This window comes from Leptidea sinapis, chromosome 7, assembly GCF_905404315.1.
Source record: "Leptidea sinapis chromosome 7, ilLepSina1.1, whole genome shotgun sequence".
Classification (NCBI taxonomy): domain Eukaryota; kingdom Metazoa; phylum Arthropoda; class Insecta; order Lepidoptera; family Pieridae; genus Leptidea; species Leptidea sinapis.
In genome coordinates, this window is record NC_066271.1 from 2,700,876 (window position 1) to 2,844,126 (window position 143,251).

General features: G+C 35.0%; 6 protein-coding genes across 17 annotated transcripts; 2 read left to right on the plus strand and 4 right to left on the minus strand.

Annotated features, from left to right (window-relative positions):
• The first annotated feature begins 19,462 nt into the window (after positions 1–19,462).
• Positions 19,463–40,000, plus strand: LOC126965514 (polycomb protein Sfmbt). 2 transcript variants are annotated; one of them, XM_050809164.1, is made up of 10 exons: positions 19,463–19,777; positions 19,998–20,215; positions 21,119–21,349; positions 23,983–24,155; positions 24,234–24,372; positions 26,822–27,297; positions 29,402–29,603; positions 35,334–35,517; positions 37,707–37,975; positions 39,238–40,000. In XM_050809164.1, exons 1-10 carry the CDS (start codon positions 19,663–19,665, stop codon positions 39,646–39,648), a joined length of 2,418 nt encoding a protein of 805 aa, XP_050665121.1. In that variant the 5' UTR covers positions 19,463–19,662; the 3' UTR covers positions 39,649–40,000. The 2 variants fall into 2 exon arrangements, with proteins under 2 accessions (XP_050665121.1, XP_050665122.1); XM_050809165.1 differs by lacking the exon at positions 19,998–20,215 and having other exon boundaries at positions 19,642–19,777.
• Positions 40,001–47,591: 7,591 nt separating this feature from the next.
• On the minus strand, positions 47,592–55,534 carry LOC126965519 (protein fuzzy homolog). Of its 2 annotated transcripts, XM_050809180.1 has the most exons (8): positions 55,158–55,534; positions 54,956–55,077; positions 53,377–53,644; positions 52,240–52,437; positions 50,708–50,907; positions 49,869–50,047; positions 48,968–49,100; positions 47,592–47,835 (listed from the first exon to the last, which is right to left on the minus strand). In XM_050809180.1, exons 1-8 carry the CDS (start codon positions 55,233–55,235, stop codon positions 47,778–47,780), a joined length of 1,236 nt encoding a protein of 411 aa, XP_050665137.1. In that variant the 5' UTR covers positions 55,236–55,534; the 3' UTR covers positions 47,592–47,777. The 2 variants fall into 2 exon arrangements, with proteins under 2 accessions (XP_050665137.1, XP_050665139.1); XM_050809182.1 differs by lacking the exons at positions 54,956–55,077; positions 55,158–55,534 and adding an exon at positions 54,599–54,707.
• A 3,519-nt stretch (positions 55,535–59,053) lies between these two features.
• Positions 59,054–69,938, minus strand: LOC126965516 (sodium/hydrogen exchanger 9B2-like). Of its 10 annotated transcripts, XM_050809171.1 has the most exons (14): positions 69,905–69,938; positions 69,438–69,577; positions 67,000–67,056; positions 66,346–66,369; positions 65,261–65,291; positions 64,632–64,774; positions 64,143–64,377; positions 63,476–63,645; positions 62,848–63,062; positions 62,365–62,536; positions 61,785–61,939; positions 60,841–61,005; positions 60,391–60,574; positions 59,054–59,715 (listed from the first exon to the last, which is right to left on the minus strand). In XM_050809171.1, the coding sequence occupies exons 3-14, from the start codon at positions 67,022–67,024 to the stop codon at positions 59,645–59,647; spliced, it is 1,590 nt and encodes a 529-aa protein (XP_050665128.1). In that variant the 5' UTR covers positions 67,025–67,056; positions 69,438–69,577; positions 69,905–69,938; the 3' UTR covers positions 59,054–59,644. The 10 variants fall into 10 exon arrangements, with proteins under 10 accessions (XP_050665128.1, XP_050665129.1, XP_050665127.1 ...); XM_050809172.1 differs by lacking the exon at positions 69,438–69,577 and having other exon boundaries at positions 69,905–69,924; XM_050809170.1 differs by lacking the exon at positions 69,905–69,938 and having other exon boundaries at positions 69,438–69,587.
• Positions 69,939–73,901: 3,963 nt separating this feature from the next.
• LOC126965526 (phospholipase A1) lies at positions 73,902–120,738 on the plus strand. The gene is made up of 8 exons (XM_050809189.1): positions 73,902–74,069; positions 80,299–80,413; positions 83,790–83,935; positions 85,324–85,417; positions 86,064–86,215; positions 114,287–114,478; positions 118,064–118,235; positions 119,282–120,738. The coding sequence occupies exons 1-8, from the start codon at positions 74,012–74,014 to the stop codon at positions 119,337–119,339; spliced, it is 987 nt and encodes a 328-aa protein (XP_050665146.1). The 5' UTR covers positions 73,902–74,011; the 3' UTR covers positions 119,340–120,738.
• On the minus strand, positions 87,048–112,840 carry LOC126965518 (aldehyde dehydrogenase X, mitochondrial-like). The gene is made up of 11 exons (XM_050809179.1): positions 112,673–112,840; positions 108,696–108,800; positions 100,807–101,074; positions 95,979–96,095; positions 94,739–94,926; positions 93,241–93,343; positions 92,666–92,847; positions 91,833–91,997; positions 90,156–90,313; positions 88,292–88,366; positions 87,048–87,253 (listed from the first exon to the last, which is right to left on the minus strand). The coding sequence occupies exons 1-11, from the start codon at positions 112,700–112,702 to the stop codon at positions 87,178–87,180; spliced, it is 1,467 nt and encodes a 488-aa protein (XP_050665136.1). The 5' UTR covers positions 112,703–112,840; the 3' UTR covers positions 87,048–87,177.
• Positions 120,739–124,614: 3,876 nt separating the features above from the next.
• On the minus strand, positions 124,615–136,336 carry LOC126965480 (uncharacterized). Its single transcript, XM_050809112.1, has 4 exons — positions 136,331–136,336; positions 128,787–128,930; positions 127,671–127,802; positions 124,615–124,797 (listed from the first exon to the last, which is right to left on the minus strand). The coding sequence occupies exons 1-4, from the start codon at positions 136,334–136,336 to the stop codon at positions 124,615–124,617; spliced, it is 465 nt and encodes a 154-aa protein (XP_050665069.1).
• Positions 136,337–143,251: the final 6,915 nt, after the last annotated feature.

Below are 143,251 nucleotides of genomic sequence, written 5' to 3' on the forward strand. Positions count from 1 at the left end.
TCACAAATATTATAAATGATACTTAACTAAATATAAACTTAAATGTAAATTATATGTTAGGTTAAACAGCCTGTCTTTTGACAAAGGCCTCCTCTAAAGATTTCCACGCCTCTCTGTCTTTCGCTATTTGGATCCATTTAGGTCCAGCTACTCTTTTTACTTCATCTTCCCAGCGTTTAGTTTGTCGCCCTTTTCTTCTACTACCATCTCTTGGATACCAGTCGGTTATTATTTTTGTCCATTTATCTTGTTTTTCCCTTAACATATGTCCTATCCATCGCCACTTTAGTGTTCTGCATATTGATTTTGCGTCTTTGAATTTAGTCCTACTTTTTATATCTTTCAATTTAACTTTATCTCTTCTTTTAACTCCGATTACGCTTCTTTCTATACTGTTTTGACAGACATTTATTTTATTTGATAATTGTTCGGTTAGAGCCCATGTCTGACAACCATAGGTCAAGCAAGGTAAGATACACGTATTATAAACTTTTCTTTTCTCTTTAATTGGCATACCCTTATACTTCATAACTTCACTGAGGGACCAATATCTCTTCCAAGTATTAGCTATTGTGCTATGAATTTCCTTACTCATAGTATTAGTTCCTGAAATTAACTGTTCTAGATAAATGTAATCTTCAACGTACTCTATTTGTTCCGTATTTAATGTGATTTCATATGTTTTTTAAGAGTTCGTCATGATGTTTGTTTTTGAGGTGTTCATGGATAGTCCTGCTTTTGCACTTCGATCTGCTAGTTGTCGCAACATTTGCTCTAACTTTCGTGGGCACTCAGAGAATAGAACCAGATCATCCGCAAAGCGTAGGTGGCTTAATTTCTCGCCGTTCACGTTCAGTCCACTCTACTCCAATCTAAATCCCTAAAAATCATCTCCAAAACGGCTGAGAATAATTTGGGTGAGATCGGGTCTCCTTGTCGGACTCCTCGCTGTATAGGGAACTCTTCTCCTGTTTTTTCCAATCTAATTTGCGCGGTAGTTCTGGAATAAACGTTCTTCAAAATGTTTATATATTTTTCTTCTATTCCTTGATGATGTAGTGCTTCCCAGATATACTTGTGTTCCAAGGAATCGAAGGCCTTGTTGAAATCTACGAATCCTAAATAATAGTTTTTCTTATATTCATTGTATTTTTGCAGGATTTGTCTAAGGACATGAATGTGATCTATCGTCGAAAAATTGTTTCGAAAACCAGCTTGTTCTTTTATATATTACTTTTGAAAAAAAAATTGTAAATATTCGACATTAAACTGATTGGAAGGTAATTTCCTGTCACTTTTGTCTCCTTTTTTGTGTAGAAGTATTATTGTAGATTTTGTCCATTCATCAGGAATATTTTCAGTCTCGAGAATGTCAATATATAGGTCCGTTAATATGGGAACACTTGCGGGTAAAGTAAATTTAAGTAATTCGTTTGTGATTTGATCAGACCCTGGCGCCTTTCCTGCTTTCTGTGAATTAATTGTTTCTTCTTTTAATATTTTAGGTACTGACTTTGCGGTTTTTAAATTACTTTCACCTGAAATATCTCTAGGGTATTGGCTTTGATATAGATTTATATAGTATTCTCTGGCTTCTTTGATCATTTCATCCCTTTTACTTGTAATATTTCCGGTTTTCCTCTTAACACTAGACATCCATTTTTTGACTCTATTCAATTCTTTAAAGGCTTTCTTTATTCCCCCAGTTTTTACGATATGTTCTTTCAAAATATTTTGTCGTCTTGCTTTCTTATCCTTTCTAATGTTCTCTTTTATTTTTTTACTAATTTCTGATATCTTAATACGGTTTTCTTGGTTTTTCTGGCCACAATTATTACAATTGTTTTCTAGTCTGTATTAGTTGTCTTGTTATTATGGATATTGAATTTGTTGTCACCTTATTCAAAGTCCTTGTTTTTGTTTTTAATAAATTTAAAAAAAATTCATATCTTTCTTCCATAGGTGTGTTTTTACCCTTGCATTTTTCTGCTAGACCTTTTAGTTCAGTCGTAAGCATATAGATATTTCCAGTACTCACCAGAGTAGAATGGTAATTTTGCCATCTTCTGTTCCTTTTTATGGGCATTCCTGTTAATGTCGCACGGACCATTCGATGATCTGTATGGAAGTTAAGGTTTTGGATAATTGAAACATCATTGAAGACTTTGCTATTATTAGATAGGATATATAATAATAATAATAATAATCCTTTATTCAACTAATAATATGTGGTACAAAATGTTTTTGTGCCCTACCCTCTGCGATAGGATACCCTGAGTTGCAGAGGCTAGGTGCTTCCGAAAGGCTATCCATTATTAAACATAATTAGCAAACTCACTAAAAAGAGGTATGTGGGTGTGCGTGTATGTGTATGAGTGCGTGTGTGTGTAAGTGTGTGTGTGTGTGTGTGTGTGTGTGTGTGTGCGTGTGTGTGTGTGTTGCTGTGTGTGTGTGTGTGTTTTTTTTTTTTTTTTTTTAAGTATTTGTTAGTATGTCAAACTGTGCACAAGATTAAATAAATGTTAGTAATTGAATATTAAGTTTTAATTTTAAGAACATTTTCTGTATCTTCGTATTTTAATACTATTAGCCATGATTTTAAAGATTTTGTTAACGAGAATTTATTTACTTTACTTACTTATATTTTTATTATATTTACTGAAGTAGTTGTAAGCGTATGCCGAATTAAATTCATACTGTGACTGAGCAAAGCCTGTTTTAGTGATTGGGGTACGAAATGTGTTTATTCTGTTATTATCATTAGAATTTATATTACTTTTTACATGAAATCTTGAAATTATTCCATAAATATATTGCTGACGGACACTAAGAAGTTTACTCTCTTCATGTAATTGGTTGGTTGGGTACCTAAACGGCTTATTGAAAATTGTTTTTAGTAGAGTTCTGTGCGCTCGTTCTAACTGAAGCATAAACGTTTTGCCAGCTCCACCCCACGCACAAATGCAATAGGTCATGATTGGAACACAGAGAGATTGATACACCATCATAGTTGTCTCGACTGGTGCCACGTCTCTTAGGTTTCTAAATAATGGAATGAGACGTTTTATTTTATTTTTTGTATTATAAATGTGGGCCGTCCAATTAAGGTGTTCGTCTAGCGTAACACCAAGGTATTTTATGGTTTCCTCTTTGGCTAGGATGTTACATTTACAATAAGATCGATTGTTTTTCCGGTTACAAGGATACGTGTGTATTGGGAGAGTAAATTGTCCGTCAGGATCTTTCTGTTGGAGATATTGAAGCACATACATTTAGTCTTAGCAGTATTGACAGTTAGTAAACTATTTTCCAGCCAAGACGTGATTTGGCTCAATCCTTCTTCAGCTAACGATTTCACGTCATCCCACTGATTTCCATGAAATAAAACCACAGTATCATCGGCAAAGCAAACGATACGTCCTGATGTGGGAGAAATCTTACAAAGAGGGTTGATGTAAGCTAGGAATAGTGTAGGGCCCAAAACACTTCCCTGGGGAACTCCATAGTCAATGGTGATAAGATCACTAGTAAGATCGCCTATCTTAATACACTGCTGTCTTCCATTAAGATAATTTTTGAACCAGTCCAAAGCTATTCCTCTAATTCCCAAATTGGAAAGTCTGTTGAGTAAGATAGGAATTGAGACTGTATCGAATGCTTTTTGCAGATCTAGGAAAACGCCTATGCATTTATTGCCACTATCTAGGGTACTAGTGATATATTTAGTAACCACAAGTACTGCATCTAGAGTAGATCGATTTGACCGAAAACCAAATTGGTTTTGGGCAAGTAGCTTGTATTTTTCAAGAAACTTGGTTAATCTGATATTAACTATTTTTTCCAAGATCTTACTAAAAACACTCAGCAATGATATGGGTCTATAGTTTGAAGCAACTTTTTTGTCACCACTCTTATGAACCGGAATTACAACTGCCTGTTTAAAAACCTCTGGGAAAATGCCACTAGAAAGACTTAAGTTAATTAAATGAACAAGCGGTTCTAAGAGTAAATTCATAAATCTCTTAACAAAATAAGAGTTAATTTTATCATAACCTGGAGCACTTGCTGATTTAAGTTTGAGAATAATACATTTCACTTCGACAATATCAGTAGGGTATAGCATAAGAGATCCGAGAGGATTATTTGAGGCCATATCAGAGCAATCAATTTTGTGTTCACCTAGTTTACTAAATATTGATGAGGCAAGGTTGTTACCAATATTAGTAAAGTATTTATTTACTTCTGCTAATGATTCTCTTAGGGTAGACTTAGTATTCAATAATTCAGTTGGGAGATCATTAGTAGTAGGTAAATTACATATTTCTTTAATAGTATCCCAAGTACCTTTAGAGTTACCCGTGTTTTGTTCTAATTTTCCTCGTAAGTATTGCCGCTTAAGTGATTTCAACAGTGAGTTACAGATATTTCTATACCTAGTATAAGTTATCCTATTTAGATCGGATGGCGATTTTTTAGAAACTTTGTACAGGCGATCTCTTTTCCTCATACACTTGAGAATACTATACGTAATCCATGGTTTGATAGGTTTAAATTTCTTAGAGACAATTGAGATTAGCGTATTATTCGAAATTAATTCTTGAACATTTTTTACGAGATAGTTTGCAGTATAATTAGTATCGTTTGATTTATAAAAGCTTTCCAGGTCTAGTTTTCTTAAGCCTTCCTGCATGGCATCGTAGTCATATGTGTATTTAGTTTTGTATTTTAGCGAGGTATTAATTATTTTGTTGTTTAATTTAAGGTTTAATAGAATAGGAGCATGATCTGTAATATGGGGTTCAAAGACAAATGTATGGGAATGTGTTATGTTCTTTATAGCAAAATGATCCAGACAACGCATTTCTCTCGTAGGGCAATCGATTGCTGGTACGAGGGCGTTGAGAGCAAGAATATTTTGGTATTCCTGGCTATAAGTGCAAAGACTATCCGGAAGAAGGTCTAGATTTAGGTCACCCGTTAAAATAATTCGTTTATATTTAGCACTTTCTAAGAACATACTAAAAGAATCTAAGAACGTCCGTGGATTTTTGAAGGCCGCGGGTCTATATATTGCTATAATATGAATATCGTTGTATGAAATAACAAGACAGTTAGCCTCGGAAATTGAAGTCTCAAAAGATGCAACGTTCAAGTAGGTGGCTATGTAAACAATAACTCCATCATTTTGATTATAGTTATTTTGTGTATGAGCACTTGAGTAGTCCGCGATAAGTGGGGGATTAATTACATGTTTTATCCAGCATTCAGTCAAAATAATAATGTCTGGTTTAAGTTTAAGACGGGTTATAAAAATAAGAAAATCGTCTAAATTCTTGTTAATACTTCTGATATTCATAGTTAGTATATTAAGATATGTTGAGGTATTATCAATGCTCGCTATGTAAGTGCTATGAAAGCCATCAATATTAGCCACTTGTGTACAAGACACCGTGGTATGTCGATTTATATCGGATGCTAAATTATTTTGAAAGGGATCGAACGTAAAGCTAGTTTTCTAGATGCCAATTTGGGTATTATAAAATAGGAAGTTTTATATAAACCTATCAGTAATATGATTAATTTAGTAGCGTATAAAGTTTTTATTTTAATATTGTAATACTTACGTTGCAATGATTTCGTTATTAAGTATCTCAATGGGAGTGCACGAAATAATTTATATGAATGAATGTAAATATTGTTAAGTAAATCTGTGATGTGTATAAGTTGTGTATAATTTATATTTGAACATGTTCTGAGTTTGCTAAGGAGACACCGTCAGTTGTCAGCGTCACCGGTTGGGGTGAGGTGGGTGGGGGACGCGGGCACGTCCAGCAGACCGGTCGCCGGCAGTGCAGTGAGCTCCGTCAGTTGATGTTCGCTACGGATAAGCAACGCTGGTTCTGTCTTGTGTTTTCTCAGATAGATCTTGCCGCTTTTAATCCAACAATATTCGTAATGATGTGTTTTAGCATGCTGTCGCGCCTTGAAGTATAAGTATTTCTGCTTTGCGCTTAGCAGTTCAGATATATAAATATATTTTGATTCGCCGTTCATACCAATGTGTTGAGTGCTTAGTTTATTGTGCTGTTTGATACGTTGCTTGACTGCGGACAATAGGTCACGTTTATAGCTCTCATTGTTTAGTTCTATCAAGATATGTTTAGAACCCTGTTTATATGTATGTTTACGGAATATATGAGAGATGTAATGGGGCTTGAAATCAACGCTTAGAGCGGAACACAGATTTTTAACGTAATCCAGTAAGTTCTCTTCAGTTCGCGGTGGTACATTTCGAATTTCAATGAATTTAGATGTAATATAACTTTGCACGTCATCAATTTGCTGCTGCATATCATTAGAGCTCTTTGTCAGTGTGGCAATTTGGACTTTGAGTTGTAAGTTCTCATTAAAGAGTTTTTTGTTTTGCTGTTGTAGGTCATCATAAAAGCTTGACAAGTTATCTAGCGAGGCTTCAATTTTTTCCTGCTTTTTCTCTATAACGCTGAATTTATTTTTAATGACATTAAGATCCTTGCTTAAATCCTTTTTTGAGATTGCAATTTTTTCCAAAACCTCATTTTTTATTGTACTTATGTTAGAGTTTACCTTTTTTAAGAAGCTCTTAAACATTTCCTTAAGTGATACCGACGTAAAATTCACTTCCTGTGAGCATAGTTTCTCAAGCTTAAGTTCTTCGTCGCTTGATGGGACCTCATCCGTGTCATGGACAGCTGCCGCTACTGGTGTGTCGTCTCCACGTCGTCCCCGCGGTGTGGAACATTTTGCACATTTCCATGTTTGGGACTTTTTAAATTTATTATATGACACAGTATTCACGTTCACACATCTGCAGTGATATCCCTTTTTACAGTCGCTGCAGGTCAGAACGTTATCCTTCAATACCTTGTTACAGCAATCCATATTGCAAGTATAGAAATTGAACACTACACACAACTTGACACGACAGAAAACACGTCTACACACTACAACAGCTCGGACGGAAGGATATAGTCAATTCATTTCTATGAAGACCATTAGGAGAAATCCATGTCCATTTCTTTGATGCCTTTTTTGTGAAGAAGCTGTTGAGGATGCTGAGTTTGTTTTGTAGAGCAAATGTGATTAGCCTTGTACCATTTTTGCTTCTTTTGCCACATCCGTATTTGCCTATCATGCGCTCTTCTCCCTTGTTACTGCACATCCCTATTTGTCCATTAAAATCACCCATTATTATAATATTTTTTTGTGAATTTTTAATAGCAATTTGCATATCCTCATAGAATCCATATAATTTTTCAATGTCTTCCTTTTTATGAGATTCGGTTGGGGAATATACTTGAATAATAGACCACATTTCAGTTTTATTAATAGGCAGCTCTATATTAAGGATTGTTATTCTTTCTGAGATACCTTTTAGTTCCTCAATTTTATTAGCTAGACTCTTTTTGATCAAAAATCCCACTCCATAAAGTCCTGGAGTCTCGCCTTTATAGTGTAGGATATAGTTCCCATAATCCTCTATTCCTTCCCCAAACCTTCTCATTTCGGATATTCCAATGATATCCCATTTAATTTCCGCTATGGCCAGTTCTAGTTCCAGTAGTTTTTCAGGAGTTCGTAGAGATCTTACATTAAACGTGGCTATATGTATATTATGTTTCTTTAGAGTGTCTTTTTCCCCCACGAGGACCAGTCGGCTTGAGGGATGTTGTTTACTTGTTACTCTGTTTTCTTCCTTATTTTGTTTTTGGCTCCGTTCGCCGATTGTTTGTTGCTATTGTTTTTTGTTTGACAAGTAGCTTGTTATAGAATTAGACCGAACTCTTTGCGAGTCAAATGCCTTCGATCTGTTGTTCGTTGATGAGAATGGAATCTGTTGTTTCTTTGTATATGGGTTGGTTTGTGGAGATGTAGATGGTTCTCTTTTCCTTTTGTCCTTGTTATTTAGATTATCCTTAACTACGAGTTTGTCATGTTTAAGGTAGGCGATATTCCCTTTATTTCTTTCATCCATTAGTTGTGGCAATAACGCTTTTCTTTTTTCTAAAGTTTCTTTAGAGTAGTCTTCTGCGATATACAATTCTTTAGATTTCTTCTTGTTTTTCAAAACTTCTCTCTTTTTCCATGCATTGACGAAGGACAAGAGTACGGGTCTCGACTTTCCCCCTTTTGATGTGTTTCCAAGACGATATATTTTATTTATTTCACAGTCTTCTAAAGAAATATCAAATTCCTTTAAGAATTTTCCCTTAACATTTATTATTAATTCTGGTGTAGATCTTTCACCCTCATTCAACCCATAAATAATTATGTTATTGCTTTTCTTATCTTTCTCCATAATCTCTATTTTCTTTTCTAAGCTTTCTACCTTAAGTTTCAATTTTTTGTTTTCTTCTATGATCGGTTGAATTTTTTCTTCAATTGTATTCATTATAGTATTTGTTATAGAATCGGTGGTTCTGCATCTCGATTTTCATTTTATTAAAAAGAAGTTGGAATTGTTCGTCCATCCTTTTAAATATACTTATTGCAGTGTTATATTTATAATTATTATAGTTTATTTATTGTAGTTGCCCAACTTTTCGACTATTATACATCCATCAAAACTTTAAATGTATATTATTATAACTCTGCGCGTGGTATCCGGTAAGTGCCGCCTCCCTTTGGTTATAGTTCCTCGTATACGAACACTGACTGACCGGTCCGATGACTCAACTAGCTCGGAGCCGCGACCGCCTTACCGTTCGACTTGTTTGTTAGCAATGTAGATTCGAAGTAGGTATGATAATTACAATTATTCAATTTAACACCGCTGGTTATCGTCACTTTTCTTCGTAATAATACACAATAAATGTCAGAAGGACTTCTCTATTAATGTTATACACTATATTTAAAAACTTTTAAAACAAATTAATACTCTTTGATGTTTTATTTTAATAAAATTAGTTTTAACCAAAACCGGCACGTGTGCTCGCGGTAACGACCGGCTCACGGATCTCACACCAAATATGTTTCAAAACAATATTATCACAAAAATACTATTCGCAAGCTCGATGACATAACAGATCTTAGTTTATTTGCCCCAGAGTTGAGATTGGGCCAAACAAATAAATGGGTTACGTGATATAGATGCAAGATCGATAGCTTTGTCCCGTTCTATCTCAGCCTTAGTTGTATATCGCTTGTCCTTTCTATTTGTAATGAAGTTACCGACGCTACTTCTGTAGCGTTAATATTATAAGTGTAAGTTATAATGTGTAATCGATAATGCCTGACTGTAAGAGTGAATAGCTTTATAAACAGTGGAAGAAGCGGTAGTTTTAGCAGCGCCGTCACGGCCCCGGTAACCAACATACAAAAAAGTCTCTGTAGGCTATTTAACCTGCCTGCAGTTGTATTCTGGCTGGCTTTGTTCCACTACACGGTGGAGGCGTAGGTAAGTGTTAGTCTCACATTTGTTATGAATAGCCATAGGAGCTTTGGGCGTACTTGCCAATGTCTCCCTACTATACGTCGACGTACTCCCGAGACTATTTTGTCTTTTTTACAATCTTGTTGATATGTGAATTCTGTGTGTTGATCATTGATGCATTTATAGAGAAGAAGTTTATTAGTAAGCGAAAACGTTGACATTTTGTTTAACATCCTCTCCTGCCATCTTGTTGTCCATTGCCAGGCGTTTGGTGAAGATATGCTTTCTCCATGAGTCTTTTGTCAAGATACATTCCTAAGGTTTTGCCTCATAAGCTGTAGATTCTGAACTCAATTTAATGTGATTGGTAGGTGTGTTATGCCGAATAGTGAAAGGCAATTGAATCCAAATCTGTCTATATTTAGAAAGATTTGGATTATAAATTAATTCATGTTATCAGGAAGAAATTATACTCACTATATGAGGAGAAATTTTAAAATCACTCAGAGAGTTTTGTTAACTCTGAATGTGAACTAAATGTGAAAAATTATTCAAGGATATTTAACGCTTATGTATCCCAGCAAAAATGGTATCAACGGAGAAGCACTTAGCTTTCTGAAGTCTTCTTTGGGCAACATAGTTCAGATGATATGAATGTCAAAAAAAAATAAAAATATCGTTTAGAGACAGAGCGTTTGGCGATTAAATAAAACAACTGCTTGACTGTGAGGAATATGTGGAAGATATATGGAAGATATGATTTATTAAAAAGTTACACGATATATATACAAAATCCTTAAAACTACACTGGCCTGCAAAAGTAAGTATCACACTTTTCAAATTAATTTTTTTTCTTAACTATAGAAGGTAGAGATTTAAGATTAAAAACGTTTTGTTGCAAATTTTATAGGCTTTAATTCTTAGAAACTAAAATTATAGATTAGTAACATTTTTAACTTCAAAAAGATAAAACAATGAAAATAGACATTTTTAGTTTAGTGTAAAAAAAATCAACTAAAATGTATTACATGTTATTTAATTTTTAATAACTGGTATTGCCTCCTCGAGCTCTGATTACAGCTTCGAGCCGGTTTGGCATACTGAACACTAGGTTTCGGAGCCGATGTTGGGGAATATTCTCCCGTTCTTCTACCAGGGCCTATTTTAGTGCCCTGAGGGTAGTAGGTGGTCTACGATTTCTGACTAGCCTCCCAAGCTCATCCCAGGCGTGTTCAATCGAGTTGAGATCAGAACTTCTTAATGGCCAAGTCATCACGCTGATACCGATCTCCTGAATATACTCTTGTACGATATGAGCCGTGTGTGGCCGGGCATTATCATGCATCAGCATCGATCCATCACCCATATTTGCTAAATACGGCCCTGCATACTCATTGAGAATCTCTTGAGCATATCTTTGCCCAGTGAAGGTGCCATTTTTTATGGCTACTAGCTCTGTGCGACCTTCTGAAGATATGCCAGCCCATACATGTACACTGCCTCCACCGTATTGGACTCTTTCTGAGATGCAGGCTTGAAAGTATCGCTCACCAGGTCGCCTGTAAACACTTCGCCTTCCATCAGAAGTGTAAAGGGAGAATCGAGACTCATCTGCAAACAAAATTCTTGACCATTCTTCTTCATCCCACTGCATGTGTTCACGGGCGTATCGCAGTCTCGCTACTCGATGCTGTCTCTCGAGTTTTGGGCCACTCGCTGGTCTTCGGGGTTTCAAATTTGCTTCAGCAAGTCTTCTTCTCACTGTACTGTCACTAATGTAGTCCCTCCGGGTCTGAAGTAGCTGTTGCTGGACTTCAACTGCATTTTGCTGGCGATTTCTTAACACAGTGGAAATAATATAACGATCTTCTCGCGCACTGGTACACCTGGATCTGCCATTACAAGGTCTCCTCAGATGGTGTCCAGTCTCTTCGTACCTTCGCTTTACCATCTGGACCGTTCGTACCGTCACACCCACCATTCTTGCAGTGCGACGCATACTGATGCCTAGTTCCAGAAAAGCCATGATTAGGATCATGTGCTAGGGCACATTCTTCAACTGAAAGAGGCATGATAAATAAATGTTATGTGCTTTTTAGCATAAATTTTTAAAACAAGACCCATCGATCTTGAAAAAAATTTAAAACAGAAAGAAAAATGTGAATGGTAAAATTGTGATTCGGAAACGTCCACTTTCGAAAAGGAATGGTTTTGTTTTTGAAGTTTTTTTTCAGCCAATTCTTAAAAGAAGGTTACCGAATATAAAGTTTTAATTTACAAAATTAAATTCTCTTTGGAGTCCTTTTTATTGCGAAAGTATATCTTGTGAACTTAAAACGTAATCCCAATTTTAAAAGTGTGATAGTAAGTATCACACTTTTAAAATTGGGATTACGTTTTGAAGGCCAGTGTAGTTACCGAATTACAATCGTTACTTAAAAAATACTTACAAGTTCAGAAAATACACACCAATACTAGAGCTTACATTTTAACCAATAGTAAAACGTTTCATTCAATAAGATTTGAGAATAATAGTGTTCTATCACGCTCTAAAACTAATGCTATCGCAGTTTGTGTAAACTCGCGTCGAACCTCGATCATACTGTAGCTGTACCTACAACCAATAATATCAAATAACACAAATATCTTCCACATATTCCTCACAGTCAAGCAGTTGTTTTATTTAATCGCCAAACGCTCAGTCTCTAAAGTGGTGACCCCGAACAAGAACGCCGACGGAAGGAAACCAGGAACCCGAACAAGAACACCGGCGGAAGGAAGCCCGAACAAGAACGCCGACGGAAGGAAGCCAGGAACCCGAACAAGAACGCCGACGGAAGGAAACCAGAAACCCGAACAAGAACACCGACGGAAGGAAGCCAGAACAGAAGAACACCGAACCTCTGCCCGGCTACACATTGAAGAACAGCTTCACCAGCTCGCCGAAACGACGAATTCCTGTTCGACGAATCTCTGCTCGAGGAATATCAACCCGACGAAGAAATGGAAGACACAAACACTCCCAGTGCCCACCGCGACAGAAATCTCCACCATTTCACTGTCGATGCGCATACCACCATTTTGGCGGGAAAATCCGCGATTGTGGTATCACAGCTTTGAAGCCGCCACCGATGATCTCAAGAGGGGTCAAGCCCAGCTGACACAGATTCGTCCAATTAGAAAAGGCTGACATCGAACAAATCTCCGACATCCTATTTAACATACCGAGAGACAAACAATATTTAGTAATCAAGGAACGTCTCATCGATATGATAACTTGCGGCTGTCGGATTCTTCATGCACCGATGGTGTATGAAGAATCCGACAGCCGCAAGTTCCAGAAGCTACTCGCCGAGATGGAGCTTGGAGAGCAGAAGCCTTCACAGCTACTGCGACGCATGCGTAACCTTGCAAGGGACAAGGTTACCGACTCCACCCTCCGCATGATGTGGAGTAAGCTGCTGCCAACCCTCGTCCGCTCCGTGCTCGCCGTCAGCGAGTCATCCAGCGCGAAGTCCACGCTGGAGGAACTAGCGTTGCTTGCTGACACGATGATGGAGCAAATCCAGGAGGTAGCAGCCGTCTCCAGCCAGCCACCAGCCGTCTCCAGCCAGCCACCAGCCGTCTCCAGCCAGCCACCAGCATCAGGTCCAGAATCATCGACGTCAAATCAGGTAGATCACATACAATTCCTTATTAACGAGATACGAAAACTATCACTAGAAGTCGCCGAACTCAAGTCAAGGCCATCTCAACACTATCATCGCCACCGATTTCGCTCGTCATCTCGCAATAGAACTTCGTCACAACACCGTTCCCGCACACTCAATAGCTCACCAACACTTAATTGTTATTACCATCGCCGATTTGGTAGTGAAGCACGACGTTGTACTACGCCCTGCAGCTTCAAGAAAGAGCCATCGGGAAACTAGAACGGATGCTAGCTGAGGCGGAACCCGGCGTCCTTCACACTTCATACCGCCTTTTTGTCACAGACAAGAAAACAAAGATGTCATTCTTAGTAGATAAGATAAGAAAAATAGGCCTGAAAGCAACGCCTCTAGGATTTAAATTGTACGCTGCAAACAACACAACAATTTCAACTTATGGTGAGAAAACATTAGAACTCGATCTCAACCTTCGTCGACCATACAAGTGGAAGTTTATTGTAGCTGACGTCACGATACCAAATTAGGTGCCGATTTTCTCAACCACCATCAACTTATCGTAGACTTAAAAAATCGAAGATTAATTGATGCCGTCACAAATTTAAAAATCAACGCGCCAATAATGTCAACGACCTCATCCACAATACGAAGTATCGATATACAGGCCCCGTACCACGCGATACTCGCCGAATTCCCCGGTACCACGAGATTAACATCGATGCAATTATCGCCAAATATTAACGTGGAACATTATATTGAAACACAAGGACCTCCATTACATTGCCGTGCTCGTCCCATTCCACCTCATCGTTATGAAATAGTGAAGAAAGAATTCGAAAACATGATGCAACAAGGACTCTGCAGACCGAGTAAAAGTCCATGGTCTTCACCACTCCATATAGTACCTAAGAAGAATGGAGATATACGGGTATATGGTGATTATAGACGATTTAACAGCATAACCAAACCCGATCGTTATCCAGTGCCGAGAGTCAAGGACTTCACCCATCATCTGTCTGGCAAAACAATATTCTCCACAATCGACCACAACCGCGCTTACCAACAATTGAAGACCAGGGAACAGGACATAGAGAAGACAGCTATCATCACACCAATGGGTTTATTCGAATTTCCTCGCATGTGTCCTGGTCTGAAGAATGCGGGACAAACATTTCAGCGATTTATTCACGAAGTGCTCCGTAGATTAGACTACGTTTTCCCATTCATCGACGATTTGCTCATAGCCTCAGCAAACGAGACAGAGCATCGCGATCACCTAAGAACAGTTCTTAGAAGATTGGAAGAAAACGGTATCACTATAAACCCCGCGAAGTGTAACTTAGGCCAAACGGAGTCAAATTTCTTGGATACATCGTATCAAAAAACGGTATACAGCCACCAGAAGAGAAGATTAAAGCCATTACCGAATATTCAAAACCGAAAACTATAGAAGGTTTAAGACGATTTCTAGGCATGTTAAATTTCTATCGTGACCACATACCGAATGCTGCATCAATACAAGCTCCGCTAAACGCTTACCTACACCATGTCAAGAAACGTGATAAAACAATAATTGAATGGACCGACGAAGCATCACAATCATTCGAAGAGTGCAAGAATAGTATATCCAAAGCTACCTTACTCGCTCACCCATCACATGATGCCCCTATCACAATATTCTGCGATGCGTCTGACAATGCAGTAGGCGCCGTCCTACAACAATACATCGAAAATAATTGGCAACCACTCGGTTACTTCTCAAAGAAATTCTCAGAGGCGGAGAAGAAATACTCAGCGTATGACAGAGAACTCTCAGCCGTCTATAAGTCAGTGAAACATTTCCGTAAGATGTTTGAAGGACGTGAATTAATTATATTCACAGACCACAAACCCCTCACATTCGCTATGAATAAAAGACATACTGCAAACGAAACGCCACGCCGAACGCGCCAATTATTATTCATCAGTGAATTCACAACCGATATTCGACACATCAGTGGAAAAAACAATATTATTGCCGACGCATCAAGTCGAATAGAAACAATAACAGTGTCACCTACGATCGACTACAGCGAATTATCAATCGCACAAGAGAGAGACAGCAGCATAACACAACTCATTCAACAACCAAACTTAACCTTCAAGAAAATAAATGTACCTAACACGAACCTAGAATTATATTGCGGAACATCAACAAGTCATGTACGTCCTTACATACCTACAGAACTCCGCAAACAAATTTTTAACAGTGTACATAATATTACTCACCCAGGAATACGAACATCACGTAAATTAATATCTCAAAAATTCTTTTGGGCATCAATGAATATCGACATCGTGAAGTGGAGTAAAACTTGTATAAATTGTCAGAAAAGTAAAATACAACGCCACACAGTCAGCAAAATTCAATGTTTTGACGCAAGCGATCGTTTTCAGCATATACACATAGATATTGTTGGACCTCTACCTACCTCTGCTCAAGGACATCGTTATCTGATAACAATGATCGACAGACATACTGGTTGGCCTGAGGCAATCCCTAGCCGAGACAATTGCAGATATCATATACAATCACTGGATCTCAGGATTTGGATGCCCAGCGACACTAACAAGCGATCAAGGTCGACAATTCGAAAGCTCTCTGTTTACCAACCTTATGAAAACTATGGGAGTTAAACGGATACGAAGTACTAGCTATAACCCAAAGAGTAACGGAAAGGTAGAACGCTTTCATCGTTGCTTGAAGACAGCCCTTCGTTCACGGTTAACGAACACCTGTGCATGGGTTAATGAACTACCAACCGTATTATTAGGCCTGCGCGCAGTTCTACGATCGGACACAGGCGTTAGCGCCGCCGAACTAACATACGGCTATAACCTTCGTCTACCAAGTGATTTCTTCGATATTAACACACATACATCATCTACCTCATTGGATCATACCTACGTTGATAAATTACGTACCCATATCGCAGCTAATAAGCCACACTCACCTACTTCACATCGTAACAACAAACACATATTTGTTCATCAAGACTTACATACATGCAGTCATGTGTTTATTAAAATAGATTCAGTAAAACCACCATTACAAACACCATATGAAGGACCGTACCGTGTTATCAAACGAAGCGGTAAAGTTTATACCATTCAGTTACCAGTTCGACAAACAAACATATCGATCGACCGTTTAAAACCTACATATTTATTTAATGAAACTGAAGAAAACAATACATTATATTCATTACCTTTACCTGTACAAGTTACCCAAAACCTTACCGATACCATACCTAAAAAACATACCACCAATACCCAAAATACCACGTTACCGGATCCTACGAACAACTTGACGTCCCAGCCTATCAAAATGTCAAGGACAGGCCGACTGATCAAGTTGCCGGTGCCTTTCACTTGAAGGGGACTCCTGTAGCTGTACCTACAACCAATAATATCAATTAACACAAATATCTTCCATGTATCTTCCACATATTCCTCACAGTCAAGCAGTTGTTTTATTTAATCGCCAAACGCTCAGTCTCTAAAATACGATGTCAATGAGCATTACGCACCTACGCTATTGCTCATTGATTAAAATTGCATGCATAGCGATCGACGCCCAAGTCCCGACGCGTCATTCGAGGACGCTGGGCCTTGCTGTGCGGTTGTGTAACGCGAAGCATATGACTGGTCACGTGAGTATGTCTGCGATCGTCGAGAGAAAGTACGATGCTTGAAACTTCACCGAGATGACTACTGGTGATCTGTATGATTCTATGAGTTGTTGTACAGCATTATGAAATGGTTCTTATCAGAGCTAATATTACGTTATATAAAATAAAATGTTCTTGTCAGAGCTAATATTACGTTATATAAAATAAAATGTTCTTGTCAGAACGAATCTTTCGGCATACGCTTATTACAGTTATTATGCACGATTACTATTTCTACGATCTATAATGCTACGTTACAAGTTAGGTACTAGACATTTGTATTAATTGATATTATTGGTTGTAGGTACAGCTACAATTGTTTCTTATTGAATTTACCGCTACTTCGTAAAGGGTTGAGCTAATGAGAAGAAGTAGCAAGAAACTCATTGCCACTCTTTTAAGTCAAGATTTACATTTTAATTGTTTTACAAATCATTTCAATTACAATATAAGCAAAGTGACGCAACAAAAATACTCAAATGTCAAAAACAGAAAAGCTTACACGAATAAGTCAAAAAAAGAAAAAAAAGTAAATTAATACTTATAAACACAAGAGTTATTGAGTATAGTAGGTGCATCAATCCAAACATACCGTAAATAAATAGAGGCATTATGTGAGCATTTCATAAAATAATATATTATATAATAACTTTAACCTTAAAGGAAATAATAATAATAAAAAACACATGAAGTAGACCTCCCGGTAACAAGATCATCCAGCCACCACGAGTAGCACCCGTTCACGAGCATGACGCATGGACCATCCATCGCCTCCCTCGACCATATTTGAGGGAAGGGTACGACCCGCCCCACGTCGCCGCCACAAGCAGAGGCATTTAAGCGAGCATGACGATAGCTGTCACGAGAAATCTACCGAATAACAAAACAATTCAAGTTCATCTACATATTATGCAATACTTACTAAATGCCTCTACTTACAATTTTGTTTCAAATTACTTATCTCATGATAATTATTATTATTCTTATTAAAATTGATTAAAAAACAGAAACAATATTAATATTTAAATTATATCACTATGATGACATTTATCAAACTAAGACAGACAAGTAACAGCCTAGCAGCTCAGTCCCAAGGGTTTTTTAGATCCAGATATTCAGATATTTTATAGTACCCTTTTGTATACAACTTTTTATTTAGCACTGATTTATATTCATTTAAAGGTAAGTTCTGAACGTCAATAGGGACCTTATTATAAAAACGTATACATAGACCTCTGAATGAATTTGTGACTTCTTGAAGTCGACTTACATGAACAGCAAGCCTATCCCTATTTTTAGTATTGACATTATGAGTGTCACTAATATTTTTAAATGAATTTAAATTTTTTTTTGTACATAAAGAAGGTTTTCATATATGTATTGCGATGTCAAAGTTAAAACTTTTATTTCCTTAAATTTTTCCCTTAGTGACACTCTTGGTCCTAATTTATAAATGGCACGAATAGCACGCTTCTGCAGTGTGAAAATGGTGTTAACATCGGCAGCATGTCCCCAAAGTAAAATACCGTATGTCATCAGACTGAAAATAGCTGAAGTAGACCAACCTCGCGGTATTTTCATCCGTAAGTTGCCGAATTTTTTTAACTGCGTATGCTGCAGAACTAAGCTTTTTCGCCAAATTCATAATATGAGGACCCTACTGAAGTTTGGTATCTAAGGTAATCCCTAAAAATACGGTTGTATCTACAGGTTTCAACTCATCGTCTTTTACTACAATATTTGTGTCAACCTGTCTAACATTAGACAGGGAAAATTTAATATATTTGGATTTTTTTTCATTAAGAAGGAGATTATTCGTAGTAAACCATTCCACTACTTTGGAGATAGCATTGTTCACGTCATCAAAAGCAGTATGCTGTCTATGTAGTTTAAAAAGTAAAGAAGCTGAAGAAAATCTGCAAACAATACTATCTCATGTTTATTTTGTACAAAGTATGGTAAATCATTTATGTATACAAGGAATAGGAATAGCCCAAGAATTGAACGCTGTGGAACGCCCATGGTAATGGGGGATCCAGCTGACCTCTTAATGTTCACTTCAACCATCTGAAACCTGTTGCCCAAATAAGACTTCAGAAGGCTAAGCGCTTCTCCCTTGATACCATAATGATGTAGTTTTCTGATTAAGATTTCATGATCAACACAGTCAAATGCCTTGGATAAATCACTGAAAATACCAACGGCATCCTGACAATTATCTCAGGCTTCAAAAATTTGCTGCATATCAAGCATAAAGTCGTAAGTGTAGCTTTTTTTGTATTTTATTAAAAAAATGAAAAAAGATAATATGTATAGTTTTCAGTCACATAAATAAGCAATTTTTCATATCACATGTATCTTAAATATTGAACATATTTTTTTTATTGACTAATGAATTTTGTAACTAAAATATCACAAAACTATAATTATTACGTTAAGACTTTATGCGTCGGGGGTATCGATTTGTTTACTATGACATGTAAGGAAAAATAGACATAATATTATTAAACTTGTTTTTTAAGGAATTTTCAATTGGCGTTCTTCTCTCAAGTCAAGTTCTCTTTGGACCACAGAGTACATTTAGTTACTTGTAAGTATTTTATAGTACCCATAAGTCATAACCTACTACCATATTAGTCTGTGCCTACTACCTACCCTATGATAAATGTTACATGTACTTGAAAATGGTGTGAACTATGAACTCAGAAGTTGAACTTTATTTTCAATTTTTAAATTACTGATTCTTCTAAATTTTATATGAAATAAAACATGCGACTGGTACTTATTTTTCGTTAAAATTTGTGATCAGGTGACTGAAAATGATATTGTGTGCGAATGTTGTCGTTCGTGCGGTATGTAGTGATATGTAAATATGGCTTGCTACAATGCCGGCAATAAAATTGATTCAAAAAATTTTATAGATTTAGACAACGAATATCACATTGTTGATGATTTATCCATAGTACCGCTAGCAAAAGATACTTTTGGTGAGTTACGCATTTTTTTGTATTGTCTTAAAGTTACTAAGTAAACAAACATATTTTGTATCATACAAGTCTTCATTTGCTCCCTTGGTAAACAGAAACTGCATATTATTATAGACTGTTTATTAAACGAATATTAACTGAAATGTTTTTGGCAATCTTATTAAATTAGATGAACATTCTCAGTTATCACTATGTCTTTATTTTTTCAATTTTCTTTAAGCCATATGTGAATTGTGTGGTAGGATTGGCAAAAGAGGTCAATTTTATTCAAGAAATAACAAAGTCTGCTCTTTGAGATGTCATATAAGTAGCACAAGGAAAAAGCACTGTAACTGGAGATTTAGGCTAATGGAAGGTGCTGAACATATGGCAGGACTCATTCCTCTAGAACCTCTACCACAACTTCAGCATTGGCAAGTTACCTACAATGATTTGCAAGTGAGTAATAATACTAGTAGAGGTGAGTGATAAATAATGTCACAATCACCGTGATCTGCCGTTCTGGAATGTCACAGTGATATATCACAAAGTAACAATGTTCCAAAGTCACATGTTCCGGAATTCACTGTCATGTCAGTGTATTGAACCTGTAATCTAACTTATTGTAGAGTGTATTTTGTATAATATTGTGAAACTAACCATATAAAATAACGTAATACTCAAAAAACTTGCCACTTATAAATTATCCAAATTAAATTCATACAAAATTTTCATTCATAATGTGTCTCTTCAATTCCACTCAACATTGGCGAAATAGTTTGTGCCCGACTGGTGCAGCCACACACCATATCACAAAAATTTTATTGAATCTAACTTATTGAGATAGTAACAAGTAACAGTACTAAGAAGTGTGTATATCTTACTGAAATTCAGGCATCACAATAATTAAAATTAATTCAGTAATTCCTCTGGTGTTGCAAGATAATGTGGGTGGAGGTGATCACTCTATATTAGGTGACCCATATGCTAGTTTGTCCTCCTCTTTAAAAAAGTGCATGTAATGTTTTGTTATTTTAATCAATAAAATGGAACAACTTTGAATTTGATATTATAAAACTTTATTTTATAATGTTACAACTTTTAATTTTAGTTTTTAGTATTAATATTAAAAATAACTGAAATTAGTTTTTGTTAACTAATTAGGAAGTCTACGGAACTATGAAGACATTGGAACAAAGAAGTGACAAAGTCACTGTGATTTTTCACAGTGACTTTTATGGGACTAGAAAGATAGTCACGGTCACAGAAAAATAATGCTTTTCCCCATCACTATACTCTAGTAGCAACAAAAATATATATTATATAATATAGATATATTTAAAACAATGCTTCCTTATTTAGGCTGGACCAATCAAGCAATCTGCTGCTTTAATAGCAAATAGTTATGAATGGAATGATGAACTATTTGGATGTGATTTTCTCGCGGCTCCTGTAAGTTTGTTTAAACATGCCCCGCTCCATGAGATGTGGGATAGTACTTTTGAAGGGATGAAAGTTGAAGTAAAGAACACAGATACTGATAATCCAATGGAAAAAACTAACGACTTTTTTTGGGTGGCAACAGTTTTGAAGGTTTGTTCTCAAATTTGAACTTTTCATTAATTTTGTACCATTGCTGAATGTGTTTTAAAGACTACAATAGTATTACTTACAAACATAAAGCAAATAGCTTCATCTGTCTTCTTAACTTCTGATTTGATTAATGATCTCATGAGACTGGTGACCTTGAAAACCGTAGACTGGCGAATGTGATGTATTCCATAGTTTAATAAACACAATGTAAAGTTACTCCAAATTTAAGATTACTTATCACTGTCATGTAATTCTGTAGTGACAAAGGTAAGATAAAGGCAAAATGTTTTAAATTTGGAATAACTTTACTTGGAGTTAATTAATAACACAGTAAGTGCTTAGTTTCATTAGCAAATAAATTGATTAAAGGTATGTCTGCTAAACAATTCATTTAGTCTGATGAAAAAAAAGTAAGATATAATGACCAATCAGATTTGAACCCAAAATTTTGAGCTGCATCACAATTTTTATGCTTGTTACTTTGAGACATAAACTGTTAAGTCTCGTTAGCCCAGAATTAGCTAGCTATGGCACCCTTCAAAAAGACATAAAATCGTGTGTAGCCCAAAACATATTTATATTTTAAATACTAGTTGCTACCCGCGACATTATCCATGTGGCCGCTTCAAAGCAACAAATGCTAAGTCTCATTTGCCCAGTAATTTCAGTCGCTATGGTGCCTTCATTACTGCTTCACTGCAGAAATAGGCAGCATTGTGGTACCCATAATCTAGCCGGATTCCTGTGCAAAGGAGCCTCCCACTGGTAATTACACATTTCATCTTATGTCTCAAGGTGACGAGCGTGATTGTAGTGCCACTCAGAATTTTTGGGTTTTTCAAGAATCCTGAGTGGCACTGCATTGTAATGGGAAGGGCATATCAATTACCATCAGCTGAACGTCCTGCTCATATATATATATATATTTATGTCTGCATCTAGTGTGTCAATATGGTGCCTTTATGTTGTCCTGACCACAAGATAAAATTGCATAATTTGAATAAAATCTATTTAGTAGCACCATTGTATCACACACTCTGTTGTTTGTTTTCATCACCATAACTCATAACTATTTAAATATTTGTATAAATGATGTAGTGTAAACGACAAACTTTATAAATCATATCATAATCACTTTATTAATGTAGGTCACGGAAATGACACTTATGAATGACAAAAAATATTTTTTTTTCTTATTGAATTTACTGCCACTTTGTAAAGGGTTGAGCTAATGAGAAGAAGTGGCAAGAAACTCATTAATAACATTTACATTTTCACTGTTTAACAAATCATTTCAATTACAATATATGTAAAGTGATGCAACCAAAATACTCGAAACGTCAAATAGGGAATGCCTTACGCTAGTGAAAAGTCAAAAAAGTAAATGTAAATTACACAAAACAAGAGTTATTGAGTACAGTATCTGCATCATCCACTCACACTGTAAATAAATAAAGGTATTTTGCAAGCATTTTGTAAGGTTACAAAAAAAAAATCTACATCTACTTTAAATACCAGATGTGAAATAATATGTATAACTAGTTGACCCGACAGACATTGTGCTGTACACACATACACATGAGCAGGAGAATTATATTATATGGACGGAATTGAGAATCTAAACCAATCTCAAATTCACTGGAACACACAAAAAATCATTAAAATCGGTATAGGAGGTAGTTCAATTGTGAATCTAAACCATTCTTGAATCCACCTGAAGACACACAGAAAGTTTCATTAAAATCCATTCCAGCCGTTTAGGAGGAGTTCAGTTACAACAGACACACAAAAGATATATATTAAGATATAAATAATATTTATACATAAATAATAGCCTATATTTTTTCTGATGTTTATTGTGAAGTTACATCAAAATCCATTCAGTAGCTTTTGTGTGAAAAATTAACAAACACCCACATATTTACAAAACTTTCGCCTTTATAAGTGATTCATATCTCAGATAATAGTCACAACATATTGTAAACAAACACAATCCCCTTTTTATTTTCCTAGTGTGGTATCTGAAATGGTATTCTCCGTTTATTATGTCTATCTTTACTAATGAAGAAAAAGATGATGTGTGATTGAACTAGCTTGTCCTGAACTTCTCGAGCTTTTGCCATTCAATGTTCCTGCCAGGTCTTTACGCATGCACAGAACTTTCAACCTCCCGACTCCTATAACCAATAATGGGTTTCGCGTGCCTCTTTACAGAATGTGTTCATCATTGGATTCTCACAATAATGTCGACCTGTTTTCGCACTGCTGCATTTAAGACTAAGTTAAAACAACAATTACTGTCCTTACCTTAAACCTTGTATCTTTATTCATTATTATATCCCTGTCTGTGCCTTTATTTATATAATACTGTGTATTCGCCTAAATATTCTATTGTTTACTTATCTTATCGTTCTGTTGTCATGCCTGTAAAATTGTATTCTTTTGTGTTCTCAGTGAAACTATTATAAGATATATCCAATATTGCAATTTGTATATTTATTTAACTTAATTTGTACTATAGTGATGTATCTGTTTGTTTCCTTAATAAATAAATGAATAAATATTACTTGATCAAGAATACCATGGAGAAGAGAGCATAAGCATGTAATGTTTATGTTTTTTTAATTGTTCAGGTAAAAGGATACATGGGGCTTCTAAGGTATGAGGGTTTTGGCAGTGATGATTCAAAGGACTTCTGGGTCAACCTTTGTTGCTCAGAAGTACATCCAGTTGGGTGGTGTGCAACAAGGGGGAAACCTCTGATACCTCCGAGGACTATTGAAGATAAATATACAGATTGGAAAAAGTGAGTATATATTTTATACTCATGCAAGTTATTATCTTCGTATTCAATCAACCACACTGTTTTTTTTTTCTTTTTTAGGTTCCTTGTCAAACAATTAACTGGCGCAAGAACATTGCCAGCAAATTTTTATACAAAACTTCATGATAGTTTAGCATCTAGGTTTTCTGTCGGTTCTGTGATGGAAGTAGTGGATAAGAATAGGATATCACAAGTAAAGGTGGGTTGAATAAAATATGACTGATATTAATTACAATAATTTTGTGATAAAAGATATGGTAAAGTTAAAAATTATTGCGGTAAAATTACTTAATAATTCCATTTATACTGATGTATTAAGATTTATAATATACTAGCTGACCCGACAGACATTGTTCTGTAAATAATAAAAAAAATCGGAAATCGTCGACCAGTGCCGGGAGAAACTTGTGTCTTCTATCGAGTCCTCTCTTGAGAAGGTCGCGGAATGGGGAAAATTGAACCTTGTCCAATTTAACCCCCAGAAGACTCAAGTTTGCGCGTTTACCACTAAAAAAACCCCATTTGTCGTATCACCGCTCTTCGACAACACTTCCCTCAAAGCCTCGCCTAGTATCGGAATACTGGGTCTCGAAATCTCGAGCGATTGCCAATTTCGTGGTCATCTGGAAGGCAAAGCCAAATTGGCTTCAAAGAAACTGGGCGTCATTAATAGAGCACGGCAATACTTCAAGCCGGCCCACATACTAGCGCTCTACAAAGCGCAGGTCCGGCCACACATGGAGTATTGCTGTCATCTCTGGTCTGGCGCACCCCAGTATCAGCTCGATCCATTTGACCGCGTGCAACGCAGAGCAGCTCGAATTGTCGGGGATACAGTGCTCTGTGAACGGCTGGATCACTTAGCGTTGCGTAGAGACGTAGCTTCATTGTGTGTCTTCTACCGCATTTATCACGGGGAGTGTTCCGAAGAGCTGTTTAACCTGATTCCTGCCGCCGAATTCCACCTTCGCACGACACGCCACAAGTTAGGATATCATCCTCACCATCTGGATGTGTGGCGGTCCTCCACAGTGCGGATTTCAAGGAGCTTTCTTCCACGTACTACAAAGCTGTGGAATGAGCTTCCTTGTGCGGTGTTTCCGGGACGATACGACATGGGTACCTTCAAAAAAAGCGCGTACACTTTCCTTAAAGGCCGGCGGCTCCTGTAATTCCTCTGGTGTTGCAAGAGATTGTGGGCGGCGGTGATCACTTAACAACAGGTGACCCGTACGCTCGTTTGTCCTCCTATTCCATAAAAAAAAAAAAACTTGTTTAGGAATTTGCCAATAATATTTCAAAACATCAAGAATTATTTCGTAGAAAGAAAAAAATATTTTCATACAAAATAAATATAGGAAATAAAAATAATTATAGGTCCCAAATCGAAATAAAAACTATCCTATCTCTCAAGTTGGACCAAACTGCACTCCATGAAATAATCCCCATTAAAATCCGTTCATTAGTTTAGGAGTCCATCGCAGACAAACAACGTGACACGTAATTTATATATATTAAGATAAGATAAGGCCTCTCATTATAATATAGTTAGGTCATAAATACTGTTAAAATTAATAAATGTTGATTAGGATTATAGTAATATAGAACCTTTTTGTCTATCTAATCTGAGAATCTCCTTCCACTGTGCGTTGGCTTGACAAAATGTAATCTAGACATATTTGTATGTGCTAGTGTTACCAGATGATTAGTGTTCCAAAGCAAATTAAGTAATAATGGTCCAAGGCCTTATTTAGTTACCTTGTTTAATTATGGCCTATAAAAAAAATATTTTTAAATATATTGTATTAATTTTTTGAGAAGATATGTTTGTTTGATAATTTTTGTTTGAATATATATATTTTTTTGTTTATAATTCGTTATTTCTTTTTAATATTCGACTTCAAGTGTGACTTGCAATTTAAGCAAATTATTTAATTAAATAACTTAGTTACCCTAGGATCTGATGTAAATACTTGATAAAAGGCTCAGAAATACATATTTATAAAATTAATACTCTAATAACAATATTTATATAATTTAAGCGCATAGGCCTTACAGTAGAACTCCAACTATCCGAATTAATGGGGACCGGGACCCATTCGGATAATCGGAGTTTTTTTTTAAAAATTGCCATTGGAGAGAAAAAAAGCTACGTTTTGATATTGCACTATTTTTTTATTGAATTAAATGAAAGAAACATGATATTTTCACATGTTTTAAATATAAATAAAATGTACTTATGTACAAGTTTAGAAATAAAAATCATTGTTTTTCAAACATCTCCGTCAATGTTAGCTGTTTTGCGGTCTTCGCACTCTGCTGTCTGCGCACTTAGACTTTTTTTGGACAAATTTTTTTCTGAAAGTGATTCGGATAGTCGGAGTTCGGATAATTGGAGTTCTACTGTATTAAGTCACCGTGTTTTAAAAAGGCCAAGGTTCCAGAATTAGATACCTTCGTTTATGTGTTTGTTTATAAAAGATTGTAATATTTCTTCTGAATTACTTAAACTTTATTAACCAAAGAATAATACTTTGCTCTTATTTATCACTTCCTTTGAATATATAACAAGATATGATTATTTGTTTTTTTTTTGTAGCATTTACCTTATTTTTTTTTTATTTTTTTCATTTCTATAATATTTGCAGGTAGCTAGTGTTTGTGAAATAATAGGTAAACGATTGCACGTAAAATATTACGATAGTTCACCGGAAGATAACGGTTTTTGGTGTCATGAAGATTCACCACTTATACACCCTGTTGGATGGGCGTTCAGAATCGGCCACCCCTTGGAAGCACCACAGAGTTACTGCCAGCGAGTTGCTACCGGCAGACTTTTACCGAATGACACAATACCAGATATGTTTTACAAGTACCCTGCTAATGAGCCACCATTATTCGCTGAGGGCATGAAACTGGAAGCAATAGACCCTTTGAACTTATCAGCTGTATGCGCGGCTACGGTGATGCAGATATTGAATGAGGGTTATATGATGATACGTATTGACTGCTATCCCGCTGATGCCTCCGGAGCGGACTGGTTTTGCTACCACCAGCGTTCACCATGCATATTTCCTGTTGGGTTCGCTCTGGCGAATAACATTCCATTGGTACCACCGTCGGGGTATGTAATAATATTATTCGATTTTATTTGTTTTTGATAGTATCTACTAACTGCTAACAGGAAAATTCGTCAAGCCGGCCCACATTCTAGGGCTCTACAGAATGCATGTCTGGCATAATGTGAAGTATTACTGTCATCTCTGCTCTGGCGCACCCCAGCATAAGCTCGAACCATTTGACCGCATGCAACTCAGAGGTGCTCCAATTGTTAAGAGACCCAGTGCTCGGTGAACAGTTAGACCTCTTGGCGTTGCGTTGAGATGTCGCTTCATTGCGTGTCTTCTACCGGATTTATTGCATACGGGGAGTGCTCGGAAGAACTAGTAGACCTGATTCTAACTGCGATCCACCTTCGCACTATTATACCCTTAAAATGTAGGACAAATGCTGATTAAGCAATTACTATATTATTATTATATATTACTGGGTGGCCGAGAAGTTGACGTCCAAAGCTAAAATTTGAATTTGGCTCATTTTATTGGCCAATGTTCTGGGAAGTTTTTAAAAATAGTTTAGAAGCCATAGGCTCCCCATTTTTTTTTGATACCTTTGATGAACATTTTCATCAATTTAGCTGGAGCAGTTATCTTGAACTTACGACTCAATTCTAAACTAGTTCCGCATTGGCTAAACTATTCATAGTTTCTTATGTGGTTATTGCAGCTGTAGTCAATAATTATTTACAATAAAATTAGGTGAAAAAAGCGGATAAAAGGGGAAAAAATATTATCTCCTAAACTACGCAAAATCGTAGAACATACATAGGGGTGGTTCGGATACTGATCACCATGAGGCTTTCAAATTTTAGCTTTGGACGTCAACTTCTCGGCCACCCTGTATACACCACGACCTAACGGGAGCAAGAGCAGTAGGTACTTAGTCAGTCAATAGCCGGTATTGTAACCTAATAAACGTGTTATATTTAAAGTATGAAACCTACCATATCTATTTTCACTGTATCTTTTCCACTGTTTTATTAATAATTGTATTTGTGTGTAATAAACATTTCTTTTTAAAAAGGGAGATTTTCCTTTCCGTATAACAGCACAATGATGAGATGTCTGGCGATCGACTGTGCGGTTTTCCATGAATTTTCTTCCCCACATGACCAAGCTGCGAAATGAGCTTGTGTGATGTTATATTCGATACGACATGGGTACCTTCAAAAAAGACTTCGCGTACAACTTTTTAAAAGGCCGACAACGCTCCTGTGATTCCTCTGGTGTTGCAAGAGAAAGTGGGAGGCGGTGATCACTTAACCCATTCTATTGTTTGTCCTCCATGAAAAAAAAATTGACAAGTCGTATACAGTCATCATAAAACTAGCTAACCACTAGATAACGCACACATTGAAAAATCAAAATTTGGTCATGCATTTTAGGACTGTCAGGTCGCCTATACGCTAGTATATTAAAAGAGTGTTTGCACCTACGGGCTAGTAAAAAAAGAAGGACTCCGCGCTGTGATATTAGCAAGTGAAGCACCTTTATGCTAGTGTGTGTGCGGTTACGGGGTATACCAGTTACACAATTTTTTCTTCTTTAAATAATCACATATCCACAAATACTTTTATAGTATAGTTTTTAGCCTTTTTCACAACGCACGACGGCATTTTTAAAATATTTTATTGCGACGCAAACTGATCTGTCACAGACGATGGCAAATATCATAATGGCGGCCGATCGGCTTGTATTAGTGTAAGTGTATGCATGGGGCTATGTATTTATCTACACGTTTACCGGCTTGTTATGGTGCCTCACTGTTATATAAGGTGACACGGAGTCCTTCTTATTTTACTCGTCCGTGGTTTGCACCATAGAGTTTTAACACCGTATTTACGTTACGTTATACAAAATCATAACTTTCTGCGATTTTCTTTCACACGAAATTACAAAGCTCAAATGTAAATGATTTAATTCAATTGCATTACATTTTTTTTTAAAACAAGAAATTACCTAGAATAGAGTGCATTGTGTCAAAATTACTTAATTTTTCTAAACTACTAAACAGAACAGACAGACAATAATTTAATTGATAATGTTATAAGCACCGACTGTTACATGATGATCTAAATAATTAAAAAAAAAATACTATTCTATCTCCAGATACACAGCAGATCAGTTTAATTGGGAGGAGTATTTGAAGACAAGCGGCGCTCCACCAGCGGGGCGGGGCCTATTCGCAGCGCGCGGCCACGTGGTGTCGCACGGATTCGTGGCGGGCATGAGACTGGAGTGCGCCGACCTCATGGACCCCAGGCTCGTGTGTGTCGCTACTGTAGCTAGAGTTGTCTCCGACTTGCTGAAGGTACTAGATGTTTCACTGTCCTAACCACCCCAGTGAGGGCCCAACCCACAAATTATGATATATATATTTTATTGTGTTCCGAAGAGCTGTTTAACCTGATTCTTGCCGCCGAATTCCACCTTCGCACAACACGCCACAAGTTATTATATCATCCCCACCATCTGGATGTGTGGCGGTCCTCCACAGTGCGGTTTTCAAGGAGCTTTCTTACACGTACTACAAAGCTGTGGAATGAACTTCCTTGTGCGGTGTTTCCGGGACGATACGACATGGGTACCTTCAAAAAAAGCGCGTACACCTTCCTTAAAGGCCGGCAACGCCCCTGTAATTCCTCTGGTGTTGCATGAGATTGTGGGCAGCGGTGATCACTTAACAACAGGTGACCCGTACGCTCGTTAGTCCTCCTATTCTATAACAAAAAAATTATATACAATGAAAAACCATTATTCATTGTTGTATTATTACAAGTTTGTTTGAGTGTGGACGCAAGCCCTATAACTCACAATAATATTGATGCAAAGTGTCGCACCCAGTGAACTTGTCATACTATCTCCCGTAGATTATTAGCCCCAAAAATTCACACAATTAAGTTACAACACGGTAATAATAATTAAGGCAGTAAAGTCCGCGAATGGTGACCACGTACCTGAAAGCGTAGTGTTGGTAGACCCCCACAAGATGGACCCACGATCTGGTCAAGATCGCCGGAATAGGTTGTTTGAGGGCAGCCCAGGACCGATCGAAAACTATCACTGCATAATAAAAAGCGCGGATGGTTCTCAGCATAACATGATTACGGTAACCAAGCTTTGGTAACTGATTAGCGTGCTTTACATATCGACAATGTTTGTCAGATATGTGGACGATGTATACGTTATGTATAAGGGGATCAGTCATGATAAAAGAAATGGATTTTTAAACTATATATATTAGCTAGATTAGTGTATACCTTAAATAAAGGTGTATACTTTTCTAAAAGGATGGCAACGTTCTGTGATTCCTCTGGTGAATATGGCCGGCGATGGTTTTATTTAATAATCTTTGAGTATTATTATTTTTTTATTTAGTTAATAATAAATTAATTATGAATAATAAATTAACTGTCTTCAGAATATTAATTAAAACATAACAGGAATGCACACAAAACTTACAAAATTTAATTTGGTTAAAAAGAAAAATGTAGAGAAACTTGTTGTAACAACACTGAATATAATTAGATATTTGAAATATTTAAATGACTCACTTCATTACAAGCATATACTTATTTATATTCCGTGAAAAATCGCATTCTCTTTGCAATGAATGGGTGCGTACAAACTCATGAAAAACTGATGCTGTGTGTTTTTCTATGTCATTGAACAAAATCGTATAGCCATCGAGCCGAATAAATACTCCTGATACAAATTGGTACAACGATTTTAGAATGTATCGTGAATCTCTTATTGGATAAATAATAATTCTTTTTTTTTAAATTGGAGTGATCACATTGGAGCTGTCTTGTTAGGGATAATTAGTAATCATCTCCATGTTTATAATTGAAAAGCTTTTTTCCATATTCTTTAGGACTCCTGTTTAGTAGGAATCTAAATTAAAAATAACGTGTAATATGAAAGGCACTACTAGCACATAACTAGAACGTACACATTTTTTTATATAGGAAGAGTAGAAAAAAAACATTACCGAAAAACAAAATAACGCAGGAAAATACCATCCCACAAGAATACAAAAACCAAATCTGTTAGTTACTAAATAAATATTTTAGTTCTGTAATAAAATGATAGTAAAATGTGCAACTACCTACAGTATGCATAATGCCATCCCTCGAATAAAATACATTTTATTGTATTTTTAAGTAGTTGGTCTACTTACACGTGAAATGTGATTCAATTCTCATTGGGACTACGATCCGTATAATTTCTACACCCCTTTATAACACATGAATGTATTTTAAATCCTTGTTTTATCTGTTTTTAAAATCTCGTCCGTCGTCAAACTGCTCCGCGTGCCGCAACAGTTACATACTGTTACAGCCCCGACCACTAACGGTATAGTTTTAGTTGCGCTATTTTAAAGCGTCAGAAATCCTTCCATGTTTTAAATGCGTTCACTGGTCGCACCATAAATCTGCTATGTAATCAACCCTCGACTTTTACTAAACCATTTTAAGAATTATTATTAGACTTATTATTTTTAGCGCACAGAATTAGTGTTGAACTATTGAATCTATCGTGCTCTCTTCATATGTTTGAATCACGTCTTTTTAATTCCTGTAAGTTGTGTGGGGACAGTTGAAAGTTTCCGGGTGGCCTGTAGAACGCGAAAGACCCCACTACAGGACTAACATCCAGGGGCGTGCATTGGTGCATTTCTAGCATGGTAGGCACAGCTATAGCTTCAAGTACCTGATAATATAATAGTATTTTTTTTTTATGGAATAGGAGGACAAACGAGCGTACGGGTCACCTGTTGTTAAGTGATCACCGCCGCCCATACTCTCTTGCAACACCAGAGGAATCACAGGAGCGTTGCCGGCCTTTAAGGAAGGTGTACGCGCATTTTTTGAAGGTACCCATGTCGTATCGTCCCGGAAACACCGCACAAGGAAGTTCATTCCACAGCTTTGTAGTACGTGGAAGAAAGCTCCTTGTAAACCGCACTGTGGAGGACCGCCACACATCCAGATGGTGAGGATGATATCCTAACTTGTGGCGTGTCGTGCGAAGGTGGAATTCGGCGGCAGGAAGTAGGTAAAACAGCTCTTCGGAACACTCCCCGTGATAAATGCGGTAAAAGACACACAATGAAGCGACGTCTCTACGCAACGCCAAGTGATCCAGCCGTTCACAGAGTACTGGGTCCCCGACAATTCGCGCTGCTCTGCGTTGCACGCGGTCAAATGGATCGAGCTGATACTGGGGTGCGCCAGACCAGAGATGACAGCAATACTCCATGTGTGGCCGGACCTGCGCTTTGTAGAGCGCTAGAATGTGGGCCGGCTTAAAGTATTGCCGTGCTCTATTAATGACGCCCAGTTTCTTTGAAGCCAATTGGGCTTTGCCCTCCAGATGGCCACGGAATTGGCAATCGCTCGAGATTTCGAGACCCAGTATTCCGATACTAGGCGAGGCTTTTAGGGAAATGTTGTCGAAGAGCGGTGATGCGACAAATGGGGTTTTTTTAAGTGGTAAACGCGCAAACTTGAGTCTTCTGGGGGTTAAATTGGACAAGGTTCAATTTATCCCATTCCGCGACCTTCTCAAGAGAGGACTCGATAGAAGACACAAGTTTCTCCCGGCACTGGTCGACGATTTCCCGAGAGAGACGTGCATGGCCCGTGTATACGGCATCACCAGTGCTGTCATCTGCATAGCAATGAATGTTGGAGGTGTCCAACATATCATTGATATGCAGAAGAAACAGCGTAGGAAATAGCACACAGCCTTGGGGCACTCCAGCATTCACGGGCTTCGGGTTCGAGCAATGTCCGTCGACAACGACCTGTATGCTGCGCCCAGTGAGGAAGCTGGAGGTCCACTTGCACAAGCTCTCGGGAAGCCCAAATGATGGAAGTTTAGAGAGAAGCGCCTTATGCCATACACGATCAAAGGCCTTCACTATATCCAGGCTAACTGCCAGGCCTTCCCCTTGCTTACAATAGCCGCAGCCCATATAGATAGGTGTTAGGTATACCAGAAGATCACCTGCCGACCGACCATGGCGAAACCCGTATTGTCGGTCGTTGATCAACTGGTGACCCTCTAGGTATACCAAGAGCTGACGGCTAATTATGCTCTACATGATTTTGGAGAGCAGGGAGGTAATAGCAATAGGCCTGTAGTTTGCCGGATCCGAACTGTCTCCTTTTTTTTGGATCGGATGGACAAGGGCTGACTTCCATGAGTCAGGGTTAAACGCGTTAGCACCGGCGTCAACTCAGGGGCACACGTTCTAAGCACGATTGGAGAAATGCCATCCGGCCCGCTCGACTTCCTGACGTCCAACGAAAACAGAGCTCGCCTAACAGTTTTCTGTCTGAACTGTACTTCAGGCATAGAGCTCTGACACCGCGGGATGGTCGGCGGTGTTTTTCCGTTGTCGTCAAGAGTCGAGTTGGAGGCGAAAAGAGCGCACAGGAGATCGGCTTTCTCTTTTGCCGTATGGGCCAGGGTGTCATTCCTCATGTGCAACGGCGGCATGGACGGCTGGCTGAAGTTACCAAGAGCAGCTTTCGACAACGACCAGAACTTGCGTGTTCCGGTCGGGTAACTGGAAAGCTGCTCGCCGATTTTGACGACGTGTTTTGACTTTGCACGGGCGATTTGCCGCTTAAAAAATCTGGAAGCACGGTTGTATTTCCTCTTTAGAACTATGCAGTTCGGATCCTTCCCAGCGCCGCAACCCAAGTTCGATACGCCTGTTTTTTGCAGTCAGATGCTGCTTTAACTGACGCATCGAACCAGGGCTGTGATCTGCCACCGCTCGGTACTACAGAGCTTGGTATAAAAATATCCATGCCCTGTAGTATCACATCGGCTACTGCAACGGCGCAGGCACTAGGATCATCCGAAGGGAAACAAACCCTGCTCCAAGGGTAGGATGCAAAAAAGGAACGCATCCTATCCCAATCTGCTGACTTGTAGTGCCAAACGCAGCGGGTCGCTGGTGGTCTGCGACGTGGGCGTCGTATAGGCACTACACTCCTGACCAGGCAATGGTCGGACGTTCCGAGAGGGGCGTCGACAATGACCTGGTAACCATCGGGATGTGTAGTCAGCAGAAGATCTAATAAGGACGGCATGTGGCTATCCACATCCGGGAGTAGTAAGTAGTAGTAAGAAATTTAGGTAGGTATTGCATACAATTTCTGGGTGCGTGTTCAATAGAAATTTGGTTATTGAATAACGGAACTAAATTACTTTTCACACTAGTGGTATAGGTATATTTATTTAGCTTCTTATTAAGGTAGGCATTGCTTGATTGCCTATATGGAATGCACGCTCTTGCTGACATCCTACTAGAGCCCCAGAAGGTTTCTTCATGGATGGCCACCCATTCCAGCCGTATGTGCTATACAGGAGGAGCGCGTCGAGTTATCGGTCACTATTTCCACGTCACGTTTGTAATTTGACATTTCGTCCACATGATGACATTATTACCAAATTGTGTTACCAGTTTAGCTTACATTTTAAATATTCGAAGAAGCTGCTATATATGCTTGTGTTCATATTTTAGTTATCTGACCGGAAAAAATAATGTTTTTCAAAAGAAGCCTTGGTGGGAAATTATTTCCCCTTGCCTTATCAAGGGTTTTTATATGAAAATAAGTGGCGAGACGAGCAGGACGTTCTGCTGATGGTAATTGATACGCCCTGTCCATTACAATGCAGAGCCGCTCGAATGTATGTACATAGATTTTAATGATTTAGGTGGCCAAAATTATTGTTGGGGTTATTTTAGTGCTAAGATCAGTTAAAATAAAGAAAAGGTATATATTTATAAAAACATACATATATTTGTCGGGTTATAAAGAACAGTAATATATAAAAGAGTTTTATTCACTACGAATTCTTGAAAAACCTCAAAAATTCTGAGCGGCACTACAACTGCGCTGGTCACCTTGAGACATACGAAGTCAAGTCTCATTTCCTCAGTAATTTCACTAGCTACGGCGCCCTTCAGACCGAAACACAGTAATGCTTAAAGGGTTAAAATAACGCGTAACACACTCAGGTACACTTCGACGGCTGGGGCTCGGAATATGACCAGTGGCTGTGGGCGCACAGTACGGACATGTATCCGGTGGGGTGGTGCCGCGCGGTCAGACATCGGCTGGAGGGACCCCTGCAGCCACCAGCGGCGCCCAGGACCACGCGCAAGAACCAAGCCAAACAAAGTAGACGAAGACGCAGACATGGTGAGACAATACTGATAGCCTCAACAAATGGGTCAGCAATATTATAATGACACTTCTTCTTTTCTTATTCTTCTTCTTCTTTACACTTTCGAGTCAGTACTAGAACTGCCGTAGGCCACGCTTAGTACGGCTTATATACCCCCGGATCTGTTCCATTTTCAAAATGATTCCCCCATTCCATCTTTAAATTTAAATTGTACAAGAAAATTCTTTTAACTATTTTTATCCTGCTTACACATTTTCCATACCCTTTTTTTCTGTTCCATTTGATCCTGAACTTACTAGTAATTTCCATTAACTTTACAAAACCCAAAAAATTCCATACACTGGTAGGTGTATCGAACCCGGGTCTACAGCGTCTAAAGTAAACACTTTTACGCCAAAGCTACAAGTATTGCTGACGGAGCTGTTGAAATTATCAATGTCTTGAAGTTTGACAACATGGATCATTTATTCTTTAGTTATCCCTTAATGCAATCTTCTCTGCACAATTATATACCCGCTGAAGTCCCCCGTCCAACCTCCGTTAAATGTCTCCTCTCCCTAGTTTACACTCCTTTTGTAAATATTTTGTGTAAATATATTAAAATAAATAAGATTAAGTTGTAAATATTATTTAGTACTTATATTAATTAATTATTTAAGTATTTCTATTTGTGTATGTCATTTATAGTCTTACAAGCATGTATATTATTTGTTTCAGATATTATTAGAAAATTAAACTTTATGTAATCTGAACACCGATTATTACCGTTAAACTTAGAAGACACATACTCAAAGCTTGGTAGTCTAATCTAACGTGATTCTGGCAAATCTGTGGTATATCTTCCACAGAAGCCACAGTAGGAAGAATAGAATAGAATAATAATTATGGTTACTTGATGTGTTACTAAACGCTACCTACGTAATGAACTACCATAAGACATTACAATTAATACTAACATTTATTTAACTACTCACTGTGTTAGTAATGTGATTATATATAATTATCACTATAGTTAGATACAGATATAACAGTTTTATTATGTGCGTTTAAATTATAAATCCCTTCTACACATGGTCGGGTTTGGTACGGCCGGACCATCAGACGGTCAATTGGTAATAATAATAATCTTATGCGAGGGATAATACGACATGCCATCGAATATGGTCCGCTACCAGTCCGCAGTCTGGTAGATATGGTAAAAGAATACTGCTAACTTACTGTTACTGTAACCGACTTTGATTATCAAACGCCTAGCTAACGCACACATTGGCAAATGAAAATTTGTCACCTATTGTTGGACTGTCAGGTCTTCTATACGCTAGTATACCTACCTATTCTTACTCTATGGTTTGTACCCTCCCAAAATCAATCAACTAAAATATTTTAAACATGTATTAGTAAATTGTCATCTCTATCTCTGATGTCAATCTGTGATATGAGAGATCTTGTTATGTGCGATGCGACGAATATTATCAAACGAAGTGGTAACTGGCACCAATATTATTCTTATTATTACATTTTTAGCGATTATTTTTACTATAATGCGCTTTTAACATTATATTAAATAATAAATGACATTGTAATTATGCTTATAAAGTTTTTTAGGTGTGGCTTTACGTTCGCCAACTTGAATGTACCAGTTATTCATTGATTTATATGCTAACGAGCTGACCCGACAGACGTTGTTCTGTATATAATAAATAAAATAATGTATTTATACGAATTTGTCAATAATAATAACATCAAATATTACTTCGTAAAATATGCACCCTGCTGTCGTAATGAAATTATTTCACACCAGAACTGTCAAACCATGCGTCAATAAATTCTCTCATAGAAATTATGTATGGACACATCAAAGGAAAAACATATTTCTTGTTTTTATTTAAATTAGCAGCATTTTCCTATTTATTCACCTTTTAAACCTTCTCTGGACTTCCACAAATAATTCAAGACCAAAATTAGCCAAATCGGTCCAGCCATTCTCGAGTTTTAGCGAGACTAACGAACAGCAATTAATTTTTATAAATATGTTAATATAAAACGCAACCACTGGAATATTTGCATGTCTGTCAAGACGAAACATGTGCCTAGTCTTAAATTTGTAACAACTTTAGCCGAAAATGTTTCGCCAACAAAGAACTTAGAGTTTGATGAGACGAGCCACAGACTCAATTCACAAGTTATTTACACGTGATTCCAGTTGCCAAGACCGTGACTCTGCGACCGCCTAATACAACTGAGGAAAGTTCTCAAAACTCGGAGACGGGTGACACCAAGAGTCTTTCTGAAAATGGAGAGACCAAGAGCCTCTCACCACCGACCAGCGTGTCGGAGATGTCGGCGGACGTGGAGCAGCGACCTGACGCTGACGAACCCCAGAGTGAGGTGAAGATGGAGGTGGAACCAGAAACTCCGCCGAGTGAGGTCAAAACCGAGGAAACCATCGAACAACCCATTGAAGAATCAGCTGTAAGTAATAACGAGTTTTTGTACCATTGGAAGGCTCCTTTTGCACAGAATGCCGGCTAGATTATGGATACCACAACGACTTATTTCTACCGTGGAGCAGTAATGTGAAAGTAAAAAAACTGTATTAAATTACTGTGTTTTGTTCTGAAGGGTGCCGTAGCTAGTGAAATTACTGGGTAATTGAGGCTTAACATGTTATGTCTAAAGGTGACGAGCTCAGTTATAGTGCAGCTCAGAATTCTTGGGTTTTATAGTAATCCTGAGCAGCACTGCATTGTAATGCATATGCACCCTTATTTCCACAAAAAAAAATCAATAACCAGCTAAACGTCCAGCTCGTCTCGTCCCTTATGTCCATTAAAAAAAAATAAGATTCGTAAACTCTGCCTCTACTATCTGGAAGAAACGCACGATTTGCTTAAAAAGAAGCAAACATTTTCTTACCAATGCTTCAACGCCCACTGGAAATTCCTTTCTCTAAAAGATTTTTCTGTATGTGGACATTAACACAATCACACACACTTATATACACACATACACTTGCAAAGGTAATAACACTTCACTACATAGCCTAAAACAAAGTAGCTTCCTGCTGTCTGTCCCTGTGTATTTTAAAGATCTAATTTTGTTGCGGTTTGCGGTGATTCAAGATATATAATACATGCATAATGTAGTAGAGAAACACTGATAATTTTAGAGGTTTCTAATGTGATGGCGTCAATAAACACACTAATTTTTGACAGAACGAAGTCTGTCTGGGTAGCTAGTTTTTTAATATTACATTCGATAAAAATGATAGCTCAAGTAGGTAATCGGGCAGCCATAATACATCCACTCCCACTCAACACCTTGGGGACGAGAGGATGGCTGAAAAACAGTGCTGCATGGAAACATGACTCCATGATCCTAAGTCAGGTGAAGCTGACCCTTGTCCTGTTGCCTGTTGTTTTATTTTAATTTATTTATTTTTCTTAACTTTTGCAAGCAAATCTTCAAAAGGAACTCGGTCTCGTCCCTTATTTCCACTAAAAAAAAACCATTTTACAACACGATGAAGTTTTTGGGTCTTGGTCAAATTATAAGATATGCATCGGGCACAAACCTTCTTGACTATAGTTCGACAATTTGAGTGAATAATTTTGTGAAATCGACGTTTCCATTTTCAACCATAATGTGTTGAATTCCAACCACGTTATAGTGATTAAAATAAATATATTCTTTACTAATAATAAAATAACTAATAGAAAATTCAATTGTCCTAGGAAACCACCCCCATAGATGTGCCGGCTGAAAATTTTCCAAGCGAACAAATATATAAAGCAGAATCAGAAGACACTCCCATGCTGCCTGCAGACGATACAGATAGTTCCGGTGATAAGCTGATACCAAGGCTAGTGAATACTACAGTGTCTCTAGATATTCTTAACTCACTCGACCCCGAAAACTGGACCACAGCAGATGTTGAGAAATTCCTCACAGTGAACGATTGTCAACCTTACTGCATCAATTTTGCGCATATCGATGGCCCAATGATGCTTCAGCTAACAAAAGATGAGATCATAGAACTGCTGGAGATGAAGGTAGGACCGTCTTTAAAAATATTCGACCTTATACAGCAACTGAGATGTAAAATAAAACAGCCGCAGTGCAGATTGCTTGGTAGCTTTAAGTAGTTTTCACTGTTTTGTTATCATTATTGTAGTAAGTATTTGTATGTTTGCAATGGCTAGCTCATCGAATAAGCATTTTCTATCTTTCACAAGTGTTGGTTGAATAACGGCTAATAATAAATGAAAAGCAACCATTTTTCTGTTTTAGTTTATTTGTGCGGTAATTTTATATATAACATATTTTTGGCATTAATTTATTGAAAATGACGGTACTGCGAAATAGTGCTCCTGTATACAACAGTAGAATGTAATAATGAATTTAATAATCCTTTAAAATAAATTATGTATTTTTAAATATTTAAGATTGTGATACCATAGAATTTATAAGAATAAATCAGCATGTTCTTTTTAGTTTTATTAGTATTTTAATGAGTTTTCATCACATAAAAAGCGGAGGTGGTAGTATTTATACATCAATTATGTTATAATATAATGACTTGACAACCGTTAGTAACCCATTAAAATATATTTTATCTACACCCATGCTTTAAATCCTCTATTAAAGATTCTAAAACAGTTAGCTTACTGCTAACATTAAAAAAGTCAGTCCTAGTAACCATAATATCATCCAAAGGAGTGTTGTAATGAAAACGGATGATGTATTGTTGTACTGAATTTCATTACAACACTCGTTTGGATGATGTAATGGTTACTAGGACATTGGGTGTTTTTATATTTTATAGAGGATTCATATTATGGGTGTAGATAAAGTCTTGTATGCAACTGTTGATAATTAGGTATAAAAATACTCATGTGATACTATTATCATTCGTGTTTTAATACCCTTTATTACACAACAGTTGCATAAATAACTATTTCAACTCACTTGATTGTAACGTAGATCTTACCACTCATAATGCAAGATAATTAAAAACTCGAAACTTTACATTACTAAGTGGTTAATGATATCGCAATTAAGTTTTTACCTCATTGCAAGTTATATTGTAACAAATTTTTTCAACACACTTGCTCGAAAAGAGAGCACGGCATTACATCATTCTTAGGGCCATAAACTGAACTATAACACACACGTGCTTAATAGAATTATCCCTACGAAGTTTAGAGAGTAAACAAAGCATTTTCAATTTGACCGGGTAATACAGTTATTTTTTTTTTGTAACAACAAAGACGATTTATGCCGCTAATAATTCATATACATTTTTGGAATAAATAAATGTGTACGTAATTACGACGTTAAAAACATTTATTATTATCAAATCTATAATATATAATATTATAAAGCTGCAGTGTTTGTTTGTTTGAACGCGCTAATCTCTGGTACTACTGGTCCGATTTGAATGATTCTTTCAGTGTTGGGTAGTCCATTTATCGAGGAAGGCTATGTTTAGGCTAACACAAGGTGTAAAATCGAAAACCTATTTTTGCGTGCGCTGCAAAAACTATTGACAATAGAACAAAATAATGTACAGGCTTTAATATAGGCAATATTTTATTACTTATAAAACTATCGCGTGAATTATACTTTATATGGCAAAACAACGTTTGCCGGGTCAGCTAGTTATTTATAATTCACAAAAAATTGTTATAAAATATATAGATTTTATCACTAAAATTATAATTTTAAAATAGGCTGTATGGCTATATGTAATCACCTTAAATATGGCGTGTGCAAAAAAAAAAAGTTTCGCGCCATTTCCCGTAATTTTCATATTTTGTTCGAACGATTTATGCCATACATGTTTGTTTTTTCCTGGCAAGTGTGTTGAAAAAGTGAGTATGAAACTCGTGAGTAACTTACTAGACACTCGGTCGTCTTCCAGCCTTATGTATAGTGAGCAACTACTACCACTAAGAGCACTTGTATCATAATATACTAACCCCCTTATTCATAATGGTCCGCTAACTTTAAGCCGCTAAGGAGTGTTTTTTTCTCATTCTGACTTAGGTCAATAGAAGAACACAGAGTGCGAATTAGCAATGCTTTAAGTTAGCAGACTATTATGAATAAGGGGGTTAAGCTAATACACATAAATCCAAATAAGTAACGTTAGCATTATTTGTATTTTTCATATGCTTTCATGTTTGTTTTTAAAGTGATATCCTTCATTTCTGGAATTAATTAATTAAAAATTTTAAACAAATTTTATGAATGATGCGGGACTCGAACCCGCAAACACTCGGGTTCCGGCCAAGCGCTCTTCCACTGAGCCAACCGTTCGACTGACGTATCATTAATCTTGGTATGTCTTGTTCAAATCTCAGGTTGTGGCTCCATCTACAGGATCTACTTTACAGTTGATAACCTGCTCAATACCAAAAGTTGCATATTAGGAAATAGACTTGAGATGTCGCTCTTTCAAATATTATTATTGTTTAGAATTGAAAGTGCGATCGGACGGAACCCGAGAGGTCGTGGGTTCGAGTCCCGCATCGTTCGTAAATTTTGGTTACAAATTTCATTTAAGTTTTTATTACCGTTTTCGCTGTTCGGTTGTAAATAAATTTTTTTCAATGAAAGTGTGTAGAAATGCGTCGTATGAAACGTGATCGTTACACTCTTGGCTTTCTTGCAGTTCCCGATCGCAATTCGCGCGAAAAATGCCCCCCATAGTGTTTACAACCGTATCATAACATCGACCTTAAAACCCATACACGAGAATACATACGTAATGTAAACTAGGATGCCGCAGTCGCTCGTGGTACCGCTTCGCTGCGGCGTATATATTTGAGCGAAGCGAGGTTAACTAAGTCTGTGTACAAAAATTGATGCTTGTAGATCATGAACATTCGAAAATGATCAAAGGATAGTGTTACAGTTAAAACTTATTGTGATTTTATCAATCGGCTAAATTTTTAAATAAATATAAATAGCGCGTGCTAATTTAGAATAATTTGTAAATTATTTCAATGTTTGTTTTTAATTATAATTATTGAATCGAGTCGAAATTCTAAATTATGTCTCGACAATAACCTAGGAAATTTCGAAAGTTTTCTATGAGTTCAAAATTTTTTAAAATCGGCCAGAAATGGCCGTGAAACAATTTAACACAGAAATCAATTGGATTCACCCGGTGGGAGCTCCGCTCAAATAATAAAAGACCTTGGATAATTCATACGTCTAGATAGACTGTGACAGCTGTCAAAACGTGGAAAAAAAATAGTTGACAGTTAACATATATTTTGAGTAATGTACGCACACTGTCACACGTCACACAACATGACGTACAAATCGCGAGTGTAAGACGTTGCTTGTCACGCACACCTAAAGTATAAACCTATAAATTATCTGAGGCGAATGTTTTCAAACACCGCATTAGGAATACTTAAAGAAATAGAAAGAAATAAAGTACGGGTGTTGAAACTCAAACTTTATATTGATATTTTCACAATTTATAAACTCAAAACTATTAGATAAATGCGCTCAATATGGTATTCGAGGTCTAGCAAATGACTGGCTTAAAAGTTATCTTTCAATCCGCACTCAATACGTTGAAATTGTTAAATTAAATAATAAACAAGAAGTAATACCTTATAGATCAGAACTTAGACTTAAAACAAAAGTTGTACCACAAGGAAGTATATTGGGTCCACTTCTATTCATAATCTACATAAACGACTTACCTAGCATTACTACTTTTGCTGATGACATCTCTATTGTAATTAAATGTAACAATGAATTGAATTGACAAAACTGAACAGGGATTCTGTGGTACCTACTTCAAAGTCAAATAAACTTTATTGAATTAGGCTTAAACTAAGCGCTTTTGAATCGTCATTAAAAACATTTAAGTAATTAGAATTACTGAATTTACTATATACCTATTCGGAAAAAGAAGAGCTCGTGAGAAGAACATACAAGAAACTCAACGGCCACTATTTTAAATCAATAGAGTATTTTACAGTGACTAATGTACATAAAAAATTAGCTTAGCTTGAGCTAAGCCGGCGGTTGTAACACTTCCGTAGCTGGTATGGCGACCATTAAGAGAAAAGTCTAAAAGTCAGTAAAAGGAAGTCCCCAGTCTAAAGGAAACAAGCCATTGTATAGACAAAGTACTGCTTTAGCTTGAGCTAAGCCGGCGGTTGTAACACTTCCGTAGCTGGTATGGCGACCATTAAGAGAAAAGTCTAAAAGTCAGTAAAAGGAAGTCCCCAGTCTAAAGGAAACAAGCCATTGTATAGACAAAGTACTGCTGACTGCGAAATATTGGTCGGAAGTTTTTTTTTTAACCAAATCAGGTAATATTGGACAGTGTTAGAGAACGTTCAGCTAGTATCTGTCCTGCCCAGATCAAATAAAAATCTATAGTTATCAGATGATTGTTTACGATATGTTGAGATTATAACTTCACCAATTACGATATTTTGTTATCATTTATTTTATTTTATTGTAATTGGAAAACTTACAGCTAAATACAGTAAAAGATTGGAAAATATTTACATAGAAGGCTATTTACAAGTTTTCGCAGATATTAACCTCCTGGCACCTCAATTGTTTTGTTTGCATTGCTAATACAGGATGTAATCGTTAAGTGTGGCGAATATTCTGTAATTATTTTAAAGTGTGTCACCTTATCAGTAAAATGACATCAATAACTTTAAAATCGATCGAAAAGTATTCAAAATTTTGATATTAAATACTTTCCATACATTTAGTATGAGATTAGTAGAAAGGTCAGTGTATCGTACAGCTAGGATGAAATTAATTGAATAAATATTATACAATTAAAAGATAGTTTTATTACTTTGTTGGGTTAATAAACAGTTCCCTTTAATATAAGTACTAGGCAGAAGTAACCTTTTAAAATAAGGAAACAAACAAAAACAAAAATAACTGAAACCTTTCTACTAATCCCATACTAAATGTATGGGACTGTTTAATATCATAATTTTGGATACTTCGCGTTTGATTTAAAAAAAAAATTGATGTCATTTTACTTATTAGGTAACGTACTTTCGATATCAGTTTAAAGTTTTTGAAGTTATACTTCTTTAGGCGCGTTATGAAAAAATTATGAGTGAAATTTTAAGATGCGCGCGTTATCACTGTAACACGTAACTGGTTGAAGTTGGTTCCTAAAATTTTCTGACGTATGCGTCATTCGTTATTTTTTTTTGGTTACTTCGTCCATTATTAGTACAGGTAAAGAGTTCAAGCCCATACAGCCGTATTCGTTATTTAATAATTAACTGTCAAAGCCATTCTTGCAAGATTTTTACACAATTGTTCTTTCTAAAAACGTAGCAACGTACCACGAGGAATAAATTATTTTAATGATTTTTGCTTTGTTAGGCCAAAGAATAATAACTTCTTGCGTGCATACATAAGTACACACACACTTTTATTTATATCTGTTATAGTTACGTAATAATCGCCTGGTCACACTTAACGATTACATTAGGTATGAGACATGTATGGGGTTGTAAGGTCAATGTTATTATAATTAACTGTTACATATGCACCAATTATGTATTCAAAATGTTGTACAAGCAAATACACTAATTTAAACTTCTAAATTTGTTCAAAAGTGTCTGAAATATAATCAGTCAGATTTAACTGGAGAACAAAGTAGGGTTCCCAACCCCAAATTTAAAAATTACTATTTGAATTTTGAAAAACAGGACAATCCAGTTTAAAGACAAGACGCAGTAATGGAGTTATAATAGCTAGTTAAATTAATATGTTATTTCTTAATTAAAAGTATTTTCTTATAAAAATATAAAACAAATCAAATGCCAGTAAAAAGCGGAGACATAAATTAAATATTAACACATTTACAAGTATGTTTCTATTTTAATCTGCATTCTCTGAATAAATAATACCAAGGATTCAAAATTTAAAAAGCCAGGACGCTGCTTAAAAACTATTAAGGTCATCCCAGGACACTATAAAAACTAGGAATTGTCCTGGGAAAACAGGAAGTTTGGCAACTTTAGACTAAAAGAAATACACGTCTCTCCCTAACTCACTGACGATTAATGGTGTCGGTAGCACCGACTGTTTTTTTTTTAATGAAAATAAGGCACGAGACGAGCAGGACGTTCAGCTGATGGTAACTGATACACCCTACCCATTACAATGCAGTGCCGCTCAGGATTCTTGAAAAACCCAAAAATTCTGAGCGGCATTACAATTGCGCTCATCACCGTGCGACATAAGATGTTAAGTCTCATTTGCCCAGTAATTTCACTAGCTAAAAGCAGCCCTTCAGACCGAAACACAGTAATGTTTACACATTACTGCTTCACGGCAGAAATAGGCGGCGTTGTGGTACCCATAATCTAGCCGGTACCTATAATCTCCTGTGCAAAGGAGCCTCCCACTGTTTGACATTAGTATGTTAGATATTTCCACGTATAATTTTTTTAAAAGCTCAGAAATAATAATTATGTATAAAAATCATGTTGAACATTTCTATAAAAGCAATTATGAAGCATGTTGTTAACTATTAATTTAACATTATAATATAACAGTGGATGTATTCATCTATTGTTCCGATGATTTTGTAGAAAATTTGTTTTTCCCTGCAGAGAATAAGACTTAAATACTTATACATACCATACATCAGTAAAAGTATATAGATAAGAAATATTATTTTCATAGTATTGTTACATAGTATTGATACGCCACGCCGTATGCATAAGATTTTAAATCTCATTTGTCTCTTAATTACACTAGCTACGGCGCCCTCCAGACCGAAATACAATAATGCTTACACTTTACTGCTTCATGGCAGAAAAAGGCACCGTTTTGGTATCTACCTATTATCTAGCCGGCATCCTGTGCAAAGGAGTCTCCCACTGCTAAATTATATTTTTGAGCGTACACACGCAAATCACTATTATATTCTATATGTTAATAGATTCTTGCACATTGGATAAAATACCTACTGTTCGAATTTTTACTCTTAGCGCCTTGTTCTGGCGCGGGCTCGTGGTTCAAAACATATTAGTCCTGAGCGACAAATAAGTAAATGAAAAGACTCGTTTTTTGTTCTCTTTTTCAAAATTTGGATGATGTTAATAAAAATTTCATTCCTAGAAATTTACTCAACTAAAATATTCACCATTAATCAAATTTTGGAATTGTGAAATAATTAGAATTTTTGACAAGTTGTCTATGTATTAATTTTTAATAGTTTAAAGGCGTTTTTTATAGTTTAAACTAAGAGCTTTTGAATCGTCATTATAAATATTACCGAACGTAACATATTATGTCAGGAAAAAAGTAGAGCTCGTGAGAAGAACATACAAGGAACTCATCGACCGCTCTTTTAAATCAATTATAGCATTTTACAATAGCTGAAATGATGCAGGTAATTATTAAATTTACGATAGCATACTGTTTTTAAACTTTTATCCAATACAATGTGGATTGTCGGTTCTAGTCATTTTATAAATTTTCTTTATCCAATGCTGCGGTCATATAATATATTTGTGGATTTAATTACGCATTGATGTAATCTAATTTTGTATTTTTATACATATCTATAATTATTGAAGTTATATTTCTTTTGGCGCGTACGGGAAAAATATCCGGGTGAATTATTACGATGCGCGCTCACACCGAAAGTCGAAACCAAAATATATACCCTGCCGTTGGTCAACTAGATACCATAGAGATATAGAACCATTTGTATGATACATGAAACTATATTATGCGGTGTAATAATATTTTCATTGGTTTTATTATAATATTGTTTTTAAATTCTACAAACGTCAAAATAGCACGAGGAGTGATTGTTTTTTTTTAAGGATTTTTGTTTTATTACGCCAAAGAAGTATAACTTCTAGCGTGCGACGTATTAAGTACATACTGTTTTATACAACACTGAAGTAAACAGTAATTGTAAGGAAGCGTTAAAGTGAATTGCTCTTAATTTTAAGTAAATATAATACAAAATTGCCTTTCTAGTGACTTATAATGAATTGTATTAGTAATTAGAATGTGTTTTAGTGTTTGAACAATCTGACAAATAAATATATTTAAAATAAAAATTACAAAGTTTTATTTGAATTATTTATATATTTTTAGATAATAATTTTAACATATTGGATGCCATGGTTTTGCTCCATTGGTTATGAGCGGATATGACTCGGCGTCGCAGCGGAGAAACGACCAGAGACGATCTGGTTGAAGAAAATATTATTATTTCTTTGTTCTTTGACGTCTACCAAAACACTTCCTTGCTTGTCGAAATATCCTTCAGTATCTGTTTCGTCAGTAATCTAAAAAGATTATAAAAATTGCATATTATTAGGGGCTGTTTCACAATGTACAAGTAAAGTTACGAATAGGCTACTAGTCGAATAAAGACATCATTGCGTTTTACAATGTATAAATAGTGTTATTTATTTATTTAGATTCAACTGTGGTAATTTTAATATTACATTTATAATTATGCTAAGTTACAAAGATTATTACTAAATGCATTACATTTTAATGTGAATACCGCATGCGAAAAGCTGTGTGAAATAGTTATTATAAAATTGGAAAAAATTCTAAAACAACCATTCTATCATCATTCTAAACGCGGCAAGATATACTAAAATAAAATTTATAAAACAATTTTTTTATGAACGATGCGGGACTCAAACCTACGACCTCTGGCGTTCCGTGCGAGTGCTCTTCCAACTGAGCTAACCGTTCGAGTGACGTATCGTCATAAAATCTTGTATGCTTTGTTCAACTTTCAGGTATACTCAAGATATACTTAACAAATCAAGAACACACATTAATTATTTATTTATAATATATTTTTTACATTTTTGCGAAACCTTGGCAACGAATCTATGAATAGGTCTAACCATTTAGCGAGCGACGACCTGTATAGCCGAGTGATTAGCGATCCTACCTACTAAGCTAGAGGTCCCGGGTTCGAATCCCGGTAGGTGCATGCACTTATATGATGAATATGGATGTTTGTTTCCGAGTCATGGATGTTTAAATGAATTAATGTATGTTTATATGAATTTATGTATGTATAAGTAAGTATATTGTATTAAATATATCATTGTCTTGTAACCCATAACACAGGCTATATATGCTTAACTTGGGGAAAGATAATTTGTGTAAAAAGTGTGTCAATATTATTATTATTTAAAATCGTTTATAATTTTGCTCAAACGCGACACAGTTGAATTGATTGTTCACGGGTTTACCTGGAACTTTTATCCAGTAATTTATCTATCCTATGACCACCATCTGATACATTACTTTTTAAATTGTGTAACAGCCCCTTAGTATTTTGAATATTAAACCACTTGCTAACACACACACATTGACACATCAAAGCTGGTCACGAATTATCGGGCTGTAAGGTCGTCTACACCTTAGTGTAATTCTACGAATAGTCATTACCTCATTGTATGTGTGGGCACAGTTGCAGCATAGAGCGCACAGCACATCAGCTCACCAGATCTCATTGCGTGGCATTTGTGATATTCTGAGCACCAATATGTTTCGGTCATTGCGCCCAAACCAAATGTACAGTCTGTGGATATGATAAAATGTATTCATCATGTAAGTATACTATTTTAAATTAAGATAAAAAGAACGTAAATATTACACTTAAGTACAGCCTTGTTGTTAAAGTTGCGATCCAGTGTTATTGTTTTATTTTAATAATGACTCATCCGAGTACATCAGGTTCCGTTAAAAAAAGCCGCTTTTATTGATCGCCAAGAACGAGCAATGGCGGAAAATGTTTTAGACATATTATTGTGTGTTGAAGAAAGGCAGAACAAATATTTGAGATTTAATTATTAGGTTAAAAATGGTAAACTGTCAAATTTATCGACACACTCATGATTATCGTCATAAATTATCATTAGGTCACAACACTATCGCATTCCTGAACTCTGCATTCAACTCGAGTGATATCTGTACATAATGAAGCAAAGTAGTTAATTCTTACTTCTGCCCTGAGTAGGTACCCAATACTAAGTACGAGTAGATCGGAATGTAAGTAGACTAATTTATCAATGTGTTATGAATCCAACGCAATTATGAAATGAATATGCCATAAAATAAAGTAGCTATTTCTTTAAAAGGTGTAACTAACTGAAACTTCTGTAAGTATATTAAAATTCCGCTACATAGATATAGATCAAGCTAAGCATCTCTTCTGAAGAGCTGGCAACGCTCCTGTGTTTCCTCTGGTGTTACAAGTGAATGTGGGCAGCGGTGATTGTTTGTCCTCTCTTCCATAAATAAAAGCATATGATAAGTGGTCTCCTAGATAAATGTATGTTTTAATCACCCTTGATCTCATTATCTTTCATTTTTAGTTCTGGCGTCAAATCCCTTGCAGTTGTAATAAAAAATGTCCGCAGTATATCTGTTTTATAGACACCAGACATGCCTCGCGTTTTTTGATTCGGCAAATGTAAGTGCCGCGAAAACACACACCGCCTTTTATTTATATTTATAACAAGTAATCTGAAAATAAAACAAAAAAACAATCGAGTACATTGTTAGACAGTTTTTTGTTCTATATGAGAATAGGACTTTATACACATTGCACACTAAGTAAGTGAATAATGTTAGCGATTACCTACGAGGATGTAATATCTAGGTACAAGGAGAAGCTGAGGGTTTCAGTAGAGCCGCACAGTTGGTTTGACATTACATGGTAAATAAAAAAAGAAAATAAAACGTTTGACATTCATAAGCGTCATTTCCTTTACCTACATAAAGTGATTTTGATATATGCGCTTATTATAACACACACACGAAATTCTATTCTTTTAACGATTATTAAAAAAAAATTTCACCATTCCAAGTTATTTACATCTCCGGGGAAATTCTACAAAAATATTTTCTATAAGATGTAGTTACATATCTGTGTTTTGAAAGAATATAACGACTTTGAGTTGAAAATTGACATTTCATTCATGATTATTTTATTTAATTTAACAATTAGAGCCTAATGAATAAAATAATACTTATTATTTACCGAACATGTAAAACTCTGACCTTTTTTGTGTACTTAGTATGATTTTGTCATTAAAAAAGGCTCTAACGCGTCCGTACGTTAGTCTCTAATTCTCTTTTCAATTTTAATGTATTTTTTTTATCATAAATTGATGGAACACTTACCCCAATACACACGGCTCAAAATTAATACTCAAAGGGAAGTTACGGGGATGCACAAGTTTCGCTTCTTTTATAATATGGGTGGAGGTCTCCCAGCACTGCAGGACTATTTCGTCGATTTCAGATAGGGCTGGTGTAGCCCCACACATTACCAACACATACACATCGGCCAAAAGTTTGCAAGTGACAGCCCTGAATGCTACCTGAAAACAAAGCGAATCTTGAGAAGACTTGTTGCTGAGTTAGTTACCATCTGTGGCGTTCCTCCACAGAGTTTTGAACGAACTTTCTTCCACTTACGACCTAGCTGTGGAATGAGCTTCCTTGTGCGGGTTTCCGGGACCACACGGTGTTTGGCATTTATACTACTTCGTAGAATGCTACTTGCAAACATTATTATTATTCGGAGAGGGTGGCTATATACCTAGTCCTAATTGGGTCCTAGTAACACCGCGTCCAGAATTGAACTATTGTGTTCGCCACTCATAGCTCGTCGTCAAGCCCTGCCGCGTTTGTGAACCGCAGTATCTTCTTGATGCGAGTATTGCAAACAGCATCCGGATGTATGGTATAATCGCCAAGGATGGTGTTACGCTTATGCATTAGTGGGCCGCAATTGCAGTAATTGCAAACATGGGGTAGGTTATAAAATGTATAAAGTGCATTTATTTTGATGTCGTGGGCAGGTCATTTCTTTTTCCAAAATATTGTCAGGGGAACAACAACTGGGGGCGCTGCTTATGAAGCCTGCTTGACTATGTCATCAAGTTCTCTGCTGTTGTTGCTCACACTTAAAACCGGCATGAAGTAGAGGTCAAGCTCCTCAATATAAATAAAATTAATTGAAAATAAATCTTGTTATGCATGGTTTTAGTTATGTGCTTTTCCGTACATTTATGTATGCTTTAAACAAAATTTAATTTTTCACAGTTTTATTGCACACATAATATCAAATACAAACTATTAAAGGTTGAAGTCATTGAAATGTTTGGAGCCTTAAATTTTTTATGGTACAATTTTTTTTTTATGGAATAGGAGGACAAACCAGCGCACCTGTTGTTAAGTGATCACCGCCGCCCACAATCTCTTGCAACACCAGAGGAATCACAGCGTTGCCGGCCTTTAAGGAATGTGTACGCGCTTTTTTTGAAGGTACCCATGTCGTATCGTCCCGGAAACACCGCACAAGGAAGTTCATTCCACAGCTTTGTAGTACGTGGAAGAAAGCTCCTTGTAAACCGTACTGTGGAGGACCGCTACACATCCAGATGGTGGGGATGATATCCCAACTTGTGGCGTGTCGTGCGAAGGTGGAATTCGGCGGCAGGAAACAGGTTAAACAGCTCTTCGGAACACTTCCCGTGATAAATGCGGTATAAGACACACAATGAAGCGACGTCTCTACGCAACGCCAAGTGATCCAGCCGTTCACAGAGCACTGGAGAGCCCGACAATACGAGATGAAATAGAGCTGAAAAAACCCTTACTTTGCATATCCACTCACACTTGACCATAACTATTTCATTAAAACTTACATTGGGACTCATCTGAGGTAAGAATACTGCCGTCTCTCTAAGAGGCGCACCATCTTGAGCTGCAGCAAGTAACATTAATAATTTAGCTTCCCTAAAGTCAAGCTCGTGGAAGTCGGAGCTTGTAGCCACTAAGTGTCCATGGATACTTAGACACGCCCATCTTCCAGTCACCTTTTGTGCATAATGGTCTAGAACAGGCTGAAAAGTAATTTACTACTAACTTTATCTCAGAATACATTCTATATTATCTTTGAATAGGCAAATACAAGGTCAGTTAAAAGAATAGTGTGCACACACTTATATGAAGAAAAGCATTTGATTTGTAAACTTCATTTTTTTTATTCACCAACAGGTCCCAAGCATGCTTTATTGTACTCTTATTAAAAAAAAGCAACTAAACAAACAATAAGTGTATGTCAACACTAGCGGCCTAACACTGCTTCCATTCTTAGTGTAGTGACTAAGGCCGCCTGCCTAGGGTCTAACGAAAAGCTGAAAGGCATAGTCGGGTATTTTTTTATACATAGTTTTAAATATTATTTGCTAAGACTAACTATTAAGAATATATTTACATTGTTTAGGACTCAAATAATTGTATACTCTCCGTTGATTTTAGATGATATTTTACTCAGGATGTAATCAAATGTAACCAACAGCATTCAAGTACCTACACCATCTCTTGTGTTCTACACTTCCCATCATAGGATCACACTATCTCCAAAAGGCATAAAAGGCATTTATTTTCTCAAAATTGATTCCTTTAGAATTCTTTTTGATGTCATTAAAGAATAACAAATCTCAATGTTTTGTAACACATAAGTAGTAATGATATTTTCTACTAAATTATTAAAACTTTCGTGAGACATGATTAATTACTTATTTAGTAATACAGCTTTACTCATGATTTATCGTTTTGGGTACCAACTAGTTTCGGACCATTTGGAGGTCCTTCATCATGGTGAGTGTAGTGGGTTCGTGGTAACGTCCCGTCCCTCCGAATGGTCCGTAACGAGTTGGTACCCATACCAATAAATCATGAGTAAAGCCTTACTACGAAATAAAATATTTTCTTCTGTTTCAATAGTACTAAATACTAGCAAATACTTAATTTACAAGAATTCTTAAAACATGTTTTACCTGCAAATGTTGCGTTTGAGGGCACAATATACTTTGAATAAGATCAGGAAGAATTGATTTTTGCGGAACACTTTGAGTGTCTAAAGACTCTAATAAATAGTCTAACATAGTGTAGCATTGCCTTAAGTCTCTTTTGATTTGATCAATATTCTTCAGGGTCTCCAGATCTTTCTTTCCAATACAAAACACCATGACATCATGGACAATAGTTAATAATAATTCCAAGTCACATTCAAGTCCTCCTGTAGTAATTCCGATTAGTGTGATACTGTAATTTTGGGATATTCATTGATTGATTTTTCATTATTATTTTATATTACATCCAGAGAAGTGTTAGTCTATGTAAGTAACTGTTAGGTTATCATGGAAAATGATATTGTGTCATTAATGTATTTAATTTTTTTTCTTTCGGGGGCGGCCTTTGCCCAGCAGTGGATGTCTTCCGGCTGAAATGATCATGGAATGTATCTCATTCTAAACTCTGCTTGAGGTTGTTTTATTTAAATTATTTTATATATTTATAGTTATACTAGCTGTTGCCCATGAAGTTGTCCATGTGAATGCTATTAAGTAGCAAAAATACTATGCCTGCTTTAAGCATGATAATATGCAGCCTATATGTACCAACTTATTGTTAATATTGTTTCAACAATTGAATTAAAATCTATTCAAAAAATTCTATATAGTATTATTTGAATTTTGTATTGTATGTATCTTCAAAAATTGTTATTTAATTTATATTTATCTTCATAATTACAGAGAAAATCATCAATTAAAAATTAATTTAATTTAATATTTTTATATTTAAATTATGTATGTTTATAAATATTTGCTTTATCTATAACTCATTAACTTTATGAAGTTCCCTAAAAGATGGGTATATTTTAATGTTGGATAAATATTGTTTAGTTTTATGATGGTAGATGGTAATCAATTGTTGGCACTGCACAGGGTTTCCTAGTGAGTTTTCCAGAGGAATTAACATTCACCCCTTTGTTTTACTAGATAAACATTGTATGAGCTATATTAGGCATTGATAGGCAATATTATAGTTTTAAATTATAATATAATAAATAAATAAATGAAATTATTGTTAGTATACCTTTAGATATTTAGTGTGTGTAAATTAATGTACTCAATAACTCCTGTGATTTCTTTTATTAATTTACATTTATTTATAATTTTTTAACTACTTAATTTACACTTACTTACATTTACTTACTCATGACATTGAATATTCTTGTTGCATCCTTTTATATAGATTGTATTAAAAATAATTTGTAAAAGTATGAAGTTATAAATGTTTATTTAAAGTTTACCAATGAGATTCATGTCATTTCTTGTCATTAAAAATAAACCTTTTCTTCTTTAACCTAGATGAATAAAGTGATTTTTGATATATTTCATTTCAAACAAGAACTTACATTTTTGTTACAGTTATTTTGTAGTATATTACTATTTTTAATTGTACATGACTACTTATATTTAACAAGTAGTAGTAGTATCAGTCATCAATTAGAGGTATATTGGAGCTCATATTCTAGGTGGTCCACTATGTAGTAAGTATTTAGAAACATACCTTTTGCAGTATTCTTTCCATAAAATTTTTCCATTATCAACATGCGTGTTAACTATTGACAATTTGTGACATTTTGTAAACATATTAATTCCATGAAGAGACGCAATAGTTGAGAACTGAGGCTAAAAGTTTCAATACGTAATATTAAGCATTGGTATGTATAAAAACATTTTAAAGTGCAAAAACTTAGTACATAACAAACATTTTCACAATTTCCGCGCTTTCTTGAAAATATTGGAACTCCACTTTCAGAAGCAACAGCTATTACTTGAATGGACATATTTTTTGATTGTGAAATGTAGATAATATAAACTATTTCCTGAATATATAAATTATAGCCACTTTAAAGGTGTAGACTGCAGAATATAATGTAAATATTCAATAATTGTAATGTCTATTGTTTACAAACAAACAGAACAGACTAAAGAGTAGAGAAGTCGCGTCGGTCCTAAGACTACGAGATACTAGTATACTATGTATAGTTGGTCAGAGACATTAGTAAATTTGCATTTGCTAATAGGTATCATAGCCTAATGAGGGGTTTACACGGGTGACTAAAGCCGCACGATTTTTGCCGCGCGGCGTAAATCGACCATCTAAATGGCAATTCGGCTAAGTTGCAAGTGACTAAAGCCGCAAGCCCCAAAGTTGGGTAGCATCCGACTTTGGCCGCGCGGCAACCGGCCGTATGCGACTGGTGACTAAAATCAACCGTGTAAACGATCAGTTGCAGGCGATCGTCCGCCGCATGAAGGTGTTTCGCGCACGCACGTGTATTTATTTACTACAGCGTTTCTGTGTACATGTATCGTAACAAACATGAATCAAAATAACACCATACAGTTTTTGGAATGCTATGATTTCATCCATGCTTATGGAACCCAAGAGAACAAGATTACAGGAACAATAATGTACGTTTAGCGGCTCTTAAATCTATTATTCAAGAAATGCGTTTGTCCATAACAGTTGAAGAGCTTAAATTGGAGATAAAAAATATACGAACCACGTATAATAGAGAGGCCAGTAAGGTAGCAAAGTCAAAGTCTTGTTCGCATATATAAATTATAATAGGTAAATCGTGAACAGAGCCATTTTTATAATATTACTTAAATAAACATACAATATTTACGCAATCATTTTATCTTGCCATGAAACTTTTCCTGGTCCGACAAAATAGTCAGCATATCTATCGCGCAGATCTTTTGCATTTCGTGAATAGTTGTTAGAAGATAGCGGTGTCATTAATTCGTCTACTCCTGCCGTAGGAATGCTTCTCCAACTTCCGTTTCTGATTGTCCCTGAACTGAAGTCTTCTCCGTCTACTAATTCGGGAGTATTCATGTATATAAGATAAGTCCGAAGCCAGTTATGCAGCGCACAGGTCGCTTTAATAATAGAATAAGTTTTATCCAATGAAACAGATATAGGTTTTCTGTATACTCTGAATCGTGAAGCCATTATGCCAACGGCATTCTCTACGATGCTCTTGATAGTCTGTAATTAAAGATTTTTTGTTTGTGTTCCAAACCTTCATGTCTTGAATACGGTTTCATTAAATAGGTTGCCAAAGGGAAAGCATCATCACCAACGAAAACTGCCTTATTAGGTAGTTTTACATTATTTCTTTCAGGAGAACTATAGAACTTTGTTTTTTTCCAAATATACGAATCATTCATGCGCCCATTAGTTCCTAAATCTATATATATGAAACGGTAATGTGCATCCACTATAGCAAACAACACCACACTATAAGTGCCTTTGTAATTATAATAGTCTGATGCTCCGTGTGGTGGATTTTCGATTAATACGTGATTCCCGTCAATAGCCCCACAGCAAAAAGGAAATTGCCAGCAATCTAAAAAATCCTTTTGTATTTTCTTCCATTGATCTGTGGTGGATGGCACCTAAAAGAAATAAACTTATATTAGTGTATGGTTACAGGGAAAAGATTCAGCGGTGAATACAAACAGTGACGCGTCTTCATGTTTTGATGAATTGGAACAAGAAGATAATATTGCGCCCTTACAAAAGAAAAAAAAATTGTCTCCAAAGAAAAAGGCGGAGCGTGCTCTAATGGACGCACCTAAAATGGACCCACCTGTTTTACAAGCAGTCAATAGATTAGAAACTTTGGCTCAAACTATCCGTCAAGATTTGAAGAATTTGATACATTCGGAGTACATGTGGCAAGCCAAATACGTAGTTTGCCATTAAGAAATGCTATTGTTTGTCAAAATTTCATCAATAATTATTTGTCACAAGAAAGACTGAAAACCTTAAATACACAACATTTTCCAATTGCTAGACCTACGAGTTCACTCTCAGAGTATACACGCTATTCTTCGACTCCAGAAGCCGAAGCTACTACTTCCCGAAACCAAGCTTTTCAAAACCAGCGTGAAACTTCGACTCCCGAAGCTTCCACTTGTAGAAGGCACCTCGATTATGAAGAAGACTATTTTGCCAGCTGTTTACTTACACAAGAAAATACTGGGCAAAAATACGGAGTGAACGACGATATTCTATCTAAAGCTGTTAGGTCATGCTTAGATGTAAATACAATGGAAAATTTATAAATAAATCGTTTATAATTAATTATAGTTTCACTTACCATAATGAACTCCTGTAAAACATTGTATATAGCATCCAAAACATCCTTCAAAAACAAGGAAATTGTGCATTCCGGAACTCTAAATGACTCTGCAAGACTTGAATAGTTATCACCGGTAGCCAAGAACTTCAGGGTTATTTCTAATTTAATTTTCGGTGAAAGTGCTACTCGCATATTGGTATCGCATTTTTGTATAAGCGGAGTAACCTTATGTAGTAAAGTATTAAACTGATCAGTAGTCATTCTTAATCGTTTTTTAAAATAATCAGGATCTTCTAAACTCCACTCAACCAATAAAGTATCCGCAGCACCCAAGTCCTTACGTCGAGAAATCCATCCACGTACCCAAACATTACGTTTTCTTCTTTCCTTTTGTTTTTTCTTCACTCTTTGTTCTTTAAGCAATTGTTGAATAATGGAATAATTAATTATTTCAATTCCGGCACAAACGGCTATTCTGCTCAACATTTTCGATGGAAATGACAGAGCCTCATGCGATTTTAGTAACCAATGTAAATGGGCTAGCGATGCGGCTTGGTGAGACAATTAGTGAAGCGACTCACGCCACACGGCGAAAATCGACCCGTGTAAACAGTTAAATAAATAAGTACTATTATTGTTGCAATTATAGTCAGCAATGCTAATGTGCATCAGCTATCTATATACGTACATAATATGAAATCTGACAATTGGCTACTTGAGAATTGTTACAATAATTTATGAAATAAACTTAATATTCTGTTATCTTATAACTAAACAGTAATTTTTAATATTTCTTTTGCAAAATAATTGTAATTTGCAGTAATAACTAAAACAACCAAAACGCGGCAACCATGTTGTCAATTGTGCGTGACGTCACATTATATCAAACATGACGTTGTTTACCTTTTCCCAATCGTTGATAGATTGTAGATATTAGTAAAAGACGATAACATTATTAATTTATTTATTTATTATTCATGATTCTTTCTTATTATTTCGTTTTGTTCGTTATTCAGAACAACAATTATTTTGATAAGGTTTTATTCATTGTTTGGGGAAATCATAGACCAATATGGTCGTTTTCTCGATACTTATATTAAAGTGGTGTTCACAAAGAAAAAAGGAGATTTATGTGAGTTAAAATTTAGGTGCCACTGTGTTAGCAAATATTCGTTGAATAAATGTATGCGAGTGGAGAATAATTTAAATAAATCAAATAAATAATTGTACATTTTAAAACACATTTTCAAAAACAGCCAAATAACATGTTTGATGTTTATACTATAAATAGGGTAATCATCAAATCAAGGAAATATTATTAATACGCTCTGCTTATTTCATTAAGAATATAATAAATGTAGAGATGAACTTTTTTTATTTACCTATATCTACGTGATATAGATGAAAAACGTTTAAATTTTAAATATTTTTTCAGTTACACCTAGTACTAATTATGTGTTTTCAGGCTTCATTTCCAAATGGTATGTAAATCAAAACTATCGGGCTATAGAATAAACGATTTATTAAAATTTACGAGAAATACAGTCACACTAAAAAACTATAATAGGTACAGGTGTTGCTTTGTACATTAAGGCTAGATTAAATTTATATAATTAGCTGTGTGTTTTGTGAGAACACGTCTCGCCAAACTTCTCGTTCGCTCCGAAGTTGCTGCACATTATTGAGCAGTAACAAAAAATAGGGTCTCGAAGAAGCGAATGCAAAATTCACTTCGCAGATAGATGCGCGCGGCAATAACTTCAGAGACACCAAAAAGTTTGGCGAGGGATGTAACAATCTGTGATTCTTTACGTCTGTACATGTCTGTACTATATTATAATAAGTTTGTAAAATAATACAATTAGAAATATATCATATATTCTTGAGGTTATATTGTAATTAAGTACTTTTAAGTACAAACATTACTTATATAGTTTAGTATAAGTATTTTTAATTTTCTCTTTATAAATTATTTCTAACATTCGACGATTGAAGATAAGTTAATAAAGTATCACAATAATTTCTCGTGTAAATTTGACAAAAATCATTCAATATTAAGTACCTACTTACTTCTTAAACTTAACCTAAGTGAGTTTTCATAAGTTTGTTACTACTGTGTCTTTCAATCCACTGTCTGCAATTTCAACAACTTGTAATTTATTGGGGGCTGAAAAAACATAATATGCTAACGTTAGTTATCAAGTCCATACAACGATTTAGAAAACCATTGACTTAAACGTTTATGTTATTTGTGCTGTATGTGTTTGTTACTTCAAAAAGGCTCATAATCTGAACGCAACACAAGTCCATGTTATGTAGGTACATACTATATGTACCTATCTATATACTACATAAACACATTTACAAACGCTTTACTACCTACCTCGCTGTATATTATATCGGAACAGAGCTTCTAGCGTCTTTTTATGGGTGATTATTTCTCGAATAAGATACAGGTAGGCCTGATATCAGCGCTGTAAAAGGGACACAGAGATTTATACAGGCAGATGTTACCGTTTTACCGTAAAAATAAGGTTGTCCCTTATTCCTTATTAAAAAACATAAAAATGTTTCTAGATTAGAATGACATGTGCGACTTTATGTTATGGGTTCTTGATCTTCCCAAGAACATTTTGGAATTTCTGAGGTAATCACTTACCAGGTAACATGCTGCTTGCAGATCTGCTTAAAGTCAAAATTGATTCCGATTTATTGAATTCAGATTATTTTTGTCACTGTAACTCAAGGCAGTACTACGGCTTTGGAAACAAATGGCGCTCTCAAAGCGAAGAAACAGCGCGGGAATCTTTTATTTAACTCTTATACAAATAAAAAAAAATACCTTCTTTGCTAAGCAGCCTTGGTCCAGTTATTGCAATCAATATGGCACCAACAGGAGCTGATATGATAACACTTAGAACACTGATGGCTAGTATAACTTTTGCATATTCAGTTTCTTCAACTTTAGAAGCGCCTGCAGTTTTTCCGATGTTCACTAAATCTAGAGCCGCGGGACCTAACGCTGCCTGCAAATTAATAATAATAATAAACATAAAAACCAAATAATAGTTTATCATATATCCTATTGTAAACATTTTAATTTACTTAAAACATTTTAACCCCTCGGTAAAATACACATAGGTTTGGTAAAAAATATTTATTATGAATTTCGATCAGACTACTAAGTTCCTCCTTAGGAGAAAATAGTAATTTATGCTACCTAAATATATCAAAAATATTTAATTATTTTTCAAAATTTGAATAATGAATGATTAAAAAGCTAAATACTTACTTGAACTGTAGCTTTTGCCATCCAAGTCAATCCAATAAAAAGTTTCTCTTTATTGTTTAATCCGCAGCCAAAACTAACGAAGAATGTTGCAATAACTCTCAGTGCTAGACATGACAATAGGCAAATAACACCACTTGATATAACTCGTGGATCGAGTGCACTCAACTGAAAAATAATTATAGATATATATATATATAAATAGCTTACTATAACTCGCAACGAAGACAGCTTTATAATATGAGATGGCTCTGTGGTATCTGATAAAGTTATTTAGAAACAGAAACAAAATATATTTTTTTTCTTTTTTATAGAATAGGAGGACAAACGAGCGTACGGGTCACCTGGTGTTAAGTGATCACCGCCGCCCACACTCTCTTGCAACACCAGAGGAATCACAAGAGCGTTGCCGGCCTTTAAGGAAGGTGTACGCGCTTTTCTTGAAGGTACCCACGTCGTATCGTCCCGGAAACACCGCACAAGGAAGGAAGATCTTCATAGCATTCGGAATAAAACTTTTATAATAGAATAGGAGCATAAACGCCTTCCATTCTTTCTTGCACCAGCAGAGGAATCACAGTAGCGCGTAGTAATATTTATTAACTTTTAATAATTGAGAATGAAAAACGAGAAGAAAGAAACACCACCACGCGATATACCGCAGGGGATTTCCTTTGCACAGTTCAGTTAGGTCAAGAAAGTCCTTTCGGATACTAAGTGAAGGAATTGAAAAATTCGGCCAATTTGTATACCTAATGACTGACTCGCAACAAGTATCGTTATTTTTTCCTGGAAAACAGTTTACCTACATAGTGTTACATTCGTGACAACTGTAAGGACTGTATCGAAACCAAAGGAATACATTTTTTTGCTGCTTTAGTTATTTAATAGAGATTAGGGTCAGATTACGTAACTAGGTTTTTATAAGGAAACTTATATTTTTTTACCGTGACTTGAGCTCCAGTGAAGGCAAAGAGTATGGGCTCGAAGAATATCCATAAAATTCTAAAGGTATTGCTAACAGGATTCTTATTAATTGGCCAGCCTTGTTTCTCCCAAAAATATGCAGCAACGAAACCAGACGATACAATTGCCAACGGCCCTTAAATAATAATCACATAAATATACCTTTTTTTCTTATACTTACCTTACCTTGAGTTATCAGAGAGAAATATAACTAAAAGTTTTTAGTATATACTTACTTACTTATAGAAAGTGTGATCACAGAAGCCCCTGTCCTTTTGAAACCTAAAGGAATTTATGGTTTAAGGTTTTGGTAGGTATGCGCGTTTTTCCCGTGGCACCCATGTCGTATCGTTAAGAAATATCAACATATAATACACATAATATATCGACAGTTTGTAATAGTAGAAATAAATATGCATATTTCTACCACAAGATAGCGTCGTACTTGTAACGTTGAATTCCTGTATCTGCATAATTCCTTCCCTGCCTGGTGTTTCCAAGACTTTTTTCATAATGGACATTGATAACAGTATAAACATAGAATAATTGAAAATCACACACCTGCGCCACTCCATTCGATGTTACTTGACATAAACAGTGCAAAGAGACCTCCCAAAAATAAGGCTAAGAATCTCAAGGGAACAAGATAAACATCTCCTCTTTCCGGAATAACAGAAATTAACGCTCCCCACAAACCTCCTAGAACTATACCAGCTATTATGGATAAGGGTCCCTGAAGTAACAAAAAAAATATTTAAAATAAAAATCAATTTTGTAAAAGAATCACTGAAAGAACCAAGTCCAGGTAAGCACTGATAATATATTCTGGTGATGCGGTCGCGAGTACCTATTCGTATTAAAATGGTGTGTCAAAGTAATCTCGAGCAAGCTGCGATCAAGATTGTCTTCGCACGTAGTACTTCACTTTTATCACTAACCAGCTTTTGTATGTATATAATGTGTCTATTGCTGTGCAGTAAAATTGATGCGTTTCATTGTAGCTTTAAATTTAATAGTTTATTTGAACAGTTAAATAATGTTTACCTTGATGATATTAAATGTCGTTGAACCAGGAGAAAACATGGCATTCAATATTATCGCAAATACAGCAACACTGATAGAGTCATCAATGGATGCTGCAGCCAACAATAGTGTTGGTATGCCTTTGGAAACTCCGTAACCAACTTCTCTGAGCCGAAACAAACATGGCACAACAACTGCTGGCGATACGGATGCTATCATTGAACCTAATAAAAATGCTGAAATAGATATTTAATATTCGATATAGGTTCATGATTTAACGGTTTGGCTGTGCAGCGATGATGAAGAAAGTCCCCATTATTCTAAAGAAAATCTGGCTAATTAAGATGATAAGGAAAGTATAAAAAGGTCAGATAACAAGACAGCAAAAAGAAATTGACAGACCTAACCATGATCAAAAAAATAATGCAAAAAAGGTGAAGGACAAACTAATTGATTCGGATAATAGGGTGACTATATGTTTTCCTTTTCTCTATTTTCTTCTTTAAGTGACATACAAACGAACGACACTGAGGTTTGCTGTTTGACAATATACTGATACATTTTCATGGGGTTAACAAGCACTTCGCTTTCTTTGCATTGAATATGAGTAAGAATTAAAAATACTGGTACATATTCCGGTGTCACTTACCCCAAATCCATGGTAAATATAGTAAATAATGCGACATAACTGCGATTGCAATACATTCTACCAGCCACGGTAGTAGTCCTAGTTGTAAGACAGCTATGTAGTGTTTCCGTAAGATATCTGCATTCAAACCTAGTCCTGCTCTCATAAGAATGATAACAAGAGCTATTTTCCTGCAAAATGTGTAGCAATTAACAATAATTACATGATAAATATTTTGCAGGGTAGTGTGTGCCGTTACTCATGCTCCTTCGCAAAACATGTGAGCAGGTGAGTTTGAGGATAAACAATAACCACCCCACAGCAGGAAGTTTGACTCCGAGATTGGTGATTCGTCTTAGAGACTTCCAGCATCTTAAAAATGTAGGTAAGCGCATTCACATAGCGCTGATGAGTTATGAGACGAGCATCATCGTTACCCTGATGGTAAATGACTCACCCAGCTAGCAGCAACGCGTTTTGTGCTCGTCTCTTTAAGATATAAGAAGTTACGTCTGAGTAGACCAGTAATTCCACTAACCACTTAATTGCACACTAGCTACTGCTTGGCACAAAAGGCTCCCATCCCAACTCCCAAAGATAAACGATGATAATACTAGATTAAGCTATGTGTTATTTAGATCTTCCGTGTCAACTGTGTTTGTTTAATATAATTTTTTTTATGCTTTACCTTAGATCCTGATTTAGCTGTCGATAAGTTACAGTCATTTGAACTAGATGAAGATTTTGAAAGATTATTCCCGTAAGTAGCATGGCTATTAATGCGGGAAGTGTTGTAACCTTCATCCAAATCCAACCAATTAAGTACGCGGCGATAACTAACAGGGTCATGCTGAGAAGTTCACTGTTAATTCCTATTACTGTGCTACCTAGCTGGGCGTATAAGATCCCCCACATCAAAAAGACTGCAATGGAATTATACCAATTAGGACATGAGACATATACAATGAGGGACAATAAATCACATATTTGGCACAGTTAAATTTTATCGTGAAGGATATTTTTATGAATTTGAATGATTTTTTTTTAAACAATAAAAGTTATACTTAAGCTTTTTATTTATTTCACATTGGATATAGGTATATAGATATGGTAGGTAGGTACTTGCTGATAATTTGATTTCAATTTCATTCTAAGTATTTATTTTTATTTAACTTACAGAAAATTATTATACATATTTTCTGCGCGCTCTGTCTAAATGTAGGAAATAGCGGGAAAGGAAAAACTTTTCGCCACCAAAAAGGCTCCAAAGACGGTGTTGAATCAGGTTGATGACATCTTAGACAAACCTTCTGCCAAAAGCTGAAAATAAATAACAGACCCAATCAAAAAAAACGAAGATAAATTGAACTATGATATGATTAAAATATCAAAAATATAAGCTGTTAGCTAAGAAGACATAGATAAATAAACCGTTAGATGATTTAATCTATAAAGTAAAAGTTACTTAATTGATAGCAACATCAAAGACTTCTATGTATACAGCGCGGGCGGGCAGAGGGCAACAGGCATGGTGAATATGCCTTGCAAACGCAGATATAATAATAATGACAATGTTTGATTGGTCACTTTAAACAAAATCTGTATTATGTTATTGAACACAACGTTCACGGCTTACAAAACAGTGCTCTGGTCTTTTCGCTTGCTCGCAGTGGACTAAAGGAGTTGCGACGTCGCAACCGAAACTAAGTGAGCAATTATTTAAGGCCACAGAGCTTGCCTAGTAGTATACACAGAAGTCTTTGAGAAACATAATAAAAATGTACGCACTTCTAAATATGCACTTACTTGTAATTTTCTTCTATCTGCTGATTTTCATCTAAAACATAATTTAGAGTGAATTAAACTGGATAGGCATGCAATATTTAAGATAGATAAGAGCAGAGCAGTAAAAATACCTTAAAAAATGATAAGCTTTCAAGCAAAATATGGAGGGTAGATGCAAGGAGAGTCATCTGTGTATATGAAAAAGAGTCCGTCAAAATGCATTAAATTAGGGTGGCGCTACAGTCGCATCAGGGTAAATCTTAAAAGAATCGCCAAATATAAAATAATACTAATCACTCTAGGTGCACGTTTCCCTATAATAATTACTTAAGGTTATATTTACTACATTATTTTGTACATCGTAAGTTGTTGAAATTTTCAACAATTAACTACTTTAGTCGGCAATAATATTAATTTTTTTAACTCAGCATACTTCAATTCGTTTACAATTGCTACATTCACCATACTTCATACCATACCCTGTACCTACACCAGCGCCATTGTGGAAGGTTTTTGAACTGCTATTTCTGCATAAGCTGGACACTTTTTCAACTTTTCTCCCATAAAAGATGAAACTCCATACCTCTACCCTCCATACAGCAAAATCTAGTTTCTCAAAATAAATCTTATGTCGATATCCCATCAACCCCACAAAAAACATCCAATTGATAAAACTCTAGACCCAAGTAATTGTCTAAATGACAGAAATATTTTCAATACTTTGATGAACATTTTACAGAGTTTATTGATGGTGAAATAAATATAGAATCCCTAATAGATGAGAAGGGCTGATTATAATATCAATTTTTATGCCATGCTGTTAGATAATTACTTATTGACATAAAAATTAAAAAAAAAACCTTTATGGAAAGCCAATATTTCTGTCACTTTTTCGTTTTTAAAGCGACCCGTTCTTCTAAATCAGCCCCAATACAAATGCAAACTAAAAACCACGAAAACCCCCTACTAACTTTTACTGAAAGACCAGATAAGTAATATTCTAAAAACACAGTACATAAGTGAAACAAATCCCATAGGTGTCCCCTAGTGCTAATAAGATAGCATGCATTCTCCAATATCATGCAAAAATACGAAAAAATCTTTACCAACAAACGTATACACTCGTTCATCTAGAAATATATAAGTTTATCCATTAATTATTTAAGCATCAAAATTTAAAAGAGGCTATTGAAATATTTACAAGCAATTTAACAGCAATAAATAAAAGGAAAGTCGACAATGCAAAATGAATTTGCTCTCTTAACATTGTACAAGATTTAACACAGAGTAATAGGTACTCAATGCTCAAGGTATTACACCTTAAGGAAGTAGCCATTTTTAACCACGAGGAAAAACAGAAGTCTATTGTTAAATTAAAAATCCTCTTAAACTAGATTTTTACTACAGAAATTTTACTGTTGTTACAGAAAAACTAATTACGACTTCTGTTAAAAGTCTACTGCTGGACAAAGGTCGCCCCCAAAAGATCTCCGCGACGATCGGTCCTGCGCAGCCCTAATCCAACGTATTCCGGTGATCTTGACGAGAACATCGGTTCATCTTGTGGGGGCCTATCAACACTGTGTCTTCCGATCAACGTAACAGAGTCTTAGCGTAGGCCTGGCTCCCGTTCGCAACGAATAGATGTGTGGGGCAACGAAAATAATTTACAAAATACAAAATATTCAGTTTAAAAATTATCATCATGAAATTTCTAGTAGATATCTTACAAATTAAATAATTAATAAACATAGACTTACGTGTCTCATGTGAACTATTTGCCATATCTAAGTCTTCGTATCCAATGTGATCACGATCTGCAACGTATTTGTATATCCTATTACAAAAGATCTTGAAAAACATTGCTACAAAAACTTATTATTGATCGAATGAATGAATAATTCGTGATTCAACGTAACATGAAACCGGACAGGTGTTAGACGTGTAAAACATTATTTATTGACAAACATGTTATTAACGATAAGCGCAATGTCCTACCGATAAATGATAACATTTAGATACATGAGGAAATATAATTAGTATACCTACTATCGTATAGTATCGTAGTATTTGGTATTCATGACAGGTTTCCTTTCTTACTGTACCAAATTTAAAAAGCAAGCAATGCCTGTGTGTTTTGTTAACATAATATACGGCTTTACAAATAAACTTGGTATAAATTATACCTGAAAAAGAATATGCAAAATGTTTACAAATAGACATTTTGCATAAGATTGTTTTATTAGGACGAATATTTGCATTTTTCCCGCGTTTATTTGCAAGGATTTGACATTCGGAAAACTTCATTGTATTGATAGTGCTGTCAAGGATTTAGTCAACATTTTGCATATTCTTGGTTTATTCTCAGGTATAACTTTATACCTAGTTTATTTAAAGGCCGATATGGTTTAATAAGTATTTTTAAGGTTACATCTTTGTAAAAATGAAACAAATTGTTAACATACATAAGCGTTTCGTCTTTCAAAGCCACGCATGAATTCCAACTCGGACTTTCCCCTTTTTTATTACTAACTAGCTGACCCGGCTGCCTCAATCGATAAATAAAAGACTTATTTGTATAAAATAAACGTAAAACAAACAAAAGGAATTCTTTTTTTAAGTGTTAAGGAAGTTTATTTTTTAATTAGTAATAGTTAATTTTAGTTAGAAATCTTTCTAAATATTTTGTTAGAAATCTTTATAAAAATTCTAATATGGGCGGAATTGAGAATCTAAACCAATCTCAAATTTACTGAAACAAACAAAAAAATCATCAAAATCGGTCCAGCCGTTTAGGAGGTAGTTTAATTGTGAATCTAAACCATTCTCGAATCCACCTAATGAAACACAGAAAGTTTCATCAAAATCGGTCCAGCCGTCTTCCTAGACTCCTGTTCAGTGACATACACACGCACACAAGAAACATATATACTAAGATAGTACCTATAATATATACTTAGCCTAGTTTGTAATTAGCCTAGAAAAAGTATCATCATCAAATATAAAATATATTACATATGTCTATAAATAGAATTGTTAGAAGTACTAACGCGATAGATTTATAATACTCAAAAAAATATCAGCCTGATAAAGACTAGAACATCAAAATCAAATAATACATATACATACCTCAAGTAATATTTCAAAAACTTTATATTACCTACTGCATATTTTATTTAATAACAAGATCTAAAATAATACATTCTTAGAGAACGCTATGGAATAACTAAATCACGAGTGTATTTGTAAAATGTATGTTTAGCGATGAAGTAATAACTGAAACAAATCGCGTAAGTCAAAAGTCAACAAGATTGTGCATACTATAGAGAATTAAAATGAATAGAACTTAACATCAACGTCGTAGAGCACATTTTTCTGGATTGAATATTGGACGTTATTATAATGTTATTGTTTACTGGTTCACTAGACCAAGTTCACAGTATATTAGACCACATTAGTATATCAAATACTATATGAGATTGTATGTGGTACGACGAGCCTGAGTCACGCTGCGAGACATGACAGCTCTAAGAGCATCACATGACAGAATGATAAAATGTGTCAGGTATGGTTAAAGTGAAAACTTCTTTAGACGCGCTGAGATTAATTTTTTGTGTGATTGAAAGAGACTGAGCTATCACGCTCGATCATGTAAAGTTGGCTATTATTAACTAAGGGACTGCCAACAATAATTATTAAAGAGAAAACAATCTTTTATAGATAACCAAACTAAAAAGTAGAAAATAATATTCAATAAGTTTAAACATGTAATTCATTGCATTTAATTAGAAAAGCGTGTGTTACTGGCGGTGGTGCAGTGTTTGTTTAATGATGTACAAAGATTCTATTACATACAAACAAACATTCATATAAAGGTAATAAAGTGGAACCGGCTATATAATTAAATGTTATAGTTTCATCGGTCCTTGATAGTGAGTTTTAATTCAATCCGACGTATTTAGTGGGTGAAAATCAAGTTTAAATATTCCGTTACATAGATTCTAACAAACATAATTTATGGCTAATAAAATCATGTTACATTAAACAGATCAAGGGCGTTAATTTTACTGGCTAAACCAGTATTATTTGTACCTCCGTAATTTAATGTTCTTGAATCATAGCTATATGAAGACAAAAAAGTCACATAATTCTAAGAGAAGAGAGAGACATTAAATACTCTATGGTTGAATATTCTTACGTAGTAATATTTAATCTGTACCCACATACGAATGTCAGTGACTTCCCTGCTAAACGTCAAAAGTTCTTTCAGATTTCCGAAGCGTCAAACGTCAAAGGCCAAAGTAGGTAAACTGAACCTTAGAATTTCGTGATTCGTATCTGAATTGAAGGTTTACAGCTATAAAATAATAGTTTGGAAACGTAGGTATATAATTTATGAGAGAACAGCATAATAATGAATTACTATGGCCGTTTTTTTATGACAGTCTTATTTATTAATTATAGCGGATTGCAAACAACTTAGAAAACAGTTTATTATAGAAAAATAACCTATAATGAATAATCTATAATAATTATTGAATGCGTAATAATGATAATATTTAATAAATCATATTTTAATCGAATATTTCCAAATTGTGTAAATTATTATTTAAAAAAAACCTTTGTTAGGTAATATTATGTTATTAATCTGACTGACATACTCACGGGCTAATTCAGGTCCGAAATCCGAATTTTCTCGTCACTCAAATGAGTTGTCATTTGTCATTTTATTTAAGTGTCATATTTTAGTCACCTTTTTTTTTTTAATTTATTTAGTGGCATTTTAGTCACCTTGGCTGGAGTGCTGCCAGTCAGATCTAGTCAAAAGTTACCCGAAAGAATTAACGAAAGTAAACTTTTAGTTTAATTTATAAACTTTAGGAAGCTTTTATTATCTTTACTGCCCTTTATTTTTTTTTTATTTATTGTGAACATTAACTTTTAGTTTAGTTTAAAAATACCTTTTATATTTTTTCTAGTGGAAACGTAAAAACGGTGTTATAATTGATGGAATAGATATTCGCTGTGTTAACTTGCACAAATATAGATAATTCCATGCATTTTCCATTTTAAGTCGCTTTTTGGCTACTTATGGAGTTTACTCATTAAGAATCGATTTTCATATAAGGCGCCCGGTCTTTGTCGGCTTACAAAAAAGGCAACAATTAGCATTGTATTTTCCTGTTGGGCACCTAGCGTTACTTTTGAAAATTATTTTATTTTACAATAAGAAGTGTTGTGGCTAATGTACGTTAGTATCCTAAAGTTTATTAGTTGGCTATGAACCACAGACACCCCTAAGTTCAAATTAAAAACAAATAATACTAGAGTCACCTTGTGTCGCTTTCATAAACTATTTCGTATTTTCAAATCGAACACTGAATCTACCGAGTAATACGACAACATAACGGTTTTCGATAGATGGCGCTAATCACAGATTTTAATAATTAGGTACCTGACCATAAGAAAAATCACTATTAACTATGAAGTTATTTCTTTAATTTCTATTAATATCTATATTTTTTTTAAATTAAAACGCTTTTATTAGCTTTCTGCTGTATATCTGTTTGTAACATCTTGTCTGTTGTCCATTGGACTTGATTTTGCTTAGTACCTGTTCAAAGACCATCGTTCTTGAAGAGTACACTCCAGTCTTGCGTCGGAGCTGACACACACACTTTTTTTTATTAAATATGTAGGTTCCTGAAATTAATGACATGATAATAAGTAAATATAACGGAAATAGAAAATATAAAAATATATGCGGACGAATAAAGCCCTCTTCTGCAGCACAAATATTGTATTGATACCGGCAGCGTTTGAACTAAGTCTATTCGCGAAAAGTAATGCCAAGAAATATAGCAGATTCCACCGGTTTTATCACCTCTCCGTTTAACAAAACACATTACGCTTTTGACTATTTTTTTTATATGTTTTCTTGCTATTTAACAATAGGTTATTAGCGCTAAACCAGTACACGATGTCAGATAGAATATCGTCTACTTCGTGAAAAATAACTTGGTTTCTTTTCACTTATATATCGGTGAAGTGTCGTCCGCAAACCATACTACCTTATGTTTTTTTCTATAAGATTAGGAAGATCATTTATATACTAAGTCTGGCCATAAATATTGTAACAGTTAAAAATAAAGAAAATATTACATTTGAGTTTGGAATCTGTCATTTTTATGATTGTTAATTGAGTTTTCTCATTTGGGCGCCAATACATTGTACAATATTTTGCGATATTAAAATGGAGTGGGGTGATAAAGAGAATCGAATCGCTGTGATTGCATTACACAAAGTAGAAATGGGCCCAAATGCAATTTTTACAATTTTCCATACGCTTTTTATTAGTAAAATGTTTGTGTACCAGGCCATTAATAGGTACAATGAGGCCTCCTCTGTTTGTGACAGAAAAAGATCTGGCCGCCAAGTAGTGTTCGTATGAAAAAGGTGGTCAAAGCAGTATACAAAGATGGCTTAGGACTTGCAGCCTATAAGAGACGTACTGGTCATTTCTTAACTGATAATTTAAGAAAGAGACAGCAGTAAAGGTACGCAACGAGACGTCACAGAAAATTTTTGTTTACGAATGAGAAATTGTTTACAATTGACCGTATTATTGCTCAAAGCTTTGAGGAAGCTTCCCAATTAGTCCACAGAGTGCAACGTGGGCACTATCCGATTTCAGTGTTGGTTTGGTGGGGTATAAGCTATGAAGGAGTGACTGAGCCATACTTTTCTGAAAACGGTATCAAAACATCGGCACAAGTGTATCAAGATACCATTCTTGAGAAGGTTTAAGGCCCCTTAACAACAACATGTACAATACCCAAGAAGAGTCCTTGGAGCAAGTCTCGGCGCCGGGTCATAAAGCTCGGGCTACGCAGTCTTGGTTGGAAACGAACGTTTTGGACTTCATCAGAGCTGAAGACTGGCCGTCGTCGTAGCCCCGATCTTAATCTTATTTTAATAAGTTAAAGTTATAATTTGTACTTTCATTTTTTATTTTTTTTTTATTATAGTTTAGATAGTATTAGTTCGTTTTTTCAGAAGTATTTAGGGAGTATTTTTTGTAATTTTTATGTTCACCATAATTGTCGTATACTTTAGAACTACTAATTGTAACATTAGATTAAGAAAATTGTATTGGATATGATGTGGTGTGCTTTAATAAACAAATTAATTAATTAATAAATAAATAATCCGCTGGATAATGATTTATGGTCAGTGAGTACAGCTTGCTCTAAACGCAATGATAAATTGGAGTCCCTCAAACAATCCGTACGATTGGCAGTGAAGAATTTTCTCATGGAAAGAGTGCGTGCTTCTATTGATAACTGGCCTTGACGTTTAAAGGACTGTATTGCAGCCAATGGAGACCACTTAGAATATGCTTTTCATATTTTCTGTTTTATAATTAAATATTAAATCAACACACTGTAAAAGTAATAAATTTTATTTGGAATAGATTTTTTTTCATTGTTTGAGTATTTATGGCAAGACTAGGTACGTAAGGAAGAGGAACGGTACAAGAATAGACCCCTGTGGTACCCCTATACTGAGAGGAGATCTTCTGACATTCACGTTGACCTTCTGTATTTTATTCTTTAGAAATGAAATCAGAAGCTCTGTTTATGCCATAGTTACATAGCTTCCTGAGCAGCGTTGAATGTTGAAGACAATGAAAATCCTTAGATAAATCACAGAAGACACCAAGGGCATTCTGTGATTCCTCCCAGACATCAAAAATGTTCTTGATTAGTTCAACACCTGCATACATTGTTGAACGTCCCCTAGTAAAGCCAAATGGTTTCATATGAAGTTACATATGAGGGTAAAAGTAAGTAAGCATTTGGCTTAAAATTATTTTTTCAATAATTTTAGTAAAGGTCGGCAAAACCGACACAGGACGTTAAGATAGTTATTCGGGTCAGAAGAGCATCCCGATTTAAATATTGGTGTAATTTTACTATGTTTCAGAAGGTCAGGAAACACGCCACGTTTAATAAAATTATTAAAGACTATTGCAAGATATTATGGTGCTATGACATTTATTATTGAACTTATTATTTTAACAGAAATGATCCATATATCAGCAGTTATTTTCATGTCTAGAGATTTAAAAGTTTTAATTATTTCTCCAAAGCTTACAAAACTGAAACTGAAAATTTGTTGACATTCTCTAACATTTTACAGAAGAAGTGACTCAGCAACACTGGTGGAGGAGACAAGGGTGTTTGATATAGAAGCTGGAATGTCAGAAAAAAGAAATCTCAAATGCAGTATAAAATATTGATAGATTTTGTTCAATGTTCAATACAATTATTATAGGTACCTACTCTATTGATTGACGTCACTTTATTGGATGTTTTCAATTTGACTAAAATCTGCATTAAAGGCGATCTTAATACGAAACAACGACCCAGATTATTTTAATGTAATAGAAAATTTTGAAAGAACATAGGACTAAAGCTAACAATTCCAGGTTTGTGTACTAAAGAAATGACCCCTAAAATATAAAATACATAGTCTGGAATTTAAAAAAATATATCAAAGCTAAACGTGACATCAACGTGCGCTCTGGTAAATTATGGTAAAAGTTTTACGTGCCTTTCTCACGAGCCTTCAACCGTTACATTAAGGCTAAGAACGCCGACCAAACAGCCGGCGATTAGAAATAGGCTTCGAATAATCTATAATGCCGCGGTTAGGGCTGAAAAAAGTAAAAAGTGTTGAGAGACAATAACATAAATCGTATAGTGTAAAATGTGCCTAACAAAATGTGGGGTGTTTATTTTTGTGTTTATAGGATTTTTCATTATAGGTGAGCATTTTCATTATATTTGGTATTAATTCGTTATAAAAAATATTTGAACTGTTTGTTATTGATACGTAATTACTTCTTACTGTATAAATTATGGCTAAGTATACAGTAATGATTAAACAATACTTTAATATACGAATAATTTGGTATGAAATAAATAATTTAATAATTAGCAAAAACGAGTTGAAATGTTAAAACTGAACTATTTAACGAATAAAAAAAAAAGGTTTACTATACCTGTAATCATACTTTGATAGTGAAATTTCTTTGCTTACATCGTGAACGTGTTGGTAATTTTTATGATATTTTTGATTTAAATTACGTACTTACAGCATACAGGAATACTTATGGAACTCAACGTTTCACTCACACTAGGCGCGTTCAGCACTTTAGTAGTGGGTATTCAATGACACTGATCTGTCACGCTCGGTTATGAAACGTTTGATCGCCACAGTCGTCTCGAGTCGACACAGGGACAGCGAGTAGAACAAAAATTATCAGAGTAAATTATAAATGTTGAATTATGAATAAATAACAAAAATAGTTGTTTCGCATTGCTAACCTTGAAGGAAAGTACAAACGACAGAATAAGGTGTTTTTAGATAAGTTTTGTGGTGAAGATATAGAATTTGGAGCTATGAACACTAATTTATCCAGTAACACATACCCTTAAGTCTAATTCGTAGGTGGCGAATGCTTGCTGTTCGATATAGTTAAAAAACCCAGAGCTATTTTGAACAACCATTTTCTTTATTTCTCTATAAGTTTGTGCATTGGCACAAACTTATAGAGAAATAAAGTGACATTGGTCACGTAGTTGAAGTAGGTACGACAGGGACTTAATGTCAACATTCAAAATAGATTGAAGTGGTAAAGATGTTGGTTAACCAAGTGGTACCTTCCTTTATAAACATAGACTAACAATATACTAGCGTATAGATGCAGAATATAAACCACTAGCTAACGTACACATTGACAAATCAAACTTGATAACACATTATCGGTCTGTCTGTACGCGACTATATTCTAAGTCTATGTTTTTACCTCAGTACCAAAACGATAAGAACGCTAACTCCATATAACATTTTTTTCTATATAGGATAAAAGTTGTATAAGTGTTTTTTTTTAACAACTTAAATTTGTACTTCAAATAATGCGTTGCTAAATAGTATAATATACGCTAAACCTTAGGACTTCATTTTTATTCTTCCGTGAATATTTGTTTTGATTGTGTTTTAGCGCTTGTAATATTTTACATTATGCTCGTAAGCGTATCCAAACCTGTTAGCACAATAAACAAACAAAATAAAAGACGTAAGAAAGAAGAGCGGCTCAAATCATCGACGAAGAAATTATCTGCGATCGGCTCCACATTTCTACGCAACACAAAAGATAATTCTTTTATGTTGCGTAGAAATGTGGGTTCTCTCTACATCTCCTACCGCGTATATCAGGATGAGCTCTCAGAGTAGCTGTTTGGGTTGATACCAGTAGCCAAAAGCAACCACCTTACATCACGGCGCCCACATCATGTTTGGCATTCCACAACATTTTGAGAGGAACTTTAATTCTTGCATAGTCACTTTGTGGAATCAATTACCGGCTGCAGGTTTCCCGAACCGATACGACTAACGGCCGTTCCCAATATACTATCTACAGATAGAGATAACATACTACCTTCTACTATCAGTAATTAGCTGTCAATAATCTGAAGCTGTCCCAATATACCTGATAAGTCATTCTTATCGCCTTATATTGGGACGCGTGAGTTGCTGATTTCCATACAATTTTCTATCGCTGGTAAGCTATATGTCGTCCCATTGACCGACAGCGTGTACGGATGAGTTACCGTCGATAAGTTTATTGGGACAGAAAAGTCAACGATAGTTACAATTTTTTATCTCAAGTAAACCACAAACGTAGATAGACTGAATATTGGGATTGGCCGTGGCTCAAAGGCCGGCGATGTCATGACCCCTGGTTTTGCGGATTTCTATGGGCAGTTGCTTCAACACTCCTCACCACGAGAGGCTCTTGCCCGTTTGCCCCCTATTATATAAAAAAATCAACATGTAGGTATTGCAAAAAAAAAATCATTTCTTTCTTATTGTATAAATATAATTAAATTATATTTAAATATTTCATTGGTTATATTTAATACCATCTTTAATACAATATTGTTCTTGCTTCGTTTCTACACATAATAAAAAAACACGAGAATTATGTTTTTTTTTAAGAATTTTGTTTTATTATGTAAGCCAAGGAAGTATAACTTTTTATTTTAAAATTAATTGTAAAGATTTATCGTACATGAATAAAACTTCCTTGAGAACATCGTGCTTTTGAATAGCAAAAATTATTAACTATGCGCTAAGTCTTCATTCGTTGCAACAGTATAAATGCAGTTCTAGATATTATCTCAGCGTTTTTGTCAAACGCTAATCCTTTCCTTTCTCATTATTGTCTCGAAAGTGCAATTTAAAATAAACACTTTCTCGTGGGGTTTGAGGTATTTACTTAGCGGGTCAGTGTTCGGTGGCCATTATATTAAAATCAACATATTATCATTACAACTTAACTTAAACAGGTGGAATCTTTAGATACCTGTATTGCAGTGGGCTTGATAGTGAAAGTGGTTTTGTCGGTTATACTGATACATTGCTCTCCAGTTTATGTCACATGAGCTAATAATAAACTAATAGACAATTGGCTTAACTTCTGTTGTTAAATAATTAGTAAGAGTTCATACGCGAATTTTTTCCCTTACTGATTTGACAATGTTCTTCGCACGAACACTACGTGGACGGCCAGATCTTTTTCTGTCACAAACAGAGGAGGTCTCATTGTACCTATTAATAGCCCGGTACACAAACATTTTACTAATACCAAGCGTATGGAGAGTTTTAAGAATTACATTTGGCTCCATACCTACATAGGCTCATCACCGCCGCCCATATTCTCTTGCAACACCAGAGGAATCTCATGAGCGTTGCCGGTTTTTCAGAAAGGTGTACGCGCTTTTTACCCATGTCATATCGTCACGGAAACAACGCACAAGGAAGCTCGTTCCATAGCGTTGCAGTACGTGGAAGAATATTCTTTGAAATCCACACTGTGGAGGATCGCAACACATTCAGATGGTGGGGATGATATTCTAATTTGTGGCGTGTCGTGCGAAGGCGGTTTTCGGCAGCAGGAATCAAGTCAAACAGCTCTTCAGAACACTCTCCGTGATAAATGCGGTAGAAGACACACGATGAAGTGACGTCTCTACGCAAAGCCAAGTGATCCAGCCGTTCACAGAGCACTGGGTCTCCGATAATTCGAGCTGTTCTGCGTTGCACGCGGTCAAATGGATCGAGCTGATACTGGGATGCGCCAGACCAGAGATGACAGCAATACTCCATGTGGGCCGGCTTGAAGTATTGCCGTGCTCTATTAATGATGCCCAGCTTCTTGGAAGCCAATTTGGCTTTTCCCTCCAGATGGCCACGGAATTATATACACAGAATAATTATTTGTTATACATAGGTATTTGTTTTGAAATACAAAAATATTTATTCACTAACTTGCCGTTTTTCTCAGGAGGTTCTCAATTCGACTTTTTAACAGTTGGACGAATAACTCAATATCACGACAACGGATTTCGATTATTCTTTTTTTATTGGAAAGGATGTACTTCCAGGGTAGTTTGATGAGCGTTTGGTTAGGTCCTGACTATGGGATTTATGCCAGTGTTATGGAATTCTTTAATTCTTAGGAGCAAGTTAACGTTACTCGGTACAAATCTTTTTATGCTACCCGGATATTCGAGTCACTATCCGTAACGTTCTGGTAGCGTTATAGTCAAATAATTGTCGTAGCCGAATATGATGATCAATGAAACTGTGTGTAATCAAATTGCAATATGCTTACGTTCATTGCTGCATTGCAAAATTTGGTAGGTCTTAACAAATTCAGACAAATTAGTTGCTGTACTTCAGATTCACTAAAAATTAATATTAAAATTTTTAATATAAAATAACCGACTTCAGAAAAACTATTCCAAAACAATAGACATAATATGCACTTAAAAGTATAAAATTTTTTATATTTTTAACAAATTAATTAATCAAATTCTAGTTACTATTATTGTTATTTTTGCAGTCCGTGTCAGCCAAGGTAGTTTTGTAACTACATACATGTTTATATGTGAGATGTGCTTGTGCCGCTCTCTCTCGCATCTCTTGTGGAAGGCTCCTTTGCACAGGATGTCGGCTATATTATGTGTACCACAACGGCGCCTATTGCTGCCGCTAACCAGTAATGTGTTAACATCTTATATGTCTCATGGTGACGAGCGCAATTGTAGTGCCGCTCAGGGGTTTTCAAGAACCCTGAGCGGCACTGCATTGTAATCGACAGGGCGTATCAATTACAATCAGCTGAACGTCCTGCTCGGATCGTCCCTTATTTTCATTGAAAAAATGTTTCTGCAGTAGTTCACTTGTCGAGGTATCGATATCCCCACTATCGATGTCGGTCTTTTTCCCTCGATCTTTCCCACCACAACGAGTTTCAATAGATTATCTGATATTTTCCGGGAAATGTGTTAATGCAAAAATTTCTCGGTAACGTATGTATGGTACGGGGAGGATCCTCATCGACGCCGTGGTCTTTTTCCTTGGTCTTTCCCGCTATAACTAGTTTAGTCTTACAGCAATGTGTTTCTGTAGGTAATAAATTTTCACAGTAACGATTAGGGTTGCCAGCTTTTAGAAGATTTATTAGAAGAAATAGAGTAGATCTGATTTCAAAGTTGGTTAATAAAGAGTACGGACTATCAAAAAAGAGTAGGTTTCATTTATTTTATATTTATAAAAAGGTAAATTTTTTGTTTACATATTAACAGAAACTTCTTAGTTGACTTTTTTGGTTATGGTAATTGCATAATATTACATTACCTGAACTAGTATAGTAAATATTCTGTAAAAAATAGTATTTTAGTATACTCTATGTGTGTTATAGATTAAATAGTACGCAAACAGAGCACAATACTCTATTTTGGAGTACAGTTGGCAACCCTAGTAACGATATACTTTGCAATGTTCAGATATAGTGTCTTCTAGAAGTGTAATAACCCTTCAAAAAATCCTGAAACTAATCTTTAGTGTCCATTTACATAATATAGATGACTTATATAGTGTCTAATGAGCTAGAGGCTAGCTGTCTGGGATTCAAATCCCGGTAGCTGCAAACATTTATATGATGAATATGGATGTTTCTTTCCAAGTCGTGCATATTTATTTGTATTTAAATTTTATGTAAGTGTATTGTAAAGTGTAAATGTATACACTTTTATAATGAAGTCCCAGCCACTGTTCAGGCATTATCTATAAATAAATTTAAATGTTTTATTAAAAAATGTCTGTGTCGTAAATCGTACTACTTCACAGCTGAATATCTAAGTGATCCGACAGCCTGGGACTAGATTATGATTATTTTATAGCAATAGCAATGACAATACAATATTATATATTAGATTAAAAAGAGCGAAAAAAAAATGCTGTAAGAGTTTCTTGCGCAGCTTTTTCTCTCTCAGAGCGCCATTTATTTGCAAAGCCGTAGTGGTGTCTAGTTTATTAGAAATTACATTAAAGAGAATTCTATAGGAATCAATTTTGAGAAAATAAATTTGCATTTTATGCCTTTTTATTGTATTAAATATATCGTTGTTTGTTTAGAACTGGCCAGTTAGAAACATTGCTGATGAAAACTTTTTTTGAAATTCAATTTTAGAAGTCTTTGGTAACCTAATGTAGTATATTGCATTAATTTGTCATTTATTTTTGTGAATTGGCGGCAAATCTAAAACTCTTGTTACAAGTGAAAATGAACGTAACGCGAAAAAATTTTTGGTCAATGATTTATTATGACTTTCGTTGAGGGCTTACTCAACAACAAAGCTATGATAGACTGCGATTAGCATTACTTAATGAAGCCCCATCTCGTGCCATTGTAAACAATTGGTTTGACGACGAGTAGCAATCTCAATGATGATCCGAGGAACGGACGTCCTTTAAGGAAGAATGTGCCCACTGCTTTTCTCAGTGGTTCCGACGAATGGGACGATGTGTAGAGAGGAGCAATAAAAATATTGGCAACTTTCTACATTAAGCCGTTTTTCATTTTCTAAACATTTTCAGCGTTACCTAGGTATTTACTCTTAAATGCCTCCTCATGTTTTCAGATACAGATGTGAACGCGAACATGATGTCAATGCTTGACTTCCGGTACTGGCGCTGCGTCATGAAACGAGAGTGGAAGTGTCCAGATAGTGAAATTAATTTCTATCTTTATACTCCGTGAGTATTAGTAATATCCATTTACTTATTTCTTTAAGATGGCTTCTGTTCTACTTGCATTCATCGGAATATACCCCTAATTATATTCTCAGGGAATCATTACCGATAAATAAAAAGCAGATAAATTTAAACACTCAGGGCATAAGATATTTTGAAATAGAAGAAATATCCTACCTACTAAGCTAGAGGTCCCGGGTTCGAATCCCGGTAGGTGCAAGCATTTATATGATGAATACGGATATTTGTTTCCGAGTCATGGATGTTTAAATGTATTTATGTATGTTTATATGAATTTATGTATGTAAATATATTATTGTCTTGTAACCCATAACACAGGCTTGCTTAACTTGGGGCAAGAAAATTTGTGTAAAAAGTGTGTCAATATTATTTTATATAATGTCGTTTACTTTTTCTCCATATCTCATTGTGTAGCCTGCCGATCAGACTAACTAACTGATAAAAATAATTTATTTATAGAAACAATCATAGGCCTATTTTAAGCGCAACATATTTCGAATGTATTCTACCAATACTTAAGAAATAAATAAGGTTTTACTTAAATATCATTACGAATTAAGAAATATATGTTTATAAATTACTTCTTGACGCTTTTCTGCACTAATAATTAATATCGAGATGAGTTACTTAAGTCATAACCAAGAAAGTTTAAGAACAAAATGACCGGACCGTGAAATGTCCAATTATTATTTAACCATATTACCTAGTTACTTAACTTATAATATTATGCAATTTGGGCTTTCTTAATTTAACAAAATAAAAACTTATTAACCATGAATAACAACAGAAAACAATGAGATGGATTTAAATTAAATATATGAATTAAAATTTAAGAAAACATAATAAATGAATGAACGTTGTAAGTATCTCCCATCTGTCATAACTTTGAACATGTTTACTTCATTCAATTTTAAACTAAAATGTGCGATATGTCCTCTTTGTCGCTACTACGAGTAGTTGTGGTGCTCTAAAAACGATTCGGGCGGAATGTACTCAACTCAGACTTTAAAAAAATGTCGTTTATTTTTACTGTTATCTGTTGATAGAATTAGTTTTTGAAGTGAAAACTTCTTTTAAAGTAACTTACTAGGGATTTAATTTAATATACCTCTTATGCAAACCTTTCATCCCTACTAGCATTATAAATCTATACTAATATTATAAAGCTGCAGTGTTTGTTTGTTTGAACGCGCTAATCTCTGGTACTACTGGTCCGATTTGAATGATTCTTTCAGTGTTGGGTAGTCCATTTATCGAGAAAGGCTATAGGCTATGTTTTTTTTTCAAAATTAGGGATCCGTAATAAAATTGCTATTTTGTAACACAAGGTGTAAAATCGAAAACCTATTTTTGCGTGCGCTGCAAAAACTATTGACAATAGAACAAAATGATGTACAGGCTATAATATAGGCAATATTTTATTACTTATAAAACTATCGCGTGAATTATACTTTATATGGCAAAACAACGTTTGCCGGGTCAGCTAGTGTGAATGTAAGTTTGTTTGTTTCGCTATTACGCCAGAGCTACTGAATGGATTTTGATGAAATTTAGTGTAGTGATAGCGTAGAACTTAGTAAAGGACATAGGCCACATTTTATAGAAAAATCCATGGATCACGCGGGATTTGTGAAAAATTTAAATTCACGTCAATGGGCTATAACTGTACCAATAGTAGGTTTAGTTTCCCATAGCAATATTCCTCGAAATAAGATTCATATAATATGTTGAAAATGGGAGAGAAAACGGAAACCCGAACTGGAATAGGGCATGAAATAATCATCAATTCCAAACTTGCTTATTATTTTAAAAAACCCTATATCTATGTGGACGAAGTCGCGGGAATTAGCTAGTATTAATATAATAATATTATTTATATGTGCTACCTATTGATAAGTTTAATGTCGGTGCCAAGACCTAAACAAAATAAAACTTAATATTATAAAATGCCCACGCGTGTCTGCCTGCTTGGGTTGTTATTTTCTAGACGAAGCTATCCCGCTCAAAGTCACGAGTGGCGAGTGTATGTACCTAGTAGCTACTCTTATATTTGCCATGGCAACGACTTGAAACCTATCAATACATAGAATATACAAAAAATTGTTATTTATTAATATTTAAGGTAAGTAGATTTGCATAAGAGGTGTATGAAATTAAATCTTTATTAAGTTATTTTAAGCTATATAGTTTTCGCAGTCGGTTTTTTAAAAGTATTTTTTTATTTTCTAGTGTATGTAATAGATTGTTCTGTAAATTACAGTAAGATTTTCTCGATAACATCTGGTAAACTATAACATTTTGTCACTTTTTATTATTATATATTAAGCATTCATTTTTTAAGTACCTAGCGTAGGTCTACGAAATGTGCCCCGCGCTTTGAACAATATAGATCCCAAAAAACGGGAACGGAAATAATAAATCGACTCCGAAAAATGCTGTGCGCAACTCTTTTCAAGTTCGTGTGAGTTTATTTAATAGACCTAAATAAAAACTACCAAAAAAACCGTACACAAACTATAATTTTATTGTCCACTTAAAGAAAAATGTTCATAAAAAGAAAACTACTGGGCCAAACAATGTTAAATATTTATGGGACCAAATGGGAATTATTGCGCATCAAACTAAAGAAGAATCACGTAAACCAGATCATAAATCTCAGCGCAATAATGTACATAAAAAATACCAATAGAATTTAGAACCTCCTCCTTTTTGAAGTCGGTTAAAAGTTGGTCGCGCATTATTAGACTGTCGGGTTGCTTACACGCTAATATATTCTAAGTCTATGATATTTGATATCTATATAAAATATGTAAAAAACAAACCTTTCACTGGACCCCATTCATAAGAAACATAAAAAAACTTATACAGTTGCACGCAAGAAGTTATACTTCTTTCGCTAAGCAAAGCAAAAATCCTTAAAATTATTCACTCCCCGTGCTATTTTACGTTTGTAGAAAGAACAATATTGTAAAAATCTTGCAACGATGGCTTTGATAATTAATTATTAAATAACGGCTGCGCGGGCTTGAACCCTATGCCTGTCCTAATAATGGACGAAGAAACCAAAAAAAAACGAATGACGCATACAGCAGAAAATTTTTGGAACGAACTTCACACTGTTACTTTTGTGTTACAGTGATGCGCGCCCATCTTAAAATCTCAATCTCATAATTTTTTCATAACGCGCCTATAGAAGTATAACTTCAAAAAACAAGCTTTTATTTAAAGGAAATAGACTTCATTAACAAAGGTTTCTCAACTTTTACATATTAAAACACCTATTATATTTCTAAGCAGCATTAAATATTGATTTAGTTTATTACTAGAAGTATATTATTTATAAGTATTCCATGACCAGGGAACGGCCCTATAAGCAATGGATAGACGTGAGACACATACAACTGCTGCCGAAGTTCGGATGGAAATTAACGAGAAAGAATGTATTTATCATTCATGGTTTCAACGGCACACATTCGAAGACACCGATGTCCAACTTACGTGATGGTGAGTAAAGTGTATATAAACAAACTGAACACGTCTCTAGAGCGAAAGTATAGGAATAAATAGGAAATTTACAATCAGCTCTTTACCTACACATTAACAGCTATTTATATTATACTAACAGCCTTCTTTGAGCTCGCTTAAGTATGATTAGAATAAAATAAAAATAGTTTCCACGAGTTATCACGTATTAGAGAATGATATAGATAAAACTTAACAAAAGCTAAGTAAAATATTGATAGCTAAATAAAATTTAAATAAAATAATTGTTAATGAATTAAAACGCGTGTAATTGTAACTGCGTTTTTATATTAGATATTGCGTAAAAGTTACATTTTAAGCCATCTGTCATCAGCAAATACCACATCCGAGGCAATAAATGGCGGTAAACTTCATAATGACACAACAAATACTATGGTGACTCGTTTCAACCGCAGTCCTCCTCAAAACGTGATCTGGAAAGGTCTCGAAACATAAGTTTGACTAACGGCCGTTCCCAATATACTATCTACAGATAGTGAAAACCTTCTACTGTCAGTAATTAGCTATCAATAATCTGACGCTGTCCCTATATACACGTCATTCTTATCACCTTATATTGTGGGACGCGTGAATTGCAATTTCCAAACAAACTTCTATCGCTGGTAAACTATACGTCCTCCCATTGACAGACAGCGTGTACGGATTAGGTGAGTTACCGTCGATACGTTTATTGAGACAGAAAAGTCAACGATAGTTACGGCCGTAAGATAATCATAAAAATGTAACATTTACGTAAAATGTAATGTAAAAACACAGTTACAATTACACACGTTTTAATCCATTAAAAATTGTTTTAATTAAATGTGTTAAATCTCGCGTTAATGTAAGAAAATACTATGTAAATAACAGTTTGAAATGTAATTAATTATTTTACACTAAAAAGAGTAAATGGGCATTGGAGTCTTGAAACTAATAATGATAGCTGCTCTAGTCTTGAAGAGAAATCACGGTTTATTTAGATGTTTACCAGTGAGAGGCTCCTTTGCACAGGATGCCGGCTAGATTATTGGTACCACAACGGCGCCTATTTCTGCCGTGAAGCAGTAATATGTAAACATTACTGTGTTTCGATCTGAAGAGCGCCGTAGCTAGTGGAATTACTGGGCAAAAAAAAAAAAAATTTCACTAGCTACGGGCCCTTCAGACCGAAACAGAGTAATGTTTACACATTACTGGTTCACGGCAGAAATGGGCCACCATAATCTAGCCGGAATCCTGTGCAAGGGATCCTACCACTGGTAAATATGTATTACGTGTCGTCATTATACGTCCGCCCGTTCCAACTGGCTTTAGGAAATTACGCAAACAGTCGCACTTATCTCTTCTAATTGCATATTATATTGTTTCAGCTTATCTATGGCGAAAAGATTATAACGTATTTACGGTGGACTGGGCAGACTTATCCAGATTTCCTTGCTATCTATCGGCCTTGTCAAACATGAGGTAGGTACTAATATTTTTCTTAGTTAGTTGTGTAATGGGACTTGCGATGTTTCCAAATTTAAATGATGGGTCTTTCTTTTTATTTTTTTAGGATACTTTTCAAATAATACACACAAATTGTTCTTTTTTCGCTGCTGGCGGCGCTCTTCTATCTCACTATGGACAGTCTCTTTAATAGTATTTCCTTGCGAATTTTAATCTCCCATTTTATCCCCATGTAGATCAAAGTTTCAGAAATCGAAGAAATGTTTATAAATTATTTCTTATCAAGTGCCTAAATACAAAGTTTCATGGTTTTATCTACGAAAATGCAGAATTCCCATGCAGACTTTCATCCCTTATTTCAACCCGAACATTTCCTTTTTTAAAAAAAGGGCAAGCTATGACCTTATCCAAGCTATAGTCTATCTCTGTACCAAATATTATCAGAATCTGTTCATTGGTTTAGGCATGAGAGAAACAGACATACTTTCACATTTATTATATTAGTTGGGATGGTACGAAACCTTTGCGCAAGTCCGACTCGAAAATGGTCGGTTTTTTAACGATCTTGTGTTTTATGGTTAGGTTATGGGTTGGATTAAATTAGTTTAACCTTCGATATGTGTTGCTAGGCGCTATAGAGCTTCTTGTTTATTCTTATTAGATTGGCAGCACAGTGTACAGCCCAACTTTATTCGTACCTGACGCTGAACGGTGCGACGGCCAAGATGATCACCTGCGTTGGTCACTCCCTCGGAGCACATGTGTGTGGCATGATGTCCAGCCATCTCACGAAGAAGCAGTACAAAATAATAGGTATGTTTTCTTGTAAATTAGATACTTATATGTACGTATATGCTTTCATCCAGATTCTTGCGTTATTTAAGTGCAGTTAAATATGCTTCACTGTTAGCTACAACTGTCACAAGTCTCAACCTATACAAGTAAGAATATCGTATTTTCTGTGATTAACGCGAGTGTTACACATTTAAATATAACTCTTTTAAAGGATTAAAACGCGTGTAATTGTAACTTTGTTATACATTAGATTTTGCGTAACAGTTATTTTTGATTATTATTTTAGTTCAAATTTTTTCAAATTCAAATATTTTTATTCAAAATAGGATTATTGAAGGTCAAAATCTACCACCCATTCAAAAGAGACTGCCTCAGACCTGAGAAGAATGGAGTTAACCCGACGATTCAAGATAAAAGTCTTGATCCTGTTTTCAGTGGGAATGTAGATGAAATGAGTCAAGATAGTGTTTGTCATAGTTGTAATAAAGTTTAGCGCCATTTATTGCCGACATGACAGCAAATGACACAAATTAGGCTATCATCCCCACCATCTGGATGTGTGGCGGTCCTCCACAGTGCGGTTTTCAAGGAGCTTTCGTCCACGTACTACAAAGCTGTGGAATAAGCTTCCTTGAGCGGTACTTCCGGGACGATACGACATGGGTACCTTAAAAAACACCTTCCTTAAAGGCCGGCAACGCTCCTGTGATTCCACACCAGGTGAACCGTACGCTCGTTTGTCCTCCTTTTTCATTAAAAAAAAAATTACGAAGAAACTTTTCTCCACAACTTAATTAATAATATAATATGAGTACTACGGTATAGTTTAGGAGCTACAAATAAAAATGGGTGATTTTTTAAAAAGTTTATTTAGTAATAAAACAAATTGTTAACGAAATAAATGTATAGTTACAAAAATAACAGGAGTTTACTTAAAAATTTAGTACGTTTACGTATGTGAAACATTAGTATTTATATATTTATAACTGGGGCTTGTTTGGGAGCGCCATTGTGACAGTCTTAATCTCCAAGTATTGATTAATCCCTTCTTCACCACTGAAAGAGAAAAAAAAAGATTAACAGGCGTTTCGACGTCCAGAAAATCTGATCTGAGTTCTTAAGAGGGCCCTTCCCGGTCTTGTCTATCGTAAACGCGAACATGGTTGAAAAGAAGACAAGAAGCAAGAGAAAGCAATAACATTGAACGAAAAATAGTGTGCAGAAATTCCATAAGACTTCTTCCAGGAAAAACGTGTTTTTGGGTACTCCAAAATATGCGCGAGGTTTCTATCGCAATATTTTCTTTACTTTTACAATTTATGAGTACATTATGAATGGCCAAAGTTCAGATAAATTTGTACAAAAAAGCAGATATTTGAAGGGTCGTGCTGAATTTGTTTCTTATAATTTATATTTTCTGCCTCGATAGAAACCTAAATACAATTCACAAGATACCTATCAGTAAAAGTGTTTTTAAGAAAGATGCGTTAAAACGCCGTTATTACGTAAGAGAGTTTGTATGAAAAATATGACGGGTTGGCCGCTCTTTATGATCTCGAAGAAATTAGTTTCAGCTTATATTATCCATAAGGAATTTTTAGTACATATTGCTTTTGGCGGTAAAAAATCTGTGCATCTAGTTAACAGAGGTTAGAATTATGTTTAATAATAAAAATAGTTTAGTTTAGTTAATGTTTAATAAAAAAAAACTGTTATCATTTTATTTGACAATGACAGTGATACACCAACTGTCATAGAATTTCGTGCAAATATAAACTTGTTTTATGATTTTATAAGAATTATCAGCCAAGTGGTTCATGAACCAATTTTGTCGGTGGTACATTCCATTGAAAATCGTTTCTATATTATTCAGTAGGTACCTACGCACTTCCTTAAATACTTGCTTTATTCAATATCAGGTATAGCGACTTGCGATATATTGTTTCGCGTGCTCTAGCTTCCACAGGCGAAAAAGGAAAAAAATACCGCTATTTTTCTTAAGATATAAAAATACCATATCAATCAGTAATAACTGTAGAATTTCCTACAAAAGCTTTAGTATTCTCAAGCATAAAATAGTTAAATATTACTTACAGTTCGCGTCCCAATCCTGACTCCTTGAATCCTCCAAACGGTGTCTGGCTGGTAACGTGGTCATAAGTGTTGATCCTGTCGAGAATTTAGTTTTAACAAGTTACAAACATTGTTTCCATTAATAATTAACTTTATTATATTGAATTGGTAATAACTTGAAATTTTACGTTAGGTTGGGATTGTTGAAATAAAATATTACGGGTGTATTTATGGTAGACTAGCTGACCCGGCAAACGTTGTTTTGCCATATAAAGTATAATTCACGCGATAGTTTTATAAGTAATAAAATATTGCCTATATTATAGCCTGTACATCATTTTGTTCTATTGTCAATAGTTTTTGCAGCGCACGCAAAAATAGGTTTTCGTTTTTACACCTTGTGTTACAAAATAGCAATTTTATTACGGATCCCTAATTTTGAAAAAAAACATAGCCTATAGCCTTCCTCGATAAATGGACTACCCAACACTGAAAGAATCATTCAAATCGGACCAGTAGTACCAGAGATTAGCGCGTTCAAACAAACAAACAAACACTGCGGCTTTATATATTAGTATATATAGACAATACTATTCTCATAGAGGATAATGCCAGTCATGAATTAACGTACGTACATACATGAATTTACCAGTGGGAGGCTACTTTGCACAGGATGCCGGCTAGTTATAGGTACCACAACGACTGCCGTGGAGCAGTAATGTGTAAGCATTAATGTGTTTCGGTATGAAGGGCCCCGTAGCTAGTGAAATTACTGGGCAAATGGGATTTAACTTCTTATGTCTCAATGTAACGAGCGCTATTGTATTGCCGCTCAGAATTTTTGTGTTTTTCAAGAATCTTGAGCGGCACTACATAGTAATGGGCAGGGCGTATCAATTACCATCAATTGAACGTCCTGCTCGTCTCGTCCATTATTTTCATTAAAAAAATGCCAGCAGCTCTTGTAATTACAGGGTATTTTGTCATAACAGTATGGGAGTTGGTGATCACTTAACATCAGGCGACCGGTCGTGTGCACTTTTAGCCCATGAAAATATTAAAAAAATAAACATTAGATTTTGACTTACAGTATGAATTTCACATTTACACGGTCTTATACCAGAAAACATATTCTTATACAATGAACAGATCCTCATTTGAAACTGAGTCGATCGGGACAACTCGCGCTTGACCAAAACAAACCATGGCAAAATGTTATTCACAAAAAAAGAGCAAATTGTTCTTAAGACAGTTTCAGTATGTGTTTGGTTTAGGATATACCCATACTATCCCAATTAAAAAAAAAGTATGTGTAACCTAACATAATCTAACAAAGCAAAAATTCTTAAAATTTACTATTCCTCGTGCTATTCTACGTTTTTTAGATAGAACAATATTGAAAATCTTGCAATGATGGCTCTGACAATTAATTGAGAGTTTCTTGCGCCGCTTCTTCTCTCTCAGAGCGCCATTTGTTTCCGAAGCGGTAGTAGTATCTAGTATATTAGAAATGACATCAAAAAGAATTCTAAAGGAATCAATTTTGAGAAAATAAATCCCTTTTAATTATTAAATAACGAATACGGCTGTACGGGCTTGAACCCTTTGCTTATCGTAATAATGGACGAAGAAACCAAAAAAAAAATAACGAACATCGCAAACGTCAGAAAATTTTAGGAATCAACTTCACCTTGTTACTTTTGTGTTACAATGATGCGCGCACATCTTTAAATTTCACTTATATCATATTTTGATGCGTTAATTTCAAAAACACACTGTATATTATGTTCATATTCTTTTAATGTTGTTAGATACTGTCAAGTACTAAAATGACTGTACATAATTACGATCAATTAACTTTTCTACTATATTGTATTATACTCACCAAACGGAACCAGCTCTGACGTGCTTGGCGAAACTGAGCGCCGTGGTGATATCGTTCGTAATAACACCAGCCCCAAGACCGTAGTTGGTGTCATTTGCGCGGTCCACCACTTCATCAAACGTATCGAACTTTAGAATACTTTGCACTGGCCCGAAAATCTGTGTAAAAAAAAATATTTAAGTGAGATATACGCTGCATTATACCTACAGATTACACCCGAGTTCAGAGAACTAATTTTGACGTATAATACAAATGGCTGCGAAGGAACGTACAATACTCTGAAGTATTTTTGCATTTTGAATTAATTTCGTTCGTTTTCCATGTTGTTTATTACTTCAAGAATCAACGTTTTAAACTACACATTTCTTTTGTTATGCTTCCGAACATCTACCGATGTTTGCTGAGGTTGTCATCACTAGTATTAGTGCCGCAGACTCTCGCCAACAGCGGAAAAATGGCGAATACCAAAGAGGCACAAAAGCACTTTGACAGCCGCCAATCCAGTAGAAGTCAGTGGCAAGTTATTATTGATGACTATAATCACGTGTGTATCGATAAATTTAAACAATGCTTTAAGTTTACCATTTTAACCATAATAATTAAATTTAAATTATTTGTTCTGCCTTTCTTCAACACACAATATGTCCTTAACATTTACCGCCATTTCTCTTGCTTAACGATGGACTCGGATCTGTCATTATTAAAATAATAAGTCTTGACGTGTGGCACTCGGGGACTGCCGCGGTAAAGCTATTGCATAGCATTTTTTTTATCAACTTATGCAATTATAATTATTTATTTATTTTATTTATGCAGTATTTTTATGATAAAATTAATTAAAAAAAAAACGGGAAGTGAGTAAAATTTAACTTGAAAGATTTGATTACAGACAGACAACGGGACAGGTGAAACTATATAAAAATGCTTGTCATACTTTTCCATGGCAACTGTAAACGTGCCGAAATATCTATATACATCTATGGTATGTGTTAGGTTATTTTCGTTACGGAATTTCTGGATTCGGTCTCCACGCTCAAGGCCCGCGATAAAAGCTATGCAATAGCTTGAAAAAATAGCACGGGTCGGTAAGCGATGACTAAGACACATCACCACACTGAAGACGCGCGAGAGGAGATGCCCCCGCTCTTTACTCCAGGCCCAGACTGCATTTAACTCGCGCGATAACTGTAGTTCCTGGAGTACCGAAACATTTGAGCGAAATTAGGTCCGCGATACACCAAGTATTCACCAACATCTTTTCACTCTTCGGTTTTATAAAAAGCATAAATAGCCTTCAATTAAATTGGAGACTATGCTTTAAAATTATCTGTACAAATAAAACAGATTGAATGAGTTTATGTGTGTTCCTAAAACTCGAGAGTATTGTTAGCCTAATTGAAATGAAACTGCACACTTATAAATGTTCACTCCGACGAACATAACTCGTTAACTGATACAACTATAATTATAACTGTAAGAGCGGCGATATTACAGCACGAATCTATCATAAATCACGTTTTTTGTTTACAATAACCAAGGTTGTTTATTTAGCAACCCGTAACATAAACCGCACAATGATAACTCGACTATTGTAAAGACAAGTGGCCGGCGCCGGGCTTGGCGCCAAAACAACTCGGCAGGTGGCTTCAAATAAATTAAATACTAAGTAAGACTTACTTCTTCCCTGGCAATCTTCATGTCATCTTTGACATCGGCAAATACGGTTGGCTTTATGTAAAATCCTTTGTCACCCAATTTGTCACCTCCAGCCATGCACTTGGCACCTTCGCTCTTACCAGCCTTTATATAATCCAGTACCTTTGTATACATTTCCTTATCAATCTGGAAAATTATTTAAAATTTTTATACCAACTATCAAATTCAAATATTTTTATTCAAAATAGGATGTGACATCATTTATTGAAAGTCAAAATGTACCACCCATTACAAAACAAACTCAGTGGGATTTTTTTTCCATCAAAACAATATTTTTACAAAGCAATATTGTATAATTAAACTTGTTATTTGTGAACCTGACGGCGGTCGCTCCATTCTCAATCTGTTATATCATTAGAAAGTCATTTATGTTATAGTAACCTTTACCACACAAAAGTTTTTTTTAACAATTCTTTTGAATATCATAATACTTATGTTTTGAACATTTTCTGGAATCTTGTTGTAAAAGCATATACTTACATCATTAAAAATATTATGTTTTATTAATTGTACCCAATTTTTTTATATTAGGCAATGACGTTCCATAGACATATAAGGACACATCATTCTCAGTCTGATAGCGGAACGGCAAAAATGTGCTTACAAGTGTGTGTACAGACAATGTAAGCACACTTTTGTCTTTAGACGTGTGTTAACCGTCACTATCCGAATTAAACCTGAACTGCATAAATGTTTCAGATTCGGGAAGAGCGCTCAGGACGGGTTCGAGTCCCGAATCATTCATAAACTTTGTGGGGGTTTAAGTGAGGGATAACACTTTAAAAATATCATACCTGCGGCCCCTGTTGAACATCATCGAAGGGGTTCCCTACAGAACGCTTCTGAGCGATCTCTCCAGCTTTCAATATAAATTGATCGTAAATGCCGGACTGCACATAGGTCCTCGTTCCAGCACAACAGCATTGGCCACCATTAGCAAAAGCAGCAGCATGAGCTATTTGAGCTGCCTTTTCAACTGTTACCAACATACAAAAAATTTTTAACAAAAAAACAATCAACTTCAAAAACACTATTCCAAAACAATAGATATAATATGCACTAAAAAGTATAAAAATAATTGCGTATAAATTATCTGAGGTAAGTATCACAATCATCTACTATATACCAAAGCAATAGTTTAATTATTATCTTGCGGGTTAGTTCGACCTGTATAAACTGCGCAGTGAAATTATTAAATTAGATATTTTTAATACACTGTTAACGCAATTGACTAGCCTGCAAATTCTAAGCATGCTTATTAATTAACTAACCACTGGGCTATATGGGTAGTCTCTACCTACACATGAATTCGGAGGCCAGTACTAGAAACTATTTTAAAAATAATATCTTAGTAACAAAAATACTTTACCATCAGCATCGTTGAATATGACTAGTGGACTCTTTCCACCGAGCTCTAGTGAGGTGCGTTTCAGATTTACCAGCGATGATGCACCTAGGATCAATTTCCCCACCTAAAATAGTTATGTATTAGTAATGATAGCAAGTAAATATAGTGGCGTTGTTTGATGTTTGACAATAGTCAAATTTCCAAAATTATAATTTCCTTTAAATTAATAAATTTAATAATATAGTCAATATATAGGTGGAAATCTCACATCTATATAAATATATATAAATTGTGACACGTTGATGGATTGCAGTTTAGTCCAACTTGAGAGAAAGTTTAGTTTTTATTTCGATATGGGACCCACAATTATTTTTATTATCAATATTTGTTTTGTATGGACATATTTTCTATGACAAAATTTAGTGACGCACGGTTTGACAGTTCCTCTGTGAAACAATTTCATTATAACAACAGGTAGAATTTTTTACGAAATAATTCTTTATGTTTGAAATATTATTGGCAAATTCATATAAAACAGTATTTTTTTAGTATCTACAGAACAACGTCTGTCGGGTCAGATAGTGTATATGAGATTTCCACCGATATATTGACTCATCACGATATCTCTGGAACCATTAAGTATTAGTATATATTTGAAGCGTGTGAATTTATAAAACAAAATAATCATTTATTTTAAAGGGATTGACTTTGAATTGAATCCTCGTTCTACCAGAATATCGGAGAGACTGGTTTATAGTCACTGCCCCAGAATAACATTATACCTAAATAGTAGCTACGTTATGTGTATAAACACAAAAACAAAATCTACTCTCTAATCTCTACAAATAAAAAACCTTACCACAGAAACGATTTACTGGACTCCTGTTCAAATGGTTAATCGACAAAAAATTTTAATGTTAAGGATTTTTTTAATTTTAAGTAAACTTTTTGCATGCTAATTTAAATTAGCCGAATAGAAGACACTACAATAAATTTAATATCTATAATGTATATATACTGTATTCGACGCAATAATTTAATTTAATTTCATTTCTGTCGGGTCAGCATAATAAATGAAATTTAATGTGGAATATGAGTGCGTAGAACAACAATTTAAGTTCCTAGCCATCCGAGGCTTGTATATCTATAAGAGTATCCCCAAAACCAAAAGACCAAAAGATGTTTTTTTTAATGAAAATAAGGGACGAGACCAGCAGGACGTTCAGCTAATGGAAATTGATACGCCCTGCCCATTACAATGCAGTGCCACTCAGGATTCTTGTAAAAGCCAAATATTTTTAGCGACACTACAATTGCGCTCGTCACCTTGAGACACAAGATGTTAAGTCTCATTTGCCCAGTAATTTCACTAGCTACGATGCCCTTCAGACCGAAACACAGTAATGTTTACACATTACTGCTTCAAGGCAGAAATAGGCGCCGTTGTGGTACCCATAATCTAGCCGGCTTCCTGTGCAAAGGAGTTGAAATGTTTGTTTCAACTTCAATAATAAGTTACCTCAGTGGATCCAGTGAAGGCAACTTTGTCCACATCGGGGTGGTGTGTTAGAGCAGCTCCAGCCGTGGGTCCGTACCCCGGGACAATGTTCACGACGCCCGGGGGGAAGCCGGCCTCCTTGATCAGGGCTGCCACTGCCAGGGCTGTCAACGGCGTCTGTTCCGCTGGCTTCACTATCACGGTACAACCTACAGCAAACATAAATACTAAAGGGCTGTATACAATTTATTAACAATTTATATATATTATTTGGCGTGAAATTCAATTATTTATCCATTTGTCGTACACATACTTAATGCAAATTTAAGACTTATATGGTTTTCTCGTGGATGCCGTGGACCGGACTACACGGGAAGTATCAGCATTCAAATAAAAAAAGAATTATCAAAAATGGTTCACCCAGACGAAAGTTCTGAGGGAACAAACTAAAAACAAATACCGTCGAATTGAGAACCTTTTTGAAGTCGGTTAAAAATTCAGTTAGTAATAATAATAATAATTCGTACTATAAATACGTGCCAGCGCTGACAGCGTGAAGCAACTTAAACGTAATCATAAAAAAATCACCTAAAGAAATTAAACGACGCTTACCGTGTTTTTAAAACAATTCGACACGTGTTTCGCATTTACACGAGGCATCCTCAGGACGTGTTGTCTCGCCAAAATCTGGCACGAGACTCAAAAAAACAAATATTGGCGGAATTAACACTAAAGAAAACTTAAATCATTTGTATAATTATGGATTTCCGCAAAGTAACGCCTAATTCAATATTTTTTTTTTTAATATAATTTGTTTGGAAATTTCAGACATTTACATAAATTTTAAGTTGTTTTTATAATTACGGTAAAGTAGTTGTACACCTGTATTCATTTATTGTCACCATTGTTAACGCCACGCCGTACATTAGAATCTCTGTAAGATCGGGAGTTCCACTACATACAGTGTGTCCCACAGTTATGCCGTACGGAGGTGTACTACTATTAATATTAAAGAACATTTCACTAAAAGAAGACAACTTTTTTAAATTATGACTGCATTCGCAGATTTTTAAAATTACTTCCTACGCCTTCCTCAACAGGGAATCGAACCTGTCTGTAATGTTGAAGGTGTGAATTTCACGGTACAGCCTAAAAAGCAATGATTTATTTCTACATAACATGGTTAGGTACTTATATAAAAATAAAACCAACTAAACATGAGTTTTCATAATTTCTTTTCAAATAAAAGATACAGATTTACCTGCAGCTAACGCGGGTGCTATTTTCCATGCCAGCATTGGAATGGGATAGTTCCATGGTATGATCTGTGCGCAGACTCCAACTGGCTCCTTTATTGTCATGGAGAACACCTCGCCATCTTTAAACATAAATTCAACAATCAATAAAAAAAGTGTGTGACTTATGTACGCACGTTAAAAGTTATTCTTTTTTGGTGTTATATAAAAATACTTATCAAATGTATTTCTCCTGTTATTTTTCGTTTGTAGAAAAAGCAATATTATAATAAAGAAGGTATTAAATATAAATACTACCAATGAATATATTATTATACCGCATAATTTAGTTAAATAACCTTAACATCAATCTATAATACTGAAAATATAAATCGTTGTTTATTTATTAATAATAATATCCAAGTGATGTTTGTGTTGCACACCGTAACAAAGCGACGATGTGACGTCATCGACGTCAGGTACAGAGATAATGTAAATCAAATCAAATCAAAAATATGTTTATTTCATAGGTAAATCACATGACACTTGAAATATGACATTTTTTTCATACAGCTCATTCGGAAGGCAGTTTTCCTCAGAGGAGAATGAGCAAGAAACTCTTAGGTTGCTCTTTTCAAAACAGATTAGGTGTTACAAGTTCTTATTTTTCATGCAATTTACAAATAATTTCAATTACAATATATGCAAAGTGACGCAACAAAAATACTCAAACGAAAGAAACAGAAAGGCTCACGGCCGTTCCCAATATTCAGTCTATCTCTTACATGAGATAAAAATCGTAAATATCGTTGACATTTCTGTCCCAATAAACTTATCGACGGTAACTGACCTTATCCATGCATGCTGTCTGTCAATGAGACGAGTATTATTGGACGTATTGTATGGAAATTGCAATTCACGCGTCCCAATATAAGGCGATAGGAATGACTTATCGGGTATATAGGGACAGCTTCAGATTATTGACAACTAATTGCTGACAGTAGAAGGTAGCAATTTATCTCTATCTGTAGACAGGCCGTTACGGCCTGTCCCAATATACTATTCCTATACGTTCGTCAGTCGTCTCATTATATTCAATTCAATCATCAAGTCAATTATTACTTAATAGAAGAAATAACTACGTGTATTAACAAGAAAATACCTGTTATATCAACCTTTTTTGATATGTCAAAAGCATTCGATTTTCTTAATCATCATATCTTAATATAAAAATGTGAAAAATATGGTATAAGAGGCCCTGCTCTAAAATGGATTGAAAGTTATCTAGCCGATAGACAAGAAATTGTAGAAATAAATAAAATAAACGAGAAACTGGAGATGACTACATACAAGTCACCCTATTAAATTAGTAAATTTGGAGTTCCTCAAGGAAGTCTTATGGGACCCTTACTATTTTTAATTTATTTGAATCATTATCCCGATGTGGTTGACTATAACTGTGTATTACTTGCAGATGACATATCCATAATTATTCCTGACGAGCATAAAGCGATAAATTATAATATGACTATTAATAAAAATTTAGAAACTATACTGACATGGTTCAATGAGAATAATTTATTCGCTAATATGACAAAAACTAAATATATGAGATTTTCTAATTATAAAACAATACATAAAGATCTAAATATAACACATAGTGACCAAACGATTAAAGAAACAAACACAATAAAATTTTTAGGCATTATTAATATAAGCTCAAAATGATACAGTGGCAGGCAAAATAAATAAGTTCGTCTTCGCTTTAAGAAGGCTCACATAAACTGTATCCTTTAATGCTGCACTTACTGCATACCACGGTTATATTGCGTCAGTTTTACGGTACGGGTTAATACTTTGGGGAAACTACACTAATATTTTAAATTTTCATTTTTGTGCCACAAAAAGTACTGGCACAAAAAAAATGAATAGGAGCTTTATAATAATATATTCAAAAAGCACCGTCTGCTAACGCTTACCAGTCTATACACAATATGTTATGTTTTTAAAGTAATAACCCTCACTTCTAGAATTAATACACAAATAAAATTTTGTTTTACAAATATATATATTAGAAATTTGTTTGTTCATTAAAAAGCATGGTGAACTTTTTAAATCAGCAAAGGACTATTCCATGTTAGGATTAAGAGATCCAACTCGCCTTTTGATGCTGTAGAACAGCGCTTCATCAAAATAACGCAAATGTTATGTGTATTAGGGTCTTTAACTAACTTCCAAAAAATATTAGAGAGATGCCTTAAATAATAATGCATAAAAAATTATGGCTAATAGATAAATGCTTTTATAGTTTAAAAGAATTCTTTAGCCAAAAATAATAGTAGTATTTAAATGTTATTTTTGAGAAGTACCTACAAACGAATGTATAGTTTATTTTGTTGAATTAAAGCTATGTAATGTGTATTATTGACGTATAAATATAAAAATTCCAATGTTGTAACTCAAATATTTGTATACCGATATATTGGCGAATTGTGCTGTACACCTATCAATTGTTAACAACTATGTTACCACCATTCATACAAATAAGTCATTTCATTTCAAATACCTAAATAAATATAAGTCTATTGGGACAGAAAAGTCAACGATAGTTATGATTTTTATCTCAAGTAAAAGATAGACTGAATATTGGGAACGGCCGTAAGGAAAACCACCCATCAACAAAGGAACTACTACCCTTTGTTGATGGGTGGGGACATTTTTACCCATTGTTCTTTAGCATCAATATTATCATGCTTAATACAGGCACATAATTTTTTCTGATTAATCCATACGGGTGACGTCGCAGGCAGGACCTAGTAAACTACATTTGACTGACAAACCGATAACCATGCAAACTGTTCGCTTTTTAATATATAATATATGCTAGCTGACCCGACAGACGTTGTTCTAGTATAGATATTATAAAAAAAAACTGTTTTATCGGAATTCGTCAATAATATTTCAAAACATCAAGAATTATTTTGTAAGAAATGCTCCCTTTGTTATAATGAAATTGTTCCACAGTGGAACTCTCAAACCGTGCGTCAATAAATTCTCTAAAATATGTCCATACAAAACAAATATTGAAATAGAAAATAATAATGGGTCCCAAATCGAAATAAAAACTATCCTATCTCTCAAGTTGTACTAAACTGCACTCCATGAAGTAATTCCCATTTAAATCCGTTCATTAGTTCAGGAGTCCATTGCGGACAAACAACGTGACACGTAATTATATATATATATAGATAACGATATTGTTAAAAGTATATTCCGACGGAATGGAGTATTTAAAATATATAAACAATGTATTCATAATTATTAAACTGTTTACAGCGAATAATGAAGTAGAATTGTGATAATTGAGGTCAAAATAGCATACAAATACTTCAGAGATAAAGCCACATAAACAGATTGATATAAGTCTGTTAAAACAGAGAAATGGCATGATTTTATAACAAACAATTTCTTTGTAATGCTTATATGCAATTATATATTATTTATGAAATGATAATATTCTGCTGATAATGACAAGTGTAGGTACTGTAATTAAGACGGTAAAATAATATTGTTTTCCTAAAAGTCATTATTTCCAATGGATTGGAATGCAATTTTATTATTCAGAGATAAAATTCATTTTATTTGTAACACAGAATTTATCAATGTTTTAATAATAACCCTTTGTTCAATAGTTACTCCTTTCAACATGGGTCATCTGCTAATAAAAGTCCTATCAAAGAAGGTTGTGGTTTTAGTACAGTTTAGTGCAGCCCTGTTTCAATGCGAACAATTTGATCTATTGTGATAGTCACTGTTAATGTTAACTATCTCACTGAAAAGATTGATTCTGTTCATAAATCTTATCATGAGCCCAGCGAATCTCTCTAAGAAAAAGCGATTGGCTCGATTGCATGAAACGTGCAGTCATTGATAGATTGACAGATGACGGCTATAATCTTGTAAAAAACGGAGATAGTTCGGCTATCTCCGTCTATATCCACTGCGATTGAAGCAACTGTTCGCTTCTAAACTTAACCGGATTTACCTCCTCTTTGAATCTTATAATATATTCTGCAGTGAGCTGACGTATTTTAAGTGGTTGATGTATTGGACTTACCCAAAGAGATGCTACGTTTACGCATTAAAGGACCACATTCAGAGAAAATGTGTTACGGGGTTTCATCTGCACTATTACAGAATCTACACGTTCTGCAATCTCTGAGACCTAATATTGAGAGGTGTTTGTTTAATCTGCAGTGGTTTTAGTGTTCTGGTAAGAATGCGTTAGTTTTCCCTACCTAGTGCCTCATGCGCAGCTTGTTGAAGGCTTTGCTTAAGGTTTTGGACTGGTTTAAACCCGGATTGTTGCTCCAGAGTTTATTACACTCTTGTGAACATGATGTATCAAGAGTTGATTTAAAAGACTCCTTGGGACACCACGCTAACTTGAGTGCTTTTAGCACCAATTCTTACAACGTCAGTGCATTTATTGCCTTTGATCTCTCTCTCTATACCTTTCGGAGTCCGGCAGTTGTCTATAAGTTTTGAGACTGTTTGGATGTAAATACACTTGCCGACGTAACAAATAAGATTAACACAATAACAAATTAGCGAAAACCAATAGACTAAGAGACAGACAGATAAAATATTAGCGTAAGCATTTTCAATGAATACATTACCTATGTAAATACATTACCAATACATACCAATTCAGTATAAATTTATCATAACAACGTACTTGAATAAGTACGTTGTTTTACTGAATAGTAATATCTTAACAAAATTACAAACAAAAACACTTCAATTGAATTCAAGTGCCTATAATAACTATAGATATAAAACTTAAGTACCAACCTGCTGGTATAGTGTTTCCAAGAATTTTATCAGCCTTTCCCGCATAATACCGCAGAACACTAGCCGAAAAGTAAACCTCTTCCTCAGCATTTTTCACTGGCTTGCCACAGTCCAATGTTTCCAGCTCTGCTAGGTATCTAGCTTGGGCTTCCAGAAGATCCGCCAGTTTGAGCAGCAGTAGACCCCTTCGGGAAGCATCCATTGTACGCCATGGCGAATATCGGTGAAATGCTTTCCGTGCTGCCGATACTGCTAAATCTACGTCCGCCTAAAATTAATACATAAATGAGAAGCAGAAAGTCACATGCTGAGATGGTTGGACATGTCGAGAGAATGAATGAAGAACAATTGACGAAGAAAGTGTATAAGGCCAGTGTGAATGAAAGTGTCGGAAGGGGTAGACCTAAGCGGACGTTTCGAGATCAAATCAGGGACGTCAAGAGTACCCTAAACCGAAGAGCATGTATCAAAGGAATAATGAATGTGGACGAAGCGAAACAAGTATGTAAGGATCGTAGCAAGTGGAAAGAAGTGGTCTTAGCCTACCCCTACCGGAAAGAGGCGTGACTATATGTATGTATGTAGAGAGTCACATTGTTATATATTTTCATTCTTGCATCATGTTGACGTCTGGTATTCTAACAACCGAGCATTTCACGAGAATATTCTTGCCTCGCACGTTGTGGAATCAATCAAAACCTAGAACCTAAAGGAACAGCTTTTTTTGAAATCGGATGAGTTTAGACCATAGTTTCTCAACCTTATTTTGCTCACCGCCCACTTTGAGAATATGTTTTTTTCTAGAGTATTTCGTGTATTTTTTGCCTTTTTAGACTATATTTTTTAATCTACCCACGCCCCATCTGCGCCATCTCAATGCCCCCTAATTTTCTCTGGGGGGCGTTATCGCCTATGATTTAGACAGTTCTTATGAATAAGAACTACAAATTTATTGGAATTTTGCGAATTTAACTTAATTGAAAAAGGCTGTGGATCTTTGGTGCATTTATAGCCCCGTAATTTATCATTATCATTTAATTAAAGTCATGGTAGTTGGATATAATAATTTGTTTATAATATATATATTTCATTGTTTATAATAAAATTGAATGCAATTCTTGATTTGTAAAGCTTTTCTTCCTTTGAAAGCTTTGCTAAATCATTTTCATTATAATTGATTAAATCACTTATTTTTATAAGCTACATTGTTTTATAATACATAAGGATTTACTACGATTTGAGGAGTAATTTGGCGAAAAACTTCCTTGTATCGACGACGAAGCACCATACAAAATGGCTATTTATATCTGGTTTGCGGTTCGAAACGCGGTCGTGTCAATCAAGGGGGAGAAGTTCGTGATGGTGTGAACAACAGGAAACATCGCTCCTGGGCCCTGTATGGTCGGAATAGAGAGGCATGAATCATTTCTACGAAAATAATACATTAATTCGAATGAGGCTCAAAATCTAACCGCGTCACTTGGTGCAAGGCCATGCGTACTGTTACAATATTGGTAATTTGGGTAAAAAACCTTTTCGACTAATATTCGCAGTTAGCAGAAATGATGTAATATGTCTTGATTCCTTTTGTCTGGCGCTTCTCTCTTAATGGTCGACATACCACCTAAGCTATGGAAGGGTTAGGGAGTGGACACATCACCACTGTCACCGTAATACGGCGCGGCGCCGTGAAACATCACGACGTGGTGCCGCATATAGGATGTCGTGTACGGCGTGAGTTCATGTTTCCCTGTGGCTTTGACTTGCAGTTTTTGTCGAGATCTTTGAGAGACCCAGTATCATCTCGATCCATTTGACCGTGGGCAACGCAGAGCTGCTCGAATTATCGGGGACCCAGTGCTCTGTGAACGGCTGGATCACTTGCCGTTGCGTAGAGACGTCACTTCATTTTGTGTCTTCTACCGCATTTATCACGACGGGAGTGTTTCGAAGAGCTGTTTAACTTGATTCCTGTCGCCACCTTCGCACGACACGCCACAAGTTAGGATATCATCCTCACCATCTGGATGTGTGGCGGTCCGCCACAGTGCGGTTTTCAAGGAGCTTTCTTCCACGTACTACAAAGCTGTGGAATGAGGTTCCTTCAAAAAAAGCGTGTACACCTTCCTTAAAGGCCGGCAACGCTCCTGTGATTCCTCTGGTGTTGCAAGAGATTGTGGGCGGCGGTGATCACTTAACAACAGGTGACCCGTACGCTCGTTTGTCCTCCTATTCCATAAAAATAAAAAATAAAAGATATGGATGGCGATAGACGTATTCTTCTCTTGTTATTGCTAAGGTGACGAATGAAGAAAAACAGAACCAAAGGAAATATTGGGTGAATCCAAAAACACTACTGTGAATCATGATTGAGGAAATTTTAAGAGGAAATATAAGCCTCTCAGAGAAAATGGAGGAAAATGTGTAGTAATCACAAATTTTACGTATATTTTTGAAAGTACATATCAAGTTTGAAGAGCTGCTAGCCAAGTAGCGATAGCGAAACATGAAGTGACGAGCGGGCGTAACGTAGGCTGGCGTCATGCGCCGTAACCGATATTGTACCGCGGCACGATGCTTCCGTCGTGACGTTTCACCGTTCACGGTGACGTGGCGCGCCTTAGTGATGTGTTCACGCCCTTACATCTGCCGGCTTTTGCCCAGGTCGCATCTCTGTTAAATTTTTAGTTTATCATTGTGAAAATAAAACTATAAAGTTTATGACTGAAAATGTTTTTTTAAACACACAAAAGTCGCAATCTGTCGCCATGATCCTAAGAAGAATGCATATTTCCAGATGGCTCGAAAGCTACCTAAGTGCCTCTAAGTGGATGATTGTGTTGATGTATTGTTTGAATTGTCATTGCTACGCGACCGTTTGTTAGACGGAAGTTATTGAAGAACTAAAATAGCAGTAAACGCCGCACCACAATAGTGCCAGTTCTCACTAGGCAAGAGAAATGAATTTTCGAAAATAAAGATCTTATGAGCTATCCTGCATAAAGTCTACTAGCGATTCTATTGGTTAAGATCCAGTTATGTGGTCACCACCAGTGAAGCTGTCGAAGAATACAAATTACGAGTTACTCCAATTTATGGCTACGAAGTTTGGTGACCTGATGGCGTGGATTTTAAGTTCTCAAAATTAGTTTCTTCGAATTAAAAAGTGCATTTACGATAGCGGAGAAATTATAAGGAACAATATATTCATTTTTGTTCAATCATAGTATCCTTCGATAATTTATACGTATAGACAGACTGTGAAAGGTGTGCACACGTGGAAATAAATAGCGGCAAACAGTTAACCTCTATTTTCAGTAATGCACGCACACTAAAACAAAGTGGCAAGTGTAAGACAAAACACGAGTGCGAAGAGTGTAAGAGCGTCATGCACACTAAAGTAATAAACCTTGCCTGTTGTGATGCGTTGCCTAATAGAAAGACGCTCTATCTAGACGTATTAATATATGTATTATGTATGGAATATTTTAAAAAACTTATGGCGCAAATAAGTAAGAGACAAAAGAGAATACAAGTCAAATAAATTTATGTCACGTTACAAGTTTTGAAATATTTTGAAGAAGGTATTGAATAAAGGTTTGTTTTTTGAAGTGAAACTTCTTTAACCGCGTTGGGCACTTTTTGGTACCGACATGCTCATGACTGGCTCACGCGATAAATAATTAAAAAATTATAATAATGTAGTTACACACTTTGGATTGGTGAAATCTCGTGAGTTCGCGTCACCGAAATGCTTAAAGCAGTATATCTGTAGCTATACAACTGACGTATTGTGCAAGATTGGTGTGTGTATATATATATTCTTATAAGTGAAATTGAATGGATTTAGTAAAAAGTTCAATGTGTATATACTGTGCATTGTTGAAATAGTGTTTTTGTGTGCTTTAGGTATATAATATACTAGCTGACCCAGCAAACGTTGTATTGCCGATATTAAAATCACGATACAAAAGTAACTGTTGATCGTAGATGGGTGAAAATTTGAAGCTGTATGTATTTTTAATGCTGACTCATAATCAAACAAATTTAAAAAAAAATGTCAAAAAAATAATAAATAAATTCGTGTGGACCAGCCTTAACATTTAGGAGGATGAAAAATAGATGTTGTCCGATTCTCAGACCTACCCAATATGCACTAAAAATTTCATGAGAATCGGTCAAGCCGTTTCGGAGGAGTTCAAAGTTTAACACCATGACCCGAGAATTTTATATATATGAGATTAATATTGAAAATAAGTTTTTAAATAAAGTTGAAATTAGTTATTCAATTGTTTTTAGTCATTGTGTAATCTCAAATTTTAATACTAACAGTTCTAAATTTTCACTTCTATCAGTAGACTCTACAACTGCAATTTTTTTTTCTTTAGTGGTACGGAGCCAGATGTCAATAATAAATCTACACGAACAAAATGATTTGACAACAACTTAAAAATATTTACGAGCGTCTTCAATCTGTATATCAATATCAAGTCTATGTTGAATACTATTCAGAGTTCTCAATACAAGCTCCACGCCAGAAATAGATGCTTATTATACAGAGTCAATAACCTTGAAGTTGTAAGCTGATAGTCTGGTCTTGTCCAGCTTCATCATTAAAACATTTAAATCTAGCTGTCCTCTTCGAAGAAATGCATGTAACTAGGGTTACCATCCGTCCGGATTAATCCGGATATGTCCGGATTTTTACTCTAGTCCGATTTTTTTTTATATGGAATATATTAATAAAAATACATATTAACTATCTTGCTTTTCCACAACTTGACAGATTTCACGTTTCGGTGAAATCATGCCGTTAAAGTCTTTCTTTGACTTTCCCAAGGTCTAAGTTGTCAATTTTTTCTATACAACTATACATATATTAAAATTGGAGTGTCTGTTTGTAATATTGAAATAACCGTTTTTATAACATGTATATGAATATATATACATGCTGTAAAAACAAAATAGCAAATACAAAATAACATTTCTTAATATTTTTGTATGTCTGTTTGTTCCGGCTAATCTCTGAAATGGCTGGACCGATTTTGACGGGACTTTTATTGGCAGGTAGCTAATGTAATAAGGAGTAACTTAGGCTACGTTTATTTTAGAAAAATAAGTAATATTGCAATGTCCAAGTTACGGTTTAACTCTAAAAATAATTTATATGGCAAAACGACGTTTGCCGTGAAAATAAGTTTTTAAATAAAGTTGAAATTAGTAATTCAATTGTTTTTAATCATTGTGTAATCTCAAATTTTAATACTAACAGTTCTAAATTTTCACTTCTATCAGTAGTCTCTACAACTGCAATTTTTTTTTCTTTAGTGGTACGGAGCCAGATGTCAATAATAAATCTACACGAACAAAATGATTTGACAACAACTTAAAAATATTTACGAGCGTCTTCAATCTGTATCTCAATACCAAGTCTATGTTGAATACTATTCAGAGTTCTCAATACAAGCTCCACGCCAGAAATAGATGCTTATTATACAGAGTCAATAACCTTGAAGTTGTAAGCTGATAGTCTGGTCTTGTCCAGCTTCATCATTAAAACATTTAAATCTAGCTGTCCTCTTCGAAGAAACACATGTAACTAGGGTTACCATCCGTCCGGATTAATCCGGATATGTCCGGATTTTTACTTTAGTCCGATTTTTTTTTATATGGAATATATTAATAAAAATACATATTAACTATCTTGCTTTTACCCACAACTTGACAGATTTCACGTCTCGGTGAAATCATGCCGTTAAAGTCTTTCTTTGACTTTCCCAAGGTCTAAGTTGTCCATTTTTTCTATACAACTATACATATATTAAAATTGGAGTGTCTGTTTGTAATATTGAAATAACCGTTTTTATAACATGTATATGAATATATATACATGCTGTAAAAACAAAATAGCAAATACAAAATAACATTTTTTAATATTTTTGTATGTCTGTTTGTTCCGGCTAATCTCTGAAATGGCTGGACCGATTTTGACGGGACTTTTATTGGCAGGTAGCTAATGTAATAAGGAGTAACTTAGGCTACGTTTATTTTAGAAAAATAAGTAATATTGCAATGTCCAAGTTACGGTTTAACTCTAAAAATAATTTATATGGCAAAACGACGTTTGCCGTGATAGCTAGTACTAAATATAATCAAAATCGCACTCGGCCTTAGGCGTGTAAGCGTGACTTTGTTTGACCTTCCATACGAATTATGATCCCTTATTTCATCCCCACACAGGTCAAAATTTCAAAAACACTAGATATTTTTTTTTATATCTTATCAAGTGCCTAAATACAAAGGTATCATCTTCGTTAATGACGTACTTCCACAGAGACTTCCATTCCCTATTTCAACCCCTCCAAACCCATTTTGCGCGACAAAAGGTAGCCTTTGTCCTTTCCCAAGCTCTAGTCTATCTCTGTACTAAATTTCATCAAAATTGGTTAAGTGGCTTGGGCGTGAAAGAGTAACAAGCAAACTTACATTCACATTGATTATTTTAGTAGGGATATCAAATAAGTCTTTTATCTTTACGAGAAAAGAAATCTAAACGAGATCAACTGGCAACTACCAGTGGGAGGCTCCTTTGCACAGGATGCCGGCTAGATTATGGGTACCACAACGGCGGTTATTTCTGCCGTGAAGCAGTATTGTGTTAGCATTACTGTGTTTAGGCCTAAAGGGCGCCGTAGCTAGTGAAATAACTGGGCAAACGAGACTTAACATCTTATGTCTCACGGTGACGAGCGCAGTTGTAGTGCAGCTCAGAGTTTTTGGGGTTCTTCAAGAATCCTGAGCGGCACTGCATTGTAATGGGCAGGGCGCATCAATTATCATCAGCTGAACGTCCTGCTCGTCTCGTCCCTTATTTTCACTAAAAAAAAGTCCGGATTTTATTGATATGTCAGTAATTTATTTATTAGGACTTTTCGAATTACTACATTGTACCCTATATGTAACAGATTAGTAATTAAGTTTTAATATTAATAATAGCGTTAATGTGTTGAGATAATGAATTGTATTCGACTGATACATGATTTTTACATGTCAAGATTATCTTAACTGTAACGGTGACAATAACATAAATGACTTTTTTCATGATACCACAGATAGGGAATGGAGCGACCGCCCTCAGGCTATTAAATAATAAGTTTAATTGTACAATATTACTTTGTAAACATATATTTTTGATGAAAAAAAAAAAGCCCGCAGAGCTTGTTGCGTCCATTTTTCTCAGGCCTGAGGCATTCATTTTGGAATGGGTGGTAGTTTTTTTGACTTTCAATAAGTGATGTCACATCCTATTTTGAATAAAAATATTTGAATTTGAATTTGTCACACACATGGGCGTATGACATGAATGATAATTGAACCGTCGACTAAGCTTAGTTTATTTTCAATACGCTTGCTTGTAAAATGAGCCTTATTGCATCGTTCTTAGGTCCATAAACCGAACTACAACACACACGTGCATAATTTACACACTAGTGTATAATTGAATTATTCTAACAATGTTAAGTTAGTACGAGAATAAACTGAGTATACAATTATTGCGTTCGTCACCTTGAGACATAAGATGTCAAGTCTCATTTGCCCAGTAATTTCACTAGCTACGGTGCCCTTCAAACCTAATCACAGTAATGCTTACACATTATTGTGGTACCCACAATCAAGCCGGCGTTCTGCGGAAAGGGACCTCCTACTGGTATATGCCCTTCGCCCCTTGAGCCTGGTGGCTCCCCTTTTCTTTTTATGTAGCTTAGATTAGATTTTTCAACACAGGAACATAGTTAAATTGTAGAATTACTGTAATATATTTTATTCTTAGTAACCTTAGGATGTTCCCCGTAGAAACTGCTTAAAGTCATATATTTACAATTGCTTACCTTATCGCCTTCAGCCACTTGTGTTATAACGGTTTCATCCTGAGGGTTGATCGTGGCGAAGGTTTTCTTGCTTACGGCATCTACCCATTCATTGTTAATGAACAGCTGCAAATATATTATACTGATTAAAAAAACACATCAAGTACTCTGCGAACGATCTGTTGGTGTTACGTAGATTCGTCGGTTGTCTGTGTACGCGGCCAGACACCCAGACTTTTGGACTGTCTTGCGCAATTCCTCTGGCCGGGACTCCGATAGACCGACGGAAACCGCCGTATTGAGAAAAAGGCGTAGGTAAAAAAGGAATATAGAAGGAACAAGGTTAATTATGGCGCGAACACACTGTTCGTCTCCTAAAGCATCAAAAAAAGGGCGGTGTTTTGAAGAACTATCTGACCTAGGGGCCTACTCCTAAAATCGATAGTCGATATATCGTGGCATTAGTCGTGTCGAATCATACTCTTAGTTACATAGTATTCAATGTCGAAACGATGATTGAACGAACGAAACTTTATACGATATTATCGGTCCTAACCCTACTCTTAGTTGAAAATGTCAGATACGAATATTCGAATTTGACAAATAATCAAACGTCACTTTTACGACAACCTCAACTACTAGACCTCCTGGTACCTATGTAATGTATAATTTGGCCATTTGTGTTTTTTTTTTTTTAATTTAAAAATTACACTTTTAATAATATATATTTTACCAAACTTCAACAGTTTGTTGGCAAGTTATTGCATTAAAAAACATTTAATTATGTGTACATAATTAACTACTACTTACTTTAAAATAAACTATTACTATAAAAAATAGACGATTACGTAAGTTATTCAAATTACTTAAATACTAAAAAAAATTACTTAAAACGAACCAAGTATCATTGGTGTGTATTATTGAAGAATTGAGTTATTCAATGTCATTCAACAGCGTTTTTTCATTTTTCGTTTTAAATTTTATTGCATTTTTTTTTAAAGTTTGGTAACACACACTTATATTCTTACTTTGTGTCATTTCTTTGACCAAAATGAAATTATGATTTCATTTGATTATTGCTGTTAATGGTCGTGATTAAAAGATCATGTTATCAAATTCCACACGGCAGTATAGATTATAACATATTTTAAGTAAACAAATCATAGTTTTTTCCCCAGTAACGCCGGCCGGCGTAATAATAAAATTTCTTATCACATGTTTGCACAGTTATCACTTCAGATAGCAAAATCCATGCTCATTATGAAAATTTATTCACTAATGAATGATATGATAAATAAAGGAATTATCTTTTTTTCTTATAGTTTCAAACTCTCGTTTTGCAAAGAGAATAAATCTCAATGACTTGTCGGTCAATAGGCAGCAATAGACACGCTCTTTTTTTTTAAATCTGAGCTGGTAAACGATTCTAGAGAATCGAGCGCTCGTATTCGAAGACGAGTGGTAGACACGAATGTTCACAATTCTTTTCGCTTGAACCATAAGTATTATGTAACTTATTATTACAATAAAGTGCTGACCCGGTAAACGTTGTATTTCCATATACATTATGTTCCACGCGCACGCTCATTTAAACAAACAAATTTAAAAAAAAAATGTCAAAAAATTAAAAAAAAAATTCGTGTGGACCACCCTTAACATTTAGGGGGATGAAAAATAGACGTCCGTTTCTGAGACCTACCCAATATGCATTCAAAATTTCATGACAATCGGTCAAGCCGTTTCGGAGGAGTTCAATGTTTAACACCACCATGACACGAGAATTTTATATATAAGTATTTCTAAGCCAAAAAAATATAGGTTACGGATATGTACCTGATCACATATAGTAGTTTTTTTCAGAAACACGCTGCATCTATTGGTATAAGTATTACTCCGATTGGTTCAGTAGTTTTAGCAGTATTACCAGCGGGAGGCTCCTTTGCACAGGAAGCCGGCTAGATTATGGTTACCACAACGGCGCCTATTTCTGCCGTGAAGCAGTATTGTGTTAGCATAACTGTCTTTCGGCCTGAAGGGCGCCGTAGCTAGTGAAATTACTGGGCAAATGAGGCTTTACATCTTATGTCTCAAGGTGACGAGCGCAATTGTAGTGCCGCTCAAAATTTTTGGGGTTTTGAGAATCCTGAGCGGCACTGCATTGTAATTGATACGCCATATCAATTACCATCATCTGAACGTCCTGCTCGTCTCATCCCTTATTATCATAAAAAAAAGAAAGTGTAACCGAAGTATGATATCGGCTTTCCATTTGGGAAAAGCGCCGGTGACGCAATAACCGTTGACTCTCAACACGGAGCTCCCGGTTTTGATCTCGCCCGCCACGTACCAATATATTTTCGATTTTCGAATTCATATGACGACCCCTATAGCTTAGTGACCCTGCCTACTGAGCTAGAAGTCCCGGGTTCGAATCCCGGTAGGTGCAATCATTTATATGATCAATAACGAAGTGTTCAACTTATTGAACAATAAGAACTGTATTATTATTAATTATAATTAATATGAGTCCTTCGTATTTATCCTATTTATACATTATATAACATAATATTTAAGTAAGTTTGTTTCCGAGTCGTGGATGTTTATTTGTATTTATGTATGTATATTGTATTAAATATATCGGTTTCTTGCACCCATAGTACAGGCCTAGTTTGGGGCAAGATAATTAATTGTGTAAGAGTGTGTAAATATTATTATTATTTCTACTTAGATAGGTTCATTCGACGCTTTATAAGGTTGGCAACACTTTTATGATGGGGCCACCCGTAGGCTTTTGGACTTGCATCCCGTGCCATTAAATAAATAAAAAAAAAGGGCCATCCGTCGTTTGAAGACTCTTACACAAAAAAAAATCAGGTATCGCATACACAACTCGATTACTTTACTCTGAAAATCGTCTCCCAGTCACATTATTGAGTTCTATGCCTTGCTAGTAATTCTATAAGATTGCATATTGAATTTTTTCAGTTTGAGTATTACTTGCTCTCTCGGTAGCAGAAAAACACTTCTAACACGTGAACGAGAGTTTCTTCACCAGATACAATAGATAAGTTGTTCCCCAAAAAAAATTTATACCATAAACAAGCACTACCTCAAAATATTTCTACAAAAATGTTGCAAATGTGTTTTTACATTAGATTTTGAGTAAAATTGAGACGTTTCGAGACTTTTCCAGAACACGTCAAAAAAATGTAGTTAAAAAAAAAGTAGGTAATGTTAAGACACAGTTACAATAACACGCGTTTTAATCCTTTAAAGAGTGTTTTATTTAAATGCAAACAGACCGTACTGTATAATTCTCGACAACGTAGTGAAATATTAAAAAATATTTTTTTGTATTCTTCACTATTTTCTTATGATAATACCCGGGAAAAATCGGCAAAATCAAACATAATATGTTTATTTATAAAATTAACAGAAACACCGAGTAATTTAGGTATTCTTAAAACACTACAACGGCGATTGATAAAAAAATATTATCAGTTTCATGGCATAAATTTATTTTATCATGTCATTTATAAACTAAACAAGACCTTGGAAAGCAGAACTGCTGTAAAATACGTGCTATGCGTGTGGGTTGATCTAAAACGACAATATTATAATAATATGACATATTTGCATTGCAAAATAATACTAGGTAATTCAGTTCTAATATGCTTGTTGAATAAAACAGATAGGTATTTAAATTCACTTAATGAATTATATAATTGTTTAAACATCATGTTGTTTATAGTTAAAACGGAAGAGAGAATTAGTAATTTATTTATAGTAGCATATTATCTTAAGAACATAATATACAAAACATTCAGTAGTCTCTATTTGAAGTTAGACAGATCAAATCGAAGCATTATTTTGAGATTGAAACGCCGGCCGGGCGCGGGGCGACGGGCCTAGCAACAAAATCTCATACAATTACTATTAGATTCTACGAAATATTTCAGGCCACTTGATTTAAATATGAGATAAGAAATTAAACTTACCTTCGTGTATTTAACATCAACTTTGACCATTGCGCCGGCTATTTGTATTGTTTATTCTAATTAGAATATACGTCCACACGCAAGCAAAGTTGTGAGCGAACTGTCAATTGTCAAACTCAAAAATGAAGTAATGAATTGCCAAGTATCAACATTCAAGCTGTCTGCTATACTAGTCTTGTGTTGTTCGGGAACGAACTAGTTCAAACTATCTAGTTCCCAGATCCGTCACTCCTTAGTTCTTTAGATCATTATCAATTCTACAGATGCTACCCTACATAATATTAGTAATCTGTGCTACGGATCCTTTTTCGAATTCCAATACGGTTATGTACTTCGCAAACTCAATTGCTTATTATTATCTTGGGCAGGCTCGATATACAAAGTATTTTGCGCATAATTGTCAGTAGGTATCTAATTATGTTCACTTACTATAATATTTTTGGTTTGCATTTGGGATAGATTACTGTAGTTCGCAGTTCTTTAGTAAACTATGGGAAAAGCCTCACCGGGCGAATGAATCTTTAAGGAGCTGCGAACTAAATTTACCGCTTCAGTCATTATTATGCCCAAGCCTACTAGATACTTACCTTCTATTGTTGTTGCGCACTATGTCTTCGCACAGACCACAGACTAGAGTTCGGGGACAAGTTCCGTAGGTACGTCATAATAATTGATAGTCATAACTCATAGCTGTCAATTTTATACTTTGGCTGATTAAGTTCAGTTGTTCAATTAATTATCGTTTTTATTACGAAATAGGTGAGGCAATCTAGAATTGAAGTTTGGTAGGTAGGTAGTCAAAAAATGCTATTTTCAATGCTGGATTAATATCGAAATAGGAAAATCGATATTTTTTTTATGGAACAGGAGGACAAGCAATAAACGAGCAATACATACGGGTGTTCACCACAGACCAAACTCTCTTGTGACACCAGAGGAATCACTATCGGGCTATGCCGACCGTAACCATAAAGTGTCGAATAAACGTACTTGTGAATTCAAAAACCGAAAACACATTGGGTAGGTAGCGCGCGAGATTTGAACCTGTGTTTCCGTGGTGAGAGTCAACGGCTCAATCAATTGCGCCACTGACGCTTTACAGATTCTTTTCAATTTAGTAAGTGTTAATTTACAACGATCGCTGAATATGTAGAGTATATGGTTTTACATTTTTTCTATGAAAATAAGGGACAAGACGAGCACGACGTTCAGCTGATGGTAATTAATACGCCCTGCCCATTACGATGCAGTGCCGCTCAGGATTCTTGAAAAACCCCGAAATTCTGAGCGGCACTACAATTGCCCTTGTCACCTTGAGACGTAAGATGTTAAGTCTCATTTGCCCAGTAATTTCACTAAATACGGCGCGGCGCTAACTTACATTCAAAATTTTACTTTTAAAGTCAAAGAAAAAACGTAGAAGTGAAAGTCACACAATCCAATGTTTTTTTTTAATCTAGAATGTTCGAGCTGTTAAATGAAAAAGTTTAAACCTGAAATCTCGCACCAAGGAGGTTTTATTTTAATTGAAATGAATCATTACGCCAAAACGGCAATATAATATACGTTCAGTCTATGCATGATTAGATCTTAAAATGTGAAAACTTCCAACAGGTTTAGATCCAGCCAGACCACTGGTGTCAGAATTTGGATCCAGCCAGTTCCGCCTTGGTCGTGATGATGCGCACGTAGTTCAAGTTGTGCACACGAATGCTGGGTTTCTGGGTGAGAGTGGACTTATAGGCCACGTGGATTTCTGCGTGAATGGAGGCCGGCTTCAGCCAGGCTGTAAAGGACATTTTATGCGTAAGTAATTAAGTTAAAAAACAATTCATAATAAACAACTTTTATAGAAATTAACTGTGTTCAACTTTTTATTCAAGTCTTTCAGTCGTTTTACATGTGTCAGCTTTGGACTATACTAAGATGTATTATATCTATAATATACTATTTATATAGTATTATATAGTACTATTATACTAAGAAGTCGTATGCCAATAATAGTCGCCGGAAACAACATTTTTCGATTCCTTTCTTCAGAAATGTACGTGGAGGCCTCGTTCAATGCCATTCAACAAAGAGAAATTTAAAATTGAAATTTAGTTAAGTATGAAACGTGCAGTGATCTAAAATAAGTTTGAATTGGTAGTAAATACAGTATGGCGATTGGCGAGGAAGTATAATCCGGCTAAGTTTGAAAGCGAACAGATGCTTAAAACGCAGTGGATTTCGGCTTTCTCCGTTTTTACAAGATTATAGCTGTCATCTGTCAATCTATCAATGACTGCACGTTTCATACAAACGAGTGAATCGCTTTTTTCTTGAAGAGTTTCGCTATCATTCATGTCCAGGGTTTATACTTGTGTTTCAATTGCATTATCAGGTGTCTGTCTCCAAAAGAAGAAAAAAAAAAGGTGTCTGTCTGGCAGGTTGATGCTGTTAGCAAGATACTGATGATGGGTGGATATTGCCACCACCAATTTGTAAAGTCTATCTGTAATCTTTCGCCTGATCCGTATTACAAGACAACCATGTCATGAGGCATCAAGTGAGAATAGTTTTGTTACTTTATCAGACATATTTTGATGTGTGTTAATCTGGTGTTAATGCAAAGCTTTTGTTTGTTTAAACTTTATTGATAACCTCTGTACTTTCACTACAGATAATGAAATGGTAAACATAATTAAAAATCATTTATTTTAAGTTTATCTATTTAAAAGCTATGGTAACGCCAATTGTCCAAATAACACACAACCTTTTCCTTAACCCCTTACACCTTTATCCTAGCAACTTAGCCGGTACAAGTTTAGAATAAACCGCGAGCCGCGACATCTATGGTCGTATGGCGTAAGTGCGTAACACACATTCCGTCAAGTAACCGCATAAATCCAGTAAATCCTCGTATTCCTGTTGATTTGCCGCCGTGAGATCGTAGTGATTTCTTCGTTAAGTGTCCCGCGATATATATATTGTGGTTCGCCAGCATACTCAGGCGAATATAGAAGAACCCAGGATCTTGCAGAAGAGGTGAGGACCGGCTATTCCCTTTACTCCAATGATTCCTGTTCTGTTCACCTGAGTACCCCTTTTATTATTACAGTCCACTTTAAATTCCCTGGCGCAACCAAGCTATTTAATTATTTTACTGTTTATAATTATACTACGTGAATCAGAATGGGTATAACATCCCTTCAATGCTACATTATTTGAGTCATAGGCAATAGTATTGTGGCGTATAAGTTTTAATAAATCAAAAAAAAAAGAAAAAACTCCACTACACAATAAAAATATTATTTCTCAATTTATTTTCTTAGACATATTAAGTTGATATAAATGAAAAAAAAATGTTTCCTTTATAATACACCAGTACATTACAACTGCTTTCAAATCAATTCACTTAGTCTTTTTCAATAATTGGATATATTTTTGCCACTGCAGTTTGACAGACTGACGTACAAGTACACTATAAGAAACTAGAAGTTTAAAAATAAGAAAAAACTGTTAATAGAAGATAAAATGAAAATCTCTTCTCTTCTCCGTTGATAGTATATATTTAAACAAGCAACTACACTGGCCTGCAAAAGTAAGTATCACACTTTTCAAATTAAATTTTTTTCTTAACTATAGAAGGTAGAGATTTATGATTAAAAACGTTTTGTTGCAAATTTTATAGGCTTTAATTCTTAGAAACTAAAATTATACATTAGTAACATTTTTAACTTAAAAAAGATAAAACAATGAAAATAGACATTTTTAGTTAAGTGTAAAAAAATTCAGCTAAAATGTATTACATGTTATTTAATTTTTAATAACTGGTATTGCCTCCTCGAGCTCTGATTACAGCTTCGAGCCGGTTTGGCATACTGAACACTAGGTTTCGGAGCCGATGTTGGGGAATATTCTCCCATTCTTCTACCAGGGCCTGCTTTAGTTCCTTGAGGGTCTCTTTCTAGGTGGTGGTCTGCGATTTCTGATTAGCCTCCCAAGCTCATCCCAGGCGTGTTCAATCGGGTTGAGATCAGGACTTCTTGATGGCCAAGCCATCACGCTGATACCGACCTCCTGAATATACTCTTGTACGATATGAGCCGTGTGTGGCCGGGAATTATCATGCATCAGCATCGATCCATCACCCATATTTGCTAAATACGGCACTGCATACTCATTAAGAATCTCTTGAGCATATCTTTGCCCAGTGAGGGTGCCATTTTCTATGGCTACTAGCTCTGTGCGACCTTCTGAAGATATGCCAGCCCATACATGTACACTGCCTCCACCGTATTGGACTCTTTCTGAGATGCAGGCTTGAAGGTATCGCTCACCAGGTCGCCTGTAAATACTTCGCCTTCCATCAGAAGTGTAAAGGGAGAATCGAGACTCATCTGCAAACAAAATTCTTGACCATTCTTCTTTATCCCACTGCATGTGTTCACGAGCGTATCGCAGTCTCGCTACTCGATGCTGTCTCTCGAGTTTTGGGCCACTCGCTGGTCTTCGGGGTTTCAAATTTGCTTCGGCAAGTCTTCTTCTCACTGTACTGTCACTAATGTAGTCCCTCCGGGTCTGAAGTAGCTGTTGCTGGACTTCAACTGAATTTTGGTGGCGATTTCTTAACACAGTGGAAATAATATAACGATCTTCTTGGGCACTGGTATACCTGGATCTGCCATTACAAGGTCTCCTCAGATGGTGTCCAGTCTCTTCGTACCTTCGCTTTACCTTCTGGACCGTCCGTACCGTCACACCCACCATTCTTGCAGTGCAACGCATACTGATGCCTAGTTCCAGAAAAGCCATGATCCTAGCACATTCTTCAACTGAAAGAGGCACGATAAATAAATGTTATGTGCTTTTTAGCATAGATTTAGAAAACAAGACCCACCGATCTTGAAAAAAATTTTAAACAGAAAGAAAAATGTGAATGGTAAAATTGTAATTCGGAAACGTCCACTTTGAAAAAGGAATGGTTTCGTTTTTGAAGTTTTTTTTCAGCCAATTCTTAAAAGAAGGTTACCGACTATAAAGTTTTTATGTACAAAATTAAATTCTCTTTGGAGTCCTTTTTATTTCGAAAGTATATCTTGTGAACTTAAAACGTTATTCCAATTTTAAAAGTGTGATACTTACTTTTGAAGGCCAGTGTATTATATATGTATATATGTATTTATTTGTTTAATATTATAAAGGTATTTATAGTGTGCGTTTCATTGAATGGGATATAACCATTTTTGTTGAAATTTACCAAACGAGAGTTTTTTGGGCCGTCAAGCCGATGGCTCTAGCATCTCTGTATCTATACATAATATATCTATATATGTACCTATACATAAAATATCTATATATGTACCTATATCTACCGAATAATATACTTTTATTTCTTTTTTTTAACAGGTGTAGCTCGATGCAGTCATTTTATGAGCTCTTGTTATTTCGCCGCTAGTATACGTCGTCGCGTGCGCATGATTGGAGTTCCGTGCGATTCTTCATGTCCCAAGCAAGGCCGGTGGAGAATCACGGATGCTGCTAGTAAAGCTGTCCGTATTGGAGACGATATTCCAGCGTCGTAAGTTTTATTACAGTTTATTATTTTAAGTGATATCCTTCACTTCTGGGATTAAGTATACACATTTAATTCGTATATTAATAGTGTTTTAATGGCGTAAGAACTAGAAGCGAGTATACGGATCACTTAATTTACTTTTATTTAGTGAGCAAATATAATTTCACACATCTGTTGGCTTTTTTGAGTTGAGTTCCCAGGGCACAGCTTGTCATGCAAGCTTAATTGCACAGCTCGTGGCGCCGTTTTAGGGCGGGTCATTTCCTTCCCTAAGATACGTGAGAGGCACTAGTGGGAGGCTCCCTTGCACAGGAAGCCGGCTAGATTATGGGTACCACAACGACGCCTATTTCTGCCTTGAAGCAGCAATGTGTAAACATTACTGTGTTTCGGTCTGAAGGGCGCCGTAGCTAGTGAAATTACTGGGCAAATGAGACGTACCATCTTATGTCTCAAGGTGACAAGCGCAGTTATAGTGCCGCTCAGAATTTTTTGGTGTTTTCAATTTTTCTGAGCGGGCAGGGCGTATCAATTACCATTAGCTGAACGTCTTGCTCGTCTCGTCCCTTATATACATAAAAAAAGGGAAGCGATGGCTGGTCCACGCGTCATGCTTATGTCGTAAACGGACGCTGCTTGTTGTGCCTGGTCGGTCCTGTCTTCGGGGATTTTTATCTATTATTTTTAAATTGATAATATACTATTTTAGGTTATTTATTAAAATATAGAATTGCTCTCCTTTATTTTCTTTCAGTGTATGCGAATTAATACATCTATCGCACTGCTAGATTAATCACTTCTTTTCCCCTTTTTAAACTTACATTGATTTTTCTTCCTTTCTTTCATTATAATAAGTGTGTAAGTATTATGATCCTCAATTCTGTACTGCAAAGTAAGCGAAACGGAATTAATTAGGTATCAGTTTTCAAAAATAATAATTGCCTACACGTATTCTAACTCGTGTTAAGCAGAGTAAAATAACTATTCTAATAGGTATAATAAAAAAAAAACAAGAAATACGAGTATAGATGTAATTTATTCATTTTCAGATCTAAGGGCATGTACTGCGTGCATTTGGATCATAACGAAGATTGTCCATTCGATTAGAAATTAGTATAATAGTTTTATTAATTAGCTTTAAGTTATCAATGAGTTGTTATAAAGTAACTATTTATAAATATGTGGAAGACTTAGATCCACTGTTAGGAGTGGTCTGAGTATGTCAGATACTAGTGCCAGATAAACAAGCAGTTATATGTTATGTACTCAGTTTAGCAGCAAACTTTAATAAATATCTTTTTGTCGTCGGCAAATAGTAAGTATCTTTAATTTTTTATTCATAAATCAATGTAAAATAGAAAAACATTATACACGAGAGGCCCTAAAAGAGATCCCTGTGGTATACCATATAGTTTTTCTTATTACTACTGCTTGCCGTCTTTTGATAGGGTAATATTTCATCCATGTACCTAGTTCCTTTCCATGCCTTTACTTAATCGATAAGCCATTATCAATGAACTTTCATATTGGGGTAGATTGGTCCTTGATACTTATTTGCACTTAGTCTCTAATGCAAACGCTACATCACTACTACAGTCTGTGATTGTTGGGCAATAATGGCATAGTACCGCAACCATATTACGTATATTGTTTTATATGACGCATGACATGGTATGCCAGTATTTTAGGAGCTTTCAGTTGCACACATTCGATACAGTTTGTGGGTGGATGATGCAGCTACTTCAGTTATTTTCACAGCATCATGACGTACGGTATTTTACTGTGGGGTCATGCTGCTGACATTGATGTAGTGTTTGCTCTGCAAAAGAGAGTTGTTCGTGCAATATATCAGTTTGGTTATAGACAGTCTCTTAAAGAAAAATTTAAAGAAATTAATATTATGACTTTTCATTGTCGTCTTTTTGCTCTTAATACTGATTTTCATTGTTATAACACTAGAAATAATAATAATAATCTTAATACAAAATAGCTTTAAGGGTCAATGTATACACTTTTATAATGAAGTCCCAGCCACTGTTTAGGCATTCTGTATAAATAAATTTAAATGTTTTATTAAAAAATAGCTCTGTCGTACATCCTACTATTCCACAGCTGAATACCTAAGTGATCGGACAGCCTGGGACTAGATTATGATTATTTAATAGAAATAGCAATGACAGTACAATATTGTATATTTTTATTAAAAAGAGCGCAAAAAAAGAATCCTGGGAGAGTTTCTTGCGCCGCTTCTTCTCTCTCAGACCGACATTTGTTTCCGAAGCGGTAGTAGTATCTAGTATATTAGGTATGACACCAAAAATAATTCTAAATGAATTTTGTGAAATTAAATGCCTTTTATAACTTTTACTGTAAACTTTAATGACTTGTTTTGTATTAATTTACATTTACATTTTTGACTTACTCGTGTAAAGCATTGACTATTTGACGTTTGAGTATGTTTGTTGCATCATTTTATATATTATATTATAATTGAAAAGATTTGTAAAACGATCTAAATGTAAATCTTGATTTTAAAGTGATGGCAATGAGTTTTTTGCTACTACTTCTCATTAGCTCAACCCTTTACGAAGTAGCAGTAGAAAAATAAGAAACCCATTTTTTTGACATCCATAAGTGTCATTTCTGTGACCTACGTGAATAAAGTGATTTTGATTTGATTTGATTACAACCAATTTGTTGAAACCATTTCAGATATCGTATTTAAAACTCGTATCAGCATTTCCACGAACTTATGTCAAGAAAAAATCTATTGCCCACAGATTTCCATTCTCCAAAATATTCCCAAACTTTATTTTTCCCCAGAATAAGGGAAAACATCCCAACCTGGAGACGCTGCTGTCACTACTTGGGTCTTGACATTATATTTCCTTTTAGAGCCACTCCTCCGCACGCAAATCTTCGATTACACATGAGGTTGTTGAGAGAACGACGGACAGTCTCTTCGCGTTAATTTACTTTATACTTATGATATAAAGATATTTTAAGGTAAATATAATAATTTATGATTTCTCAAAGTACAAAGTGAGTAAGGCTGAAAATTGTCCATTTCATAGAAATATGTGTGAGTCTTATAAAAATGTATTATTATATATTGTGAAGTCAATAGAGAAAATAATTGAAAATGGCGACTCTATTGTAAATTTGTTCTCTATTGACTCGGCTAGTGTGTTACGTGAATGTAAGTTCAATAAAATGAAATATAAAACAGTCATTTGTGTTTGTACTTCACTATTATAACTTTCTACGTAAATATTTTTATCTATACCCATGCTTTAAATCCTCTATTAAAGATTCTGAAACAGTTAGCTTATTGCCAACATTAAAACACCCAATGTTTTAATAACCATTACATCATCCAAACGAGTGTTCTAATGTTGTACTGAATTTCATAACAACACTCCTATTTTTTTTTCAATCCCTTCATGCTGAAAGAGTTTTAACAGACAGCCACATTAATTTTTGCTCGATGCGTGGTATCTGTATGAATTTCAAAAAAGAACATTTTCGATTACGCGCGTTCCACACTAACAGAACGTCGCGCGCCATAAAAAGAAAATAGGTTATTCGAAACCCCGCCATTTTTCTTAGATATTTTTCTTGCTTTGTTTACAAAAAATGAGCGATTCATTTTAAAAGTTGCAAAAGAACATATTCATGTGAATTTTAATTATTGCACTAAACAAAATGTAAATTACTAATAAAATAATGTTAGCAGTAAGCTAACTGTTTCAGAATCTTTTGGTGTAGATAAAGTCTTGTATGCAACTGTTGATAATTAGGTATTAAAACACTCATGTGATACTATTATCACATGAGTGTTTTAATACCCTTTATTACACAACAGTTGCATAAATAACTAATCCCTACTCTGTGTTATAACTATAATGATGATTATCCTTAATTGTATTAACGGCTGTTAGTCTAGTCTCTATTAGTTCTAGCTACCCATTCTTTGGCTTCATAGCCAGAGGTTCACTCCAATTTAAGGCGGCACTAAACGCCAGCGACCTTGAGCGATATGAGCTCACGGCTGTCGGCCCGCCACCTATGTATCAAAGCCTATATTTTCGAAATTCTTGCGTGGAAAACGTAATATTTTAACAGGCGCAAACAGTTTATATGATTACAATTCTCACTATTGATTACTTATCTAAATAAATGTACCTACACAAAAAAAGTACAAACTATAAGAATAACTTTTCTGAGAGTCGTACTAAACAAAAGCGTCATGCCGAGAAAAAACTTGTTTAACTATAATTATTATATTAATTAAAATAGCTCTGGAGTGTTAACTATAACCAACAGCAAACATTAGCAACCTACAAATAAGACTTAAGGGTATGTGTAACATGATAAAGTAGTATTCATAGCTCCAAGTGTTATATTTTCACCACAAAACTTGTCTAAAAACACCTTGTTTGCGTGCTTTTTTTTAAATTGGCGATTGCTTATGACAACATAATGAAATTTCATCACGGCAAAATCTAACGAAAATTAACTAGTTTTGTTCTGTATTCATAAAGTAAATAAAATTTTCAATATACATAAATATAATTCTTAAATCTGTGCTTACTAATTTTGCTACTATGTTATGTATGCAATAAAAACATAAGTGTGTTGTTATCTTAATTAAGTAAAATTCTGTGCATGCTGTGAATTTCTGTAAGTGATAAGACATTTAGCATTAATTTAATTGTATTGTATTTATTGTTCGTGTACGTGTTGTTGGAAATCCAAAAAAATAAATAAAATTACAATTGTTTTAAGTTACTCTGGTGATTTTTGCTATGGCTATTCGCGCTCCTATTGGCGACCTAACCCGAATGAGCGTTATATAATCCAGCGTGACCACTCGGTCTCATTAAATACCCATAAATAAAGTGCTCAGCTAACCTAAACCAAATTTTCACGAAACACTACAAAAGGCCCGCTCTTCACATCAGATATTTATGTTCTTATACTTATAGTTACAAGCTAGGGGTTCGTGGATTCCTCCTTGTCGCAAAATCTAGAACGTTCGTTCCAGCTTCTAGAAAGTGCTTATCTTCCTTCTCTATCGCATATCATGCCATACTTGTCATGAGTTCTAGAACATACTCTCTAGAATGTTATTTGACCAAAGGGGTATAAACCAGTCCTGAAAATGACTGAACACGGGTTTCATAAAATTGTACCAGGTAATCACGTGTAGTTTCAAATTTCCAGTATATGTTAGAGCCTCCGTTGCAAATCGGAACAGCCTGCATATTTCAGATTCTGAAAACGTCTCGGATTTCTAGAACAGTCGAGAAAATGTTTCCTTTAAGCCGTCTTCGTAACACTATTAATGCATATTTACAAAAATATTTTATTTCGTATAAAAAAACATTAGAGCAAAATACTTTCGTATTTTTTGTCAGTATTCGATTGAAATTTTACTAAACAATGAAACTACATAGACCACCAGCATCAATTATAGAAATAGTTTGCTTCCGTGTTTCACTTACGCTCGAATAGTAATGAATGATATAATATGTATTTTATAAATGTAATTGGCTTTATCATTTACGTTATCCGTTCGCAACATCAACAGCGGTCCAATAATTGGGTATAAACATCCAGTAAATTGTATCATAATTGGGTATTTTGTACAAGTATGATATTAAATTGTAAAATTTTAAATTTACTCTTAGCGAGGTTTGGTGTAAGATAATTGCTGGCTGATCCGTCTTTTATTTTCATTCATTCATTCATTTGCCATTAAATAGGGTTCTAATAATTTTGTCTTACAATAACATAATTAAAGTATCTACTAAAGAATCGCCATTACCAATAAGCCTTAGATCATCTATATAGCTAGATAGTTGCTATTTTTATTATTCACACGAGGGAGCAGGCAAGGGAACTAAGACATACAGCCTCAGCTAGAATGAATGTGACAGCTGTGAAAACATCGAAAAAAAATCTTTGTAATGCGCGCATACTAACACAAAGTGAGATAGATAAAAATCGCGAGTGTAAGACGTAGCTTGTCACTCACACTAAAGTTATAAACATGGCTTGTTTTCATAGATTTTCTAACAACAATAGTCATTATCTAGACGTATAAATTATCTAGGCCAATAGCATGCAATCTTGGTCCGTTTCAAAATATTTTTTGCAATTATAAATAAAATCTTATTCTTTAGTTTAAAAGAATTCTATAGCCATAAATAAATGATAAAATATATTTAATTGAGTGTAGTTTTTAGAACTATGTTATAATGGTTCATAAATTTCATTTTAATTAAATACACACTTATTATTGTTAAAACATAAAAACACAAATAATTAAATCGTTAATTTTTAATTAATATTTAAAGTATTAATATCAATTTATAAGTTAATCATTGTTGACAATTGACTGATTCTTCTTCGGCGACATTTCGACTTGTATGACTGTGCAGGAAAAATTGCATTGCTCGTTGTAAAAGACTGATTTAAATGTTAAGTTTCCATAGACAAACTCACCGCCGTAATATTTCTCAGCTACTTTCTCTATGTCAATGTGTATGAAGTAATGTCCCTTTAAGATAAAAATGTAAGTTTTTATTTTATCCTTATTAATAATTTATTTTATACCTTTGCTAAAAAAAGGCAAAATTCCACCTTCGCACGACACGCCACAAGTTACGATATCATCCCCACTATCTGGATGTGTGGCGGTCCTCCACAGTGCGGTTTTCAAGGAGCTTTCTTCCACGTGCTACAAAGCTGTGGAATGAGCTTCCTTGTGCGGTGTTTCCGGGACGATACGACATGGGTACCTTCAAAAAAAGCGCGTACACCTTCCTTAAAGGCCGGCAACGCTCCTGTGATTCCTCTGGTGTTGCAAGAGATTGTGGGCGGCGGTGATCACTTAACAATAGGTGACCCGTACGCTCGTTTGTATTCCATTTGTATTCCATAAAAAAACGTTTAAAGTATAGCACTATTAATAAGAACTAATTTAATATTAATTAAACATCTAATACTAAACTATAATGAAACTATTGAAAATCCTATCCGTCAAAGGGACCCCTGAGGACGAGTGGGCAAAATCTCAGTGGCTCTATTGGTTGCGACGATGTATTAACTTGAATGGATACTATTTTGAAGAGACTATTTTACTAGTGAGAGGCTCCTTTGCACGGGATGCCGGCTAGATTATGGGCACCACAACGGCGCCTTACCACAACGGCGCCTATTTCTGCCGAGAAGCAGTAATGTGTAAGCATTATTCTGTTTCGGTCTGAAGGGCTCCGTAGCTAGTGAAATTTCTGGGCAATTGAGACTCAACATTTTATGTCTGTTAAGGTAACGAGCGCAATTGTAGTGCCACTCAGAGTTTTTGGGCTTTTCAAGAATCCTGAGCGGCAGTGCATAATAATGAGCAGGGCGTATCAATAACCATCAGCTGAACATTCTGCTCGTCTCTTATTATTATTAAAAAAAAAGATATGATAAAATGAATAAGTTATTCATAGTAGCTGTATGCTAGTTGAATCAGCTTTTAAATTTTCTAAGAACATTTAGTTTGACCATCGTAAATGTGTAATAAACCTATTATATTATGTCCTATAATAATTCATTATTAAGTTATTATAAAATTTATTAAGTACAAAATAAAAAGTGAGTGGGAGCTGTACTTATCAACATAAAACCAAAATAATTAAATTCGTGAATAATATAACTTATTTAATCGTCAGTTATATTAGTTTTAATCAGCTTTTTATACAATTCATAAAACTCATCATTTACTTTTATTAATTCACTTGTATCTCAAATAACTGTTATTACAATCACTAAAGAGAACACGAAGTATGGTATAAGAGAAGTTATGGCAATATATATAGCGCTCAGGCTAGCGATTTTTACAGACATAGGCAGATCTGGGAATACCTGTCAAATGTTATATAATATATATAATTTATTTATTTTTCAAAGTTTCATTATAAATGGAAAATTTACAGTGCCACGCGCTCTATATGAAACGACATTTGCATTTCTGTGATGCCATAATAATATGAAACCTCTTAATTTTTTAACATGAGTACAATAAAATTTATTATTTATATTTTTTTCTTCATACATGTTCGCCAAATAATACGTACTCGAGCATAGTTAGTGACCAGTGATGTTGTATAAAAGGTTATAGTAGAGGAGCACAAGAGTCTAAATAAGAGGTTACTTGAGCGTCGTGGGTACCTATTGGATTGTGAAGGTTTGTTGTCTCTTTCACTGACGGGGGGGACATGTGCAGAATGAAGTTTCAAAATGTAATAAAAAACAGTTATAAAGAAATACGATTGTTCTTAATAGTTTCTGCCCAAGTGTTTTTGATAACGAAAAAATATTAATCAGCCGGATTGCATGATGGGGGTGGCCATACGAAGGGGTATAAAACAGGATTTTTTTCCAGCATGTTAGACATTGAGAAAGGATGTTAAGACATGAACCCATGACATAAGACATGAACGATTTGGACGTGACCAAAAGTCATGACCGATTTTTGAAAAAGCAAAAAAATCATGAACTTAAAATAGTCAAGCGTGTCTGATTATTAAATAGACGATTCATCTTAATGACCATGTCATCCTGACTCATAATCTGAAAATTAAGTGGAGGAATTTCTTTAATCTTACTGTTTGATGGCTGTAACATATATCAAACTTACTGAATCAAAATTGTATAAAAAATTTAAGCTTACAGAAACAAGTTTTTTTCAAATGTTTGCTACACTTTTAAAAATATAGGGGTTGATGACGTACAGGGCTGAGGCGTGCCGGTGCTGGTTATTGTACTTAGCAGGCTATGATTCATTACAGTAAGAATTTCTAGTCTTACAGTCATAACGTTACTCGGAGGGTCCACTAGCTCTCAGTCTATGAATTCCATAAACGCTTTATAAAAAAAGCGGCAAGGGCGAGTCGGACTCGCTATGAAGGGTTCCGTAGCAGCAAGTAACAGAATATAAATGTTGTTGTAGTTCGTTGTATCTTTGACCGATGTTTTAATCATAGTGTATTTTTTTTTTCGAACAAGTGATTGTTAATAGGATTTATAACGTATTAAAAAAACTTATTACTAGATCTCGTTCACATATATTTTTATTGGTTTTATCATTCTCTTATTTTAGAAGTTACAGGGCGGGGGGACACATTTTACCACTTTGGAAGTGTCTCTCGTGCAAACTATTCAGTCTTTTGAAGACAGATACACGAATGGGTTTGATGAAAAAAAAATTTGATTTTCAGTTCTAAGTTGACATTGAGTTTTTGAAACGATCGATTCTTTTTATCAGACCGGCTGCTCTAGACATGCGACCCTATTTATTGGACTCAGGTATTGTGGCACCGTGAACGCTCTTATAAGTCCCAAAATCCCCGCTTGGGCTCCCCTACTATAATTATTACTTACCTTAACAAAAACACAATTTTGAGTAACATTGAGCATGGATTGGAATAACGGTTTCATGAAGAGGTGATCGCATGGCTTCTTCATTTGAAGGCGGACAAAAGGAGATCCATTTATTGTTGCCTCTACTTTGCCCTTAAATGTCATTAAAAAAATATTTATTAACAATTAGCTACCATAAAAGATAACAGGATAAAACTATCATCTAATAAAAAGTATAGGATACTTTATGCGATTCTGAGATCTGATTAAAATTGTACACAGCATTCATCAAATACAGAAAGAAAAGAAAAGTGGACATAAGCAGTGAAATTACTGTGGGACTACATATCTTAAGTCTGCTAAATTTGGGTTTTTCATAACCCTAAGCGGTACTGCATTGTAACAGGCAAGGCGTTCCACTTACAATAAGGGACAAGCACAACTAGCTTAGTGTTAAGTGATCACCGCCGCCCACATTCTCCTGCAACACAAGAGGAATCACAATCATTCATTCGTACCATGAGGTGTTATTTCAACCTAAACTGGATAGCTAATTTGTCAAAGTGACCGATTCGAAAAAAGTTGCTACTTCCTTAGAGGAAAGTGAATCGTGTTGTAAATAACTTTTAAAAAATAGTGAAAACATAGAAAAGAAAAATTTTATTGATTAAAGATGAGTTGAGAATACTTTATTGGATATTTTTGTAAAACAAAATAGTGAAAATAAATACCAAAAATGAAAACACTAAAAAATGTGTAAGTCTTCCCTACATAACCTCATGCGCAGCTCAGAGTGTTGCTCCAGAGTTTATAACACTCTTGTGAACATGATGTATCAAGGGTTGACTTAACAAGACTCCTTGGGACACCACAAAAAGGTTCAAGACCAAATTAAGTGCTTTTGGCACCAATTCTTGCAATTTCGTCAGCGCATTTATTGCCTTTCGATCCCTGCATGTCCTGGAACCCATCGAAGCCTAAATCTGATTTTGTCTCCCATAGTATCCAGTATTCAGAAGTTGTATACAAGTCTTGAGACTGTACAGACACATCCAACGTACGATCCTGACTTCGATCCATTGGTATAATTTTTAAGGCTCCCGTTTTGGCTCCCTGGCATATCAATGATAGACTTACCCGCGTTGGAACAACATCTTGTTTTATTACAATATCGTAAGCCAAATTCACGCCGTTTTCTATTTCAGCTCTTACATCGCAGCAGCTTTTCTGCTTGGGTCCTTTACATATTTCTAATTTCGTTATTTGTAATGAAAATTTTCCCTGAAATAAATGTTTTTCGTGTACTTTTGTTTATTTTAATATTAATGCTGATGAAAAAAAAAAGTGGTTTAATGATCGAGTGAAGCTAAGTGCTATGATGGTACTTGATCACAATGTGTTTTGATAATTGGATTGGATTTAGTATCATGTTGCAGGAGATGAGATGTAAATGATATTAAAGCTGGTAGATATTGGATCTCTGATCATAAAGTATTCTTATTAAAAGGTAATGCATATTTTTTGAGAAATTACAAAAAAATGTTTTTAACCTCAAATGAGATAAAAACCAAAAATGGGGTTCAAATCGAGTAGACAAAAGTTTGAAGGATTGTTGACAATAACTGTAGCTCAGACTTTAGTTGTAGAATGGGAAACCTCAAACTTTGTCGAGGAGAGACCTGATGTGCTGTGGGAAGGAACCAAGAGGCTAGTTACTGTCCATTGCAGCCTCTGGATTACTGAGTGTAGCGCATAAATGGCAACGGAAGAGATGCTATCCCGATCGAGACAATCAGACTAGATGATGTATGTGTATCTTTCACATCAACTACAACAAGATATGACATATTATGACAGTCGGCAATATGGCCAACAAAATGGACTCATACGGTTTTCATTCCACTAAATAAAAATGGTTCTACCAAGAAGTGTAGCAACTACCGCCTTATTGCACTAATATTTCACACAAGCAAAATCATGTTACACATTTTAAATGAACGACTGAATATCTTCCTGTCCAAGTAAATAGTACTAGAACAGGCCAGATTTGTTAAGGGGTTTGAACAACCCAACTTACATTTGCTTCGTTGACTTCTCGAAGGCATTTGACTCTGTAAAATGGCATAAGCTATGGAATGTTTTACTAGTCATAGGTACACCAAAACACTTAGTTTATCTTCTCAGACGTCGTTATAAAGATGAAATTGCATCGTTGTGGATGGATGATGTTCTGTCAAGAACCTTCCATCCTAGCGCGCGGCGTTAACCAAGGATGCATAATACCACCGCTTCTGTTCAATGTTTACAATTACTATCAGCTGAACGTCTTGCTGGTCTCGTCCCTTACTGTCATAAAAAAATGTTTATATAGAACTCATAATGCGCATTACTCTCGAAGACTGGACAGATAATGTTACTATTGTTGACTACAAAATATCAAAACTGCGCTACGCAATGATACTACCTACTTTGTTTCCGACCAGTCTTAGTTATATGGAAGAGCTATCTCTCAAAATGGAGCACATGAGTTTGGGTTAAAGATGAACCTCAGTAATACCAAGATGATGATTGTTGATCGAGCCAACAATAACACGCACGAACTTACGAAGATTGCAAACAATGAGGTTGTGCAATCTTATCTATGTCTTGTTGCTTTAATCTCAAACAATGGAGATTGTGAAAATGAAATAAGGCGTATGGCGATAGCAAGAACTGTAAACTGAAGAAAATATGGAAGAACAGAAATATAACAAAAATTACGAAAATCCGGCTCGTCCAAGCACTTGCTTTTCCCATATGCGCCAAGTCGAGAAAAAGAAAATTAATGCTATGGAGATGTGGTGCTGGAAGAGAATGCAGTTTCGTGAACTGAGTTTCGCACCAACGTCTCCATTCTCCAAGAATTGCCAAGAGTGTCACGAAGAAGAAAAAGAGTGTTTAATGGTGACGTTTAAGGTTTTAATGATTTAACAAATACTGTTATATAACTTTTTTATAAGACTTCAATCTATTACTCAAATGTATTGAATATTTGTATTTTTTTTAAATAAGAGGGGGCAAACGGGCTAGAGGCTAACGGGATTATATGCGCAATGTGTTCACCTGTAATTGCAAGAACGCAATTTCCTGTCTTGACAGACTTAAACATAATAAAAATAAAAATATTTAATTGAATTTGGTGCGCGGTATTGAATAGAGTAGTACAATAAAAATAATAAACGACAAAGACTTACGTATTTCTTTTCAGTGTTTGATGAAAGTACTATTAACGACAGAAATATCGCATACTTCGTCAACATTATTTATATCAGTGTTGTGCTCAGGCTGAAATAACTAAAATAGCTTGTAACTATAACTGGATGTATGATATATTACGTTAACTGTTCCTAAAATTAATAGTACCCCGATTAGATCGCATGTAATCACACGAGATTGTAGCATAATTGGGTAATTTCAAATGAAATATACATGTAAATAAAATTGGTATGTCTGAGTGTTTTGTAAAAATAACACGTTTTACTAGACTTATGTCCTTTCCGTTATGGGAAACTCTGATCGCCCGGTATGCCTCAGATCGGCACATTTAGGCTCTCGCGCAGCATTCTGTCAATTCGTATTATTGTACGTGTAGCAAAAAAATGCTTATAATAAGTATGATTTGAGTGAATGTATCTGAAAGCTTTTTAAACAAGCTTTAAGATCATGCAAAATAAACCATATTATAAACATAACAAGGGCCACAACTTGGTGAGAGAGTTGGGTGCCGTACAGGACACTCAGTTTTGGTGTATCTGATAAGTCTAGTGCCCTGGGGCACTGCCGATTTGGGAAGGTTAATATTTACACGAGACTTATACCGTCTTAGCCAGGCTATTCCAAACTGAATAAAGCAATTTTCCTTAATATGATTTCGAATCAACCCGGTATTAATCTAAGCATTGGCACTAACACCTATAATTCCTATAAGTCGTAGGTGAATAGCACTACACATTCAACCTGCGCTTTATAGTATGTGAACTAGCGTAAAGAAAAGTGAAAACTTCATTAGCGGCGTTGAGCACCTTTCTTGGGATGGGAATAAAATGTTAAGCTCGCGTCAGGACACGTGCCCTGATCGAAAATTCGTAAGAAAGTCGTTGCCATTATGGATGAAAGTTGATTTTTCTGAGGGATAAACTTTTTAATGTAAAATAATTGTAATAAATCTCAAGTGTTAAATTTTTTATGTAATATGAATTGTAATTTTTGTGTACGATAGCGCATTAAATGAATATTGTATTTAACCACGTAAATGCTAAGTAATTTACTTACAAGTTAACTAACTTAACTTACTAACTTACTTTTTATAATGATAAACAACGCAATTCGTGCGAAATTATTTATTTATTTATTTATTCATGTATAGGAAACAAACAGTATTATGATACTTAAATATTAACAAATCTTAAAACTTACACTTTCACCAGTGAAGTTTCCAACAATTTATACGACACTTTTAGTTAAAAGGTTAGCAACGGTAAGATAAAAACCACAAAACAAAAGTAATACAAATTAACAACTAATTACAAGCTATATAAGTTATACAATACTATACACGCCTATTATACAATACTATAATGAATTAGTTACAAATGAGATACGTATTCAGAAAAAAATGTAAGAATGGGGTTAAAAAGAATCAGTAATTATTTAAATTATCACAAACCAATGATCTGAAAACATTTAACTTTTCATGAAATATGTCAATATGACTGTATGCTCTATTATAACAGCTACATGCCCGAATTATAAACCTGTTCTTTCCATGTACTGTTCTCGCATAGGCATCATCTAATACATCTTTGCATCGGGATGTAGGCCTTCTGCAGTGTAATCCTATTTTACTTAATAGAAATGGAGAATCAGCTATATTATGTAATAATTTATATAAAAATATTATGTCTCTATGGGTTCGACGGTCTTTCAAAGAACTTAAATCGTTGGAGTGAAAATTAAACGTGGGATCTAAATTTTGTCGGAATTCTAAATGCTTAATGAATTTATTTTGAATACGTTCCAAGCAGTTTATATGAATATTATAGCAGGGGTTCCAAACAACTGACGCATACTCAAGATGTGACCTGACAAAAGCGTTGTATAAAATTAAATATGTATGCAATTTTTTAAACTCACTTCCCTGCCTTAAAATGAAACCAAGCATTTTATAAGACTTATTAATTATACGATCATAGTGGGTTCTAAATGTGAGTTCACTATCCAGGATTACCCCCAAAATACTCTAACCTCTTGAACTCTTTTTAATTTTGTGTCATATATCTGATAATTATACAGTATTGGATTAGATTTTCTTGAAAAACTTATGGCACAACATTTTTCAACATTTATAGTGAGACCATTTTTTACGCAGTAATTACCAAGCTTATTCAAGTCAGTCTGGAGGAGTATGCTATCATCTGAATTCTTAATTTTTGTAAATATTTTATTATCATCAGCGTATAGAAGAGAGCTTGTATTCCGAAATATATTGTCTATATCGTTGATGAAAATATTAAATAATAAAGGGCCAAGATGTGATCCTTGGGGAACGCCAGAAGTAATGGGGACAAAGTTGGAAGTATAGCCTTTAATCGTAACTGCTTGGGTTCTATGTGTAAGGTAACTTTCTAGCCATCTTAGAAGGTTGCCATGGATACTATATCCACTAATTCACAAAGATTGGTCTCAGTGGATCTTTTGTTAAGAAAACCGTGTTGGTTTATTGATAAAATATTTCTTACAGCTGGGTAAATGGTATCATAGACTATTTTCTCAAATAATTTAGGAATAGTAGAAAGTTTTGATATAGGTCTATAGTTTTTTATATCGTGTCTATCACCGCTTTTAAGAATTGGAGTAACGTAACACATTTTCCAGAAATCTGGCATAAGGCCTTGTTTTACAGATAAATTGAAAAGTATGGATAAGGGTGGCGCCAAATTCATATAGCAGTTACGCAAAAATATAGGATGAATACCATCTGGACCGGTTCCTTTAGATACGTTTATATTTTTTAAATATTTTTTTACTAAAGGGGTGGTACACTTTACAGAGCAAATGTCAACTAAATGAGAACTTTCAGTATCTGAGTACTGAGGTACAGAGTGTTATTATGTGATTCAAAGACAGATAAAAAGTAATTATTGAAGAGCTCAGCAATATGAGCGCCTTCTGTAGCTGTTTGATTGTCCAGATAAACTGTCTCAAGAAACTGGGTGCTATTGATTTTGTTTTTTACAAAAGACCAGAAGAATTTTGAATTTGTGCCTATGTTATTCTCTGCTCTATCCAAAAATTTATTGTAACATGAAATTTGTGTTTCTTTCTGAATGTTCCGAAGCTCTGAGAAAAGTTGGTAATCAGATTCTCGACCATAAATTTTCCATTTTCTATGAGCCTTTAATTTATTTTTTATTATTTTAATAAGTCGTTTAGAGTACCAGGATGGGTATCTATGTGATTGCTTAACTTGTTTCAGGGAAACGTATTGATCTATTATAGTGTTAATAATGTTATAAAAATTATCAATTGATACTGCGACATTGTCAGAGTTTAATTCAGTGAATTTAGAAAGAATATTAGTTATTATTAGTTATATAAATATTTAATTTAATCAATTTTAGAAAGAGCATTATTAATCGCGTCATAGTCTGCATGGTGAAAACGGCGCACTAGCCGCGGTGCGGGAGGGAGACAAGATGTTTCCTGTTCCAATGCGCTACGTATTACTAATGCCGGGTGATGCTGTGCATCCTCGCTTATCAGTGGTTCAGAACAACGTGAAACAGAGCAAAGAAAATTGGTTATTACTAAGTCTAGAAGTCTACTATTATTGTTTAGGATGCCGTTAAATTGATATAGTCCAGCGAAACAAAGAAAAGAGTTTAAGTTATATTCTAGATTTCCACTAGACGGATTTACTATTGACCATGCATCACTGAATACATGATTTGGAGTCTTATCCCACCTAGCATTACTTATGTTGAAGTCACCCAAAATTAAATATCTATCATTTGAATTATTCATGATTATATTGGACAGAAATTCGAAAAGACCTTGTTGTCCGTGGAGCTGTTCAGGGCTATGTGGAAAGTATGCACAATATATCTTCAAGCATTTCAACACGGGTGCTTTAGACAGGACAATATTGACGAAAACAACCTCTGCGTGCGGCAAAGACGGAGGCGTAGCGGAGATGTCGCGCTCGTCGACGTGCAATGTGCGGCGCACGGCCACCAGCACGCCGCCACCACGACCCGCTCCCTCGCGGTCCGCGCGATATACTAAGTATCTTGAATCGAAAATTTCGTAATCAAAAATTCCTGGCAGAAGCCATGTTTCTGTCAAACAAATAACGTCATAATCATTTGAAAGTACATTATTTAAAAAGGCATGTGTTTTGGTTCGTAAACCACGAACATTTTGATAATAAACCTTAATACCCATAATTAAAATAAATAGTAGATACTTTATTTCTAATTAAGAGAACTGTTTCTGATTTATTATTACGAATACAGAACACTAAAATTTTTGGACTATAGGTGACTAATAATAATTTCAAATGAATTAAGTATTTTTTTAAATTGTAACCAGAGCACATTTTTAAAAAATTGTTTGTTAAGCACTGCAATGATGTAATAGAGAGTAATTTATCTATTAGAAGGAAGCAAATTATAGAAGCTAATTCTTGTAATTTAATCCTAATTGCCTATCGCTTTAACTATGTAAAAGCTGTTATAATATAGCATTTGACTGTAAAGATATTAATATAATGAAGTAATAACAAATAATTCTAATTAAAAAGTAAATAAAAGGTTTCAAAGTTGGAATTAAACAAGATAACAAATAAATATTATTTAACACAAAGTAAATATAAATATTTACAAACTGTCTATTATCACTTACGTGATTTTCTTTAAATCGTCTTCGGTATTTATATAGATAATTGGTGAGTCAGCCTTTCGTCTAACCATTATTGTACAATTACGCACCCAGCACATAGTGTAATTATTCTCTTTGGCCAGTTGTTTCGCACGACGGAGTAGGTATTTATTTTTGCTGGTAAGATGGTCGTTCGCATATACCTTGTTGTCACAAGTAAAGCCTAGATCGGAAGCAGTCAAGTCCTTATTCTTTCTTAGAGCGTATAGAAACTCATCCTTTTTGTATCTAGCTTGAAGTTTGATTACGATCGGTTTGGGTTTCTTGTGTTCGTTGGTGGTTTTAACAGCTACACGGGTGACGAAGTCTAGGTCCAATGACGGGTTGATGTTATATCCGCAACACTTAGCTAACATGTTCACTAAGTCAAGTAGGTTTTCATCCTTTGTTTCGGGAATCCCTATTATTTCAATATTTGAACGTCGCACACATTGATCTTTACGATCGTTTTCTTTAATTAATGAACACAACTCTTTTTTTAGTTCCAAACACTCTAACTTCAAACTATTATTGTCGGTTTGAAGTGATTCAATTTTAGTATTATGAGCGTTAACAGACAATTTTATCTCCTCAAATTTTTCATTGAACCACGTCATTGACTCTTGAAGGCTTGCGATTTGCTGGTGAAAGTCTATTAACACCTCATTAAATAATTCTTTTATTGTTTTTTTAATCATAGTTTCTAGGGTTTCTGTAATTTTGACCTGCATCTTTTCCAGATTATCCACAGTAACGTATTTACTACTCTGAGGGGTTTCAACCTGTCTCTTGCGTTGAGTAACATTATTATCACTTTCCTTGGAGTTATTAGTTGGAGCCATAGATGTGAAAGCCGAGGATGGCAGTGCGTTAATATAGGTTCAAGTAATATGTTACGCGCAGTGCATACAAAAAGTTCACGTTCCAAGCCCAATACGATTCAAATTCAAAGTAATAATAAAACAAGCACACGCAAAACGGCTTAATATTTATGTTATTAGTTTTAGTTAAGTGTCTTATGTAGCAACAAGACAGGTATATAGATAGGATATTCCCTAACTATTCCAAAATATTCAAAAATGCACAACGTTAATGTTCAAGTTTTCACTTCTGCCGGCACTTCCGGAGTGTTACCGGTTTTTTTAATTGATTTTAATAGCCTTTGAGGCCAATTTTGCTCTTGTCGATATCGTTAATTCATTCTCATGCTATTCTACTTACCTGCAAATTATTTTTTAAATCTGCAATAATTGTAAAATATAACTCAATATGTATATTAATACATATTGTTTGTCTGTTTGTGTAGTATATTGAAATGTTACACACATGTAGGACAACGCAGTTAAAAGGACAGGATACAACATGCCCCTAACCCCTACAAAGTCGCTGGCAGAATTTTGTTATCATATACAACCTATCCGTTAACATGATCTAACTTCACAACAATTTTCGTCCAGATCGTGCAAGCCGGTCTTGAGTTGTAAAAGGACATTCCTGCAAACATTCTACCTTCGCACGGCACGCCACAAGTTAGGATATCATCCCCACCATCTGGATGTGTGGCGGTCCTCCATAGTGCGGTTTTCAAGGCGATACGACATGGGTACCTTCAAGAAAAGCGCGTACACCTTCCTTAAAGGCCAGCAACGCTCTTGTGATTCCTCTGGTGTTGCAAGAGAATGTGGGCCGCGGTGATCACTTAACACCAGGTGACCCGTAAACTCGACTTTGTCCTCCTATTCCATAAAAAAAACACATTTTTAGAAACACAGAATTTGTATCAGTCCACAGAACAGGTAAAAGACATTATCAGTCAGTCATTTAGCATTTATTTATTTATAATATCTTCTTATCTTAAATCTTATTTAAAAATAAAGTGAAATTAGAAAGGCACTATACTAAAGTCTGAGTAAAGTGTAAGTACGATATACAGACTTCAGCCTAATTCTATGGTTTTGACAATGCTCTGACGCTAGTCTGACGACTTTTTGATGATGTATTTGTGACAACAAGGTGACAACGTACCCAGACATTTATCTGACCTATCATTTCTATGACAACAAGAATGTACGTCATTTACATCAAATTCTCTTCATTGTTTATTTTGAAATTTATCTTAACTAAATAAATTTCTCCAAAAATCGATAAAATCTTTTAAATCCATGACGTTAACTGGACGATTAGGGCACCTATCAAATGGTGCATTTCATACTTAGTTTAGTGTTAAAATTTATAAGTTTAATCTGTGTTATTGCTGTGGCCGGATTATGGGCTGGTGCAGATATTGATACAAGGCCCAAGAATAGGGACGAGCAAACCCTTCTAGGTGGTGTTGTGTGGTCCCAAATAATTTTGCCTGTAGGCCTTATTATATCCATGCTATCAGATAATGATATGGGAATTATGGTTCACGGTTATTTTTTATTCATCGGAAGCTTTCTGTTAGTTATCACTGGAGTTTTGGAAGTAAGTTCCCGTTTTATGCTTCCCCTTTTTCTGTGATTCAATAGATAAAATAGTATAAGGAAATAAATTCCTCGTGCTATTTTACGTTTGTAGAAAGAACAATATTGAAGTAAAAGAGGTATGAAAAACAAACAATGGAAATATTATTATTCATTCATTCATTTATACCTTAATATACACTCGCCTTGTTCCCGTCGGGGTTGGCAGAGACAATAAAATGCCACTTGCTTCTATCCTTACAAAACTCACGCGCTTCCTCTACATTCATTACTTCATAAATATTATTATACCGCATAATTTAGTTAAATAAAGTGTAATTCAATTTCATTAAATTATTTTTATCCAATTAGAGATAAATTATCATTTTTTAATTTAAAACTTGTATTTAAATTAAATATATAATACCTATACCTATTGAAATTTATTCTCGTCCATTGGTTGTGGTTTAGAAGACATGAGTTACAAGAGGCTTGGTAGCTGAAGTATGGTACAAATGGTCTAGTTCAAGTCTAGTTGACCAGCTAACGTCAGGGTGTCGAATTTGCGTGACGGTGTGCGCGCTCATCGTAAATATCCACTCCCATATTTTTTCCCTAACGCGCAAAAAAAAGTACATAACTTCAAAAATGTAAACCAATTAGTTGGGGACAAGAATAGCAAGCGTCTATCACTCAGCCGTTTAATGAATGAAAAGTATTTTATATCAAATTAGTAATCTAAAAAATATATCGTGAATGTGTTGTTGAAAAAAATTCTATCATGACCATAGTCTTACATATATAAACAAACAAAGCGCGCGAATCTGTAACATAGAGATACAGATATTAACAAATCAAAATTGGCAATGCATTATCATTTATCGGCACTGACCTGTATAAATACCACTGGACAGGTTGTTCCATAATTATATGTTTGACAGCAAATTTCTTGTGCCTATTTGAAGCGCCACTCGCGAGCGTCCAGAGAACAAATTTTCACGTATAATACAAATGGTTCGAAGGAACGCACAATACTCTGAAGTATTTTTGCATTTTGAATTAATTTCGTTCATTTTCCGTGCTATTTATACTTTAAGAATCAACGTAATAAAGTACACAATTTTTTTAAATAGTTTCCCACTATCTATCGATGTTTGCTGAAGTTGTCATCGCTAGTTTTAGTACCGCAGAATCTCGCTAAATGGCCAACAGCGCCAAAAGGACAAATATCAAACAGGCACAAAAGCATGGAATTTGCACTCAAGAAATCTCATAGCATTTGGGTTAAAAGGCATAAAAGGCATTTAATTTCTCAAAATGATTCCGTTAGAATTCTTTTTGATGTCATTTCTAATAACTACTAGATACTACTACCGCTTCGGAAACAAATGGCGCTCTGAGAGAGAAGAAGCGGTGCAAGAAACTCCCAGCATTCTTTTTTTGCGCTCTTTTCAATAAAAATATACAATATTGTACAGTCATTTCTATCGCTATAAAATAATCACAATCTAGTCCCAGGCTTGTCGATCATTTAGATATTCAGCAGTGGAGTAATAGGATTTACGACAGCACCATTTTTTTTATAAAACATCTAAATTTATTTATAGAATAATGCCTGAACAGTGGCTGGGACTTTATTATAGAAGTGTATACATTTACCCTTAAAGCTATTATGTATCTTATGATTTCCTCAAAACAATGCCTGATTCAAGAAATTTTCAACATTTTTTATTTTTTAGACAGTGAATGAATGCAGGAACATGAAACAGCCCCAGCGAAGTACAAGTGTTTTGGAAGTGGTTCGGGAGGGGAGTCGTATTTTCGATACATTTGATAAGTATTACCTGGCTATTGGAGTCCTTTGTCTTGGAGCTGGCGCCTTGACCTTTTTGGATTTCCTTTTTACTGTCGCAACGTAGAAGATATGAAGTATATACTTTTAATTGAACACACAAGTCTTAAAATATATCACACTATTCTATCAATTGTGTAATATTATTTGTACAGTCTTCCTGGTGTTAAATTTTAATGCAATAAATATTTTTTTACTTACCCTGAATGAAAAAAACAATTAAAATAATTCTTTTTGTCTGCCAAAAGGTTATTTTGTTAAGGTCTGATTTCACCAACACAATTATACGTTCACGATATATGATTGCTTTTTGGTTAAACGCTTCCAACATATCTGTTGGCTAGGAATTAGATCGGCTGCTAGCCAGTACCTTCTTACGTGGTATCTACGGGCCTTCAATCTAAACGTAGTCATAACTAGGTTTAGGCTATAGCTTAAATGTGTCAGTAATTATGCTGACGAAAACGTCGATGAAATTTGGGATGTGTAACATATTTGATGGCGTTCAACAGTTAATACTGTCGTTATCGTAACAGAAACGTAGAAATATTAGAATTTTGATTTTGTGTATACTTATTGATAACAGTTTTGAGAGCAATTTGATACATTCTATTTGTTATTAGTTGATGATATTTAAACTTAGTTTTCGTAAACGTGCTCAAAACGTTTTGGTGAAATCGCTTTGTCTTTAATCGAGATCAAGACTGGATTTTATTTATTTACAATCACAAATCACAGGAGCGTGGCCTGCCTTTTAGAAAAGTGTTGGCGCTTTCTTGAAGGTAGGTCCCATGTCCTATTATTATTATTTTTTTTTATTACTCACCTGGTGTCCCTATGGTTTTGCAACCAATTTGGTGGCGCAACGAGCTTCGGACGCATGCACAGAATGTTATTGGTCGCGCCACCACGCTGGTCGCCAAACAGACACCAAAAAATTTATGGAAACAGAACGTAACGCGTTAAGAACATTTTTTCTGGATAGTTTCGTTGATGACTCACCAATTGGAATATGTTTTAATTTCCACACGATGTTTGTAAAACAGTTCACATTGATATATTTTGAGAAGTTATGGCATCCTCCAGTGCAAGCTATGATGTACCGTGATGACATAACAAAGAAAAAAAAAAAGGGAAATACAATCCTTACTTCCTTACTATAAAATTAAATAAAATGAATTAAATAATTAAAAATTATAAATGTAAAAATAGGTTTTTGTATTTATTTATTTGTTACTTTTTAACGTAAGTACGCAACAGGTACGCATTGTCAGGGGTTCGGAAAAAAAAAGAAAGGGTCATAGGGTATTCGTACTATAGAGTACGAATTTAAATTAAACACTTTTAAAGAATTTGAAAGCGTGTAATTGTAACAGTGTTTGTACATTAGATTTATGCGTAAAAGTTACATTTTTATTATTATTCTAGTTAACCCGACGTTTCAAGATCTTTCCAGATCTCGTTTTCAGGGGAACAGGAAGGGTCCTTTCTTTCAATCAGATAATCAAAGCCATATTGCGATTTATCTAAAATAATAAACATAAAAAATAAACATGAGTTACGCAGGCCCAACACGGCTAAACCTGCATACGTTGCCACCTCGTAGCCGACGTAGTGCTGATTGTGCACCCATTGTCTTTTACATTTCCTTAGTTTAATTATGATATTGTTTAATCAGTCTTGTTCCAATTTACCTGTGAGTAACATTAAATATTGTTAAATAAAGTGCTTTTTAAAAACTTAATTCCCGACGCCCGATACATAACTCGGGATAGACACCCTGATGAAGTAATGAAGTAGCAGGTAGGCACAGTCAATACAATGTTTTAATTTTTAGTTAAAAATTACGTTATTTTGTGTACATACCTGAAACCTAATTGAATTTCAATTTAAAAATGATTGATTCAGATTGAGTGAAGTAAGACTCGGTTCTAAAGGCAATTAAATTTTTTTGAATTACACCGCAAATTATGCAGTGACTGTTATTATTTTGAACATCTTATGTTGCATATTATTCAAAAACTTTCTAAATGTATTGGAAGGATGTGAAAATAACATTAAACTACTGTAGTGCAGTATAAAATGTGACGTATTAGTTATAATTATTAACTTAACTTATCATAGCCCCGAACAAGAGGGATGGCGAAATGTATTACGAGTATATTATTTATTATATATTTGAAGCAAAATAACACTATTCTTAAAAAAACGTTTGAGTCTCAGGACGTCCTTAGACGTGATAACTTAAACTTATTTAAGTTGATATATTTTATATTTAAATTGTTTAACTTTAGAAAAGCTTAGGTTATTAGTTAAATTTTAAGTATATTAGTACCTATGATAATGTTATTAATAAAATCTTTTATTGATTATAAAATAATATATTTTATTCTTAGTTACAATTCTTGAATATGTGCATTAGAATTTTGTGTGTGTACATTATAAGTATCATTATTTAATCCTATAAAAGTAACAATTACTTTGTGTGAGAGAGGAGGAGCCTGCCTGAGGCCAGATAGACTGGTAGCGTAACGCGTTACGTTACGAAGCAATTTACCTTCCCATAATAAGTCACATTAATTTATTTTTATAATACTTTAATAAAATTTATTCTAAGTATACAAGTTTTTAAATTTATTAAAGAAAGTTCATGGTGTATACTCACATCGCCTATGAACTTCACCATTGGCTGTGATCGCTTAGCAAGTTGTGGAAAACAGGCCTACTCCGTAGTTAACGTAACACTATAAATGTATGTATTGATATGTATGTATGTAGTTACTATAAATGAATAGTTTAAAACAGCTAAACGAGACTTTGATCCTATTGTCTGTGTTGACACATTGTCATGTTAGCTGATATCGTTAAAGTTTATTAAAATGGCACTTGGATTGTAAGTATTTCAAATATTTCTGGTGCTTCATACTTGCCGTATCCTCTTTTATTCTTTAATTCTTATCTTATTCTATCTTCCGTAACTATTTTCAAATCAATACTCAACTCATACTTTCTGTTGCCATACTGATTTTTAAAAGCACGTTACTTAATATCTTAGACATGGTAGTATTGATTTTTACCACAAGTATAACGTTGCGTGTGGTTTGAGGTTTGGTTATTGCACACTTGTGGAGTTCGTTGTTATGATTTCAGTATTAAATAAATTTCTTTATTCATATTGAATCATTAAATTATCATTAAACATATTTATATAGCTCATTGATCCTAAGTCAATGTTTAATTATTGGGTATGAATCGAAATACAAAATAACTCATTCAATCAGAGAAGATTGAGATCATTAACGGCCGTTTTCAATTACCTATCTATCCTTAGTTTAACGTACGGATATATT

Excerpts from the sequence above, each read along its gene's own strand:
- LOC126965516 (XM_050809171.1), bottom strand. The coding sequence starts at position 67,024 with ATGGCAAATAGTTCACATGAGACAC. Across the intron at positions 63,646-64,142 it reads CAGCTAAATCAGGATCTAAG|GAAAATAGCTCTTGTTATCA; the intron begins GTAAAGCATAAA and ends CACATTTTGCAG. Across the intron at positions 59,716-60,390 it reads AAGGCTGCTTAGCAAAGAAG|CCCCCAATAAATTACAAGTT; the intron begins GTATTTTTTTTT and ends ATGTTTTTTCAG.
- LOC126965480 (XM_050809112.1), bottom strand. Across the intron at positions 127,803-128,786 it reads AAGATGTTGTTCCAACGCGG|GGCAAAGTAGAGGCAACAAT; the intron begins GTAAGTCTATCA and ends ATGACATTTAAG. Across the intron at positions 124,798-127,670 it reads AAAATTGTGTTTTTGTTAAG|GGACATTACTTCATACACAT; the intron begins GTAAGTAATAAT and ends TTTATCTTAAAG.
- LOC126965519 (XM_050809180.1), bottom strand. The coding sequence starts at position 55,235 with ATGTCCATTCAAGTAATAGCTGTTGCTTCTGAAAGTGGAGTTCCAATA. Across the intron at positions 50,908-52,239 it reads TACCTCAGATGAGTCCCAAT|GTAGCATTCAGGGCTGTCAC; the intron begins GTAAGTTTTAAT and ends CTTTGTTTTCAG. Across the intron at positions 47,836-48,967 it reads GTGCCCACACATACAATGAG|ATTACTGACGAAACAGATAC; the intron begins GTAATGACTATT and ends TAATCTTTTTAG.
- LOC126965518 (XM_050809179.1), bottom strand. The coding sequence starts at position 112,702 with ATGGTCAAAGTTGATGTTAAATACACGAAG. Across the intron at positions 91,998-92,665 it reads ATGTTCAACAGGGGCCGCAG|ATTGATAAGGAAATGTATAC; the intron begins GTATGATATTTT and ends ATAATTTTCCAG. Across the intron at positions 88,367-90,155 it reads GTCAGAGCTGGTTCCGTTTG|GATCAACACTTATGACCACG; the intron begins GTGAGTATAATA and ends AATTCTCGACAG.
- LOC126965526 (XM_050809189.1), top strand. The coding sequence starts at position 74,012 with ATGTGCCTAACAAAATGTGGGGTGTTTATTTTTGTGTTTATAGGATTT. Across the intron at positions 74,070-80,298 it reads TATAGGATTTTTCATTATAG|ATACAGATGTGAACGCGAAC; the intron begins GTGAGCATTTTC and ends TCATGTTTTCAG. Across the intron at positions 86,216-114,286 it reads GAAGCAGTACAAAATAATAG|GTTTAGATCCAGCCAGACCA; the intron begins GTATGTTTTCTT and ends AACTTCCAACAG.
- LOC126965514 (XM_050809164.1), top strand. The coding sequence starts at position 19,663 with ATGGCTTGCTACAATGCCGGCAATAAAATTGATTCAAAAAATTTTATA. Across the intron at positions 21,350-23,982 it reads GGGTGGCAACAGTTTTGAAG|GTAAAAGGATACATGGGGCT; the intron begins GTTTGTTCTCAA and ends TTAATTGTTCAG. Across the intron at positions 24,373-26,821 it reads ATAGGATATCACAAGTAAAG|GTAGCTAGTGTTTGTGAAAT; the intron begins GTGGGTTGAATA and ends TAATATTTGCAG.